The 144,179-nt window shown below is 42.5% G+C and overlaps 1 pseudogene across 1 annotated transcript; it reads left to right on the top strand.

Annotated features, from left to right (window-relative positions):
- Positions 1 to 7,890: 7,890 nt before the first annotated feature.
- On the top strand, positions 7,891 to 8,999 carry LOC138844255 (zinc finger protein Rlf pseudogene; annotated as a pseudogene). The gene has a single exon (XR_016217014.1). The product of XR_016217014.1 is annotated as a zinc finger protein Rlf pseudogene (transcript).
- Positions 9,000 to 144,179: the final 135,180 nt, after the last annotated feature.

Here is a 144,179-nt window from a genome sequence, read left to right on the forward strand (position 1 = left end):
GGAGCCATTGCTTTATTGCACTGGAGAGTAGTTATGGATGTTATGAGAGCCCAAAAGAAATAGTTACTTTATGAAACACACAATTATTTATTTTTTTGAAATAATGATCCTTGCTCCTCTGCTGTTAATTCCTCAGAGAAAGCATGGAAGTGAAAATGTTTCTATTTATTTGGTCTTCCCATCACCCTCTACTATCACTAGTCATCTCATTTCTGTGTAAGTGTGTATAGAAGTGTGTTAATACCTTTCTTTTCTTCTTAAAATTACATACCAGATCTATGTCTGGTCAAAACATAGAAAGCAGGACATCTGGATTTTATTATAGCTTTGTGGAGTCTAGTGCAAACTGAACATCAATATGTTACAGCTATTTTTGTCTTACCCATAAAAAATAAGGGAAATGTTTTCCAAATTATTGTATGTGTGACTCCCTCAAGGCAAGGATACAGAGTGGTTTTGTTGATCATGATATAACCTTGCTCATGGACGGTGCTCCAGATATACTTAATGTGCAGTCAGAAACTCATATTCTTTTGTCATAGATGACAGAACCCCTTAAGAGGTTTAAGTTCACAGGAACATTCTCTGCATTTAAGGATATATTGTACATGAGGGTTCATGAATTAAATAGATGGGAAAGTTCAATTTTCAGTTTTGCTGAAAGGAAATACTTTCCAACAAGATAATTCATATGACCTCTTTTTCTCCATTCCCAAACCCACTTCAGTTTCCTTCCAAGTGCAGAACAACAAAAATAAGTGAAATCCAACTCCCCACTGATGGTCAGCTGGCCATTGGTGGTTTTCTTGCTTGTGTTCTCCTCTGAGCCTGATGGAGTCAGCACACACAGGGATGGACTCTTGGAAACCTGTTGGCTGTTTTAGGCCTTCAGCTGCCCTGTGTCAGTACAAAGCCTTTGGTTTAATTTCTTTCTTGCTCTGAACCAAGCATGGGGGTCTGGGTCTGGTCTGATGGTTCAAATGCAGTATCACTCTTGGTACCATATCGGTCCTACCTGGAGAGTTCTGAAAGGCCCACAGGACACCTATGTACTCAGCAGTATTTTTTCTCTACTCCCTCCTCTTTTCCTTATTTGTGTATCATCTTCAATGCCACATCACATGTAAGTTACTTAGCAGCATTTGGTTGGATGTTCTTGAGGACTTCTATCTATTCCACGCCCTTGACACTTAAGTACTCTGAGCACTTTTTATGAGCAAGACACAGGAACTAAGCCCTGCCACATCTCTACTGGGAATCACACAGTCAAGTCCTCAACCAAATCTGCCTGCAACTGCTACCAGTGTCAGTGTCTCAGTGGTGATGTATGTGGCACTATGAGACTGTGCAATAGGACCTTTGACTCAAGGAGGAGGAGAAGGCAGATTTCTCCAGAGGCCCTGGCGCATTGGGGGAATGAGGGCCATTCACAGAGGAAGCCCAGAGAGGAGGGAAAGGGATGCACTGAGGCTGGCGTGGTGAGTGGGAACAGGCGTTGGTTGAGAGCAATGGAGAGTGACTGAAATATTTGAACTGGAGGGTGACCTGTCTAGTTTCACCTTTGAAAAGAAAGTGTCTTGTAGAAAATTTCAAACTTGGAAAAATACAGAAAACATCTGATGAAGCTCAGTCAACTAACTTTCTCCAATTCATGGACAATCATGTCTCACCTGTTTCCTAACACACATTCCCCTGCCTATTGTCACATTGATTTGAAATAGATCTCAGACATCCTATCAGTACATCACAGAGTGCAAGGGGCTTCAGAGGTTTATGGAAGAAAGGTAATTCAATGACAAGTTTACTTTGGTGTAAAAATTTTTAAATCCATGTGCACATTTCTTCATTATGTACATTTTAATGAACTTTTTGAAGACTCTATGTATTTCTAAATGCCAAAGTCTAGCTCCAAAATATAAGTAGGAGTATGTTTTAAAAAAAAAAGCCCAGAATTGTAAAATATAATCAAACATCCAACCAGTGTTTAAATTTTTTCCCACTTGTATTGTTTGTGTGTGTGTGTGTATCCGTATAGTGTCTTCAGATTGGGTTCCAAATAGGGTTTACACATTGCGATTATTGGTATCTTTCTTTTTATTTAGTAAATATAAATTTCCAAAGTACAGTTAATGGATTACAATGGCTTCCCCCCCATAATTTCCCTCCCACTCACACCCCTCCCATCTCCCGCTCCCTCTCCCATTCCATTCACATCAAGATTCATTTTCAATTATCTTTATATACAAAAGATCAATTTAGTATATATTAAGTAAAGATTTCATCAGTTTGCACCCACACAGAAACACAAAGTGAAAAATACTGTTTCAGGACTAGTTATAGCATTACTTCACATTGGACAACACACTAAGGACAGATCCCACATGAGAAGTAAGTACACAGTGACTCCTGTTGTTGACTTAACAATTTGACACTCTTGTTTATGGCATCAGTAATCTCCCTAGGCTTTAGTCATGAGTTGCCAAGGCTATGGAAGCCTTTTGAGTTCGCCAACTCTGATCTTATTCCGACAGGGTCATAGCCAAAGTGGAAGTTCTCTCCTCCCTTCAGAGAAAGGTACCTCCATCTTTGATGACCCGTTCTTTCCACTGGGATCTCACTCACAGAGATCTTTCATTTAGGTCTTCTTCTTTTTTTTTTTTTTTTCCCCCAGAGTGTCTTGGCTTTCCATGCCTGAAATACTCTCATGGGCTCTTCAGCCAGATCCGAATGCCTTAAGGACTGATTCTGAGGATTATTGGCATCTTTCTTAGATCTCTCTTAATTGATATATTCTTCTACTATCTGTGTGTTTATTCCTTGCAGCTTACTTTTAAAACACGTCACTGATGCTGTTTCATTCCCCGCTGTCTGAGTTTTGATTAGTGTATTTCCACCATGCTTTAACGTGTTCCTGTGCCTTTTCTGTGCTTGCTTCCATTGGGCAGTTAGATCCCAAAAGGCTCGTTCTACTGCAGGTTTCTTTAAGCAAATTGACTTCATAGATAGTGCTCTGACCACTAGGAAACATAATTTTCATCTCCCTCGCTTTCAGTGATATTAGCAGCCACTGATGGTCGGGATCTACTTTCCAATCTGCCAGAGTTTTCAATAGTGATGCTTGAACTCTGCCATTTCTTCTTCATTTATTTTGGAATAGAAATTTCCTCAACAGCTGCTTGCTCAGTTACTCTGAGGTCAGGGCACATAAAAGGGTCAGAGGATAAATTGTTTCCTCTTTCCCTTAACATTCTGAAAATACTGAACCAGTTCCCCAAATCCCTCAATTGAGGGATTTGACAATTTTCACTTGTAGTTTATTTTATTTTTAAAAAGACTTATTTATTTGAAAGCTAGAGTTACACAGAGAGAGGTGGAGATCCATATTTCCTCTGTTGGTTCATTCCCCCAAATGGTCACAATGGCCAGGTCAAAGCTAGGAGTCTGGAACTTCACCCGGGTCTTCCACATGAGTGGCAGGGATAAATGTAGTTGGTCATCTTCTGCTTTCTGAGGTTCATTATTAGGGAGTTAAATGGGAGGTAGAACAGCTGGGACTCAAATTAGCACTCATGTGAGTTGATAGTTTCGCAGGCAGTGGCTTACATGATGCTAGCCCCTGATTTCACTTGTAGAATGAGCATAACTTCATAGCTTTAAATTGTTTTTTTTTTTTTTTCATCAATTGGCTTTATTATGTCCACAGATCAAGAAGCAAAGTCTACACTGGTTCATAGGACTTTTGAGGATCACCATCTAGAATATAAACCATCTGGAATTCCACAGCAAGATGTTAGAAAGGAGGAACAAAGGGAGGTGAAATCCTGTGGTTTGCCTCTCCTCTATTGGCTTCCTGAGATATCCATTCATCAAAGGGCCCAAGAGTGGTCAGGCACGGGGACAAAGGAGGCAGGTTCAGACTTGGAGGATTGTATATCCATTTCTGTGATGTTTAAGTTACAATAAATTTAGGTGGTGCAAAAGAATCCCTGCTTATGTTCTGCTTCCCTGGGTAAACAGCCAGGGTGCACCTTGTCTGGGTCCCGTGCTCGGGAAATCTCCAGGCTGAACTCAAGGTGGTGGTCCTGGCAGCACTCCCATTAGAGACTCAGACTCTGTTTCTAAGAACTTACTTTCTTGTCATGTAGGACTGGAGCCCTAAGCTTCCAGGGGCTCCCCGTGTTCCCTGCCATGTAGAAATCTCCAAATCATTATCATTTTCTTCAAAGCCATTAGGGTGTCTCTGGCTTGCATATGCTCTGAAAGGGCTTGCCATATTGGGGTGAAACAACTCAGGACAGTCCCCCTGTTGATTAAGTTAATTATTCTGATTGAGACTTTTGATTAAAATGTTCTCACCATTCCACCAAATGTAACTTAACAAAGGGAGTATCATCAATAGGACAGATCCCTGCATAACCTGACTGACCCAGCTCCCCCAACTCCTCCTTGCAGTTCTCTGGATAATAAGAACACAACTCTAAGAGACAAGGGGAGAAGTGTCCAGAAGAACCCAGGCACTGTCCTCACTCCTCCCAGCAAAGAGTCCTTTGTAACATTTGAGCTCAGTGAGCTGTTACCTAGGGTATGGGAGGTATCTTCAAAAACTCCCTGGAAAATGTGAGTTATGAAAACTATGCATAAATTTCAAAAATTTTTGTATCTCCATCATCAACATACACAGCAGAGTGTTGGAGATTGTATACATGCCCTACTCTTAGAAATGCCCAGCCTCCTCCACCAGCAGCATCCACAGTGCAATGGTTGCCTCTGACAAGCCTACAAGGATGCCCAAAGCCCATGGTTCATACTATGGTTCACTCTTATTTATTTTTCTTTCCCAGTGTTACTGAAGTATAATTGACAAATAAAACTTGTGCCTACAAATCTTTGAGGTTGTACTCACAGTTTAATGCATGTTGGCTCCGTTGCTTAACATTGATAGTTTTCCACATAATAAAGAAGTAAAAACAAGTCCTCAAGTCAGCTGCTACAAAGAAACAGACTCATAAATAATTAAATGAGCTCTACCACTTTGATGGGTGGTTTTTACACAGATCGTAAGTCAGTCATTGAGCTTAAAAGACTTGTACTTAAATCTAAATTTACAGAAGCCATAAATTTGCTTTTCCAAGATAAATACTTGTTTTAATAGCACATGTTCACGGGTTTTCTTTGTTGAAGAGTTCATTCTAAAAATAAAAACATGTGAACAAACCTTTTCATTGTTTTAGGGAAATTGGAACAGATGCTATAGTGAGTAATTTTAATAAGAGCAATGGCATAATTAGTAGGAGCCCCAGTTGATAAAATATCTGTTTAATTTAAGCAATTGGTGTGCTACTTTTAAAATAATCAGATTAAAGTTAAGTACAGTAGTTGGAGTTATTTTTATGTGCATTTTAGCGCCCTATATAATACAATGATATAATATTCAAGCCTTTGCTATGAAGTCCTGGGGAGATTGCTTGAGTCTGGTAGCTCCACTACAGGATGTCACACCCACTCCTGACATTTTCCACACTCTGCTTTTATCCATTTGAAGCACAGGCAACATAAAAGAGACCATGGCGTAGTCCAGAAAAAGGGTAGCATGATTTGTGTAAATTGACCTAAAACAATTGGTTCAATTTTAAAAAAAAAAAATTGCTGGAAATCTTCAATTGTTAGAGGTAGAATTATCTATAAGTCATTACCAAAATTGTGCTCCAGGGTAACATTAAAATGAACATAATTTTGCACTGAATTATGAGTGGGTACACACACACGCACACAAAGGGGCCTACAAGTTATCCTATAATCTCAACCAAGTCCCAATTCTCTACACTAGGGCAACTCATTTTTAGCACACCTGAATGGACTGGATAGATCATTGTTGGGAGCTATTCTATGATGTTCAGGGTATTTGATGTCTTCCCTGGCTTTTTTTTTTTTTAACTTATTTGACAGAGTTAGACAGTGAGAGAGACAGAAAGGTCTACCTTCCGTTGATTCACCCCCCCACCCCCAAATGGCTGCTACAGCCAGCGCTGCGCTGATCTGAAAACAGAAGCCAGGTGCTTCCTTCTGGTCTCCCACGCAGGTGCAGGCACCCAATCACCTGGGCCTTCCTGGGCCACAGCAGAGAGCTGGACTGGAAGAGGAGCAGCCAGGACTAGAACCCAGCTCCCATATGGGATGCGGGTGCCAAGGGCGGAGGAGTAGCCAAGTGAGCCACGGTGTCGGCCCCTGTCTTCCCTGGCTTCTGACCATTAGATGTCAACCACAGCTGTTCCTGGAAGTTGTGGTAATCAAAAACTCCTCCAGATGTTGCCGAATGTCCCCTGGTAAGAAGATTGTCCTGATGGAGAACTGCTGATGTAGTTGAAGTTCCCAGTCATTTGATTATCATTTAGCACTGGAGGATCCTGTAGGCTTTAAAACTCACACCTGTAGCCATTAGACCACAAATACACATCTTCCCCTCCTCTTGATTTTCCCCACACATGTCTTAAAATGACTGGCACAGAGTGCTGGCTGGTTCTTTCTGGTACTCTTGCTATGTACTCTGTCTTGTCTTTCCATAACATAACCCTTACTTTCTTTGTAAATGTATTGTTTTCCAACCCAGACTCGAAGCTCTCTAAGAGTAGGACATAGTCTGGCTCCTGGCTATATCACCAGTATCTGTCCCCAGTGTACTAGCAATGATAGTAATAGCAACAGATATTAAATATTGGCTTTGTGATGGCCATGAATTTAACAGCTTTATGTATGCTCACTCACTGAATCCTAATAATGCTCCATGAGTTAAGAATTATTAATCAGACCCATTTTATAGAAATGGAAACAGGTACAGAGAAGGTAAGGTAGTTGTCCATGGTCACAGAGCTACTTGGTGGAAGAATATTGACTCCATAGAGTGTGATTGCAGAGCCTGTGTGTTTAACTTCTAAGTGGCAAAGTAGATCAATGAATACATAGCAGGAATAAGTGATTGTGCAGAATGGCTGGCGATGGCGGGGAGGCTGTATATGGAATTCAATAATTATCCTATAGAGTAAATCAACACTGGGAAGCAGATGGTGCTGAGCGGTGATCAGCCCAGAATTGAGCAGCTGTTCTGGGTTAGAGAAAGGGACGCAGCAACTGTGGGTGTTCAGCAGATGCCTGTTCTGAGCCCTCATGCTGGGATTCAGAGGCTGTATCTGCTGAGTCAACCCAAGGGCTGTCTAGTCATCGGATCATCATAATCTGGCTGTTGCAGCCATGCAAAATCGGAACTTCCAGAAGTGTCCAGATCCTAATCTCACTCGTAAGGGGAATTCTTCTGTTACTGTACCTAGAGAGTTTTTGAGTATTTTTAAAATTTTTCAGATTAAACACACGGGAACAGTCTGTACCAGGACATGGGTATAAATCTCTGTCCTGCAGGTGGCAATCTTCTAATTTGCTGAATGTAACGTATTCATGAGACTCTCCTTTGGTTTCTTCGTTCAGTGACTGATTTTGCTCCAGGGTTGCAGAGGGGCTCTTGGGACAAACACCCTTTTGAGAGCTTTTCAACAGTAATTTCTTTCTAGAGCGGTCCCTTCTGCTTGGTGGCATTTTAACATGCTCCATCACATGAGGAACAAATATTTCTTTCCTCTTGAATTTTTTAATACAAACTGGACAGGTATAAACTCCATCTTCCATATGCATCTTAGAATGATGAAGAATCCTGGCCTCTATACATTCCCGCTTACACAACAAACAGAAAAACTTATACTGAAGCCACCTCTGGTATCTTTCAGAAGAACCAATGGGCTTTTTGTCTCTTTTCTCCTTATGCTGATCTGTCAAATCTCTTCTTCTATATTGTTTATCTTCTTTACTTTCATCATAGTCACTGAGAAAGGACTCTAAAACATCTGTGTCATTAATTACTTTGCAAGTTTCCACCTGCCTTTACCAAGAATCAAAGACTCAGAAACTGGGCAGCATAGTTCAGGGCAAGAAAACACTGTAAAAAATGCAACCCATGTCCCAAAAGAGAATTTTAGGAAGCATTCACAGCCCAGGTCATTTGATTTGAAGACTTACAAGCCTATGGGATTTGAATCTTCATTTCTGAAATTTATTCAGGAAAGTGAAGAGAAAGAAGATGATTTTGATGATTGGGAGCCTTCAGAGCACTTAACATTAAGTAATTCTTCACAGCCCAGCAATGACTTAACAGGGAGTGTTATGGCAAATAATTTGGTGAATGACAATGACCCTGATGTTAACATACCTCATTCTTCCAGTGACTCTACAATTCATGAGAACCTGACTGCAATCCCACCTTTAATAGTAGCTGAAACCACAACAGTTCCTTCCTTGGAGAACCTGAGGGTCGTTTTGGACAAAGCATTAACAGACTGTGGAGAGCTTGCCTTAAAACAGCTTCATTATCTTCGGCCAGTGGTTGTCCTTGAAAGATCTAAGTTTTCCACACCAATTTTAGATTTATTTCCAGCAAAAAAAACAGATGAGCTTTGTGTAGGAAGTTCCTAAATAACAATTTTGTTTTAGAAACAGACTGGCTCTAACATTGCAACATGGGACATTTGCCAACTTGAACAAAGGCTGAGAACCAGCCCCACTGTTGTTTAGGGTAGAATAGGCTGTGTATTTACATGAATGTATAATATCTATGTCAGCAGTATTGGCTGAGTCCATTAGCTCTCCAGTTGGTTTATTGATTGGGTTTTTTGTTTGTTTGTTTATTAAAAAAAGAAATGGAACTGTACTCTTGTTTGGTGCTAATTAATACATCAAAATATACTGGGGCTTCCTTTTTCAAATTACATGTGCATGATTGTATATGGAACAAATACTAGGGTCCCAGGGTGGGAGGGCTAGGGAAAGGGATATGGAGTTCTTACTTGACTTGAATGTGCGCCTGAGGGTGCTTTGTGTAATATATTGTACACTACAGCATCTTATATTTTTTGAGTTGAGTTTCAATAAATTACAATTTTTCACCCAAAAAAAAAAAATTTTCAGATTAGTGTAGGGGAATCTGTACAGTATCTATAATATCTGAAGACAACCAAAATCTGGATGAATTCTGAGAGCACTAAGAACCAGCTGGTCTTCAGTTCTAGTCTCCCAAGAGCCTTCACTGTGGGACATGGCGTTGGCTCAGTATTGATAGTGGATCACATTTGCTGATGACCAAACATTAGTGAGCAGCCACACTGCCCAAGAAACCAGGCAATGGCACAATGGCCCCACTCACCATGATTTTTAAAGATCTGTCTATTTATCTATCCATCCATCCATCCAGCTATAAGGCAGCAAGAAAGAGAAAGAAGGAAGGAAGGAAAGAGAAGAGAGATCCTTCATTTATTGGTTAATTCTCTAAATGGCCACAACAGCCAGGTCAGGGTCAGGCTAAAACCAAGGTCCAGGAACTCCATCTGAGTCTCCCACATGGCTGACCCGAGTGCTTGGGCCCTCTTCCACTGCCTTCCCAGGTTCATCAGCAGCAAGTTGTATGGGAAGAAAAGTGGGACTCAAACCAGACTGTCACAAGTCACAGCTCAACCCACTGCACCAAAACACTGGCTCTCATTATTTTTGACTCTTATTTTTATAATTATTTTAAAATATACAAACAAGGCATTACAGCCTTGTTCTTTTTTTATCTTATCCCTGAGATAAAGTAGTTACTACTACTTGCCTTGCTTGAAATTCAAGGATTTAACAAATTAAGTAGATTAATAGTCAAGCCAAGAAATTAAAATGAGCTCATGATATTTATGCCAAATGTGAGCCCCTAATGATTTATAATATATTATAATTGAATTCAGCAATATTTGTATCATGGTGCTTCTCAAACTTCTCTGCTGAAGTCACTTGAGAGAATAAAGTTGGTTCCAGAGAAAGTAATTCTAGGGGCAGGAGAAAGCTGCTAAGGGATGACAGAAATGACTTTGAGCCCTCCGGTTCCATCTTCAGCCTAGGGAGCTCAGGCCATTCCAAAGCAATGAACATGTTGTGCACTTACAACAAATAAGATGTGGAAATATATTGATATTCATAATCCACCGAAATATACTGCTGTTTGGAGAATAGCTTGCACATTGATACAGTTTGAGGAGTAGAGATGCATGCTGAGAACAACACAAAGACTAAGAAAGTGTGGTCCTTCCACTAAAAGTACTTATATGTGATATTGATACATTCCATGATTGAATATTTGGTCCTGAGATCAAGGATTTAAATGCAGCATCTCATTCATTGAATGTTCATCATAACTCTGTGAGGTTTTTATGTTTAAGATTATTCTTCTTTGGATGAGCTGCTTCAAACTTAGAGCACCTGGACAGCTTGCCAAAAGCATCAAAGCCAAAAAGTGGTCGAACGAGGATTTGGACCCAGAAATGCTGGTAGTAGAGACCAGCGCTATGTGCAGGGTTCCTCACCCTCAGTCTGATGAAAATAGAATTCATTTAGATATGGAGAAAACAACACAAAAATCGATGTTAACTTTCCAAATCTCCTTTTAAATATCTATTAAGTCACAATGATCTTATTGTGAAATACATACATTTTAAGTATATTGTTTGAGCTTTGGCAAAGGCAAACACATGTAATTCATACCATGTCAAGATATAAACCAGTGTAGACACCTCAGAAAGTTTCCCCTTCTGATAGAACTCATCCCAGGCAACCCTATACACCTGGTGAGTCAACCAGTGTTCTCATTTCTGTCATAATAGATGCATTTTACCTGTTCAAAGACTTCCTATAAATAGATCCATACAATATGTACTCTATTGTCTCTGGTCGCTTTCCCTCGGCATACCATTTTTAAGATTTTTCAGTGGAGTTCTGTGTGTCAGTAGTTCACTCCTTTGTATTGCTGGATCCATTCTCTTCTGTTTCTTCACAAACAGGGGGAGCTTTTATCTGGCTGTGGGGTTTAGAGGGAAACTCAATGGCAAGGAGTCTATAGGTCTCCAATGCTTACTATGTTATGGCTATCTTCTGCTGGACTGACCTGGTGTGTTTCTGCAAACATTCCTGTTGGTCTCTTCTCCGCGAGCCTAGACACTTGGCTATAGCAGCTAATTAGAAGAAAGACGGATGTGCAGTCTAAAGATTTGTGATGGTTTGTACCCGAGAGAAGCTGATTGCTTGCACGGTTCCTTGACACTGATGTGCGTCCAGTAATCATGTTCCATATTTCATGTTAAGCAACTGAATCCATTAAGTCTTCATGTTGGAAAATGTATGTACCAGGCAAATGAAATGACAGAAAAGGCAAAGTGCCTGGAGTTGTGTTTAGGTCTGGTGTTGCCAGCCTATTGCTCGGTTGGCTGGGGCCTGGAAGGACTGTGCCCTGTCCTTGATGGCTTTACCTTCCCTCACGTCCTTGCCATCATTTTCAAGACTAAAGAGGAACCCTGGTGAACAAGATTTCAGGACATTGCCAAAGGCATCTCACTGAGATGAGATGGGAAGGTTTGGGCATTCGCAGTGTCTCAGAGATGGGGAGCTGCTGGAGAAGGAGAATCAACAATTAAGTTGCCTTCATTAAGCTACAGCTCCTGTAGTGGAGGAGTGGGCAGTGCTGCTGGACGAAGAAGTTCGTTCAAATTGGAGAATTTGTGAAAGCCACAGTGAGGGGTTTATATTTAATTTCGTAGGCACTGGGAAGCCATCCTGAGCCCAGAACTGCGAGCTGAACAGCCCTTGAGGACACATCATTTGGCAGAAGCAAGTGTTATTGTTAAAACCTGTGCCATGGCAGCACACAGCCCTGAGAAGGAAGGTGTGATTTCACTTCTTTCTAGAAGAATGGCTTTGGCTCCTTTTCCTGTTTGTGTGCACCTGTGTGTGTGTGTGTGTGTGTGTGTGTGTAACAAACCTAACGCTAGCTGCTTTGCAGGTCTTAACCTTTCTGTGTTCAGACCTTTAAGTTTATTCTATTCCATTCTTAAACCCAGGCACAAGCAAACCCAATTATGCTAGTAATAGCTTTGGATTAAATTATATTAACTATTAAGAGAACATCATTTATACATAGTCAGCATATTTAATTCTTGTTATGGGGAAATCACTGAATTGCTAACTTGATATTAAAAACCTGAGAGGAAACAAATCTGCATGAAATAATCAAATCACATTTGCTTTGAGACCCAGATAGGTTGCAGGTAGTGGAATTAGAGAAACAAGCTGTCAATGTCATTTCAAATCAGCAAATGGTAATCAAGGAAAAAAAGTTGTCTCAGTTGGAGACAACTTGTGTATTTAGTGTTGCAGTGTCATTAAAATGAGAAGGTTCACTTTTGTCTCCCCCAAAGATATCAGAGGAGAAGCAAACTAGATTCTTCCTGTTTGGGATAGTCGTGAATGAGGATTAGTGAAGACCTTTAGGAAGTTTAATTAGCGCATGCTGCTAGACTATTTTCCTTGTAGAAAGGCCAGGAGTTGGGGCTGGTGTTGTGGTGCAGTGGGTTAAAGCCCTGGTCTGCAGCGTTGGCATCTCCTATGGTCCACTTCTGATCCAGCTCTCTGCTAAGGCCTGGGAGAGCAGTAGAAGATGGAGTCCTTGGGCTGCCTGCACCCATGCGGGAGACCTGGAAGAAGCTCCCGGCTCCTGGCTTTGGATTGGCACAGCTCCAGCCATTGCAGCCATCTGGGGAGTGAACCAGCAGACGGAATGCCTTTCTCTGTCTCTCTCTGCCTCTCTGTAATTCTGCCTTTCAAATAAATAAAGAAATAATTTTTTTAAGGAAAAGGCCAGGAGTAGTGAAGAGTGCTGCCTTGGTGCCAAGTTAATTTTGGTATGAGTTCTGGCTGCGTGATCCTCGCCTGTTGCTTCCCAGCATTGTACCCGTGAACCAGGTGCAACAGTGGCACCATATGTGCTGCCTCCTGAGACTTTGGTGATACATAAAGGAGACAGAAATAGCAGTGTGGCTAGTCCATAGTAAACACTCTATAAATATCGATTATTGCCACCATCACAAGAATTTTTAGGGGTTAAACTTGATTGAATGCTGAAAAGTTTGGAAAGAGTTTTCCTCTACATAGGGTGGAGTCCAGCAGATAGTCTCACAGTAATGGGATGATATTTCGAGGCTCTGATTGGGCTATTGTTTAGGAATGCATAATTTCTTTTTCAGAGGATGAATTATTTAGAAACTGGCACAAGGAATTTATACTTGAAGGAGAATATACAAACATGGTTTATTCCTTTATAATGACAAATCTAAGTTCCAGGAGAGATCCGTCTAGGTTTATGCACATTGGACTTACTTATCTGTAACACTGGGGTAGTGGTGGTGTCTTTCCTTTGTGTAACTTTGAGCTAATGCATTGTTCAACCCAGATAGTATCAAGCAGAGTGAGAGCTCGATGAGAGAGCGTATACATTAGATGTAGCTGATTTGGACATTATTCCATATGTGAAGTCCAAATGAGAATTTAAATAGTGTTTATACAGAAGACTGTATATTCAGTTTGAAATCTGGTAAAATAAAAAGATTGAATGTTTCTTTTTTGCTATTTAGATAACTTATACCTATGATACTTCTACACATACACACATACACGCACAGAAAGAGAGAGAGAGAGAAGCTGTTATATTCTACTTATATACTTATCGTATTACACTCGTTGTTCTCTTAATATTTTAAAAAATATATAAAACTATGCTATAGCATAACTCATTTTTAATAGCTGTAGATAATTTTATAGAATAGACATACTTTGTTTTTTAGCAAGAATTTCAAACAAAACATTCATCCAAAAAATTGAAGTACAACAAAACTGAGGGAATTTTTACAGTAACCACTTCTATAACTACCAGCTTAAGTACAACACTAAGATTTTTATTATACTTTTTCATCTATATAACCTCCCCAAAAATTCATCTGTGTGTACTCATGATCATCCATATGCACTGCCCCCTCAATATTTTAGCCTGTTTATCATAATCAAAGTTCAGCATTTACTTAGATTTCTTTCTTCTTAAGTTGTGAAATGCATAAATCATAACTGCACATTTGCTAAGCCCTGATGAATGCATATACTTTTTTTACTCGACTGAATTATGGCCTCCAAAGGTACCCAGTCCTAATCCCTGCAATCCGTGAATGGTATCTCACATAGCCTAGACTTTGCAGATACTATTAAGAATTTTGAGATGGAGATTATCTGGGTGGGTGCTACATGCTGAGAGAAGGGAGGAGGGAAGGGGGGAGAGAGAGAGGGAGGCAGGGAAGGAGGGGGAGAGAGTGAATGAATGCATGAATTTAAAGTGCTCCATTTGGGCCGGCGCCGCGGCTCACTAGGCTAATCCTCCGCCTAGCGGCGCCGGCACACCGGGTTCTAGTCCCGGTCGGGGCGCCGGATTCTGTCCCGGTTGCCCCTCTTCCAGGCCAGCTCTCTGCTGTGGCCAGGGAGTACAGTGGAGGATGGCCCAGGTGCTTGGGCCCTGCACCCCATGGAAGACCAGGAAAAGCACCTGGCTCCTGGCTCCTGCCATCGGATCAGCGCGGATTGGAGGGTGAACCAACGGCAAAGGAAGACCTTTCTCTCTGTCTCTCTCTCTCACTGTCCACTCTGCCTGTCAAAAAAAAAATAAATAAATAAATAAAGTGCTCCATTTGTGGTGGGACTTAATGACGGAGCAACCAAGGAATAGAGGCAGTCACTCCAAGTAGGAAAAGGGAGCGATGCAGCTCTGGATTCTGGACAAGGCATGGAAATGGATTTTCTCCATGCCTAGATCCTCTAGAGGAAGCATTGTTCTGGGACATCAGTGGAATTGGTTTTGGATTTCTGTCCTCCACAACCATTAGAGAATAAATTCCTATTATTTTATGCCATCCAGTTTGTAGTAATTTGTTACAGCAGCCACAGGAAATCAATAAGCCTGTAGAAGCCAATACCCAGGATCATTGTTTCTCCATCCATCGAGAAAGCCCTCTCATGCCCCTTTGCAGTGTATTCCCAACCTCGAGGTAGATACTCTTTGATTTCTATTATCATTGATGGATTTTGCTTCTAAAATTTCATATACATGGGATCAGTGTTTATACTCTTTTGTGTAAGGCTGCTATTAATCTGAATATTGATTTTGACATGAACTAACATGTTAAAAGTAATTTATTCCTTGTTATTGCTGAATAATTGTCCATTATATGAATATACTAGCCTTCCATAGTCTAATACCTGTACTTTAGTAAAACCACTATGAACAAACATTCATTCAAGACCATATGGATGTGTGCTTTAATTTCTCTTGGATAAAAGTAAAATTTTCTGGGTAATAGGACAGTTGCATTTTCAGTTTTATTAGAAACTATATTAGAAATTTTCTTAGAGGCTTTGTGTTTACATTCCCACAAAGAATGGATGATACTTCCAATTGCTTCTCAATATTACCAAAATCTGATGTTGTCAGTCTTTTCTATTTGAGCCATTCTAATGGGGATGTATTAATAGCCCATCATGATTTTAATTTCCATCAGTGATGTTGAACAATTTTAACCTGCTTACTGGCCATCCATATAATTTCAGTTGCAAATGAATATTCAAGTTTTTGCTCATTTAAAAACATGTATTGTTTAGGTGTCAATACTGAGTTATAGACAGTTTAGATACGAGTTGGATACAGATTCTTGGTAAGCTATGTTTTGCAACTATTCTCCGAGGTTTTGGTCTGTGTAGTCATTTTCTAATGGCGTTTGATGATGAGCAGAAGACTTTCACTTTAAGTCTAATTTACCAAATGTTTAAATTTTATGGTGATTGCCTTCTATATCTCGAGAAAACTTTGCCTCCCTCGAAACACAGAGATATTTTCCTTTAAAGTCTACAGTTTGCCTTTGATGTAGTGGGCTGTGATTACTCTTCAGTGAATTTTTGGGGGTGTATGTGTGTGTATAGTGAGAAGTATGAGTTGAGCATATATTTACCATATAGATATCTAGTTATTACATTCATTGAAAAGACTTTTGCTTTATCATTGAATTCTTTTGGCACTTCAAAGAATCCAATGTGTATAATCATCATGTATAAATGGGTCAGTTTTTGGGCTCTTACTCTATTCCATTGATCTATACGTGGATTACCAGTACCACAATGTCTTACTTAATTTAGCTGTATAGTAAATCTTGTTATCAGATCATGTAAGTCGCCTAGTTTTCTTTATTTCAGAAACATGTGTGGATAGTATTTATCCTTTCTACTTACCATACACTAACAAATGATTGAAGAATTAGAAAGGAATTGTTTTTTATTTTCAGTTAAAAAAGCTTTTTAGGCTTTTTATTAGGATTGGATTAAATCTCTAGGTGAATGTAAAGAAAATTGACACCATACCAACATTGAAACTTTTTTTTTTGGACAGGCAGAGTTAGACAGAGAGAGAGAGAGAAAGGTCTTCCTTTTTCCATTGGTTCGCCCCCAGAGTGGCTGCTACGGCCAGTGTGTTGTGGCCAGTGCGCTGCGCTGATCCGAAGCCAGGAGCCAGGTGCTTCATCCTGGTCTCCCATGCAGGTGCAGGGCCCAAGGACCTGGGCCATCCTCCACTGCACTTCTGGGCCACAACAGAGAGCTGGACTGGAAGAGGAGCAACCAGGACAGAACCAGTGCCCCAACCGGGACTAGAACCTGGGGTGCCGGCACTGCAGGCGGAGGATTAGCCTATAACCATAGCATGGTTATGTGATTTGTTTATTTAGATCATCTCTAATTCCTCTTGGCCATGCTTGGCGATGCAACAGTCTTGTCTGTCTTTCTGTTGTAGCATCTTGAACACTGCCCTGTGGAAGTTTTGTGAGACTTGAGCTAGAGCTACGTATCAGCTATATGTTTCTGTAGATGCTCTCATTGAATTGATGAGGTTTCATCCAATTCCTACTTTGTTGCGAGTATTTAACCCTGAATGGCTATTGAATTTTGTAAAATGCCTTTCTTACAACTGCAGGTTTTTATTCTCTACAGTTTTATCAGCCCTATGCAGGGCCAATGTTGACCTAATCTCTAGTTAAATACTGTAAAAATGATTAACCCTGTGTAATTTGCTGGCTTTTGCCACTGTCTAGTGTTTCCAGACCTCCTTCCCTCTCTTCCACCCTGCCTCTTTTTTTTCCTAAAGGAAAATGAAATCAGTAGACACATTCTCTAATATCTTAAAAGAAGCTCTGATAAAACTTTTTCATAGGTTTACACCAGCTCCAGTTTATTACTATTTCACTTAATATCACAATGAATATTCTTGAAAATAATTTAATGTATGTTAAATCATATGCATGAATACGAATTATGTAGAATATTTATAAGTAAAAAATAATTTCATGACACCAAAACTCAGTGATCAATATCAAGAACCCAAAGTTGCTGGATAGAGAGGCCCCATACTTGCTTCTGCCACAGAGAAGAATCAGAGCAAGCATGGATGTTGTTTGTGGTGCAGAGGTTAAACCACCTCTTGGGATGTCCACACCCCATATCAGAATGCCAGCTCAAGTCCTGGCCACTGCACTTCTGATCCAGTTTCCTGCTAATGAACCTGGGAAGGCAGCAGATGATGGCTCAAGGACTTGAGTCCCTACTGCCACATTGGAGAGCCAGATGGAATTCCTGGCTTCTGTCTTTGGCCTGGCCCAGCCTTGGCTGTTGGGGTCATTTGGCCACCAGTGGATGGAAGACCTAAATAAATAGAGCAACAGATGAAAGACTATATTTCCAGGAGATTGAGGGACAGCTTCAGTAAAGAAGTGACAGGAACTCTAAACAGCAAAGAGACTTGGAAAGCCAGCAGAGAGAGAGGAGCAAAGCACAATGTAGGCACTATTCCTGCTTTCTGGCCAAGGAGACCCCATCTTGCCTGGAAAAGGTAAGCAGAAAGCTCTGTGACTTCTGCCATTGCAACAGACTGGCGGCCCTGACTACAGAATTCCACAGTTCTCCCTGGCCGTATATCCAGCCTACAAAGCTGACTGGGGTCCAAGTCATGCAGCTACTTCACTCCAGAAAAGGAACCCACGATCCCTCGCCCTGTGTCCAGAGACCCAGCCCTAGGCCTCTGTGGTTCAGCTTCTGCTTGGCTCCCTTCTATCTGAGGGGACAGCAAACAGCCCTGCCACCTCCAGAAGCCGCCGGAGCTGAGCCAAGGTGCCTCATAAAGCAGTGACCAGGTTCTTCCACATCTTGCAGCTGTGGGGTTGTGACACAAGCCCTAGTTCCACGGTTACCTGCTCTTTGTGATCTAGGGGAAGTCCCCTCTGCTTCTTGGGGCTCAGTGCCAACAGCAGGCAATAAATAAGCCCAGAAGCCCAAATCTGAGATCTTAGCACGGGCTGCTGGGTGGCCAGGGCACAAGTCCCAGTGTGACCCTTGCATACCCTGAGGATATTAATCCTTTTCAGGTAGCTTGCAAGTATTTCTTCCGTAGGATGACTTTTCACTTTGTTTGCTTTGCAGTGTAGAAGCTTCTGAGTTTGATATAATTCCATTTGTTCAGTATTGCTTTTGTTGCCTGGACTTTTGGGGTCTTTTCCCAAAAAATCAATGTTTACATCAGTGTCTTAAAGTGTTTCTCCTGTTTCCTTCTAGTGTTTTCATGGTTTTTGGGCCTTACATTTCTTAGATCCATCTTGAGTGGATGTTTGTTGTTGGTGAGAGTTACAGATCCAATTTTATTCTTTAACAAAAATATATTCAGTTTTCCCAGCACTATGTCCTGAAAAAACTCTTTTCTCTGGTATATGCTTGGTAGTTTTGTCAAAATCAGTTGGCTGATGACTGACAAAAGATTAATATCCAGAATATACCAAGAACTCAAACACTTAAGAAAAAAAATTCAGTTAATAAACAGGCCAAGAACTAGAATACACAGTCCTCAACAGAAGAAATACAAATGGCCAACAAGTACATGAAAGACTGCTCAGTATCATTAGCCATCAGGAAAATGCAAAAGAAAACTACAATTCTATTTCATCCTTGTTGGAATGGCTACTATCAAAGAGATAGCAAGTAATGAACAATGGTGAAGATGTGGAGTAAGGGGAACTCTATACATGTTGGCAGGTTTGTAAATTAGTACAGCCACTTTGGAAAACAGTATGGAAATTTCTTTAAAAGTTAGAAAAGGAACTGCCATATGATCTAGCAATCCCACAATGGGGTATGTATCTAAAAGACATGAATTCATTTTATCAAAGAGATCCACGTTTCACCATGTTTAGAGCAGCGCCAAGACATGGAATCAACCAAGGTGTCCATCATGAATTGAATGGGTTAAAAACTGGTACATGTACGCCACAGTGTACTGTTCCACCATAAAAAGATGAAATCCTGTCATTTGCAGCAAAATGGGTGGAGCTGGGGGACATGTTAAGTGAAATAAGCCGGACACAGGTAGGCAAATGCCACATGTTCTCCTTCATATTTGGAAGCTAAGAAAATTCAGCCCAAACACAGAATGATTACTAGAGGCCGGGGATAGAGGGAGTTTGGATACAAATAACAGTTAGGTTGAAGGAATGTTTCTAGTGTTACAGAATATAGTAGCGATACTATTGTCCATGATAACCTCCTATATGTTGTGAACAAATAGAAGAAGCCAAGCGTCCCCCGTCATTAAGTCAAAGAAGAGGATATGTAGATCACCCTGCTTTGATTAGTACCATTCTAGAAGGCATTGAAATGTCACACCATAAGTCATGAATAGGCATAATTATTGTTAATTAAAAAACTAAAAGTAAAATGTTAGTAATGTAAACAATGGTGACCAAACATTTAGCACCGTTATAATAGGGCACTTCAAAAAGTTCATCGGAAAATGGTATTAAAAGATGTTCATTTAGACGCAAAAATTTTTTTGAAATCCAGACCTTTTTTTTCAAAATATATACCTTCCATGAACTTTTTGAAGTATCTAGTATAAATATTTTGTTTTGGCCGCAAATGAGAGACTATGATGAATTTAGTAGGATTTGACTCCCCAAACCTATACATTTAAACCCCCAAATCTTAATGGTTATTGAGTTAATGGTTAATGGATTAGGGTGGGATTTGGTTTAACTGCATTATCTGGGGCTGGTGCTGCAGCTCACTAGGCTAATCCTCCGTCTGCAGCACCGGCACCCCAGGTTCTAGTCCTGGTTGGGGCGCTGGTTCTGTCCCAGTTGCTCCTCTTCTAGTCCAGCTCTCTACTGTGGCCCACGAGTGCAGTGGAGGATGGCCCAGGTGCTTGGGCCCTACACGCACATGGAAGACCAGGAGGAAGCACCTGGCTCCTGGCTTAGGATCGACACAGTGCACCAGCCATAGCGGCCATTTGGGGGGTGAACCAATGGAAAAGGGAAGACCTTTCTCTCTGTTTCTCTCTCTCTCACTGTCTAACCCTGCCTGTGAATGAATGAATGAATGAATGCATTATCTGGAACGTGGGCCAGTGGGAGACCTTCAGTCTTCAGGGGCTTGCCTGGGAGGTGGTTCTCCCGAGAGCAGTGGTTGGTTAGGCCCAGCGTGGCCGAGCTTCCCTTTCTGCCTCCAGGCTCGGGAGGCCTGTGCTGTCATCAGACGCAGCACTAGCAGGGCCCTCTGATGTGGGACTGTGAACGTCTGAGCTGTACGCTCATAGAAACCTTCCTTCATAAGAAGCTCCTCTCAGTCATAAACACTGCCGCGTAGACTCTCCCAGAATTAGCTTAAATTAGTGTTTATGTATTCCCCTCACTGTTTAGCTGCTGTGGCTTTTATAATAAAGCTGTATGCTGACTCTAGTAAGGTGAGTCTTTGCTGTGTCTCCCACAGTTGCTCTCTCAGGTGCAGTTTAGAATCAACTTCAAGTTCTAAGAAACGTGCCCAGGGAATTTCATGGGAATTCTATTGAATTTATATTGGTGAAGTTATAATTTTGGAAGAAGGCATAGATTTGCAATATGTGAGAATTTCTCCATCTTAAGCTTCCTCCAGTGAAATTTTATAGTTCCTCTGTTTAGCCTTGGACTCTTTAAAATTAAGTTTATTCTTGGGTAGTTTGTGTTTGTTACTGTAGAAATGGAATTTTCTCCATATTAAAGTGTGTATATAGGAAAGATACTGATTTTTAATATATTTAACCCTTAAATCAAATAGTATTAAGCAATAAAAATACACAATAGAATGAAATTAACCAGCATCTAAGTACATTATATTCAATATATCATTTAATCCTCACAAAATTGGAAAAATATAATTATTTCTACTTCCGTATTCTATTAAACAGAGTGAGGCTCAGATTATCATATGCACACAGTCACACTGTGTGGACTGTATTATTAAATAACTCATCTACAATTTCCTTTTGATTACATTTTCCTTTTATTTAGGTCACAAAGATCATTTCTAAAAAATCTTTTTTATATCCAATTGGTTTAGTATCTACTAATTGATGTCTTTTTTTGGCAAATTGGTAGTTTACCCTTGTACTTGTTAATCTCATCAATTATGTAGGATTTAATTTTTTTCACCATTGGGAAAAACATCATTATTTGGGATATAGGCAGGAGCCAATATCCTTCTGTCATTCTGATCTATTGACTGCAGGGTAAGTGGGGACCATTTTGAAACTCTGTTAGTTACAAATATCTCTTCTCCTAAGCCCATAATCCCTGCAGGAAGTGTTGGTTTTATTCAAAGTAAAAAATGTTTCTGTGCAGTAATGCATCAACAACTTGTTGAAGTTTATGGAGGAGAAAATGTTAAGTCAGTGATGTGTAGGTAATAGTGTGTAGAATTTTAAAGAAGCAAGGCAGAATTCTTGGCAAGTGCTCCTTCTGCAGAGAGATGCATTTCTACGGTGCTTTGTATGATGCCAAATGCGGTATTCCACAGAGTCCCTGAACCTACGTGGACGACCTGGAATGTTCTTGAATTTGGTTGAGAGTTAGAAAGTCCTTTTGGCTGTAGAGCATCTTCCCCACGTGGCCTGAGGACCGCCTGAATCTAAGTCTGAGTCTAAGCCAAGATTCTTAGGTCCCACCCAGACCTGGGACATCAGCTCTCTGGGAAGTGATTCCGAAGTTATTTCCCAGAAAACACTGGGAGCACTCACTGCTGCTTTTCTGCATGATGGTTATTTTAAAAAAATATTCATTTGAAAGAGTAACAGAGTTCTTTCATCCACAGGTTCACTCCCCAGATGGCTGCAATGGCTGGGCTGGGTCAAGCTGAATCCAGAAGCCAGGGATTCCATCTAGGTTTCCTCTATTGGTGGCAGGAACTCAAATTCTTGAGTTCGCATCTGCTGATTCCCCAGATGCCTTAGCAGGGAGTAGGATTAGAAGTAGAGTAGCTGGGGCTTGAACTGTGACTAGGACTTGGGATGCAAGTCATCCAAGTAGCACTTCAATGAACTGTGCCTCTGCATGAAGTTTAGTGAGTCAAACACCTTTTTTTTTTTTTCTGAAAAATCCCCCAGCTTTTAGCCAACTATATAAATATTTATTATGCATGGATTAAGGCACAAGATTCCAGGGCTAGAGTCATTCCTACCACTTGACAAACATGGCTTTAACGCATCTTACGGCAGCCGGGAAAGACCCCTATCTTTCTTTTGCTACTTCAAGGCAAATAAAAACTCTGCCAGTAGAGGATTCTGCAGGATAAATCCCCATCTGAGTCTCAGGGAATTGTTAAAAGCAAAAGAACTTTGTTCTGAAATGAATAATCACGGATAAGGAATAGCTTCTCTGGACTTACTCAGAGCAAGACTTGATAATTTGGGAGGAACAATTTGAGAACTAACTGTTAAGTAATTATTTCCCCAAGGTGGGAACACGAATCTTAGCAAATGCCCTCTGTAACCAGTTTCAACAGTGGTAGTATGTGTGATCACCCCTGCCGTTTGTTATCAGAGTCTCTGATCTGCTCTTATAAATATCCGCATTGTTAGTCATTGCTCATTTCTGTTCACACCCCTGACCACCATCCTGTTGCAGCTCCCAGCATCTGTCACCTAACAAGCTGGGAACTCATCTCCTCACTTCCTCTGTCCTCCACCACCTCGGGAGCCCCTGTTCAACTGTAGCCAGAGCGATCTTTACAAAGGGCAGCCTTTTGAAAACCCTCCTTGACTCCCCAGGGCTCTTCAGTCCATGCCCAGATCCTGAATCTGGTCTGTAAATCATCATCACTGGGTCTGGAGGTTCCCAGTCCTCCCTCCAGCTTTAATTCTCCCCGTGCCAACCCCCCACCTTTTCACTGCCTCCACAACCCAGTTAACATCCTGGAGATCTGGAAGTCACTTTCTCTGGGAAACTTGAGATCCAGGTCAGACTTGTTTGTTGTGTGCTATCGGAGTGAAAAAGTATCACTTTTCAGGGCCTTACATCTGCTTGTTTGTAGATATTTATCTATGTGATAATTCTCATTAAGAGCTATCTTTCATGTTAACCTGTAAATCAGCATCATTAAAAAAAATTGCATCCTTAGAACCTGCTCACATGAATAAATGCATCTTTTTCTCCCCCAAAAAAGTATTTTTTTCATGAAGATCATTTTCCCGGAAAAAAATCATGGGTGCCTCTGGAGCCTCAATTCATCTGATACTCTTAATTTCCACCATGTAAAATATTTTCTACCATGTGTTCTTGCCAAAAATTTCACTTCTTAGTGCTGACTTCATCACTCGTTTTCTTCCTTGCGTGATTACGAAAGTAATGGTGTCTCTAATTTCAAGGGCTTGGTACCTATCCTTTGTGATTTCAAATGTCAGAAAACTTAATTGACTCCTGATGTTTTCATGCTCACACTTGTTTTTCTCTCTCTTTTAAGCCAAAGCCTGTTACTTAGCAGAAGCACTCATTGCAAGCTAATATTGAATAAATATTTTACAGAGCCACTTGCAATCACTGGCACGTTTCCGACATGCGTTTAGGTTCCATGCGTGGCGGGAATACAGATCCAGAGAAGGGCTTCCTGCAAAGCAGATCTGTGCCCGTCAGCGACAACCCAAGGCATTTCATCCTCCACCTGCCTCTGGACATACAGACCGCAAAGGCAAAGAAAAGCTGTTGTACGGCCCTTGGCACATCTTTTAGCGAAGGCCACAAACAGCCTGGCCCCGGGGGATTCCTGTGGAGTAACGCACACTTGAAAACGGAGAATAGTTCTTAGCAGCAGCTGATTCTGCTGAGTCTGTCTGCAGAGCTCAGGCTGTGCTCAAAGCACAGGTCTCCTGAAGCCCCGGATGTGGGTGCAGATCCCCCACTTGCATTCATTGAATGTTTTCGTCTGTCCAAGCCTAGGATTTGGATGTTGTTGGTGAGGATTTTTCTTCCTTTCCTTTTTTCTTTTTCCACTGCCCTTCTCCCCTGCTCCCTCAAAGGAAAATTGCACCAAGTGGAATTAAACAGGCAAAGGAAGATTTTATTTGAGAGTGCTTCAATAGAGGTCAAAACTATTACAGTGGAAGGGGGGGGGAGGGGGGGGAGGAGAGATAGTCTCCCACCTTTTGTTTCAATTGAGTTCTGAGTGGTGCCAAGGAGGTGGTAGTCAGGGTAATTAGGACATTTGCATCTGCTAATGGATGCTTGTCTAAGTTAGGTTGCTGCCCTCCCACAGAGACTAGGAGACAGTTGCCCATCTCCCTGGAAGATCCCATTCAAAGGGATGGTTCCCAGGTCTTTGAGAAAGTTACTCCCAGGTTATGAATGGGCAAGAGGCTGGGAGAAGATTTACATCTCAAAGGGAAGAGAAAGAAGTTACAACTGCTGTTTTGGTTCTAAAGTAAATGCTCTAAAGAAGGGGAGGTGTGAGGCTTAAAGCCCTAGAAAGGTAGGACAATTTAGTCGACAGAAACGGTAGAAGCCCATGTTGGTTTCCCTCCCCCCAACTCTCCCTTTTTTCTTCCTTTTTCAATCATAATAGTGTTTGTTACATCAGAGGCGTACCTTGTTAAATGGTGATTTTTGAAAAGGTACAGTCACAGTTCCGACGCATATATAAAAAGAACACATTAAAGTGTTCCTGAATTAAATGAGGGAGCCAGGTAGATGTTATAACTGACTCAAAGGAGTTTATGGGGGTGGGGACTGGAATGAAGGTGCGGATGGAGGCAGCAAGCATCGCTCTCATGTTGGGGAATGGAGGGCATCTGGGCCTCAGCTGCACAGGACCTGTGGGTCTCTACAAGAGAATTACTTTGCTGTGCCATTAGTTATCTCCGATTAGCAGAGTGAAAAGTAAGTCCCGTGGAATCAGGGTTGGGTAGTCCAGACTGGTTTGCTCTAGGCAGTGTGCACTTGTGCACTGGAGCACAGATTTCCCCTTTAGAACTTCATTCTCTCAGTTCCTTCACAGCCTTCTTTCACACCCAGGTGCTGAGTATCCATCAGGAGTCAGGCATGCTTCAGGCATGCTGCACTCCTAGAAGACAGGACTTCTGCTGCTAGGGTGCTCAGCCGGGTTTAGATGTACCCATGAGTAACTCAACTCAAAGAAAGACTGAAAAGCCTACAGATTGCTCCACATCTCCCCGAAGTGCTTTCTTTTTATTATTATTATTTTTTTTGACAGGTAGAGTTATAGACAGAGACAGGTCTTCCTTCTGTTGGTTCACTCCCCTAATGGCCTTCAGGGCCAGTGCTGGGCCCATCCGAAGCCAGGAGCCAGGTTCTTCCTGCCGGTCTCCCATGCGGGTGCAGGAACCCGCATGTACCTGGGCCATCCTCCGCTGCCCTCCCGGGCCACAGCAGAGAGCTGGACTGGAAGAGGAGCAACTGGGATTAGTACCTGGTGCCCCAACCGGGACTAGAACCCTGGGTGCAGGCGCTGCAGGCAGAGGATTAGCCAAGTGAGTCACAGCACTGGCCCGAAGTGCTTTCTTAACCAGGAGGACCTCCTGAAGCAAGTAGCAGCTTGTTGACAGCTGGGGCCCCACATATAACCAAGTAGGACCTGTCAATAAGACAAAGCTGAGTTTGTGCTGACCCCAATAAGGAAGAACAGTATCTCCCAAACCTTGACATAGTCTCAGAAAGGAAAAAGTAAAGTTGGAATTATTTGAGAATTAGCAGTTAAAGGATTTATTTTTTTTAAAGGAGGGAGAAGTTGGCTAGTGTTGAATAGGGGTTAGCAGGACTAGTGGAAACGTCATGGTGAAACTCTGGGGTAAGCCCGCTGGAGACTTGATGGGTCTTTCAGGAAGTTCCTGTAGTGGGCAGTTAAGCCATTTGTCCAGAAACGGGATGAGTTTTCAGTTCTTGGTGTCCAGGCCAAATGTGAGAGGGAGCGCTCCTGCTGTTCAACCTTTATGGATCCTCAAGGACCATGCCTTCATGGAGAGCTACAGGAAGCCCATTCCCTGTGCAGGGCCTGGGACAGACAATGCCTGTGGCATATAAGGGAGGTGGTAAATAGGCCTTCCGTTGTCGCTACAGGGTGCCTGGTGGAATTCTAACGTTAGCTCTGTGTGGTCTGGGCATAGGTTTAGTGTTAAATGGCCCCTGGAGGCTCTTTCTAGGCCAAGGTTGCCAGATACTGTTGCATGTAACATACATAAACTAAAAGATTGTTCACCGGAAATTCAAGCTTAGCTTGGCATTCTGTGCTTTGATTTGCTAGATTTTGCAACCATACTCTAGCCCTACAGGCTGTCTGGGATGAGTATTCAGTACTGACAGTCCCTTGTCCCTTACCTTCTTGACCCCTGGGTCCTTTCAGTAGGATGCAGTGCCTCCACTCATCCACAGTCCAGGCTCAGAGTGTGACACTCCATCTCTCTCTTCCCTCGGTGCTTTCTCCGTCACCTCCTTTTCTCTCCATTTCTGACCCAGCCTCCTGTTGCTCTTCCCTTGTTCCTCTATCACCTACCCACCTCTTATACTTCTTTTTAAAGATTTTTTGAGAGTCAGAGTGGGAGATCCTTCACTTGCTCATGCCTCAAATAGTTACAACAAATGGACCAAAGCCAGGAGACAAGAAACCAGTTCAAGCCTCCCATGAGTATGCAGGGACCCAACTACTTGAGCAGTCACTTGTTGCTTTCCAGGTGTGCACTAGCAGGAAGTTGGAGTCAGGAGCTAACTTGGACGTTCTGATATGGGATGCAGGTTCATAACTGCCAGGCCAAATGCTTGTCCTCCCCAGCCATCCACACAACCTCACAAGTCTACTCGCTCGCGGTTCCTACCAAAGGAAGAGTGGTGGACAGGGCTCCATCTGCTGAGCTCGGTCCAATCAGGCCTCTCCCTGGCTTCCTGGAAACTTTCTGCTGATGCAGTTCCTGTGATTATTGTGCTGTGTCTGTGCCGGACGCTCACCAGCGAGAGTCCAGCATAGTAAAGACACGATCGCTGCTTACTCGGTTCTCATGGAACTTTATTCATCCAGATGCAAGGCGAAAGAAAAGAAGCCAAGCCCTCCCCCTGCACAATACTATCCCCATTATATACCCAAGGTTCCCCTAGCAGGACACTCCCAGCCAATGGCAAGTCTGTTCACATGCAGTCCATGCAGGCACAGTCCAATTAAGTTGAAGGGCACATAGTGCCTCAGGTCGACAGTTCATCTTGCTCCATCGGGGTTGTTTGTGTGTCTTCAGGACATCCTGTGGTTAGCACTTCCTTGACTTGTTTTGCTCAGCAGCCAGCACTTCCTTAACTTGTTTTGCACAAGTTGTTACAACAGGCCATGCAAACAGCAACGTGAGGAAGTTCCCACAGGTGGCCAGCCTGCGGTTCCCCACAGTCTGTGTCCTCTGGCTCAGCCCTTCATGTGCTATTCTGACTTGGAAACTATAGTTGGTAGAACAATGCCATTCCTCTGACATGTCCATGCTCTAAGAAGCCTCGGGTGTTACCCTAAATAGCACAGAATAACCATGCAGGTGCCGTGAACTTGAGCATCTGGAGGTGGAAAAATCTTCCTGGATTATCCAGGTGGACCTGTGGCAACTTTGAGAGTCCTGAGAAACAGGAGGCAGGAAGGGTTGGAATAGGAGGTGCTGTAACAAAGGAAGAGGGGAATGGGGTCCAATGCCTCTAAGATGGTGCGAGGGCTACAGGTTGAGGGGTTCAGTCAGTTTCTAGATGCTAAAAAGGGTGGAAGGACAGCGTTTACCCTGGCTGCAGCCATCAGAAGGAACCAGCCCTGTTGACACGTTGGCCTTTGTCCACTGAGACAGGCTTTGTGCTTCTGTGCGCCAGAGTTGAAAAAGCATAAACTCGCGCTGTTTCAATCCACAAAGGGTGTGATGATTTGTTACATCATCAACAAAGAACTGATACGGAGGGATCTGGAATGAGAAGCACAGACTTCAGGTAGGACAGAGTGTGGCATGACATTGGGTCAGGGTGACATGTAAGGTAGCTGCTAGGAGCGACCCTGAGCAGAATTCAAGGATGTGTGACCTGTGCAGTCCCACAGGAGCTGCATCCAGACATTAAACATTTGTTTTAACGCCCTGGGACAGATGTCTTGAAAGCTTTAATCATTTGAATGGGGACCCAACAGATTTTCATTTCCCACTGATCCTAACTGTGACCAGGTGTGGCAATCGTCATACTGTTAATGCACTATCAGTTTTCAGGTGGGGGGGCCCATCTGTGTTTTCTGGGAGGGAATGAGTAACAGAAAGTCAGGTGAATCTGAGCTGTGACTTGGAGAGGGAGCACAGGTTCATCAGGTGGATAAAGGAACCACATGGCAGAGGGCACAGCGTGAACCAAGAAGAGGGAGCCGAAAAGTCACCTATTACGTTTAGAAATGACTGGTCCTTTGCATAGCTCCTTTGTACCATGGGGAGTGCTGTGTCACAGGGTAGATTGAGCTGGAGGCCAAAACACTTTGAATACATTAAGGTAAGTGATTTGGAACCTGCTCCTCAGGCAATGGGGAACTTTGGATCTCTTGTGAGAACAGTGACAGGCCCAGCCACAAATGTTAGGCAGCCCCACAAACTTGGTTGAATTGGGATTTTGAAGGGTAATATTTTAGCTCAATCTTGGCAGAATAATACATATGCAAATTCTACTCAGTCCTGTCATTTTTGTGTAAAATGAACACAAATGGTCTTCATCATTATTCTCTGGGGAAAATGCTAATGGAGACCACCAAGAGAGGAACCCATAGATTTGTTGAGATTCATGTTCAGAGTTCAAAATAAAAGAATTTGCCTCATGAATCATAAAGGAAAATCCAAAAATAAATATAGAATTCAAATCTCAAGTTCAATCAGTATCATGCAGACATCACACTCATCCCTAAACTGTGTCTGTGACCAGGAGGAGAAAGAGCATGCAGGTGTGACAAGATATTTTATTGAGCCATTAACTTGTGTCACTCCTCCCTTTATTTTCTTCCCTCTGTTGATTTGTTTCAAGCAGGTAACCAGGTGTTAAAGGATAACTTTCAAAAAAGGGTAAAATCATGACTTCCATACAGATAAAACATGAACACCTGCTGAAGATTTTAGCTCATTAATGAGCAAACTTGTAAGGCTTTACAGTTGGCTCAAAGGAGAATTCAAATTACAAAACTTTTATGGATTAAGGATGCTGAAGAAAAAGTTACAAACAGTTGCAACCTGGATTTTTCTGCACTGAGGAGGAAAATGAATTTTCTTTGCTCTGGACAGGTGTTGCTTGTGAATGGACAGGCAGTAATTGCATTCCTCTCAGTTTTCCACCAGTTCACGTCTGTCTTCACGATGCTCTAAAATAGTCGAGGTGCACACCCCTGGTGGAAAAAGCAGTCTCTGGAGATACCCCGGCCTCTCGTTGAGAGGGCATCTGCTCATCTCTCTTCACGTGGCAGTCTTCAGCTTCTCCTTGCAGAGCCCCTTTGTGCTTCTTTGCCTCTGAAGAAGTTTTGTAGACTCAAAGCCAATAGCCATCTGTCGTGTTCTTCCCTTTTCCCATGCTTGAAAATACTAACCCCTGGAAGAGGTTATACTTGAATTCCAGAGTAGAGTAAAGAGGAATTCTCTGAGGCAGCTAGGAAAGAGGGACCCTTTGCCACTTAGTGACTGTTTAGTGAAAGAGTCCCGTGCAAGCTTTAAGATGCTGGGGCCCAGAAAATGGTACCCAAAAATACGCTGCTTGGACTTCCAGAGCTGCTGGCTGGCAGCAAATGCAGGGAGGGGAGTTCTCTTGTCTCCCTAAACACCAGATGTGCAAAGAGGAACACAACTGCCTCCAGTCTTCCTTCTGACATTTCTTTATCCAAGGAAAATTAAACTCATATCAAAGAGGAAGACACTGAAATCAAACACCACAAATCCAGCCCTGGGGAACTTTTGTTCCATGCTGTTGTCTGTTTTCTGGGCTTACTCTCTTGCTAACAATCATGTACCACCCCTCTAAACTCACCTGCTTCTCCCACTTCCCTCTCCACTATGGAGAGGGTATTTGTACCCCGGTAATCCAATCCCTCTTTGAGATTCATATTTTGTGCGCTTCCCAAGTCCATGTATACAATAAACTTGCCTGCTTTATCTTCTGTTAATCTGCCTATTGTCTGTCGGTTTCAGCAGACTTGACTCAATTTCCTGATAATATGGCTTGCCCAAGAATTGGCACAGGAATAGCCAATCCACTGTTCCCGGCAGGGCCAGCAGATGGAGTGGTAGCTACTACAGGTGTGGGCAGATAGGAACGTGGGCACCACAGCCATAACCTGCATGGCCTGCTGATCAGGATGGTTGTGAGATTTACCATCCAGACCAGGATGCATGTGAAGAAGGAAGGAGGCCCTGAGCCAGCATGAACAGGATTCCCTGGCAGACAGGGCCATAGGTCTTTAGCACGGTAAGCAATCCCAGGAAAGCTGCATGCTGGGTAGGCAGGAAGGTGATGGCTGAGTGGATTCGTTAGGGATAGTACTGGACACTCTTCAGTCCCCGAAAGAGAATTTTATTAGACTTCCCACAGATGCTGGTTTTAGAGAGCCATTAGCAAGCTCAATAGTCATAAATAAATGGTTTCAAATGATTGTTTGGGGTTGTGTAATGACAGAGTTGGAATATTTAAGAACCAGGAATTAAATTGATTGTGTTTGGCAATGATGTCATAAAAACGGAAAAGAAACTTTGCTTTTTCAAGTAGGCATGGAGAATTGAAAATAGTTGAAAACACTTTGAGTTCCCTTGGTTGAAGGGGTGCACAGTGGAGCAAGTGCTGTCACGGATGCGAGGCTGTGAAATAGCAGTGAAAACCAAGGCAATGGGGCCAACACCACACAGGCACAGCTCCCTCCAGCACAGCCACGAGGGCTGGTGACTTGGGGCTGGTCACTAGGAGATATTTCCTTCTGAGTCAGTTGGAGGCCAATCCGAATTCTTTGACCTTAGGATAAAAATAAAACTAAGGAACTTTCTTGCTGTTCACCTTTTAGCTGTCCAACCTCTCTCTCCCACCCTCTACACCCAGGGGAAATTCTGAAATCTAGGGCTGTTTACCATGGATCATGCCCAAGTAGATCTGTGTTACTAGCTATTGCACATTTCTGTACTTCACTTCCATTATATTATGGGAGCCCTTAAGAAGAAACGAATAGAATATTCCCTCTACAGATTTAGACTGTCATGAAACCCAACATTTGATTTAAAGGAAACAACAAAAGGTAGCAACTCCTGTCTTCCAGTATTGTAGACGGAGAATTGTGCTGCTCAGTGAAGATGTAGCAGTATGTCACTAAGAATAGGCGTGTAGGGCCAGACTCTTGCTAATATAGGTCCGAAGCATCCCTTAATTAGTGTGAATCAGTGGAAACCATGTCAGGATAAAGGTTTGTATGTTATAGTATACAAGGAAATGAATATAGCATACAAAGAAACAAATATCATGCAAAGAAACAAATTAATAATATTAAAACATAATTATCAGGCCAGCGCTGTCGTGTAGTGGGTAAAGCTGCTACCTGTGGCGCCAGCGTCCCATATAGGCGCCATTCTAGTCCTGGCTGCTCCACTTCCCATCCAGCTCTCTGCTATGGTCTGGGAAAGCAGTGGAAGATGGCCCAAGTCTAGGGCCCCTGCGCCCATGTAGGAGACCCAGAAGAAGCACCTAGCTCTTGGCTTTGGATCAGTTCAGCTCCAGCTGTTACGACCATTTGGGGAGTGAACCAGTGGATGGAAGACCTCTCTGCCTCTGCATCTCTGTAACTCTACCTTTCAATTAGTTGATTTTTAAAATAATTTATTTATCAAAATATTTAAACAGTCATGCTCATGGTACAGTGATACATGTATTTCTTTAGGAACACACCAAACAAGATTGAATGGTGGTTCTAATAACATAATTAAAAAGTAATATGAGAGTAAGATATATTTTGAAATGTCTACAAGAACCATATTATGATAGGAGTACATCGGTTATTTCCATTGGTGATAAAGTTGCAGGTGCTCCTATTCTCCGATTTGTTGCTCACATTCATTATGGAAAGAAATGTTACATTTAAATTAGACATTAGTGAAAATAAAGCTGTATTTTGCATCTGGGTTTGTAGACTCCCTGACTTCTATGAATCAGTGATTATGAATCCCTTCAATGGGGACGCTGTTCTCCATCTCCAGTCTCATTGGTTGCTGACCATCATCTGTGAAATGAGTTACTCCTCGTAGCAGTCAGCATCTGGGAGAGTTGATGTCCTGTTCTCAAATCCTTGTCAGTCTGAGTAAACCCTGGCCAGTCCTGTTTATTCTTGGTGGCGCTGCTCTCCTTGGGCCCAGCGTCCCTGTAATCTTTCTCACTCCTTCCCTCCTTGCTCCCAGACTTCTCTAGGGGATACAAAGCCTTTATTTACTTTCCTTTCACAGCACAGAGCTTTGGAATATATAACTTTAGCATCTCTGCTGATATTGAACTGTTTCCATTTCATCTTTAAATCAGGTTAGTGGTTGCAAAATCCACTGCTGTATTGACATTCGGTACGAGAGGCTTCAAGGCCGCTGGAGGCTGATGATGGAGTGATGCTGTGGGCACTGAGTCCAGAAACAAATGCAGCCGTGATGGGTTGCTGGTGACAGCAGCAACATCCTGGCTCCTTGGAAAATTTTATTCTTCAGAAAACTGCAGCTGGGTCTCTTGCAGAATTGGGTCTCCTCAGCATGATTTGAGCCCCATAATGCACACATGTTCCAAGGACCTGGGCTTCTACAACACGTAGAACAAAATGCATCCTGTGCACTCCACACTAGGAGTGAATAATTTATGTCTATACTGCTATCAGTTTACCTGGGATGCTCCTGAGAAATGCCCATTTCCCGAGCTTAATTATTAGTAAGTACATTCACTTTCCCAGTTCAGTGATAAATTACATGGCCACTGTAGTGGACACTAGAGGATGTCACCCAGATCCCCTTGCACCGCTGAGGTCCTCACTTCTCCTGCCGCTGGGGGTGATGGTGGCTGACGGCTCTTGGCTGTGGTCTTATCCAGAAATTGTTGATGGATGAAGAGAGCCATTTTATTGATGGATGAAGAGAACCATGTACGCATGCCCCCTCCCTGGGGACACTGACCAGTATGGGAGTGGGGGCAGTGTGGCCCGGCTTCATCCCCCAAAGCCAGGCCACCTCTCGGGGACAAGCCAGCTCAGGGCAGCAGCTCTTGGGTGCTCTGAGCACCTTGTTGGGATTCATTGCTGCTCAGCTTCTCCCTTTGCTCTCCTGCTTCCTGCCCTTCTCCCACAGGTCTGACTATTAAGAACTTCTGCAGCAAATCTCTATCTCACAGTCTCTTTCTCAGAAAGACAGTCGCCCTACTGGCTGCAGTTCTATGCCGTGTCATCCCTTTGACCTCATCCTACCCTGTCCAGTTTGCCTTTTCTCAAACGTGCTAAACTCCTGTCTCCCCTAGCCATTCCTCTTGATGTCCTTCTTTCACTCCACTGTTTCTGTGCCCACACTGTTGTGTGTCAAGCCCCTTCTTGTCCTCAGTTCCTAGTCCACCACTCATATCAGTGTGGCCCTCCCTTCTCTGCTTCTGTCCAAATAGTCACTTTCCTCCAAGTCCTTCTCAGTTGATCTCTTCTGTATTTACTCCACAGACCCATCACTAAGTTAAACTATCTTGTTCATTTATTTTTTTCACTTTGTTATTGGCTTTCTCCTCTGGAATATAAGTTCTTTCTGGGGTGAAATCTTATTTGTCTGTTTACTCCAATACCCAGATCAGTGTCTGGCATGTAGTAAGCACTGCATTATATTGGTTGAAGGAATGAATTAAAAAAGAAGAAATAAAAAAATGCAGTATGGACTTTACCTAGAAACTAAACATTTGGTTTCTCTAATTCCTCCTGTATTTTTTCCTCTCCAACTCCACTTTTCCAGAGCCTCATAGAAGCACTGTCCATAATTATGATTAAAATTAACACGAATAATCATCAGCACTTACTGAGTTATCCACTTTTGCTGGACGTTTCATTCACTGCTTTATAAATGTTAACCTCAACACAACTCATCGAGGTATCACCATTGTTGTCATTCCATTTTCATAGACGAGGAAGTTACAGTTGAGAGAAGTCTCAGATCTTGTGCAGAATCACACGACGTCACAGTGGCAGCTGAGTCAGGACGTGAACCAGCTTTTCTGACAGGGAGCTTGCTGTAGTGTTTCTAGTGCAACAAATGCGGGCACCACGCTTCGGACCAGGGAGCCCTGAAACCCACCGGTCTGGGGCCATGTGGTCTGCAACTTTTCTTAATTGGGACTCAACTTTTTCATTACTGACTGGGACCTAAAATGAGCCTTGCTGCTAGAATAGTTAAATTAAGTGATAATATGTTTAGAAAATCCCAAATGTTCGCTCCCTTCTAATCTGTGACACTGTAAAACCAAGGGGAAATTGCCTGACTTGGATTCATGCCACACCCCTTAGAAGCTAGAGACACTTGCAGTCCTGCTTGTCAAAGGTCTATGTCGCTGAATCTAGGTGACACGTATGTTCAACCATGTACATGGACATATTCTTACATGAATATGGAGTAGCAAAGTAGTTAGGATCATGTGTTCTGAGGTCACAGACCTAGGAGAGATTCTTTTTTTTTTTTTTTTTGACAGGCAGAATGGACAGAGAGAGAGAGAGACAGAGAGAAAGGTCTTCCTTTTTACCGTTGGTTCACCCTCCAATGGCCGCTGCGGCCGGCTCACCATGCTGATCCGATGGCAGGAGCCAGGTGCTTCCTCCTGGTCTCCCATGCGGGTGTAGGGCCCAAGCACTTGGGCCATCCTCCACGGCCCTCCCGGGCCACAGCAGAGAGCTGGCCTGGAAGAGGGGCAACCGGGACAGAATCCGGCGCCCAGACCTGGTCTAGAACCCTGTGTGCTGGCGCCGCAAGGCGGAGGATTAGCCTAGTGAGCCGCGGTACTGGCCTAACACCTAGGAGAGATTCTTATTGTGACTTCTTACCTTTCCACTTCCTGTTGCTCCATGCTCTCCTACTTAACCGAGGGTAGCAGTGTAAACCATATCTTTAGTTCCTCTAATCCTACATTTCCTTATTTGCAAAATGGATTGTGGTAACAATAAAGGAAATAGTGTCCTTCCAGTGCTTCGTGTAGGCTCCAACCTTTGGCAGTCCATCTAGTAAAAATGGTAATGATAGTCAGCAATAATATTACTAGTTGTGATTCTTGTTTCACTGTGTTGCTGACTGGGCTGTTTATCAGCACCAGTACAGACCATGGCATCTCTAGAGTGAGATGGACAGCGAGACCATAAAGACAGGCTTACCAGCCCTGTCCTCACCCTCAATTCTATCCACACTTTGTAGCCACGTCTTTGAGCAGCACCAGGTTTACTGAGTGGCTTAATACATGCATGTCGGGTGCTGAACCTGGCTCAGGGCTCGGCCATGTCAGACTCTCCAAGACCTTTAATAACGATAGATCTCACCCCTGGTGATTCTGATTTGAAATTCTTGGGGTGGATTCCAAGACACAATTTACAAAGAAAACAATCAAACCCTCACCGTGGATGATAAAACTCAGCTAGATTTGGAAACCACCTGTTCAGTGCAACCACGCTTATGGTGCCTGAATGCCTCACCACTCCCACTGCTGAGTGCACCCTTATTGTAGGTCTGCACACCCCACAGAGGCCAAACTTGCCCCCTTCAGACCAGCCTCGCTGCATGTCCTCAGCTTTCTGGCTGTATCAGGTTGTCATCCAGGTCATATACAATTTACTAGGACCCCCCTGAAGTAATGTATTTCAATAGTATATCAAAGCCTTCTGTACCTATAGTGTTAGATTTATAGAATAATAGTGAGGTGACTTTCGTGATCTTTGTAGCTTGCAGAAGCAGCCTAACTCCAAAAAGCAGAATCTATCACTCTCTTCCCTACACCCATCCCTTTGCTTATACTCATAGATGAGTGGGAGAAGCAGACCTTGCTCAGATTCTTATTGTAGTTGCCGTAGCATTCGGCAGGGTATCTCTTGATATGTGAATTTCCAGGACAGCATTCCTAGTGCTGGAATTTGGATGTGAGATTATGAATCATCTGGCTTTTCTCTAATCTGGAGGGAAAAGAGCTGAGTAAGATTCAGGGAGTACTGTTGGGCATATTTGTCTTCACTTTAAAAGGCTTTTATATCTTTCTTTTATCTAAAAAATGGGGGGGGGGCTCAGAGGGAATTCTTCTCTGTTGGAGCAATTCTTGCTGACATACTCAGAAAGGCCAGGCAAGAAACTTGCTAATGCAGTTGGCAAGGGTATTGCGTCTCCTTCCACTTAACATAATTAAATCTGATTATATATAATGACTCCTTTCTACAGGTGTATTTCCTTGAGAGGTTAAAAAAAATTGACTACTCAGAGTGGTGACTTCAAATATTTTGTGCTTTCTCCATATGTTGAAATAATTTGTTAAACCACCTTTACCCAAGGGTTTTTATCCAAATATATATTCCTTTTTTTTTTATCCTGAAAAGTATTTAACTTGTCACCAAACAATTACAATTAATATTAACCCAAATGAATGAGTTTCATATTAAAAAAACCCACATGCCTTCTGTTATTTTTGCCAGCCTCTGTTCTTAACACCTAACTGCTCTTGAATGTAACAAATAAGTTAAAGGAAGTGATTAGACTTACTGAAGAAATGGAGGCATTGAATTTCAGTTGAGGCAAGTATGCAAAAAGAGGAAAAGGGCACAGCAATAAAGATGGTCCTGTTTGCCCCATGCTATTCTGTCTTCCTCCTGTTCTCTCACCCAGGGAGATGGATGGAACATTCTAGAAAGTCTTTTTTAAAAAATATTTATTTAATTTACTTGAAAGTTACAGTTACACAGAAAGAGGAGAGGCAGAGAGAGAGAGGTCTTCCATCTGCTGGTTCAGTCCCCAGTTGGCCGCATGGCTGGAGCTGTGCTGATCCAAAGCCAGGAGCTTCTTCTGGGTCTCCCACGTGGGTGCAGGGGCCCAAGGACTTGGGCCATCTTCCACTGCTTTCCCAGTGGAAGTGGAGCAGCTGGGACTAGAACCGTTGCCCATATGGGATGCCCGCACTGCAGGCGGTGGCTTTACCCGCTAGGCCACAGCACCAGCCCCTCTATAAAGTCTTAATCTGCAGCTTCCCAACTCGGAAAAAGCCAAAACCTCTCTTGGGAGCAGCTACACAGCCATTCTCTGGTTCCCCCTCGCTCTGCTTTGTTTGTGCTGGTTGTCCTTCTGTTACTTCATTCTCCTCCAGCCACACTGGCCTCCTTACTCTTCCTGTAACACACCAGTGAGGTCCCTTTCTGAGGGCCACTGCTTTATTCTTCCCGGAATACTCTAACCACTTGGCTTTCCCCTTTTCTGTTTTCTGTCTTAGCTAATTTTCCCGTGTGCAGCTCGTGTTCTATCTGCACCAAAGAGAAAGGCAGCAGATTGGCTGTTGTTTATACCTGTCCTCATCTGAAGGCGTGCTTCTCTGTAATTTCTTTTTTTTTTTTTTTTTTGACAGGCAGAGTGGACAGTGAGAGAGACAGAAAGGTCTTCCTTTGCCGTTGGTTCACCCTCCAATGGCCACTGCGGCCAGCACGCTGCGGCCGGCGCACCGCGCTGATCCGAAGGCAGGAGCCAGGTGCTTCTCCTGGTCTCCCATGGGGTGCAGGGCCCAAGCACTTGGGCCATCCTCCACTGCCTTCCCGGGCCACAGCAGAGAGCTGGACTGGAAGAGGGGCAGCCGGGACAGAATCCGGCGCCCCGACCGGGACTAGAACCCGGTGTGCCGGCGCTGCAGGCGGAGGATTAGCCTAGTGAGCCGTGGCGCCGGCCCGCTTCCCTGTCATTTCAAGTCTTGTTCTGAAAAGCCAAGGAAATGGAAGTTACTTAGGTTTCTTTGTGCTACTTCCAGTTAATATCACCACAAAATTAATTTTTAATTTCATAATAGCCAGAAAATAGACAAAAAATATGGAATGAACACTAGTATTCAAAACAGAAGACTTGTAGAACGGTCTATCCCTAAATATGCATTCCAGGATATTAGGGGTGGAGGTGATGTTAATGATCTTTTTTGCTTCCACAGAAATACTTTTACTTGGTGATTTCTACAAGTTAAGTGTGCATTTTCCAAGGATCACCATATAAAGAAGTTAACTTAAGAGTAATGCAATCCAGTGCCCCCTTCCATCATCCACATCCAAACTGCCCCGTGCTTAAAAGTTGGATGAATGCATAGTCAATTCTTCTGTCTCTTCCTTTCAGGTTTATGGAATTCACAATTACTGATTTAATTGATTAATCAAAAATTTACTGAGTACCTACTGTTTTTGGTTTTGTGTTATATGCCAAGCATATAAAGAGAAATAGAATTCAAAAAGGAATTTCATTTATGAAAGTGGCCCAATCTGATTACTGGAGAGTTTTAATTTAGTCTAAACCAAGTGCCAGATGGGCACTGTCAGACCCTGGCTCTCTGTCAGAGCAAAACAAATGAATGAAATATTTAGGCTAAGTATAATCAGATATGAGCAACTTCCTACAATTCAAACTACTGCAGTGAGTAGTTCAAATATTTATTCTAAGCCTGGTGGATGTCGAAATTCCTGTCTAACTATCTTTGAGCTTGCTGGGTGGGGGGCGCCACTCAGCAGGCACCTGTGACCCTGAGCTCTGGCTGCCGTGCGAGGTGCCTCAGTGTGCCTTGGTGTCAACCCAGGTAGTAAACGCAGCCCTGCCTGCCCAGTGTCACCAAAAACTATTTGTAACGCAGTTTTATTTAAGAGTTGAGGGCCTTACGATGAGCAATTGAAGAGACACAAACAAGGTCATATTATTTGAGGAGTGGGCCTTCCCCTTCTGAAGTTGTGCTTTAGCCTGTCCTCACTGGGGAAGCCACACAGTCCCTCTGCCCCATGGCAGAGCCAGGCTCACACCTGTGGCCCCTCTCCCCTTCCTCACCCTCTCAGGTCCTCCTCTGGTGTCAGACGGCTGAACACGCGTCTTCCACAGGCAGCTATCCTGTGAGAGGCAGCTCTGGTGACATCTGTTGAATGAAGAAACTACCTTTTTCATTTCCTGTTTCAGTTTCTTGAACCAAAACTGTACTCCCTCAACTTTCTACTCAATGGTCTTTTCTTTTTCATTACTTCGAAATGTATGCAACAATTACCATCTTTCGTCTCTGTGGATAGTTCTTTTGGTGTTTGAAGGTAGACCCCTGTTCATAACCAGTGATGACTGCCCTCACCCCATGTGTCAGTTTTCCATCTGTGAGGACATGTGTGTGGCTGTTCTTTAGGTCTTATCCAGTCTAACATTTTATTCTTTAAATAAAATTATTTATTTATTTGAAAGAGTTACAGAGAGAAGGATAGGTAGAGAGAGAGAGAGGAGAGAGAGAGAGAGGCCTTCGATCCACTGGTTCACTCCTGCAACAGCCAGAGCTGCGCCGAACTGAAGCCAGGCTCCAGGAGCTTCCGGGTCTCCTATGTGGGTGCAGGGGCCCAAGGACTTGGGCCATCTTCTACTGCTTTCCCAGACCACAGCAGAGAGCTGGATTGGAAGTGGAGCAGCCAGGACTTGAACCGGTGTCCATATGGGATGCCGGCACTGCAGGCAGCGGCTTTACCCTCTATGCCACAGTGCCGGCCCCTAACATTTTATTCTTGTGTAGGTCTGACAGTATACAGTATGCCGGCTGGTGTAATTTTCTAAGAGCGTTTGTCATTTCTGTTAGAACCAACTTCTTGGGTATATAACAGACATTTTTAAAAAGTTTTATTTCCTTATTTGAAAGGCAAAGAGGTGTGTGTGTGTGTGTGTGTGTGTGTGAGAGAGAGAGAGAGAGAGAGAGAGAGAGAGAGAATAAATGAATGAGTTATCTTTCATCCACTGGTTCATTTCCCAAATACCCAGAACAGCCAGAGCTGGGCCAGGCTAATGCCCGGAGCCAGGAACTGCATCTGGGTCTCCGGCAGGGGGCAGCAGGGGCCCCAGTACTTGAGCCCTCCAGGTTGTGCATGAACAGGAAGCTGGATTGAAAGTAGAGCTCAGACTCAAACTCAGGTACTCTGATAGGGAGTGCAGGTGTCCCATGTGCTGCGCCATGATGGCTGCCCCTCCAGACGTTCTTGTTAGGAATTCAAATAAACAAACAAAAAGAACCAAAATTCCAGGGCAGGTCTCTAGCGTAGAAGTTAAGATGCTGCTTGGGATACCCCCATCCCTTACTGGAGTGACTGGTGAAGTCCTGGTTCAGTTTCAAACTAGTGGGTGCTGAGTGACAGAGGCTGATGCCTCAGTGGTGGGCCCACCACCCATGTGGGAGAGCCAGATGGCGTTCTAGGTTCCTAGCTTTGCTCTGGTCCACCGCTGGCTGTTGCAGGCATTTGGGGAGTGACCTGCGTTTGGAATATTTGTCTCTGTCTCTGTCTTTGCCTCTCTGTCTCCCTGCCTTTTGAATACAAAGAAAATAAACAAATGAAAAATTTTAAAAATTGAAATTTAGAAAATGTTGCCTACTTACAGACCTAACTTCAAAGGACATATGAAACAAATATATGTTAAGTGATATACAATGAACTGTAAACATAAGGGGGCTTCAGAAAGCTTGTGGGAAAATAGAATTCAAAAGGTTTGGTGCAAAAACATTTAGAAAGCTATGCATTTCTCATGAGGTTTTCAAAGATTTCCTAGACATATACATATATACATACACATGTATATATATAAATATATACACATACACGAATACACAAACACACTCATCCATATACATGCAATATATATACTGGGGGCTTCAAACAGTTAATTGGAATGGAATTAAAATTGGGCTTGCTTTGGTGCAAAACTTTGGAGTGCATGCATATAAGGGTGGATAGGTAGGTATCAGTGTGTCTAGGGCATGTCAGCGCTTCCTCCTCCATGTCCACATGGAGTCGTGCTGTGTAGGCTGTCAGCTGGCATGTGTGGGCCACTCCAGTATCTCACACGGTGTCTCATTTGAACATTTTCTAAAATGATGGGAGTCATATGGTAAAATTCCTGACCAAATGAATTCACCCTTCACAGAATTCAGGAAGAAGAAAAACAACATTTCCCTTGTTGTACATGATAATTCTATTCTTGGAAAATTTACCATAATTAAATTTTTCAAAGAATACGCTGTTCCTACAATGCTCAGTGGAGTCAGTCGGAGCTCGTGTGGCTGTGGACCAAAGCTGTGGACCTGGCTGTGGTCAAGGTGGTCCCATATTTCAGATGCTGCCACCAGTCTGAGCCATTCACTAAATGCTACTGCGACCCTTAATGGTTATGATGATAAAAACACTCCCACCGATTTCCAATGTGCTCCCTAGGGTTGACCTTATGTCTCTGATATGAGGGACAAGGTTGATTCTGGGCAGAAGCAATGTGATTAGTATTCCTGTGCCTCCTTCCAAAGATGTGGGTAGTACCCACGCTACGCGTCCGCCCTGAGTCCATGACACAGGTTGAGACAGATGTGCGCTCCGTGTACACACATTAAGCAGATCACCTGTGCTCTTTCTGATGCCCACTTGGACTTTGCAAGTGTCATTTTATCCACATGGAATTCAAGGAGAAAAAAAAAGGGAGAAAAGGCAAAAGCAATACTCTGTTGCTACAAATGTCTCAGTCCCTTATTGTAAGATGTGTGAAAGTACTACACATACAGAAAGGTCTGAGAAACAGCAAACAAGGTGAGGGAATTTACTTGTAACTGGCAAGGTATTATCTCCTTTAAAAGAACCTTAAAGTAGACTTACTCAGCTGTTTATTTCAGTGGCTTTGCTGTCACGGGAGGAGGATTTGAGGGCAAATGTTAACCTGAAATACACGCACAGCTGCATGCAAATGTCCAGGGCACAATTCTATTTCGGTTAAGTAGAAGACCTTAATCATTCTCCCCAAGTTTAGGCTCCTGGTAATAAACAAATTTCCTTCTTCATGGTAGAATTCTCCTTCCTCAGACTTTCTGTCTTTCAATTATTTTTTTAAGAACATTCTTGGCTATGTAATGCTCCTTTGCAGGCAGGTAGATTAATAAATATCTATGACCTCTTGCTGCGCCAGACCCTTTGTGGAATGGGGGAGGGAGGCTGAACTGAGTGTGCTAACGGCCCTTCCTGTTCCAGATTCTAGGTTTCTGCTCTAATTGTAGCCAAATGACCCTGTGTTTGATAGCAAGGATTTTCTAATCAACAGACACAGTGACTTCCCAGCTGTCCTGGAGGAAATTAGGAGGACCTGGAAACTCTAATTATTTCTCTGCCATGTCTGGTGCATCTTGGTTTGGAGTCGGGCCTGCCCAACACATGGCTGGGGCTGGACTCAGGCACGCTGCTCATCAGTTGTGTGACTGGCATCCTTGAGGGGGTCTAACATCTCCATACCTCAGTTTCTTCAGGCATAAAGAGGAGCTAATACCCTTCAGATTTTGTAGGCTTCTTGTGAGGAGTGAGTGAATCTGCACGTTATGCACTTAGCACGCCCCCAGAACACGGGAGGCGTGAGCATTTTGTGAGTTAATATTTGAATCCCTAACTCCAGCACATGGTGGGAAGTTTGTCAGTATCCACGGAGTTGAATCGGGTGGTTTCATCCCTGGACATTCCTCTGGACTGAGTTTTTCCTTTTGCCAGGGCTTGATGCAGATGGTTATATATTCAGCATCTCAGAGATTTGGGTTTGTAATCAATTTCTGAATCTCAGTGAACTAGGAGTGCCTGGCCTCCCACACGTACTTGGAAGGTTTTCTCAGGCTTTGATTTGTGACTCCGTAGCAGCTCTGCAGACACATTTTGGGAGATAGCCCATGTGACGGTTTTACAGTGCACTGATTTCACTTTGTCTATAACCTGGACAGAGGTGCACTTGGGGTTCCTGTTACAAATGTAGTAAATGAAATCTCGAATCTTCCATTCACATTAAAAACATGGATTTTTAACCCTGGGAGGATTTCACTTTCTCATTATAGTATAAAGACACTGTGTATTCTGAGCTTTGGTTTTTCCTAAATTGATATAGTCCTGTTACCTCCTCTAGGCAGTATGGGCTACCCTGTCTCCTCATTCTCACACGTCATCCTCCATGTGGGAACCTCAGTCGCAACAGCAGGGCCAAGACTGGGGCACTGAGAGGGAGGCTGTAGCCTCCAGCACACAACGTACAGAGTCCCAAGAAAACCCCCCGACATTCCTATCTTAATGTAGTATTACGAAAAATCAAAACTGACACCCTCAGTCCTATGCTGCACAAAATAAGAGTCTGTTAAAGAAACATGGGGGCAGTCAGAGGGCCATGCAGTCACATCTGAATCTGGGGCCAACAGGAAAACCCATAATCAGGCCCTGCTCTTTTACAACTTGTATTATTTTGTTCATCATGGAAGTGCTGGTGTTAATTTTGGTTTTAAGGATACTGCGTTCTAACACTATATATCTGGATTATGGGGTGCTTTGGCCTTCCCTTCCCTAGTCTTAAATTTTGTGTCTGAGGCAGGCCTGTGGCGCAGTGGTTAAGATGCTGCTGGGACACCCACATCCCATATAGGAGTGCCTGCAGTTGAGGCCTGGCTCTGCGTACTATCAGGTTTCCTGCTACTGTGAAGCCTGGAGGCAGCAGGCAGAGGCTCAGGTAGCTGGGTATCTGCCTGCTCCCCGACACCACCCCAGTGTGGGACACCTGGATTGAGTTCCAGGCTCCTGGCCTTGGGCTGGCCCAGCCACAGTTGTTGTGGGCATTTGAGATGAGGACCAGCAGATGGAAGACATTTTCCTCTATCTCTTTCAAAAAAAAAATTAAGCACACACATTCTTTCATGCCTGAGGCCAGCGCCTCCCTCCCCACATGCTAGTCCTGGCCGGAGAGAGGGGCGCATCCACTCCTGGGGCTTCGTACTCGGGAAGTTGGCAGGTGCTCCGCTTAGATGGGGCCACCCTGAGCCCTGGATTGTTGTTGAGCAAACAGCTGGGAGCAGGGGAGGGCGCGCAGGATCCTTGTTTGGTCCAAAATTGATCTCAGAGCCTCCAGGGAAACTGCCGTCTTCTCCTATCTCAGGTTTTGCTGGCTTTGAGGTCAAGGACACCAAGGCTGTACAGCCACAGGACAGTCTGCTTCTGGGGACCCTAAAGGAAGGTGACAAATAGAGACATGAAGATGAGGAAGCTGCTGATAGGGATGTATGGTTGGGAAATAAAATTATGAGTGTGAGGATTTATTGGGTGTTCAGAAGTCAATGCATTCTTTAGCCAGGAGTTGGCAAATTTTTTCAATAAAGGACCAGATCATAAATATTTTAGGCCTGCAGACAGTACAGTCTCTGTCACAGTGACTCAGCTCTGCTTTTGCAGTGAGCAAACACATACAGTAAATGAATGGGCATGGGTCAGTTCCAACGGGGCCTTACATAGGACATTGAAATGTACATTTCGTGTCCTTTGCATGTTTGCAAATTTTTGTTTTTTCCACCATTAAAGAAGCACACAAGGGAGCAGACCTTTAGCCTATTGGTTAAGACACCCACCTCCTACACCACTGACGTGGTTGGGTTCCTGGCTCTGCCTTCTGACTCCAGCTGTTCGCCAATGCAGACCTTGGGAGGCAGCGGTGATGGCTTAAGTGACTGGGCTCCTGCTTCCTGTATGTGAGACCTGGATTGCATTGCTGACTCTAGCTCCAGCCCCAACCCAGCCTTGTCATTGTAGAGATTTGGGGAATACATCAGCAGATGAGAACTCTGTCTCCGTGTCTTTCTCTCTGCCTCTCAAGTTAACAAAAGGAATGTTCTCAAAAGAATATGAAATATGCTCAGCTTCTAGACCACACAAAAACAGGAGGCAGCAGGAGCTGGCCTGTGGGCCACTGGAGCTGCTGTTCCCTGCTCCAGAGTAGAAACGCCACGTTGCCTTTGTTTCTGAAATCATTGTTGAATGTCTCTCAGCGAAGTGTTTCAAAGAGTCATCTAGAAAATAATTTAAAAATAAAATTTTCTAAGATGACAGTCACAGTTTCTACATGACTGTCTAGAAGGAGGAGGCCCAATGGCATCTCAAACTTAAATTAATAAGAAGTGAAGTTGCATCCTTGTGTCCCAAATACATCCAAGTCTCTCACGCGAGTGGCAAGGGCCTAAGCACTTGGGTCATCTTCCACTGTTTTCCAAGCACATTAGCAGGGAGCTGGATTGGAAGTGGAGCATTTAAATTACCTGCAGGGAGGTCTGTTTTCCCAGCTTGGCTGACAGTCCCATGAGGGCAGAGGCTCTGTCGGTCTTGTGTCCTTGGCTCCCAGGACAGGCGTGGCACAAAGTAGGATCTCAGTAAATGTTTGATGACTGCCTCAACACCTGACTCCATCCCAGGGGAAATGGGAGAGAATTTCTTTATTTCAGATTCATCAGCATATGCTACATATGTGTGTAAACATAAGCATATTTTGGAAGAGGTTTTTAAAGACAGGAATCCACTAGGACAAATAACATTTTTGCTGTCCTCAGAGGAAAGACACTCTCTATGATCAGTAGACAGTAATAAACTGTTCATGTGTTTGATATAAATTACTAACTACATAACATACAAGGAAAAATTGAAAAAAAGACTTAAAATGATTATATCTTAGTTTTCCATAAATATTAAAAAACTGTTTCTGTACTTCAAAATAAACCAGAAATCCCAAAATCCCACTGATATTCCAGTGGGCTGGTTTTTGATAGGAATCAGCCACTCTTTGCTAATATAAAGGAAATGTCCTGGGCCCAGTAATTCAATTTTAAGATCGATGCTGTTCAATTATTTAGTAATAAATCCTCTTAGAACAGCATTACACAAGCAGTATGCCATTTTTTAGTAGGGGTTGGGGGGAGATGAGAAGGCAATTTATTGATCAGATGAGACTAAGGGGAACTGATAAATTTTTGGAAATGCCAGAGTGTGCCCAACAACACTGAATACTGTTTAGAAACTGATCTGGTGTTTTATGTACACATTAACAGCTAAATTGCAAAGCACAGGCACCTTTTTGATGCAAAAGCCATTGCAGTGATTTTCGTTCTACTGGAGGTAAAGTTCTAAGGTCAGTAAATAAGGCAAAACTCACCTGCAGGGAAAACATCTTTGAAAATCTCTCAGGGAGGCAACATCTGTTGGGAACTGATACAGCACAGGTGAGTGATTTCAGCTCGGCCACTCTTCCTCCTGAATGGGAAGATAGCTCTGTCTTTCTAGGTGAATGTCAGATGAAGGAGTCTGTGTTTTCGACAATGTGCTTAGGAAAAACAAAATCCTGTGTGTCTAAGCCCCAGTGAGTCCAGTGTCTATACTATGAGAGGTTTTGGAGAAGGGGGATGGGCGGAGGAGGTTACTCACCCAGTGCTCTTTCTGGGATGATTTGCTCAATGATTGGAAGAAATCTTTGGTTTGTGGTTGGGGTGGGAACTGCTTGCATTGTTGAGAGAACAATTTGTTAATTGACCTGCGCTCACCCGAGTGACTGGATTGATGGACTATCCCTCTGTCCTCTGTAAAACAAACTGACTGCCACCACTGCAGGCTAAATACCCTTTGCTGGTAGGCTTCTCTCCAGTTCTGCACATTTGCATTAAGTTCTAGCTCACCAAGTGTTAGTTTTGTTGTGCTTAAATATGTTAATGCTTATTTTCCTTCCTATTATAATTATACAATTTAATTAAGTATTATGTAAACAATTTAAGAATGTGAAAAGAGAATTGTCTTTATGAAAATGAAATCCAATCCTTGGGGAAAAAAATGATCAAGACAATTAGCTAAAAGATGCTGTCAAGTTCGTTTGAGAGAGACAAATGGTAAGATGGTGAGAATATAAGAATGCAGGAGTCCAAACTCAAATTACTTTAAAAGTTGTGAAGTTCTTATGGTACCTTCATAGAATTGAGATTGGAAAGTCGAGTTATGCATTACATTTTCTCTAAGAAATAAAATGTGGACTGGCAATCAACAGATTTACACTCAAGGCTTGGATTCTATATAAAAAAAAGAGGGGAAATTTTGAAAGAAAGAAATAAACTGCTTAGGGCAGAGATTGTGAGTTGTCTACTGATATTTATTTATTTATTTATTTTTTCCTTGAACAACACAAACCCTGAGTCCTAGCTGGGCCAGACCATCCAACCCAAGACTGCTCTTCTAAGATACCCTTGCAGTTTGGTGTGGCCATGTGATTAATTCTGGCCTTTGGGAGATGCAAGCAGAAGCACTGAATTCCATTTCTGTCACATAGAAGGAGCTGGCAAGTCCTTGGCTTGGTGTTTTCCTCCCCATAGACTGGGACAGTAGGGGTGGGGTGGGCAACTCCCTGGGACCTCGAGATTGTGGGGACTGTGTGTTGACACTGAGCAGCGCCATCAGCCCTGACCACGCTGTCACCTCCACCCCTAAGGCTTCATCAGAGGCAAATCAGCTCCTGTTGTCAGCACGCACTGCATGTTTGTGCTGTGTCTGCTCCAGCAGCTTGGAATACACCCTCACCAAACACAGTTTCTTCTTCTTTTAAATACTTAACACACAAACACACACACACATTGTTATTATGCTTATATTTGCATTTACTGCAAACTTCATATTTGACTATATTTGTAAAATTATAAATGTAGGTATTTTGAGTTCTCTCATTACCTGACCTTTTCAATTAACCAAGAAAACTGCCAGTCTTGATAATACGGCTTCCACGATGTTACTCTGTCATTTTTCCTCTCTTTTAAAACTGAGCATGAAGGTTGAGATTGAAAAATCAAAATATCCCATCATCTCTTCCTTCATTCACCCCCTTAGGGAACGTGGCTTGGGTACCCACAAAGCACACTGCTTGCAAAGAGACAGACTTGCAGAATGCATGCAGTCCTAGACCTCATGGAGCACACCTGCATGTGGGGTGTCAGATGAACAACAGACAAAGAAGTATGTGTCATGATGGCACAGTGGGGACATAATTTATGGTTACTCTTACATTATAGAATGCTTTAATCCATCTGCAGTGAACAGATCAATTTTTAGTGATATGAAAAAGCATTGAAGAAAAACATGTAATAGAAACATACCGAGTAGTGAGATCCTATCAATATATGCTATATAAAAGGTATGTCTGTGTGCACATCTAGGACTGGAATTGTATAGAAAACATGTGAAATCATGCACCAGAATGTTAGCAGTATCTGTCTCTGGAGTTGTGCCTTAAATACCAGGTGTGTGCTAACGTGTGTGTTGTAAACATGAAGTGGAGTTATCAGCCTCAGCTCTGGTCTATTGCACGTTCCGTGTTGAGTCTATAAGCTACTTCTGTATTAGAAGAAACAAGCCAGAAGTAATCAGTGCTTCCATAGAGCTGGTAAGTGTAAAGACCATGGATAAAGGCTCTCACCCTCCTGCTCCTAGGCCTGCAAATCTTGTCTAACCTTTCCAGAAAGAAGTGTCAACCACTTAAAACGTTCACCATTTGGGTGCAATGATTTTCACATGTAGACATTTAGCTCAGAGAAGTGATCCACAATATGCAAAAGAAATTTAAATAGGAGAATGTTTATTTCAGGCTTACTTGTAAGAGTTAAAAATTGATGTCCCAGAACAAAGAAAAGTACAACATAACTCATGGCAATTCTGTGTGATGAAATATTACAAAACCATTAGAAATTTTATTTTTAAAACTGTAGTGATTCACAAATGCTCAAACTTGACAATTTGTACGAAGTAAGTAGAATAAGTAGAAAACAAACATTACCCTGATAATATCCAATATTGTAATAAAATTATGTATGTATATATCAAATATCATCTATCAAAACTTGCAAGAAAAACAAAATTTTAAAAGTAATATGGCTAGTGTGTAATTATGCTTGTTTTAAAAATAATTGTGTAAAGTGCCTGGGTGTCTACAATGCAGAGGAATTCCTTTTATGAACACACCCACATGCAAAGCAATACAAGTTACCTCGGCTCAAATAGCAAACAAAGGAACACCTGTGTGGCAGCCGTTGTCCATTGCTATCACCACTTCCACTGACTGTGATTCCAAGAATCTGTCACCCTGACCTTGACCACACATGCGTTGAACTATGTGAAATTACTGTCTTTGTAGACCAAAAAGATTTGAATATTGGCAATTTCATATGATTCAAGATACTATCTTTAACATATTCTTTAATCTGAACAAAATTACTCAATGTCTTCAGTTTCTCCCTCTCCTCCCCTGTCCTTTACTGTTTCTTTACTACAAAGAGATATTCTTTTTGGGAGATGTTATTCATGAAGGTAGCAGTGGCTTTTTTGTTTGTTTGTTTGTTTGTTTGTTTTTTGAGCATCTACAGTAACAATTAGAAAAATCCCAAGCTCCATGTAGTACTGTGCTCTTGTGAAATTCTTAATGATCTTTGAACAAAGGGTCCCATTTTCATTTACAGAAGTTTCCACAAATTCTGTTGCAAATCCTGGATGGGAATGTTGTTGAAACCAACGGCCTCTGATTTCAAGTATGCATATAAAGATGGTATTTTTGGAAACCTCAAGGGAGCAGTCAAATGAAATTGCCCTCATTTTCTAAGCCGTAAAGCTAGGCACACCAACCTGTGCATCACTGGGGACATCTCAGGGGATGCAGTAGGTGGCCAGGTGTAGGAGGTAATGGGAGACTTCACTGGTTCTTCTAACCAAGGGGGGGAAATGAAAGAGATAAAGTTACAGAACTCCCTAAGGATCAAATGGGCACACAGAGTTCTCATTATTGCATTCATAAGCTTTCCATATGCCCATCAAGAGGAAAAGCACCCTACTTGGTTGTTTTTGGAAGGAAACTGGCAAGCAATAAAACAACTCTGACTGTGAGTCTCCCCCAAATGCAGCACATATGATGCTTGTTAGGTTGGATTTCTGTCTTATTAAAACTGTGTTCTTAGCAGAAGGTGCTTAACTCCACCCCTGTTGTCTGCCAGGATGCTACCCTTATTTAGTGGCAAGAAGGGGGAAAGGCGGAGGTGGCACTGTCCTGTAGTGGTCAATTACACTCCCACAAACATCTGGGCAACTTGCATTAGCATCTGACTTAGCATAGCTTTGAGGGGATGCAGTATAGTCTCGCTCTCCAAAAAATAAAAAGATCAAGTGATATTCTGTGGTCCAGTATATCCCTAGTGTGGGATTTGTTTTTAAAAATTCAATCCTCTGGCACAGTATTACCACACCTAAGAATATATCCCAAGTGCATAATTATTGATATTCACAAACTTTTATGTACAAGAACATTCAATTCAAGATTGTATGAAATCATTTTATAAATGATGCCCAACAATAGAGGAGTGATTAAATAAATTAGGGCAATTTCATGCAATGGAAAATTGTTCAGCCATTTGAAATCTCCTTTTTAAGACATGCTAATATCACGTGATAGGGTTATATCGCTAAGCATTTGTCTTTATCTTACCAGTCATGTCCACGCTGAAGTAAAAAAAAAGCCAAGATTTCATGAGTCTGACAATGAGATAAAGATTTGAATCTCTGCTTGGAGGAGTAGATTTTCCTCTCCCAGAGGCTAGAGGGAGGGAACACGCAAGGTTGGTTGCAGATTCTGGAGTTGCTGGATGGCTGGAAGGAACAGAACAGTGCATTGTGAGAAGCAGGGTTGGAGTGAAAGATTTCCAGAATTACCAGGATCAGTTAGCACTTGAAGAGTCATCATTCAACAACTTAGGGAGCTGTCCAGCCCCTCAGGAGGAGTAACCCTGGAATGAGCCCAGGATGAGGGCATGGCAGTTAAGGGTGAAGGCAGGGCTCCCTGTTCTGGCCGAGGGAGAACGGTATAACGGGTGGGATGTTTCGGTATGACTACAGCAGCAGTAGGGACTTTCACAGGAACGACCTGGTTGTGCACTTTTTTATTTTCTAGGACATGAATCAGTTATTTAGTTAACTATTTCACAAACACCCATTCTTGGCCACCTTGCTGAGCACTGTATATACAGTGTGGAACACGGCAGGTTTATGCCCTCAGGTTGTATTGTGTTGTCATGAAGGAATTCTCAGGTCAGTGCAAACAAAATACAGTAGATGAAAATGATAGTATAGTATTGGGATACTATTTTTCAGGATATCCATATAATACTATCTGTGTGAATGACTTCAAGATGAATTTTGAGTTTTGCTGGTCCAGCACATAAGCCAGTCTTTAATAAATGCTTGGAAAGAGGAGTGATGGATAGGTTCTGATTTGATTTCTTTCAAAAATCAGTTTTTAAAGTTGGAGAAGGACCTTTAATTTCTCTCATAAAGTCTCCAAGTGAGCAATCTGCAGGCATAATATGTTGACAGCTGATCTGCTGAAGGCACTTTGGAGATGTGTGACCAATAATTACAATTTATATAGGGTACCAAAGTTATTTTTCACCACTTACTTTTAAACAAAGAATCAAAATCGTAAGTAACATGACTTGCATTATGATACCTCGGAAGAAAAAACTGGATCTATGACCAGAGTCTTAGGAGAGGTAATGAAGCTTACAACCAGTTGTTTCTCTGCCTCATCCATGTGGATCACTGGTAGATATGGTGCTTTAATGTGCCCGATTTTCTGTTTTTCAAATTGAGCATTGCTATAAGAGTTAGTACATTTTTTTTTTATTTTTGACAGGCAGAGTGGACAGTGAGAGAGAGAGACAGAGAGAAAGGTCTTCCTTTTTGCCGTTGGTTCACCCTCCAATGGCCGCCGCGGCCGGCACGCTGCAGCTGGCGCACCACGCTGATCTGATGGCAGGAGCCAGGTGCTTCTCCTGGTCTCCCATGGGGTGCAGGGCCCAAGCACTTGGGCCATCCTCCACTGTACTCCCGGGCCACAGCAGAAAGCTGGCCTGGAAGAAGGGCAACCGGGACAGAATCTGGCACCCTGACCAGGACTAGAACCCAGTGTGCCGGCGCCGCAAGGCGGAGGATTAGCTTAGTGAGCCGCGGCGCCGGCCAAGAGTTAGTACATTTAAGTAACATTTGCTTTGCGACTGGTATACTGTCATCTTGAAACTGTTGTTTTTCTTATAAGCAAATAGCAATGTAAGAGATTATCTCAAGAAGCATCTACTTCCATTTTTACTAACAAGGAACATAAATTAAAAAGTTTAGGGATATCAAGCAAAGCCAACCATTCTTACCCATCTGGCCCAAACTGCAGCGCTTCATATGGTTCTTATGTAAGATAATGAAGAAAAACCAGTTCTGTGGTCAATTTGAAGCAAGTTATGTACAGAAAATAGAACCCAACTTCAGGTGGTCACATTGTCTGACCAAGTCAATCAGTCTTGCCTTAGGTATCTTAAGTATCACCATCATCTAACATGCTTCCAATGCTTTCTCTCCTGATGATATATTTCTCATAACTTTATTATTTAAACCTCATGTTTCCCTGCAGGAATAGACCCTATCATGGTAAAAACGCACTGGTATTTTCTGGTAGGGAGTGAGCCTAGGATCACAGATGTTTCAATGACTTCTTTGGCCTTTTTCCTTGTGGTATCCTCCAGTTCACCCGATGTCTCCGCTAGTGAGAACTCTTCTGACTGCCATTCGAATTGACTTCACCAGAAAAGAAGAAATCAGGTTATTGAAGACACCCTGGACTAGAGCTGATTTTCTGTTTGTTTTGATTCGGAAACTCAAACAGTATCAGGCAGCAGCCTTCCATTTTCTTCTCCTCCCCTTCTATGCCGATTGCATAGGTCTCAGCAGTGGTGAGATGGGTGTCCAGCTTTGCTTAACCCACATGATTCCAGCTTTAAGTTGAGTGCAGATGGATATGTGCTTCTTTGAATATTGCTCAAGAAATCAACTGTTCTCTGAATCCCTGATTCAGTTTTTGCATCTAACAAACTCAACCTAAGGCAGCAAGGGGGAAAAAATAATATCTGGGAAAGTGGTTCCTCTTTTGTGTGATCTCAGGACAATGATTCCCACTTCTTGAATGCCTACACAAACTGGTGGACAGATTTCAGAAATAGTTTCTTTGTTTCTTCTAGAACAGAGGAAACCAGTAAGACCCTGATGATGTCGTTTTGTGGATACAGTCTCCAATCAAATTCACAGGCAGTTTGTGAGACATTTACAATGTCCAGCCACTCAAATCCCCAGCTGGACGTCCCTGCTCTCCAGTGTTCTACAAACAGTGAATTTTCAGGGTTGCTCTTGGTTTCTTTTGAATGGGTTGAGTGGGCCAGAGATACATTGCATTAGTGTTTTTTTTTTTTTTTTTTTTTTTTTTTTGACAGGCAGAGTGGACAGTGAGAGAGAGAGACAGAGAGAAAGGTCTTGCTTTGCCGTTGGTTCACCCTCCAGTGGTCGCTGTGGCCAGCGCACCACGCTGATCCAATGGCAGGAGCCAGGTGCTTCTCCTGGTCTCCCATGGGGTGCAGGGCCCAAGCACTTGGGCCATCCTCCACTGCATTCCCAGGCCACAGCAGAGAGCTGGCCTGGAAGAGGGGCAACCGGGAAGAATCCGGCGCCCTGACCGGGACTAGAACCCGGTGTGCCGGCGCCGCAAGGCGGAGGATTAGCTTAGTGAGCCGCGGCGCCGGCCTGCATTAGTTCTTAACGTTTAGTTACAGCTGTTTCACTTAAAGTGACTATATTTAAAAAAGAATTTTTTGATTAAAAGTGACTCCATGTATTTGGGGGGTGGCCTCTATGGAGTTTTCCAGTTTCCTGATCTCACATTCCAAAGACCAGGAGTGGGAAGGAATGGTCATAATTTAAGGCCATGCTATAAGCACTGCTGATCACAAAGAACACTGAATTACCGTCAGAAATCAATACATTATTTTCCATAGCTTGTCTGAGGAGACTCATTCCATCTTCATGGACAGTGTGAGCAGTCTCCTGATTTATGGTGGTTTGGTGGGGATTGTACAGTGTGGTATTTCCCACGGAATCTACCAAGGGGGGGCCCTGGTGATTCAGGCTCTTGCCCTCTGCAAATCACACAGAAATCTGAAAGAGGATGCCTCTGGGATTACAAGTGATCAGTCTTCCCCATGCAATTACTTGGCCAAAGATTCCTGGGGTAGTTCTTTTAGCCGTGCACTTGTTACTCTCAAGTTCGCAAATAGGGACACCCATGAGATAAGTTCATTCCATTAATAGAGAAAATACAAAAAATCTTAAATAGTCCTGATACACACACACACACACATACATTATATATAGTGTAGCTTTGTATATTAAAGGGAAATTTAACATGTATTAGCACACTGAAGATACTGCAAATGTATTGATAAGGGCCACAGAACATACCAACCCTAAATTATAATTTAAAGGAAAGTAGTATTTGAGGATTTGGGATTCAAGCAGAAGCAATTCAAAGAGAAAGGATATTACACATTGAATTTTTCCCTGAAGAGCCTTAGTTAATGGTACTGGGAACTTTAAATACATATTAAAGCAGATGTGGTCATAATTCGTTAATCTGGACTTGAAGATGATCTGAGCTGCACTAGACTAATATCTGTGCCTTCTCTGCAAGGAAGCCATGCTTCCTAAAGGAGCTTTGCTAGGGAGCGTCTCATCTGTTCATTACGGTACCTGGGACCATTGCTGTGGCAACTCAGTGCAATTGCTTTGTAATTTACATCCGCTCCCATTAGTCCACAATGGTGAGGTTCCACTCTGTGTCACTTCCTGCCACTTGAACACCGAGTTTGGGTGTAAAATATAACATCTTCTTCTCATAAAGTCTTTTTTTAAATGAAATTAGATATTTTCCTTTCCTAAAGAGACTTCTTTAGATTTTTAGACCATAAACAGTAATAGAATGTCATCATTTTGTAATAAAGCATTTACCTCTCTGGGTAAACCTCTCTGCTGTTATTATTTGTGTCCTGAAATAGAGTGGTTTTGTTAATTAAAATCATAAACTGTCTTAGCTCTAAGTATAAATTAAGCAGAGACAGCAACGTGCTGGCTGGCCATTTCTTACCAATGCTTTGGAGACATTGGTTCCCAAAGCCTTTTATTAGCCAAACTCATCCATGTCTAGGGTTAGTTGAATGTATAGCAAAGTGATTTTATTTAAGTTTATTTTTATTTGTATTTATTTGAAAGACAGCAATTTTCACCTGCTGATTCATTCCCCAAATGTCTGCACGGCCAGGGCTGAGCCAGGCTGGAGCCAGGAGTCAGGAACTCAATCTGGGTCTCCCTCATGGATGGCAGGGACTCAAGTACTTGAGCCAGCACCTGCTGCCCCCCCTCCCCCGGGGCTGCACATTGGCAGGAAGTTGGGTCAGAAGCACAAAGCGGGATTCCCTCCCAGGCATTACAATATGGGATGCTGGTGTCCCAAATGTCAACTTAACTCACTGCACCACAGGCCCACTGCTAGCAAGGTGATTTCTTTTTTTTTTTAACTTTTATTTAATGAATATTAATTTCCAAAGTACAGAATATTGATTACAATGTTTTCCCCCCCATAACGTCCCTCCAACCCGCAACCCTCCCCTTATCCACTCCCTCTGCCCTTCCATTCACATCAAGATTCATTTTCGATTCTCTTTATATACAGAAGATCAGTTTAGCATACATTAAGTGAAGATTTCAACAGTTTGCTCCCACACAGAAACATAAAGTGAAAAATACTGTTTGAGTACTAGTTATAGCATTAAATCTCAATGTACAGCACACTAAGGACAAAGATCCTACATGAGGAGTAAGTGCACAGTGACTCCTGTTGTTGACTTAACAAATTGACACTCTTGTTTATGGCATCAGTAATCACCCTAGGCTCTTGTCATGAGTTGCCAAGGCTATGGAGGCCTTTTGAGTTCGCTGACTCTGATATTTTTTAGACAGGGTCATGGTCAAAGTGGAAGTTCTCTCCTCCCTTCAGAGAAAGGTACCTCCTTCTTTGATGACCCATTCTTTCCACTGGGATCTCACTCGTGGAGATCTTTCATTTAGCAAGGTGATTTCTAAGCAATATTATAATAGAAATAAAAACATAGCAAGAATGATTTCCTACTTGAGACTGTTTTCTCATCTAAGGCAGAAAGAAATGGGAACACTCCATGTGTGTGTGTGTCCACCTAGATCACAATATCCCACTTTTGTGTCTTTTTAAAGGTTCATTTATTTAATTGAAAATCAGAGGTAGAGAGAAAAAGTGATCCATCAATCTTGCATTAGCTAGTGCACTCCCCAGGTGGCCAGAATGGCCAGGGCTGGGTCCAGCCAAGCCAAGAACTTCTTCCAGGTCTTGCACATGGGTGGCATTTTCTGTTTTTCCCAGGCCATCAACAGGGAGCTGGATTGGAAGTGGAGCAGCTGGGACATGAACTGATGCCCATATGGGATGCTGGCGTTGCAGGCGGCAGCTTTACTGCCATGCCAAAACGCCAGCCCCAATATCGCACTTTTAGGGCAAGTATTGGGGAAACTGGGGATTTTCTAATTACACCAGGGCCTCATCTGCCCTCCATACCTTCTGATGAATAATTGTGATATGTTAGGCAGGCTGACATCAGTGATTAGTGTAGGAAGACCTTCCATTTTGGGGTAATTAACCTCTGAGATTTCCTGTTCCAAGAACCAAAGAGCTGACAGGAGAGGTTGAAAGCACAACTGTGCTGTACATTCAGGAGGCTTTTATTATAAACAATCAAGGGTGGAAGGTGCACGGATTTTAATCAGGCTCCCGCAGGTTCTGAGAACATTGGAAACACTAGTACCTTCCCAAACTAGACGTTTCTATTAGATACTATACTCTAGGGCCACCATCTTGGAAGATACATTCACAATATTTAACAGGAATTATTTGATTTATTGAATTTATGTTACGATTGCCCTTCCGCTTAGAACTAGTGATTTGTAAGATGAAGTGACATTTGGTTATTTATTTGCCAAAAACTTGTCCTGCACCAGGCATTGTGGGTAGGCACTGGGGATATAATGTGATAGACAAAACCGTTATTGTCAAAGAACTTATGTAGAACGGGCAAGGAAGAAGAACATGTGAGTGTTTCATGTAAACACTGAGACTTAGAGGTACTCTGACAAAGAAAGGTGAGTTGTAGCAATGGTGTAGGAGCAGGAGCTGTGTTAGGAGGTTGGAAAGCATCTGTTTGTGTTTTAATATTCAAGGTTTTGAGGCCTTTTGTTAAAAGGCAGATATACAAAGTCACTTCAAATATTTTGTGGCAAAACTGGACTAAAAGTTAAGCTTATTTTGGTGCAAAAATTTGAAATCCATGAATAGTTTTTCATAATACATTTTTTGCATGGACTTTTTTGAAAACCCCTTGCATTTTTACAAGATGGTACTAGAGCTAATATTTTTTGAGAAAATTATATATTTCGTCTATTTGCAAGACAGAGATCTCCCATCCACTGGTTTACTACCTAAGTGCTCACAACGGCTGCGGCTGGGCCAGGCTGAATTCCGGCGCTGGCAACTCCATCTGAGTTTCCCCCGAGGATGGCAGGGATCCAGGTGTGTGAGTCTTCACCTTTGACCTCTCAGGTGCTCCTGATCGGGAAGCTGGGAGCAGGCGTGCTCAGCTGGGTTGCAAGTGTCCCAAACGGCATCTTCACCCCTGGGTCCAATGCCTGCCCCTAGAGCGAATCTGTAATCTCATCAGTGTTTTGCCTGTGCACAGACAAAGGTTAGACATTCCTGGCATTGTGACTTTGGAAGGCTTGTATGTCTGGAGCTTGATTTTGTCCAGTTTTGTCATTTCCCTTGAAAAAAGAATGTGTCTCAACAACAGCATGTTAGAAAGCAGAGAATGAACCTATTCCCTCGGTCTGCATGCCTGACTTTGTAGTCAGACCCTGTGGCATGGAGCACTTCTTGTGAGAGGTAGGGTACTGGAGGCACACACATTACTATTGGAGGCTTGCTCCTATCTCCTTAAATCAGCTGAATTCCTGTTGATTTCAAAGGGTGTTTTAGGAAGATAAGGTTGCATACCAACTGATAGGTCAGAGCTTGATGGAGTCCACATCAGCAGCCGTTCTCTTTAAATATGCACTTTTAGCTTGCAAGTCTTTCAAACAATACAGTAGTCAATAATTTACTAAATAATCTCTAATGTCTTAAAACTTTTATAGTACTTTGGGTTGGTAATATGATATTTTATATCCTGGAGGCTACTACAAGTAAAAAATATTTTTTAGATAACCAAATTCAGATAAAGATTTCTCCTAGAAAAAGGAAAATGAACAGGAAGCATGTTTGCAAAATAAAAATGTTTTAGTAAGATTTTATTGGAGCAAGAATGCACTGGATGCGTGACTTGAAATGCCTATCAGTAACCTAGTTTGTGATGAGACTCTTAAAGGGCTCATTGGGCCCCCACCATGCAAAAGAGGAAGGGGAGGAGAGGGAGCTCTGGTTACTGCTCCGAATGATGCCTTGTGGTTAGAATGTGCTTAACAAACTGTGTTACACTGACGCCCGCCTGAATTATGTGCCACATGGTACAGTTCTGAAAAATTTCATTTTTTGTCATCAAAAACTCCCAAATACTCTCCCTTAACTACAGACCAGATATGTCAGGGATTATTAAATGATTACTATTTGTTGTTGTTCGAACCTCACCAGTGGTTCTTAGTTTTATTTAAACCAATGTCAACTTTTATAACAAGTATTTTATAATATATGTTCTCAGAAAGTAAAGTTCATGAGTAATACACATTACATAATTAAAAATATAGGGGAAGGCATTTGGTCTAGTAGTTGAAATGCTTCTTGGGATGCCTGCATCCTATATTGGAGTACGTGGGTTTGAGGCCAGCTGTGCTCCTGATTCCAGTTTCCTGCTGATGCATACCCCCAGGAGGTAGCACGTGGTGGCTCTAGCGGTTGGTTCCATATGGGAGACCTGGAATGAGTTTCCTGCTCTGACTCTGGCCTGGCTTCACCTTGACTATTGTTGGTATTTGCAAAATAAGTCAGTGGATGGGAGATTTCTCTCCTCTCCCTTTCTGTCTCCCTCTGCCTCTCTCCATCTCCTTCTTCCTTCTCTTCCCCCTCCACCTCTTCTCAAATAAGTGAAATAAATAAAATTTCATAGTCCCAATGTAAAGGAGAAAAAAAACCACTGCAGTTTATGACCAAATAAATTGCATTTCAGTAAGTGAATGTTAATGCCTGGTGATGTTAGAAGATGTAATGTAATAATCAAATATTTGCATAGTAAAATATTCTATATACGGAAGCCACTATTTTTACATTACTATCTGTAGAGCTCCAACTACAGACTGATTATAGCTGTGTTGGTTGTTGTATTTGGAAAATACTTGGATTTTCTAGAATGAAGAATGGATGACTCGGTAATTTTCTAAGCCAAACAGAGTAAGAGCATCTGTCAATTTGCTCAGAGATTTGGCTCCTGGAATTTTGAGTTTTAACATTGTGAAAAAAATACTTTATGTTTGTATGTGAAGTGCAGTTATGTTTTAGGCTGAAAAGATTATGAACAAATTTGTCACCTGCATGGATGACCGTGAGGATATATCAAAGTCATTAAGAATGCAGGAGTATCCTTTTCTGTTAGAAATGTCCAGTATCCCTAGACCACACCTGGCAAGTTACAATTCTCAATCTCATCCTCCGGTCCCTCTGAAAACCTAAAGAAATGTCCCTTCATGTTCCAGAATGTTCCCCGTGCAGGCATACCATGTCTTTGAGACCCCCTGAATTGTAACACAAGTGCGAAGGTGATTATGACTCTGTCTCTCCCTTATTATTTTTGTCATTGTTTCCCAGGCTTCTGGAAATTTTTGAGACCATCAGGTCATAGGACACTCTCACCATTATACCGGGACAGTTGGTTGATGACATAGTATTCCTGCTCCTGAGTCATTTAAAATGGAAATGAATAGAAATGAAATAAACCCTGTATGTTAAACAGTAATTTGGGTTTACATAACTTCAAGAACTGGAAAGAAAAACGATTGTCACATGGAGGAGCAGTCAGTCACACACACAAAAAAACTGAACAAAAAGCAGGCCTGGGGTGGGCATTTGACACAATGGTTAAGACTCTGCTTGGGATGACTGCATCCCATGTGTGAGTGCCTGGGTTTGAGCGCCTGCCCTGTTCCCAACTCCAGCTTCCCACTAATGAGATGAGTATGCGGGGAGGCAGCAGGTGATGGCTCAGGTAGTCGAGCCCCTATCACCCACGTGGGAGATCCAGATCGAGTTCCTGGCTTGGGCTCTGGTCTCAACTGTTGGTAGAGTGAACCAGCAGATGGGAGCTCTCTCTCTTTCTGTCTGCCTGAGTTTCAAATACTTTTAAAACAAAAACAAATGAATAAAAAATGTAAAAGCAGAGCTTTTCCCTCCCATCTTTAAAATGAAGACAGCTTAACAGTCACATGACTATGTAAAAAAAGAAAAAGGAAAAAGCATCAAGCATTAGTTGGAGTCAACTAATGGGGTTTGCTGACAGTCGCCATACTTCAGATTTGAGCAAAGCTCAGAAAAAGTGGCTGGTAGATTAAATTATATCTTTGGGTGGTCTCAGTTATAGTGTTCAAGACTGAAATAATTGGACCATAGAACCATCCTCTAAATTCCAATTGATCAAGGTATTAGGACTTTTAAAGGGACCCCAAATTATTAACACAGTGACACTGTTAAGTTTAACCACTATGAATGAAGGCCAACAGAGTCCAACCTTGGGAAGGTGGTGACCAACGAGGCTCCTGCACTCAGGAGAAGCTGTGCATTCTCCATAGCTCTGCACTGAAGTGTTTCTACTGAACGTTAACCACACAATTCTGAAACTCAGAAAATCCCCACAATGCAATCCCAGGATGTAGGATTTGAATGACATCTGTTCAACCCCCTACAGGGAGGAGGGAAATGTGTCATCCATGCGGTAGGTCCTATGCCAGCAAACATGAATAATCTATTTCCTTTAATATTTTAGCAATTTAAGTGGATAGGTGATGGTAGTTCTCTGATTTTAGAGCTGATTCAGTGGACACTCAGAAAGTTGAGTGATTAATTAAGGTCATATTACCAATGCATAGTAAAAGCAAGATTTAAACTCCGGTTAATGAAACTTCAGAGGACTTTGTCTTTCCGTTGTAGTTACCTCCTCATTGTGAAAAGCACAGTCTCTCCTTTTTCCTTTATGCTTTGTTATTCCTTACATTACACTTCTGGGTGATGCCCGATTAATTACCAAGATGGAGGAGCATTTTTTATGTAGTAAAACACTTGTGTCAGCTGCGTTATCTAATTCCCCAGAGTAATCATAAAAAAAATGTCAGGAGAAAAAGGGCGTGACAGGAAAACATGACAAGCACCCCCTCCCACCCCTGAAGAATCTTGGTGCTTCTTGTTGTTGTGTGTTTTGGAACAAGAAGAATTGCTTAATAGTAATAATAAGGTGGATCTTCTCAGGTTAATCTGCTTTTTTTCAAAAGACGGCCAAGGTTCCTACATCTCCTTTGAGAACTGTCTGCCCTTGTTTCCTAAGGCTCTGGACCAGAGATTGCCTTCACCAACATCTGTACAAGATCCCCTCCAAGGTCTGTAGTTCAGGTGGTTTATGGTAAATTGATGCACGAGGTCCAGACGAGGTCTGTAGTTCAGGTGGTTTATGGTAAATTGATGCACGAGACCAGGGTCAGAGCTGAGGACAGATGGCTAGGGACAGGTCTGGGTTGCTTTAAATCACAACAGAGATCAGTCACCAGTTCAGGATCTGTTCCCCGATTATGGCAGGCATTGGTTTCCTAACCTTAAGTTTCTGGGGTTTTTACAAAATGGAATTTTTGGTGTTGTAATGAGATATGAGAATGATGCATGTGCTCCGTGGAAACCATCTTCTGTTACTCAAGCTGTGGAAGCATCAGCTGCGTGTCTTCCCTCTTCCTGGGGTGGAATCCTAACCCTGGGGACGACAGTAGTCCTAGGACCATGAAAGTCCATGTTTTCCCAGCTTCATCTGAAAATAAGGATGGGCATGGAGATACAGATGGAGAATTTGGGTGGGATTTCTGGGAGACTTTAGCTACAAAATCTACCTTTCTTCCCTGGCTCCCCATAATTTGCCCTTAATTTTTCTCTCTTTCTGGTAAAATGAACAATGTAGCTAATGATGTGGTAACTGAATTGTAGCATGAGGTGAATAAAATGATGGAAGTCACATAAAATGGAGAGGGAAGGTAGAAGGTGATGGTAATATTGGTGGCATTATCATTCCCCCGCAGGGGCAGTCCTGGTGGTGTACTGGGTAAATCCATTAACTGTGATGCCAGCATTCCATATGGGCACTAGTTCATGTCCCAACTGCACCACTTCCAATCCAGCTCCCTGCTAATTCCCCTTGGGAAAGCAGTAGAAGATGCCAAAAGTGCTTGGGCCCCTGCATCCACGTGGGAGACCCAGATGAAGTTCCTGGCTCCTGGCTTCATCCTGGCCCAATCCTGGACATTGCTGCCACTTAGGGAGGGGACAAGCAGTCTCTGTCTCTCCCTCTATCTCTGTGATTCTTTCAAATAAATAAATCTTTAAAAAAAAAAAGATTCCCCCATAGCCACTTTCATGCCCTACTTTTGTGTTTGAGACGGCTGATAACAATGTATTTTGTTTAGTCACTCTTGTTTCAGATCCCTGTATGAACATATGAATATAATCATTCATAAAATAATAAGCATATCCATAAGTAGTAAAACTAAATTTTAACTTTGGGCATATAGCCATATTAATACTTAAGTCTACATTTCCCCCCAGAAATGAGATAATCTAAAAGAATATCTTGTTGCATGATGTTTCACCTGTACTGATAATGCGCGGAGGACGTCCTTTTACACCAATCCATGAAGAGCAGCGCTATCTTTCTCCACTGCTGCTTGGAGTTCTCTGTACGGATGCGTCATCACTTATTTAGAAAGTACTTTATTGGTGATATGTAGGTTATTCTCATACTTTGACTACAAAGAACATGATCCATTGTTTGATACTCCTGGTTTTATTAGCCAGAGTGATAACCAGAGTCAGCATTAGGCTGAGGGGAGTGAGACACCTGAGGCACACAATTCAGAGGCTCTCAGGCAGTAACCCCGTCACTGCCAGGTCCTAGAGCGAGTGCCTCTGTGCGTCCTGTGCCCTCTCAGTCTCTCTGTCACTCGCTTCTTCCTGCTGAAGTAAGTAAGCTCTTGTTTTTCTGATTGCCAACTGTCTTGGCTTGAGTATGCAGGGCAGTAGCGACTAGCAAGTACCCATTTCTTGGGAAGAAGGATGTGGGTCCCTTTGGGTGGAAATCAAAGCTCATGATTAGGAGCTCTTAGTTAAGTCAGTAGGCCCACAACGGGCAAATGTCAAGGTGTAGACCATGTGTGATTCAGCCAACAACAGCGCAAAAATCAGAACACCCCTGTGCTTCCAGGGTAGCTCTAAGAAGAGGGCTTTGTCCAAGGTGGAAGACTCTGTATCAGATTCTCTGGGCTCTGAGTTGTCCTGTGTGCTCCTCAGGATGGCCTTGAGCATTTCCTTGAAAACCTGTTTAGACAGGCCATGTGGATGATGCACTTTGAGTATTTTTCCACTTTGCCTATCTGAAAATATCTTTCATTAACGTGATATGCTGAATCTATATAAAATTCTCGGCTCATAGTAATTTCCCTGTGTACTCCTAAAACAATGTGTCGCTGTCCCCTAGCTTTCAGTGTTACAGGTTAATGTGAGTCCTCCATTATAAAAAATTTTGAACATCCTTTTTAAAAACAGTCTTTGGTATTAACAATTCTAACAAATATTTCTGCCCAGGATTCTGTGAGCTCCTTTAATTTAAAATTCCAAGACATCCTTTGGTTCCAAAAGTCTTCTGTTTCTTTAATTATTGCATTTTCTCCATCTTCCTCATGTTCTCTAAAACTCCTTTCTATGATAGACCAATAAAGCAGGCAAGAATGAAGTTTGCTTTCATCTATCTGCGTTAGGAGCTGCTTATGGTAAAGCTCTCACTGTGGTTGGTGAACAGCAATCACCAACGAGGCAGCAGAAGGTTGCCCAAACCCCTCGGTGCATGCCCCAAAGGCAAGCCCAACATTGCCCCCTTGTGCCTGGGCTCCTGGCCCAAGCTTGTTTTTCGTTTGTTTTGTTTTGTTTTGTTTTTCCTCTGTAGAATCCTATTTGCTTAAATCTTGGAGAAGCTCTGCTCTGCACATCTTGAGCTCTGGCTGTCCAGCATTGCTTCTGTCTGTCTCTTTCCTTCAAGAACTTGCTCTCTCTATGTGATTAAGAGTGAAAATTCCATACGTGAACATTATCTGGATTGTTACAAAGTATTGATAGAGGGCCTTAATGAATACTTATTTTGACACCTATAAGCCATTGTAATCAATATTCTGTACTTTGGAAATTTATATTCATTAAATGAAAGTTAAAAAAAAACAATTATTTAAAAATACATGCTATTGGGCCGGTGCCGTGGCTCACTTGGTTAATCCTCCGCCTGCAGTGCCGTTATCCCATATGGGCACTGGGTTCTGGTGCTGGTTGCTCCTCTTCCAGGCCAGCTCTCTGCTGTGGCCCAGGAAGGCAGTGGAGGATGGCCCAAGTGCTTGGGCCCCTGCACCCACATGGGAGACCTGGAGGAAGCACCTGGCTCCTGGCTTCAGATCGGCGCAGCTCTGGCTGTAGAGGCCATTTGGGGAATGAACCAACGGAAGGAAGACCTTTCTCTCTGTCTCTCTCTCACTGTCTATAACTCTACCTGTCAAAAAAAATACATGCTATTTATTTGGAATTATCAGGGTGGTATAATTGTGTATTTAATTTCCTCCATGTTATGGTTTCTAAAGATCACAGGCATTATATTACATTATCGTAATTAAGACCATAGAGCATGGATCTGGGAGTCAGTCTTCCTGCTTGACAAAGCTGTGACCAAGTGCAAGTAGGTTACCCAGGACATCAAGGCTTCCGTTTCCTCAACTACATACTGCAGCCAGGTGGGTAGGTAACAATGGGGTTGATCTCATTGGCATGCCTTCCAATTTAAATGAAATAATTTCTGTAGATGTTTACCACAGTACCTTCATAGGAAGCATTCAATAAAAGTTGAACTTTCTTTGTTCATATACACAGAAAGAACTTAGGCTTCTTTATTTTTTTATTTTTATTTTTTTGACAGAGTGGATAGTGAGAGAGAGAGACAAAGAGAAAGGTCTTCCTTTTGCTGTTGGTTCACCCTCCAATGGCCGCCACGGCTGGCGCGCTGCGGCCAGCGCACCACGCTGATCCGAAGGCGGGAGCCAGGTGCTTCTCCTGGTCTCCCATGGGGTGCAGGGCCCAAGCACTTGGGCCATCCTCCACTGCACTCCCTGGCCACAGCAGAGAGCTGGCCTGGAAGAGAGGCAACCGGGACAGAATCCGGCACCCCGACCGAGACTAGAACCCGGTGTGCCGGCGCCGCAAGGTGGAGGATTAGCCTATTGAGCCTCGGCGTCGGCTAGGCTTCTTTATTTTTAAAACGTTGATCATTGTAGAGCCTACATCATGCTTTGCTATGGAAATTACACTAGAAAATCTGTAAGTGACCAACTAGAATTTAGCATGATCAATAAATGACCATTAGATAAAAGACATAGTGATGGGGGCTGGCGCCATGGCTTACTTGGTTAATCCTCCAGGGACTTGACCTGGCATGAAGACCCCTGCATCCCTTATCAGAGTGCCTGGGTTCTTTTACCATTACCACTGCCATGGCCCCTCTGCTCCTGACACCAGCTTCCTGCTAATGCACACCCTGAGATGCAAGATGAGATTTTCTGTTATATCTATACCAAAAATATTTTTATTTTTTGACTTTGTTTTTTATCTAAATATGTACCTATGGGACTTCTGTTTATGGAGACAACTGAGTGACGGCACAGAGAGGCTGGTGTGTTGAAGAGAAGCAGGACTGATGGGAAAGTGGAGGGCATGTCAGGCTGAGTAAGCAGCATAGGGGTAGCTAGTGTGAAGAGTGTTAGTGGACTCTGGGCCACTGGGTGATTTCTGGTTGTTTGGTGTCTGGCCCTGAGTGATGAAGGGCAGAGGAAATACAGGTCTGCTATGGAGAGTTAGACAAGGTGATGTTTGGTGCCCTAAACCTGGGATTGATTAGTCTGCCCACGGAAGGTATGTTTATAGGTAGATTGTTGTTATCTTGTACAATTATCTGATCCCAGGAGAGGTAGTCTCACCCCAGGTCTGTTGGGCCCTATACTGCCAGAACACCCAAGAATATGGAAAAAAAGAAGATGTAGCTAATGGACTCACCCTTGTAACCACAAGGTCCCAAATAGATAAATACAGAACCTAAGAAAACAACTGGGGCAGTTATTCTATTTGGAGGACAGTTGGACTTTCTTGGGCCCTATTTTTCTTTGAATACTTATATATTTTAAAACATCCATTACTTCTACTTGTAGACAGATACATAAGTGAAGATTTTCTGTCTGGACCTGGGTTTGATTCCTAGATCTGAATCACCAAGACCTGGGGTTGACCATCAAGCTAAGTAACTTTCATTTCTTTGTCTGTAGTGACCAATAACCTTTGCCTCTTAGTTTTGTTGTAATAACCATGTAAAGTTGTTATTATCAAGTGTTTTGTGGAGTGTATAGCACAGGATAGCTACTTAATGCATTTTACCTATTGATGACAATAATAATATCATATCTAGCTGGAATGAAGAGCACAAACTCCCAAGGGCCTGGAAGATGTTCTGAGTTTTCATCCAGATTCCCAGTATGTGTGTATTATCTACAGCAGTGAACACAGCCTTAGCACATCTGCTCGGTTGGGACAGCTCAGAAAAACAAAAGAAATTTATACAGCTTAGCCTCAAATTGGAGGTTTCATTTATTTTCTTGACAAATGAGGACTTGAGTAAATTCTCCATTTTGAAACTGGCTAAAAGCAAGATTCCCCCATGCTCTCATCGCAAGTCATGCCATTGTTCTTGGAATTCCTGTTACAGTTTGTGTAACCCCCTAACGACCCTCGGCACTTCTGTCACCGGCCAGCAATGTTAGAGGCTCCATGTTTCTTCGCTTCCTAGATTAAAAAAAAAAAGCTGCTGTAGTTTAGAAACTGTCTTACTTCTCTTAGAACATTGACCATTGCCTTCTGCACAGAGGAAGTGCCCATAGATCGTCGGTTGTGTCAGCAGGAGACACAGCAATGGATTTCAAATGCAGGTTCACTTCCAAACTATGCCAATTTACTTTAGAACTTTCAAGGCTGCTATTGTCCTACAGAGGCCATGGAGAATAATGAAAGAGATAAACTTTGGAGTCGATTACCTGAGCTCTGCCGTTGAACAGTGTAACTGTGGTCAATTACCCAGCTCTATGCCTCTGTTTTCTCACATGTAAAATACTGCTAACAATCGTGCCTGCGTGTGGGTTAAATGAGTTGTGTGCAACATGTTTAGAACAGTGCTTGGCAGGTGGTAAAGCTGCAAGCATCATGTGAAGGACATCAACAGAAGGAAATCAAAGACCTTGAAGCATAAATGCCAACTTTGAAAGTTACAGGGGGTGGAAGAGAGAGATTTAGTATGAGGCACAGGTGTGACACACATACATGACTGAAAAGTGATAAACATTTACTGAAAGTTTTATTTTAGAGGGAGAGATGGAAGAGGGAACGAGACAGCAAGAGAAAGAGTGAGAGAACACTCCTAACCACTGGTTCACTACCCAACTGCCTGTAATGGCCATGTCTTGGCTGGGGCTGGAGCCAGGAGCCAGGAACTTAGTCCAGGTATCCAGGTCTCCTAAGTGGGTAGCAGGAACCTCACTATCTGAACCATCACTGATGCCTCCCAGGATCTGCACTGACAGGCAGCTGATGTCAGGAGATGGAGCTGGGAATCAAACACAAGCCCTCTGACCTGGCATGCACTTAACTGTTAGACAAACACCCACTCCCATCATAAACCATTTTAAACCAATAAGTGGTAGAATGCCTTGAAAAGAATAAAGGGATGTAGATCCAAATATCTGTTCTTCAGATTCCTTATCTGAGAAATGAGGTGATTGATGAATGAGATCACCCCTTCACAATTAAGTGGTATTTTTGAGTTGAGTCATGTGTGAACTTTATACTCATCACCTTCTCACGGGGATGCTGTGGGAACTGTTAGGATTTTACGTTTACAGTCTTGAGGGTGGAACTTTGTGCTTTGTCCTCAGGGGTCCTCACATCAATTGGGAGCACTCTTCCACTGAGACCTGACTCCAGTCCAAAGACCTGCTCAAATTTTACCATGGCCTCTTCCCCACAGTCTTGCCATGAGGCATCTTATTCAAAGTAAACTTTGAGACAGTACATAAATGGTCGTTGAGGAAGAGGGTGGGACCGTAGACGCAATTCAGATGCTTCCGGAATATACATGTAGACCCAGCCTTCCCTGGAGCTTTCTCCTTTCCGAGACAATTAGCGTAATCTGATGATTCAGAAATCTGTTTTGAATTTATTCTTTAGAACTTCAGAAAAATAGGGCCAGCAGGTAAAATTGCAAAATGCTTCCTAATTTTGTGAATTGAGAGCAGCATAATGAAAACTATTTGGTACATATTTGAAAAGATTTGTAGAAAGCATCTAAGGTGTGTTGAGATAATTGTTTGATTGTGATGCTAATGCATGGGATTAAGCTTTGTGTAAGATGCTTGGTATTTCAAACCTCTGGAAAGAATTTTCACAGTCAACATTAATTTGTATATATTCAGGAATAGAATGTAGATAGGGGAAATGCAAGGATGTAGATTGCCAAAAAAGACACCCAATTGGGATGAATGCTCAATTTGAATGAGAAATACAATAAATAATCTTTATTGTCAGATACAAGCCCCGCCTGGCTTATTATTCATTTTGTTAAGCAAAAATATTACATGAGAGAATTATTTCATCTTTAATTATTTCATTTCATCCCAAGGATGGTTTCAAGGGATGCAATCTTTCAAAAATATGTGCTCCTGGCCGGCACCATGGCTTACTTGGTTAATCCTCCGCCTGCAGTGCCGGCATCCCATATGGGCGCCTGGTGGTTCCAGTCCCGGTTGCTCCTCTTCCAGTCCAGCTCTCTGCTGTGGCCCAGGAGTGCAGTGGAGGATGGCCCAAGTGCTTGGGCCCTGCACCCGCATGGGAGACCAGGAGGAAGCACCTGACTCTGCCTTCGGATCGGCGTAGCTCTGGCCATAGCACCCATTTTGGGGGGTGAACCAACGGAAGGAAGACCTTTGTCTCTGTCTCTCTCACTAACTCTATCTGTCAAATAAATTAAAAAAAAATTAAAAAAATGTGCTCCCTTGGGTAACATTAAAATCTTTGACTTTACAGGTGCTAAGAACAATAGTGCATGCACAATATATAAGCAGGCATCCCAAGCGCTCACCTCCAAGCCTTCTCCCACTCTCTCCATGGCCTGCATCTTTGAAGGACTCAACCTCTTGTGCTAGTCTTTTATTAAGATTTCTGCTTATTTTGACAGCTGAGATTAATAGGCTTTCTTTTCAAATTGGAGATGTTCACATGTAAAATAGATGTCAGAAATTTCCATCCACTGAAACTCCTGGCTTGGAAAACCCTATAAAGTTATTGAGAGAAAGGTTACAATCATTTAGATATGAGAAGGAAGGATTTTTATTTTTATGTATTTTTCTTTTTTTGATATAAATTCCTTTATCATAAAACTTATTCTTGATTTTTTAAAATCATATAAGGTGAACAAATTTTTTGACAGGCAGAGTGGACAGTGAGAGAGAGAGACAGAGAGAAAGGTCTTCCTTTGCCGTTGGTTCACCCTCCAATGGCCGCCACGGCCGGCGCGCTGCGGCCGGCGCACCACGCTGATCTGATGGCAGGAGCCAGGTGCTTCTCCTGGTCTCCCATGGGGTGCAGGGCCCAAGCACTTGGGCCATCCTCCACTGCACTCCCAGGCCACAGCAGAGAGCTGGCCTGGAAGAGGGGCAACCAGGACAGAATCCGGCGCTCTGACCGGGACTAGAACCTGGTGTGCCAGCGCTGCTAGGTGGAGGATTAGCCTATTGAGCCGCGGCACTGGCAAATTTCATGTATTTTTAAAAACATTTATTTTTTAGTTATTTGAAAGGTAGAGTTATGGGGGGGGCACATAGAGAGAGATGTCTTCCATCTGCTGGTTCACTCTCCAAATGGTTGCAACAACCAGGGCTGGATCAGGCTAAAGCCAGGAGCCAGCCAGGAGCTTCTTCCAGGCCTCCCACATGGGGGCTTCCTCCACAGCCTTCCCAGGCACGTTAGCAGGGAGTTGGGTTGGAAGTGGAGCCCATATGGGATGCTGGTGCTGCAGGTGGCAGCCCAACCCGCTTTGCAGAGTCGGCCCCATGTATTCACACACACAGATTCAGGAGCAGAGTGGTACTTCCCAGCCTACCCCCCTTCCTCCTTCCTTTCTTATTCTTTCTTTAATTTTTAAAATGATATACTTTCAGTTTACTTTTCTTTACCTACATATAATTTAAACGGATGGATAAAATTGTATGAGTGTGTGTAACTTAGTGTTCTGAAGTAAATATGCATTGTGAAATAGTTAAATATCTTCAACAACTGCATTACTTCGCAGTTACTATTTTTGTGATGAGAACCCAGCACTCACTCTCTTAGCATTTGCAGCACTATCTTTCTATTGACTGCAGTCACCATATTGTACAGTAGGTCCCTCCTGTCTAATTAAGATTGTGTACCCTCTGAGCAATATCTCTGCAGATCCTCCTGTTCAACAGACCCCGCACCTCCTAGCTACCACTCCGCTTTCTACCTCTATGAGATCCACGTTTTAGATTCCACTGATGAGTGACAGCATGTGGTATTTGACAAAACAGAGTTTTATCGGAACCATAAGTACTTCTTTATTTACAGGGGTAAGGGGCAAATACAAAATGAGAATGCCAGCAAATTTACAACGGCAGAAAGTACTTGGGAAAATACATACAAAAGGACTTAAGAGTGAACTGACATTAAGTGCTATTCAGTGTATTAAACCATTACTATCATTACCATTATGAGAAGCCTACATTTGCAATCTGGGATCAACAAGCGTTTCCTCCCTGCCCCAACATCTATGTAGCACACATACTCCTGATGAGAAGGCATAGAAAATTCTTAAGCAGTTACAGTGTTTTATATGATGTATTTACAAAACTTCACAGGTTTTTTGTTAGAATCAAGCTATTTAGACACACACACGTTTAACTTTCCTCTTTTGAATATCTTGGGTTTATCTAACAGATGTTTAATGAATGCATTTCCTATGTACTGAAGACACACAGACAGATATGTGTCAGCACATGCTCTTAAGCAATTAGGATTAAACAGATCCATTACATAAGCAACACAGACTCCGTTAAGGAAATTTGGACAACTGAAAAACCATGAGGGTGAATCATCCATCACCCTACTCCCTGATGACAGGGCCTGTTTCTCTCTCTCCACTTTGCATTTATGGGAAATCGGATCGTATTGTGCATACTGTTTTATGGTTTATCTTTTCCTTCACTTAAGATTGTTAACATTTCTGCAATGGCTCTTTTTCTACAGCATGATTTTGAAGAAACACATGCTAGCTCATCATCTGACTAGATGATATTTTATTTTGCCTCACAATATTGGACCTTTAGGATATTCACAGTTTCTTTGCAGTGGTAAATAATACTGCAACCATTACCCTTGTGAATACATATTTGAGCACATATCTAGTTACTTAGGTTGTCTTAGCAGTCTCATTTCTGGGTCAAAAGAAATGAACATTTGTGGGGTTTGCTACAGATCAGCAAATTGTCCCTGAGAAAGTCTGTAGTGGTACTCATCCCCATACACATGATGGCCCAAGGTTATTTGCTTTCTTTTTTTTTAAGATTTATTTATTTATTTTTACTTGAAAGAGTTACACAGAGAGAGAAAGGGGGCGGGGGAGGGGTCTTTCATCTGCTGGTTCACTCTCCAAATGGCTGCAATGGTTGGAGCTGTGCAGATCTGAAGCCAGGAGCCAGGAGCTTCTTCCGGGTCTCCCACATGGGTGTAGGGGCCCAAGGGCGTGGGCCATCTTCTACTGCTTTCCCAGGCCATAGCAGAGAGCTAGATTGGAAGTGGTGCAGCCGGGTCTTGAATTGGCGCCCGTATGGGATGCCGGCACTGCGGGCAGAGGCTTTACCCGCTATGCCACAGCGCCTGCTCCAAGGTTATTTATTTTCAAATGTTTGTGATGTGATAGCTGAAAGATGCTCTCCTCGTTGTATTTACATTCCTTGCTCTAAATACTAGTGAGGCTGTATTTCTTTTTTACTAATTTCTTTGCAAGTTATTCATTAGTTTCCCCTTTTTTAAAAAACTTGTTTTGCCTTTTTATTCCCTTAGGATATCAACGCCCCTCTTTCAATGGTCTATGCATGCCATTCGCTTCCATTTGACATAGCTGCTGTTACTCATCTCCCAAGTAGGACAAGCCCTGTGCTGATAGGGCAGGTGCAGTAGTGCTGATTTCTGCCATCGTGGGTGGGGGAACACATGTCAAAGTTCAGGAAAGGATGTACTTGGACATACAATGACCTGGCTGTTTAGCATACCTGACGCACTTGGTTATGAATGATCAGGTGCCCTGTAAGCAGCCAACAATGAATTTTGTCCCCACGACATTGAGCTGTACACTTTGTCAGCAGGCCAACAATTTTCTCTAGCACAGCCCCTAGAATTGATGAAGGCATTAGTCATTCCTGTGGTACAAAGGAGGCGAAATGATAGCATCTCACCGTGCACGTCATCTCTGCAGGCGGCGATGACGTTTTAAATGTTGCCTGGTGATGTTGGACTGATGGTTTCTTGTTCCGTAGCAGTGAGAGGAACTTTGCCAGAACCTTTAGGCGGCTCTGCCTTGTTCTTGGGTTGAAGCCCACAATTGCTCAAGAGGCCCAGAGTCACTTAGGAGGTCTCACCTCCTGCCACTCGCTGCCCAACTGCATCACACGTGTCCTAGTTCCTCAAAAGGATCCTATGCTTGTGGCTTCCCATTTGCCCGGCCTGCTTTCTTCCCACTTCTTCTGAGACCCACATATTTCAATCAGGACATTTGACTCTGGAGTGGGTCAGGCCCCTCTGTTGTATGCCCCTGTTATCTTGTCCTCCTGAGGGGCATTGATCACTGTCACAACTGAAAACTAATTTCACTGCTCTGTGCTCATCTCCTGTACCAGGATGGAAGTCCTGTGACAGAGTCGGGGTGGGAGACTCTGTCCAATCCATTGCCTTATCTTCACTTGGGACTGTGCCTGGAAAACCACTTGATGGATCTATCTAGAATGAAAGAGAGGAAATGATAGGCAAAGTAAGAGGATAAGAACAAGAAAGAAGGGCCCAGTGTTGTGACATAGTGGGTAAAACTGCCATATAGGTGCTGGTTTCTGTCCCAGGAGCTCCACTTCTGCTCCTGCTCCCTGCTCCTGGCCTGGGAAAAGCAGCAGCAGATGGTCCAAGTGCTTGGAACCCTGCTACCCATGGGGGAGACCTGGAAGGAGCTCCTGACTCCTGGTTTCAGCCTGGCCCAGCCCTGGCCATTGCAGCCACTTTTGGAGTGAACTAGGAGATGGAAGACCTCTCTCTCTGTCTCCCCCTTTCTCTCTAACTCTGACTTTCAAATAGATAAATAAATATTTTTTTTTTTAAAGAACAAGAAAGGAAGAGAAGGAGAAAGAAAGGAAGATGGATTCATTTGCCTCAGTTCTTCCATGTATAAATTAAGAGGGGACTGGGAAACTCTAGAAATAATTCTAGAGTTCTTTTCAGTCTAACATTCTTCAAAACTGGAAATCCTTGATGTCTATCCAAAGTCAGTGAAGTTGTGTGATGAGAAGGATTTAGCAGAAGAAAACAAGTAGAAGCACACACTCGTAACTGATGCTCTCACAAAGTCCTAATGTGATGCCGGCTTCAAGATGGGCAAAGCATACACTTGGAGTTGATGCAACACCCAAGGATAAAGCACCCAGACTAGTGGCTTTCCAAAGACCAGAGGACACCAGGTGGTGGTGGTGGGGGAAGTGGCAGTGACCTGAAGAGATAAGAGGGAAAAGGAGATGTATGTTTGCTTTTATGCTGCGAACACAGACTGGTAAAACATTAAGGAAAACAAATGTCTTCACCCCAAGGATTGTAGGGGAGGGTTCGGGGAAGCAAAGGCTTCTGCATCAGCAATGAAGAAATAGATAAGAGCTGCCCGGTAAACGCTGGAATGCAGGGTTTTAAACGAAAGTCTAGTTTGCTTGAAAATAATTCATCTTTCAAATGGAGGTTACTTTTCCACATAACTAATTTCACAGCCCTTTTTCATCTTCCTTCTTACCTTTGTAAAACGTGAATAAAGTACCTTTTGCTTTTTTTGAAGCAGAATTTTCCCCTGAGAGTAGATTTTGGAGTTAATGCTAGACTTTAGTCCAAATATGATGACTAAACTGACTTGGAAGAAAATCTGATCACAGTATCAGTAGGCAGCAAATACCCAAGAAGGTAGCGTGCAGCAGTGGAAGTTAATGCAAAATCATATATTTGGCTGATGCACAGGAAATATTAATAAAATAAGTTCTGTTGTTTTCAACTTCAGGATGCCTAGGGATTTTTTCTTGAATTCCCTAACTAAAATTAGTATTTGGAAGAAAAATACCATTTCTCAGTGAAATGTTGGAAATTTAAATTCTCTCTGCGAAGTTTCTATCCTGGTTTGAAGAAATGCAAAGGTGATAGTCTAGGAAAGGAGGTTAAGGTAAGATTAGTAGAGAAAAATCAAGCTGAGGGTATTTAAATACCGTATTAGAAGTGAGTAATGTATTCAGCCTTGTGAGGAGGCTTGAGAGATCTAAAGAAATAAGCAGAACTGTGGGTAGAAAGGAACTTAAAGTGGAGGAGGCGCTTTGGAGACTTGAATGATTAAAAGGTACAATTCATAGTCATAACAACATGAAGCAAATAGCTCATACTCAGTGTGCGGGCTCTTAGAGAAATTCATTCAATATTTCCCATTTCTTTAAGAGGATGTAGGAAAGTCATTTACTCTGTATTGAGCAGGAGACACCATGCTTCAAAATGAGGCTCTTACTACAAAAGGAGGGCTCTCTGTCAAAGTAATGGTTTATTTAGCTTTGTCTTCTCACCTGCATCCAAATTCTGGCTCCCTCCTGGCAAATCTTTGAGGTTTCTGCCCGGGGCTATTCGTGCTATAAGATATTAAGCAAAGTGTAGAAAGATGTGGCTTAAAGAAGATTTGGGATGAGGCTGATGACTTGGACAAAGGGATATGGAGAGGAAGGTAGAGCATGCAGAGTTCTCCGACGGGCTGCCTTTCACAGGTGGTGGAGGTGGGAGACCTCGGCTTCGACTCCTGTCCTGGCATTTGTTGGACAACACAAGACGAACTTCTGAAGCTCTGTTCTGTACCAGAGGAGAAGGTGCATCCATTGCAGTTTGAGTTTGCATGCAATGACCTTGAGAGAGCGTGACATAAAATAAAATTTAGGCAGTGGTGGTTTAAAACAAGAATAACAATAACACAGCGACTGCTCGTTTAGCAACTGTCACACTATCTGGGATTCTAAGAAACATGCTTTTTTTTTTAATTTTTAAGGATTTATTTACTTAAGAGGTGGAGTGATGGAGATACGGTGGAGATGGACTGGAGAGAGAGAGATCCATCTTCCATGTGTTGGTTGACTTTCTATCCACATACTCATCCCTAAATCGGCTGCAACAGCTGGGTCTGGGCTAGGCTGAAGCCAGGAGCCAGGACCTCCATCCTGGTCTTTCACATGGGTAGCAGGACCCTAGTAGTTGGGTCATCTTCTTCTGCCTTCCCGGACACATTATCAGGAAGCTGGCTAGGAAGTACAACAGAAGGTACTCAAGCCAGCACTCTGGTATGGGTTGCCAGCATCTCAAGTGATAGCTCCACCCTCTCTGCCACAGTGCTGGCCCCCACTTTTTTTTTTTTAAAGATTTATTTATTTGAAAGTCTGAGTTACATAGAGAGAAGGAGAAATAGAGAGAGGTCTTCCATCTGCTGGTTCAGTCTCCAATTGGCCGCAACAGCCAGAGCTGAGCTGATCCGGAGCCAGGAGCCAGGAGCCTCTTCCTGGTCCCCCATATGGGTGCAGGGGCCCAAGGACTTGGGCCATCCTCCACTGCTTTCCCAGGCCATAGTGGAGAGCTGGATTGGAAGTGGAACAGCTGGGACTCAAACCAGCACCCATATTGGATGCTGGCACTGCAGGCAACAACTTTATCCACTACACCAAAGTGTCGGCCCCGGCTCCCACCTTTTTAATTTAATTTTTGTTTTTCTGTTTAACCAGGAAGTGGACAACAGTAGGAAGAATCCCGTGTGGAAGTCAGAAAGCTGGGTTCAGCTGTAGGGTCCTAAGCAAGTTATTAAACCTTCTGGGCCTTAGTGAGACTATTTGTTTCTTATTGCTACTCTCAATTTTTTTTCCCACAAACTTAGGGTCACGAAGCAGCACAAATCTATTGTCTTATGGTTCTGTATAAGTCTGACATAGATCTCCCTAGGCTAAAACCAGGAGAGTGAGGCAGATATTTAGCGTGATGATTAGGATGCCTGTATCGTATATACGGGTTTTGGGATTCAACTCGATTGTAGCTTTCTGCTGGATGCATATCCTGGGAGACAGTGGTGATGGCTCAGGCAGTCAGAGCTCTGCCTCCAACACTGGGGGCCTGGACTGTTTGTGGTTCCTGGCTTCAGTCCTGCCTCCTCTCTGGCTGTTACATTTTGGGAGTGAACCAGGGGATGGAGCACTCTCACGCTCAGCTCTGTGTGTATGTGTGTGTCTGCGTCTCAAACTAATATATAACATTTAAAATGAGGAGGATCTTGAGATTGATCCCTGGCTTTTCTGATATCTACAGATTGTCCACATTCCATTGCTCAAGCTTCTCTCTCTTTCAAAGCGACCATAGCTGGATAAATCCTTTCCCCATCATGTTAATCTGACCATCAGTTTTGTCTTCTAATTTTACAGGCTTGTGATTACATTGGGCCCACTCTATAACCTGAGATTATCACTCCATATCAAGACCAGTTGATTAGCAACCTCAATTTCATTCCAACCCTATTTTCCCTTGATTGGGACTTGGACACTATTGGGGACCAGTATTCTACTGACTACAGTTCCCTTCCATTAGATGCAAACAAGAGCTAATACAATTGCAGTTGTTTTACATTAGAACATGTAAATGTTTACTCAGTGGTGAATGGTTTTGTAAGACAAAGATTTTTCTTCGTCTACTTATTGGAGTTCTGCATTTTTTGCATTTTTTTATGTAAACTATACCTTTAACACATGTTGATCATTTCCAGTTTCTTTCTTTTTTTAAAGATTTATTTTATTTATTTGAAAGACAGTTACAGAGAGAGGTAGAGACAGAGAGAGAGGTCTTCCATCTGCTGGTTCACTCCCTAGTTGGCCGCAATAGCCAGAGCTGAGCTGATCGGAAGCCAGAAGCCAGGAGCTTCTTCCAGGTCTCCCACATGGGTGCAGGGGCTCAAGTACTTGGGCCATCTTCCACTGCTATCCCAGGCCATAACAGAGAGCTGGATTGGAAGTGGAGCAGCCAGGACTAGAACCAGCCCTCATATGGGATGCCAGCACTTCAGGCCAGGGCTTTAACCCGCTGTGCCACAGCGCCAGCCCCCATTTCCTATTTCTTCTCAAGAAGAAAGGTTTTAAAAACAGCAGCAATGTACACAGATATTTTCATGATTTTCCTATTATTTTGTTACTTAAATCTAGTTCAAGTGCCCTTTAGAAAAAATGGTTTTTCCCCGTCTTTCCTGATATTCCAACTTGCTTTTTAGAGACAAAATGTTTTGTACTAGTATTAATCAATTTATGTAAGGTTGAACAAAATTAAATACTTTTGATAACAGGCACCGATGGCATCAGCAATTGCAGTTGGTATTGTTTTGCACAGTGCTTACCCATTGAAAGCACAGGTGTGCAGACAAATGGGAGATGCAGGGACAAATAGGCACAAGTACTCACCGTATGGTGCTGAAGAGGTAGAAATTGTCAAGTTGGTCAAGTGGAGATTGATTCAAGAAGCCTCCGCTCTAATGGGAACTACCATTTTTGCACACTTACTACACACACTAGGTACTGTGTGGTATGTTTATATGCATTCTATCTTTTCATTGTTTTAAGATTGATTGATTTATTTAGAGTCAGATTTAGAGAGAGGAGGGCAAGACAGAGAAATTGCTATCTTCCATCTGCTGGTTCACTCTCCAGAGGGCTGCAGCAGCCAGGGCTGGACCAGGATGTGGCCAGGAGGTTCACCTGGGTCCCCCACTAGGGTGGCAAGGGCCCAAGCACTTGAGCCACCTTCTGCTGCTTTCCCAGACCATTAGCAGGGACGTGATTGAAAGCAGAGCAGCCAGGGCATGAACCAGAGCCCTCATGGGATGTTGGCATTGCAGGCAGCTTTACACACGACCCCACACTGCCAGCCTCACATTCTGTCTTTTGATCATTGTTATGAACATTTGAGGAAAGAACTTGATGAGAGAAATAATTCCCCAGTAGTCAAGTGGCTAGTAGGAAGCAGACATAGAATTTCCATTCACATATCTGACTGCAGCAGTTAACCAAACAAGTCTTCTTGCCACTGCGTTATTCACTTGATCAAATACAAGGCCACATGAAGATGATTTGTGTGGACATGTCAGCTACGTCCACGGCTTGGTCATGGTTGAAGCTTAATCATACTTGGCTCTTCCAGATCTGTGATAGAAACTAATTATTAACCAGAAACAATTGATTTAGTATAGCAAGCACAGTGTTGATGAAATCTTGTGATGTACTTCACAGAATAACAGCCACTGTTTCTTGAATACTCACTGTGTGCCAGACTGTGGGTCAAGCCCTTAGCATTTATTTTCTCCTTCAGCCCAATGCCCAGAGCCATCCTATGAAGTAGGTGTTGCTAACTGTTTTCAGAGTTAGGTTAACTAAGCAAAGAGAGCTTAAATTGTTAGCTCCAGGTCACAGAGCTGGCATGTGGTAGAGCTCTTCAGGGATTTGAATCCAGCCTTATCAGATCATAAAATCTAGTTCTTGAAAATCTTTCTCTGGGGCCCATGTTATGGCACAGCAACTAATCTGTCCATATCAGAATCTGCTTCAAGTCCTGGCTGCTATGCTTCCAATCTAGCTCCATGCTAATGTGTCTGGGAAGGCAGAAGAGGGTGGTATAAGAATGTGGACCCCTGGCACCCACGTGGGACTCTTAGATGGAGTTCCAGGCCCCTGGCTTTGGCCTGGACCAACCCCAGCCATTGCGACCATTTGACGTAGTAGATGGACGATCTCGCTGTTGTCTCACTTTCTCATGCGTGTCACACTCTCCATTTCAAATAAATAAGTAAATCATTTGTTTAAAAAAAATGAGTCTGGTGTGTGCGGCACAGTGGGTTAAGCTATGGATGGCAATGCTGGCGTCCCACATGGGGACCAATTGGGGTCACAGCTGCTCCATTTCTGATCTAGCTTCCTGATGATATGCCTAGGAAGGCAGCCGAAGATGACCCAAGACTTGGGCTCCTGCCATGTATGCGGGAGATCTGGGGAAGCTTCTGGCTTCAGTCTGGCCCAGCCTTGGCCATTGTGGCCATTTGGAGAGTGAAAACCAGCAGATGGAAACTGTCTCTCTCCGCCCCCACCCCTTGCCTGTTCCCCCCACCTCTGTAACTCTGCCTTTTAAACAAATAAATAAATCTTTTTGAAAAATGAAAAATGAATCTTACTCTGAGGAGCGAAGTAAGGTGGACTAATATTGTTCGGAAAAAAATTGACAAAATTTCACCAAATTTAAAATGTGAGATCAGTTCCCATCAGTAACGTCTCACACGCTACCTATTGTTTTCATTTTATTCCTATCTCCTTCAAAAGCCTGTTCAGCCTGTAGACGTAGAAATTACGTGGGAGCTGTCTGTATGATTCATCAATGCCTGTTTAGAGTAAATTCTAAATAATAGGTTGCATGAATGTTTTGTAGGTCTGCCATTTATGTTAAAATTCCAGAATAATTAATTATTTGAGACCCATATTGAGATGAAAATATGTTTTTGGAGGTAGAATAATTCTTTGTTGGTTACCTATAGTTTTCCCATTTTTGAAGGAAAGGAAAATGAAAAAGAGATTTTCTGGGGAACTCTATACAGCATTTGTGTAGAAAGCTCATATTGTTATAGAGAATTGGTATGGATAGTATTTTGAGAGAGAAGTTATGACTTTATAGGGTAAGGCACTGCCACAGAAACTCTTTTGATTACTTGGGTGAAAAGCCTTCCTTTTTTTTAAAAAAAAAAAAAAAAAGGTTTATTTATTTTTTGAGTGACAGAGTTAGAGGAGGGACAGAGATCTTCCATCCATTGGTTCACTCCTGCAACACTAAGGGCTGGGCAAGGCCAAAGCCAAAGCCAGGAGTTTCATTCAGGTCTCCAATATGGGTGGCAGGGGCCCAAGCACTTGGGCCATCATCTGCTGCTTTCCCAGGCTATTAGTGGTATCTGGATTGGAAGTGGAGCAGCTGGGACTTGAACCTGTGCCATATGGGATGCTGGCCCTGCAGAAGGTGGCTTAACCCACTGTGCCACAGCCCTGGCCCTGTGAAAGACCTTCTTTAAAAACAAGCTAGCCAGTCCTTTTTTTTTTTATTCCCAGAGGCTGGGTCTCTAACAGGAGCAGGGAATGTTCTGCCCCCAGGCTGTATGAGGCACACAAAATCACTCAGCCAGGTCCTACCATGGCAACTGCCTGCAGGACTGGAAATTCAATAAATCTATAGCAGGCTAATTTTTAAGTTGATGGTTTTGCCCATGAATGGTGTTATAAATATGCAAATTGCCTTTGGCAGATGAAAGGTTCCCCACACGCAGTCTGGTACTTACTCAAGGCTGTCAATGGCTTCAACCTTGGATCCCTCTTTCATGGACCCCTGAGCCATCACCAGCAAGGACCCCTCGAAACACAAAAACAGCAAGCAGGCTGGTTCAAGGTCCTCTTCCTTCCAGGGAGTTTGGAGTTGATCTGGTTTAGTCACTTAAACTCAGGATTTAATTTTGTTTGATCGAAGACTTCTGAGGCAGCTTCCCTTTTCTCTTTATGGTAATACTGCTGTGGGTCTTGCTGCTCTGAAGATACGGACAAAAAAGACAGACAAAGGAAGTGAGGAGGAGGAGCGCTTACCCTTCCAGGCTTTCATGATCCTCTTGTGAGAGCACCAAGCTCTGGCTACGTGGGTCCTCTTTGGTCTGTGTTCAAGGACGCCTTGGATCTTCCTGTCTCATTCGCTTTGTACTCATCTCCTTCCTCACAGTAGGGAATGAGCTCCAGAAAGCAGGACCACTGTCTTTAGCACATTTGCCCCTGTTCCCAGAAAATCACCTGGGTTTTGTAATCACTCACATACTTGTTTGGAGGAAGGAAAAAAAAAATGAGTGCACACATTTGTGAATTGAGATTTCCTGGAGAGGAGCATAATTGACAGGAAAATTAGGACCAGGAATGGACATACTTTAATACAAATGAAATGACTTATGTGGGAGAAGAGGATTTTCTACACTTTGATTCCATCTTGATTTTTTCTGTTTCAAAGATGTATTTATTTGAAAAGAGAGGGAGGGAGGGAGGGACAGGAAGAAGGAGGGAGGGAGGAGATAGAGATGGGGGGATAGAGAGAGAGAGGAGGAGGAGAGAAAGAAAGAGAGGGAGAGAGAAACAGAGGGAGAGAGAAAGAGAGATCTTGTTGGTTTACCCCCAAATAGCTACAATTTGTGAGGTTGGGATGGGCCAAAGCCAGAAGCTTGGAACTCCATCTGGGTCTCCCATGTGGATGGCAGGGGCCTAAGTAATTGAGCCATCTTCCACTGCTTTCCCAGGTACAATCCCAGCTGGGTAGCAAGCAGAGCAGATGGTATTTGAACCTGCGTTCACAGGGGATGCTGTAGTCACAGGCGGCAGCTTAACTTGATGCACTACAATGCTGACCCCTGCCATGATTGTCAAGTTCAGTGTCAAGTCGTGTCAGCTTGATACAGTAGATGTCTCCTTTCCCCATTTAGATCTGTGTTCAATGGTATCACCCATTCCCAGTATAGTATGGTTGAAAAAAAAATCACTAGACTTGGAGTTGAAGGGGCAAAGTTCATATCTTCTAATGGTAATTTTCTAGCTATGAGATTTGGAGCAAATCACTTAAGCTTCTCTGTGTAATGAGGTTTGTAATGCTTTTGCCTCCTATTGTGAAATCAGAGCTAAGTCTCCTTTTTGAGAGGAGAAGTGTGAAATAGATCTTTATTTCTATCTTCCCATATCTCCATCTCCATTTCTCTTTTGGTTCAGCCTTGATGAAAGAAATCGTAAGTTAAGCAGGGGATTTTGTGAAGGCAGAAAGTGATCCCAAGGACCTAAGGTTTTTTTTTTTTTTTTTTTTATTCAGGTGCTATGATGTGTAGCGTGTCTCTTTATAAACCGGATAGAGAAGGATACAGAATATTTAAACGTTGGGAATGAAATAGGTGGAAAAGATTCCAGGTAAAATGAAATTTGATTATGCTCAGTTCATTTTCATGAGTTAAATCATCTCCCCATGTTTTCTCATGCTCAGGATAAAGAAGATAAACCTTTTCAGAGCCAACAAACTCTTGGGCTGCATAGACTTGCTTAATCTTAATTTAGGATCCAACTTTTATCTCTAGGACTTGTGTTAGCTCCAGGATTACAAAATGTGTTTTAGAGTCTATGTATCGTAAAACTCTATTGCAGGAAAAATGTTCATGAAATTCATCTTATCCCTTGTATTTATGGTAAATATTAACTTCCTCCTCCGTCATCTTTTTTCCTTTGTAATTTGTAGTGAGGAAGAAAGCAGTTCAGTTTTTATTCAAGACATGACTCTAATGTGTCACAGTAATCCAATTATTGCCAGGGTCCATTAATCTGGGTTACCATGCAGGCTTGTAAAAATCAAATAAAATGATGGCCCCCCAAATGCTTTCAAAACTGTGAAATGCAAACAAACAGGTAGGATATTGGGTAATGCTGTCCATGGCCTAAGCTTGGAGAAAAGGTGGTGGAAAAAGAAGTGCTAATATTTACCAGCCTTGACCTTTGGAAGAAACCAGGGGACTTTACATGAATTATTTCACTGAGTGTTACAGCAATCCTCAGGGATCAAGGCCTCTGGAAGCCCTTGTATTGGAAAGGTTATGACTTAACTTCCAAATTCCGTCTTGTAAAGTTCAAAATAATCAACAAATTCTATCAGCATGAAGGGATGTTCAACAAACTTGTCTCGCCCCATGATTATTATTCAGACATTTTCACATTGAAAAATATCTATTTCATAGGAAAAAAATGCTCTGTCTTTGTGGGTGCCATAACCATGTACTTAATATTGCTCCTGGGGACTCTAGTATTGGATTTATGCATCTTTCAGATGATGTAAATTAAATAGTAAAACCCACTCAAACTTGTTTCTGACTAATCACCTTTCTGTCTAACCACCTTAACTCAAAATTTTTTTAAAGAGCTTGGACATGGTCTAAGGTTGATTTTTTTTTTTTTTTTCAATTCCAAGTTTGGCCAAGTGAACAATTAACAAGGGAAACAAATGGAACCACACAGCAAATTAAGACACGCCTCAGGCAACCAGCACACTGTTAACTCCCATCTGCCTAGCTCAGGTCTCCGAGGTGCAGTGCAGTGGCAGAGCGCGGGTGTGCTATTTATTTTATGTATTTTGTTTTGTTTTGTTTTCCTCCCTGAGGATCCGCGTCCTTCCTTATGAAGGCCTGACATAAGATTAGGACCCACTTCCCGAGTGCAACCACAACGTGCGTGCACAGCTCACGGCTGAGTCCCCAGTGCACAGATCTAATTTGGGGCGCATGCTCCCTAATGTATTTTTTTTTGCTTTCCTAACGCCAGTCCTCAAGTGGGTGCCTGCACACAGCACGCATCTGCAGACCCTGCTTGGCATTGATGATGGGGGCTGAGAGAATATTCTTGGAAGACGTAGGAAAAAGAAGCCTGTTTGTTTCTGTAGGGTCATAAAGAACCTTGCAAGGTGCCTCTTTCTGGAACACAGGTGCAGTTTGTCCTTGTAGGCTTCCTTTTGAGTTTATTCGGCACCTGCTCTGGCAAAGCAGTCAGCATTTCTCTCAAGTCGGAGCCTGAAGCGCTGCAGATGAGCTGTTTCCTTCTGTTTCAGATGAGGTTGTTGGACTTGATCCCTTGGAGGTCTCCTCTGCCGTTGACACCTGTGAGATTCGCGTTCTGGGGAAATCTCCCAGATTTTCTGCTGCGTGTGTAGGCAAGGTACTCACCTCTGACGACCTGGGCAAATGCCTGGAACCATCAGAACTGTCTTTTCAGATGTAGGTTTCAAGCCTCTGTAGGATCCAGGACTTCATCGGCCTAGAAGCCAATGCTGCACCAGTTCTCATAGCTGCTCATGGTCTCTTTCGCCTCCGGCCACTCGTCTGACTCTTCTTCCTGGTTCATCATGCTCCCTGCTTCTTGCATAAGCTTGCATATTGGGTTGGCCTTGAGGTGCAATGGACCAAGCTGCCCAGGTGGGAGATAGGAACAGATTCTGTCTCCTGGCTTTGTCCTGGCCCAGCCTCCACTGTTAGAACTGAGGAATGAACCGGAGGATGGAAGATCTTTCTCTTTCTTGCCCCCAGCTCCCCTTACTCTGCTTTTGAAATAAATACATTTGAAAAAATGCTAACACATGGTGGATGAGACTCTTGCCTTTGCTGCTCTGTGGGTGGTGCACTCCTCGCCAGGTCTTGTCCTGTCCAAGTCTTTCTCCACGGTGCGGGCCTTACCTCCAGTGTCACTGTCACAGAATCTTCTCCAGTTCCTGATGCCTGATGATACGTTCTTGCCCACCAATCATCTTAAATGGTCTTCACAGTTATTAAATAAAGCTGAAATGGTGTCCTTTATTTGTTCTCTGTTTTCATTCTAAGAGTATATGGCAGTAGATAAGACCTTGGCTCATTTGTTATCGTATCACTCATAGCTAGGAGAGGGTAAAGTTGTCCAACAAATATAGGTGAAATGAATGAATACACAACAACACATCAGCTCATACGTAATACGTACACACCACTTAATTTTGTGCTAGATACTGTCCTAGGTGTTTTGTTTTTAATGTATCGATTGAGCTCTTAAGTCAGCCTTATGAGATGGATACAATTATGATACCCACTAACAACCTGGGAAATTGAGGAATGAAAAGGCTGGATTACTTGCCTAGAGTTTTAGTTTTAATTTATTTATTTTCTTTATCTGAGAGGGGAAGGAGAGAAAGAAGGAGATAGAGAAACATAAACCTATCGATTGATCAGTCGGTTGGTCTTCTATCCGTTGATGTACTCCCCAAATACAGGAATAGCCAGTTCTGGGCTAAACTGAATCCATGAGCCAGTCAAGATCTCCCATGTGGGTGGCAGGGACCCAAGTACTTGAGCCGTAACTTGCTTCCTCTCAGGGTGTGTCAGCAGGAAACCTGAGCAGATGTGGATCTGGGACTAACCCCCACAACTCTGGTGTGGTGACTTATCCCCTGAACCAAGCACTAGCTCTGGCCAAATGCCTCAAGGGCATGGCTGAATGAACTCGTCTCTGGCCGTGGTGTTGTCAGGGTGGAGCTTGAGTAACCATCTGCAAATATCACTGACAAATGTGTTCCGGAAACTTGGAGTTTGCTTTGTTGTGATTGTCCCTACTAAAGTGACAAAGCCCGTAGTTCCTATGGCAGGTAATTAACAAAGCCTATTTAGAAGTCAGCATATGCAATTCTCTACACGTCTTCCGCCCCTGGAGAAGCAGAGCAAGGGTTATAGCAGAACCCAGTCCGACACTGCTTAGCAAGCACCTGAGACTGCTGGGCCTGAAAGGGTTCTTTTCATTTTTACAAATCACACCCTTAAGCCCTGTACAATTAGGAAAATACCCCCAACCTGTTAAGATTAATAAAGTAAGTATTTTACAAGCTGATTTTCTTTCTTGAGTATTAGAATGAGTGATTTCCAGCAACACGAACCCTTCTGCCTTTATTGAAATATTAAAACCTATAAATAATTTATATGGAGCCGGAAACTCACAGAAGATATGAAATCTTCAGAACATTACATATATAAATTATACACTCTATTTGATTCAAGAAGTTTGATGTGTTAGGAAATATCCCTCTCATCCGTCCATGTTCAGCACACCCTTCATGGAATTTGGGGTGGGGAAAGATGTCAAAGTGAATAACAGAGAAAGAAGCTAGGATTCCAGACCACCAGCTTTAGCAAAGGACAAAATCAACTATTGTCCTCAAATGGGCCAGATAAATATATCAGGAAAACACATGCATTTTTATGGAGGCCATAATACAAGTGTTACTGCTATAATAAAACATTCAAGCAAGACTCCACCTTGCTGCTTTCCCTTTCCCAATCCCATGCATTTCCTTTCTAAAGTTTTAATGTTTGAAGTTCCTAGTTTGGTGCTTGGTTCCCCTCTAGATTTTTTTTTGACAGGCAGAATTAAAGAGACAGAGTCAGAGACAGAGAGAAAGGTCTTCCTTTTCCGTTGGTTCACCTCCCAAATGGCCGCCATGGCCGGTGTGCTGCGCTGATCCGAAGCCAGGATCCAGGTGCTTCCTCCTGGTCTCCCATGCGGGTGCAGGACCCAACCACTTGGGCCATCCTCCACTGCACTTCCAGGCCACAGCAGAGAGGTGGACTGGAAGAGGAGCAACCAGGACAGCATCCGGTGCCCCAACCGGGACTAGAACCCGGGGTGCCAGTGCCGCAGGCGGAGGATTAGCCTAGTGAGCCGTGGCGCTGGCCTCCCTTCTAGATTTAAGCTCGCAGAGGACAGGGTTGCCATCTGGTGTGTCCAGCAAGCACAGCTGTGTTAACTTGGGCTTGTTACCGAGTATCGCTGTGCCTCAGAATTCTCATCTGTACATTAGAGATCGTGAAAGTACGAGCAATTAGCCTATGGAGAAGTACTTCAAAATGTTCACAGGAAAATGGAAATAAAAGAGGTTTATTTCAGTCAAAAATTTGAAATCCACACATAGTTTTTCATAATACGCATTTCCATGAACTTTATTTTTTTAAAAGATTTATTTTATTTATTTGAAAGACAGAGTTACAGAGAGAGGTATAGAGACAGAGAGAGAGAGAGATCTTCCATTCGCTGGTTCATTCCCCAGATGGCCGCAACGGCCAGAGCTACGCCAATCCCAAGTCAGGAGCCAAGAGTTTCCTCCGGGTCTCCCCACGCTGGTGCAGGGGCCCAAGGACTTGGGCCATCTTCTGCTTTCCCAGGCCACAGCAGAGAGCTGGATTGGAAGAGCTGGGGCTAGAACTGGCACCTACATAGGATGCTGGCACTTCAGGCCAGGGCTTTAACTCACTGTGCCACAGTGCCGGCCCCTCCATGAACTTTTAAAAATTTGTTTCATTTCTTAAAATTTTTGTCTACTATGTATTTTTATGGAGTATGGTTGCAATATTTTAACACATATATGCAGAGCAAACTGATCCACCCAGGCAACCAGACTTTCCTTTTCCTTTCCATGACTTTCTTGAAAACCCCTGTGGACACATCAACCCACACAGTATGCTGAACATGGCCCAGACCCTCAGCCTGAAACTCAATGTTTTAACTATCGTTTTCACTAGAATTTAAGTTCTATGAGAGAAAAGGCTTTCTAAGTTTTGTTTGTTGATGATGCTTCCCTAACGCCTATAGCAGTGTTGGGGACATAATGGGCACCTGGTTAATAATTCTTGAATAAATTAGTTACTAGATTAGTATTTCAGATCCTTTGTAATCAGAGTTTGCTGTTGGCTTGCAGTATGGCGGAGGATGCATATGCACACACACTCCCAACCCCTTTCTTTTCATGCCTCTTAGTGTAAACGTTTGATTAAGTGCCTTGGCCAGCTATTGCGAGGACAACCAAGCAGCACCAGGCGTGCTCATAGCAACTGACATCTGGGGAGGTTGTCCATGTGCTGTCAGCTCTCAAACGCCTTTGAATTCTTCCTCTGGCCAGGTCCCCAGATGTTTATACTCTGGATCAAAGCCACACCTTGCTTTCATTTTGCAAGGGGGCAGTGTAACTTATTGTAGCAAGGATTGCAGTTGGGAAGTAAATGGCCCCTCACCTTAAATGCCAATTTATTGTTCCCTCTCTGTCACACTTGATTAAAATACGGAGTTTGCCTCCAAGGCTGAAATTAGCTTTTCATTTTGACTGACTGCCATCCAGGTCTGAAAAATAGCAGCTCGTTTGTTTCAATATTTACCACATCCACTCAGAAGAGGTTTACATTATTGCCAATTAGGACTTAATTGTTATCCATAACTCAAACATTTGCTGGCTGTTCCAAAGGAAAAGCCATCCTTCTGCTCACCCCGTCCTGACTGCTGCAGCCCTTAGACCCTTGCAGCAGGAGTGGGGGGTTCTCTCCTGTAACATGAGGCTGGCTGAGGATCACATTGTTTGCATCTGGTTGCTTCAGGGGTGGCTGTGGGTGAGCTCTAACTGCTCTGTTAGATGGGAGTTGCTGACACCTGTGTGCTGGGCACCTGTGCTTCTGCTGCCCAGTCTGCATTCACCAGATGTCTGATTTGACGCTGGAGACTTTCTTAGTGGCTTGGGTTATTGCATGACCTCCTAGCTGGCTTCCACTGTATGTTCTCAGCCTAACAGTTCTCAAGGCAGAGTGTTCCTTTTAGGGTATGTCTGATTGTGTGACTCTGTTTCTAAGCCTGCAATGCCTGCTCATCAACCTCAAGGTAGAGGCCGGTGTCTCTGCAGAGAGTGACAAGCCCTGCAAACATCCATCCCATCCCCACTTGCCGATCCCATCTGACATCCTACTAGACCCTCATACTCCGCTCCCTTTGCTCTGGTGTCCCTGCTGCATCTCCATCATGCAGGTGCTTGCCCGCTTCAGCGTCTCTGTACTGCTCCCTTCCTCTGTCTGGAACAGTTTCATTCCAGGAAGCCCGTTGGCCCAAACGTGGCTCCATACAACTGCACTTTAACCTAGCTCGATGTATAACCAGGCCATAACCTAACTTGTGACAAGGACCTGTGTCTCAGCTCAGCCCAAATGCTAAGCTGTTCAAACCCCTGTCCACATATGATAGACACAGACTGTCACCCAACAGGGCAGTCTCTGTGCCTCAACTCCTTTTCTGGCTATAAATACAGCCTGTTCTTGAGGTGTGGTGGCGCATTCTCAACCATTTGAGATTCTGTTTGCTGCCAGGTGTTAGAATTAAAAAAAAAGAAAAAGCCAATTAAGATCTGTGACTAGATTTGGTGTAATTTTCTCTTTCAACATTCTAGAATCATCCTGTATAAGAATGCAATTTCCCAACATCCGGTGACTTTACTCTGCTTTCTCATTTGCCTCATCTGTCCCCACTTGATTTACTATAATTTGCTTATTTTCTGTCACCCCCAAAAGATGGCAGCTCCAGGAGATGAGGGATGAATTACATTTTTTTAAGATATTTTATTTTCAACTTTAAATTTTACTTACATATTTGAGAGGCAGAGCCCTGCAATGACTGGGGCTCAAACTGGGAGCTGGGAGCCCAGTCCAGTTCCCCGATGTGGGTGACAGGACGGCAGCTGCTTGGACCATCAATGGGCTGCCTGGAAGGTCTGCTTTAGTGGGCGGCTGGAGCCAGAGGCTGAATCCAGACTCTCAGCCATCATCTGCGCTGCTAGGCTCAATGCCTGCTTCCTTCGATTCATTTTTGTAGCCCAGTGTTGTCACTCTCTCTTGCTTTCTGTTCATCTCATGTTGGACTTGTTCAGGCACCAGTACCCATTTGCTGCCCCACCCTGGCTTCCCAGAGCCCATCAGCAACTCCTTCCTCCGTGTGATGCTTCAGGTGGCAAAACACTGTGTCCTCTGCGGGTGTTTTCCCACCTGGTGCATTCCTCTCTGTGCTTGTAGCCCTGGGCTCATCCACTCTCAGACATCGTAGTACTTCGACATCAAGCTTTTCTTTGTTGTTGCTGTATTCAAATGTGTATCTCCGTGGTGGAACTTTAGGTGGCACGTCAAAGTTCAGAGTTTGCGCAGATGCTTAGGTAATACAAATTTCTTAGGGAAAACTGACTCTTATCTTTTCCTAAAAGTTGGACAGTCAGGTCAATCTCTTCCTGGCCCTACTGCCTAGAGCTGAGACTCGTCTTCCCTTTGACAAGGCACAGGTTCTCAGAGACCCAGCGGGGTCTCTTCCTTCATTTATGTGTTCTGTGGCCACTGTGAGTCCTCAGCACTCTATTGGAGGTGTCTCAGACTTGGTTTGCAGATGAGTCGGAAGCCCTTGTGCTGTACCTCAGGAACTGTGCCCCAATTCAGCGTCCCCCTCCAATATGCACAGGTGGCTCATCCCAGCATGAGCCTGGTGAGTCTAAAGTTCTTTCCTGTTCGTATAATCTTGGAACTTCCTGCGCTGAAGCGTGTTTAGGAAGTACCATTGCCAAGTCCAACCTCAGGGTTGTAGGTCTCTGACACTGTCAGGTGATTCAAGCGTGCAGCTGGGTTTGAGGGTTGCAGTGGTAGCATTCTTTGCTGACTTCTGCAGGGGACAGTAATCAGCTATGGTGGGCTGGGGTGGACTCAGCCAAAGGATGAAGCCTAAGATGACTCTGAGACCTTGAGATGACCTTGAGAGTGTCCCATTCAGCAGGATCCTGGACCCTCTCCATCTGGGGGAGGTAGCAGCTCCCATTGGCTGAAGCTTCCCTGGGGCTCTTTTTGTTCTTAGCAGAAAGATAAAAGGGTACGAGGCATGAAGGGTAGAGAAGGAAATGGAACAGGACCAGAGGATGCTCTCCCTTCCCTACTGGGGGCCTCAGGAGATGTAACTTCGAGGCATCATCATCTCTGCATTTGATTTTTAAAGCCTTTATTCTGAGCAAGTCTGCTCTGTAACTAGGGAGTCGAGCTCAAAATGTTTACTTGCTATTACTCACCCAACGTTACCAGTAACTGAGCGCTGTGATGGCTTCTTAGTCTCCGAGTTAAAATTTATAGTGCCCTCCTAAGATGATCCATGACTGTCAGATCTGTTTCAGGAAGTGTCATTAATGACAAGTCCCCACGTCCTCAGGACTCGGAGAGAGAGCTCACCGATCTTCAGGGACCTGGGAGCTGGCGGGCACCCTCAAGTCCTGCCAGCTGGGCTTCCATCTAAAGCAGACAGTTTATTGCAGGCGAATTTCAGAAAACTCTCCTTCTGAGACTGTGGTCCTTGCTGTGAAGTGCTTCAACCCGCTCTAGGGCTGTGGAAGAGGAAACTTTCAAATATCTTTATGTTAACAGATTTTTGTAGTGGGCCACAATTCACAGGAAAACCTGCTTAGGGCCCAAGCCTCGAGAGCGATCAATGGGACGAGGAGAAGAAAAGCTGCCTGCATTTGATTAGCTGCGGGTCTGTGACGGATGGCGCCAGCACCTGTGAGTGTGGCATGGCTGCTTCGTTTCAGACGGTTTCATGTCAGAGCATCATTCTTCGCTGCAAAACTTTGTCAAGATTGTTTTACCGAGAGCACTTGCTGAAAAACCTTTCCAGAGGAAAAGGCCGATCACGTCCCGAGAGCAGTACAGCAGCCACTTAGAGACACAGCACTTTGATTATATTCTTTGAGAGAGAGAGAATTGGATTTTAACTACTATTCCAAATCCCTCACCTGAGGGGTAGAATTATAAGAGAACTCTGCATCACCCTGGTTATTACTACATATTGTGGACCAGGGCAAAATTAAATATTAGGTTATTCATCAAAGATGGCTCGTTATTTTCATTAGGGCATGCAATATGTGGCTTATTAGCACAAATCAGAATGTAGTGGGTCTGTTTATTGGCTTTGGCCCGAGGGCTTCTCCTAATGGTTTTGGCAACAGATGAGTATCCCTAAATTTGCTCCTCCTTTGGGCTCCTTCCAGGAAGTGAGTCAGCTTTGGAAGGAAGCTTTCTCAGGGAATCTCCTTCTGTCCTTGGGTCATTGTTACGGAAGAGCTTGCTGGCCGGTGGGGTAAGCCTCAGAATAATCTTCTAAGTTATTTGTGTGTCTGCAATAATGAAATAAAACTGCATTTTATTTTTTTATTTTTGACAGGCAGAGTGGACAGTGAGAGAGAGACAAAGAGAAAGGTCTTCCTTTTGCCGTTGGTTCACCCTCCAATGGCCGCTGCGGCCAGTGCGCTGCGGCCAGCGCATCACGCTGATCCAAAGGCGGGAGCCAGGTGCTTCTCCTGGTCTCCCATGGGGTGCAGGGCCCAAGCACTTGGGCCATCCTCCACTGCACTCCCGGGCCACAGCAGAGAGCTGGCCTGGAAGAGGGGCAACCAGGACAGAATCCGGCGCCCCGACCGGGACTAGAACCCGGGGTGCCGGCGCCGCAAGGCGGAGGATTAGCCCAGTGAGCCGCGGCACCGGCCTAAAACTGCATTTTAATCTAAATCAATGCTCTTAGCTCCCCCGTGAAGAGTGCTGCTGAACAGAGGAACCACAGTGCTAGTGGACATGTGACAAGCATCTCCCTTCCCTCTCGCCGTCTCCTACCTTCCATTCTCTCCTCTCTGCCTCCTTTCTCTCTGTCTCTTCCTCTCCCCTCTTTTCTTTCTTTCTCTCTCCTTCCTTCCTTCATTTCTGTCCTTGTTTTGTTTACCCAGTGAATTCTTTGGAAATGACACTCGGCTCCCTGCCCAAGAGGTAGCTACCCATGGCCCAGCATCTGGTTACAACATGACTCTGCCACCGTGTCACAGTCAAATTGTTCAAACATGAGCGTTTTACTCTTTTTTAAAAAATACTTTAATATTCCATTTTGCTACTTCCATTGACTTTTTTTAAAAAAGATTTATTTATTTGAAAGTCAGAGGCAGAGAGAGAGAGGTCTTCCATCCACTGATTCACTCCCCAAATGGCTACAACAGCTGGAGCTAGGTTGATCTGAAGGCAGGAGCCAGGAGCTTTTTCCAAGTCGCCCAAGCACTTGGGTCATCTTCCACTTCTCTCCCAGGCCATAGCAGAGTGCTGGATCAGAAGTGGAGCAATCAGCCGATGCCACGGCTCACTAGGCTAATCCTCTGCCTTGCAGCGCTGGCACAACGGGTTCTAGTCCCAGTCGGGGCGCCACATTCTGTCCTGTTGCCCCCCTTCCAGGCCAACTCTCTGCTGTGGCCTGGGAGTGCAGTGGAGGATGGCCCAAGTGCTTGGGCCCTGCACCCCATGGGAGACCAGGAGAAGCACCTGGCTCCTGTCATTGGATCAGCGCAGTGCGCTGGCTGCAGCACGCCGGCCGCAGCGGCCATTGGAGGGTGAACCAACGGCAAAGGAAGACCTTTCTCTCTCTCTCTCACTGTCCACTCTGCCTGTCAAAAAAAAAAAAAAAAAAAAAAAGTGGAGCAACCAGGACTCAAACGAACACTCATATGGGATGCTGGCGCTGCAGATGGCGGCTTTACTTGCTACACCACAGCACCGGCCCTGAGCACTTTACTCTTTTTGGGCATATGAATCATTTATGATGGATTTTGCATTTGGGGACAAAAAGAAGAAACTGTTTACTGTAATAAAAATGAAAAAACTGTCCAAATAATAACAGTGTTGCATATATTAATCCAATGAATACTATTGAGTGCATCCAGGTATTAGGCATGCCCAATGAAGATCTCTGCTTCATAGAGCCCAAGGGTGTGCCAGTGGAACAACTTGGGTGAAACAAGCAAAAACGAGACCTGATTTGTAGCATTTGCCAATTTCCGTGGTGTCAGTATTCCTGCCATGACCGATTTCAAGCTTGAAGTATATCAACTGGCTCTCAGAATTCCTGCGTATTTGACCATCAGCCCTCCTGAGCCTAATAAGGGAGCATCATTTGAACACTGCATGGAGCCCACACTCTATGGTGAGAAGATAGAAGTCACAGAGGTACAGGGATAGATGAACAGGACATTTTCAGATTTTAATAAATGCCCAGGAGTAAATGAGGAATGGGATAGGTTCACAGTAAGTGAGAGTTGAAAGGTCTGGGAGCCAAATATCCTACTCAGAAGATACACAGCCAGGAGATATTAGCTAGGGAAGTCTTCTCTTAGGAACACCTGTTTCAACTGAGCTTTGTTGATGGAGTGAGAAGCTTTTATGCAAAGTGCATGCCAGGCAGAGGGCACAGCAAACACAGAGGAGAGGTGGCAGGAAAGAACTCAGTGTGTTTGGGAAGTAAGTCAGCCTGTTTATGTTTGAGGTGGGAGGGGTCTCAGGAGCTGTTCCACCTTGTTCAGGGAGGGGATGATAGAGGGGAACAGGGAAGACGAGGGGAGGAAAGAGGCAGAGACCCATAAAAGATCCAGATGACTAATGGAGGGAGATTCTCAGTGTTTGGGTTCTTCATTTTGGGTATCTCTGAGGCTCAATTGATTTTCAGTTTGAGGTCTGTAAGTATCAAATACCTTTAATGACAAATTTCTGCTTTGGTTTATAATTTAGTGACTTGTTACCAAAAAAAAATTGTAACACAACTTAAAGTTTTGGATACATACACACACACACACAGATACCCACACACATATACTTCATTTTCCCCCAAGATTAAAAAATTCATAATAATCCTGTTGGCAGTGATGCATTTACAATATAAACTCTGCAGATGTATTTGTAGTGCCTAGAAGGGATGTTTTACATATCTGTGCTTGCCACAGTGCTTAGCACGGTTCACCTCACACCAAGGACTCGGAAAATAGTTGATAGAAGAATAAATAAGGGACTCAATTATGCTTACGGCAGTGGCTATCAAGTCTGAGTATGCATCAGAAATGGCCTTGTGAAAAATGCAGGTGAAAAGACCTTGTGCCCTGGGATTCTGCACCTCTGACAAGCAGCTCAGCCATCCTCAGGCAAGGAAACTGAGAACCAGGCTTCGGTGAGTGTGGCCTTAGCTGAACTGGCTGGGGAAGTGCAGAGCCAAGATCGAGACCTGCTCATCATGTCATTATTCAGGTGGCAAATTGGCCTGGCAGAAATAAAGCCAAGGGCTCCCGTTTGGCAGCTGAATTCATGGACTTTGGAACACTGTTGTCCCTTCGGTGGGCAACATTTACAAAACGCACAAATTAAGAGTGTGATGATCTCAGCTGCCCCCTCGAGGACTGACTTCTTGGTCATCTTAGGAAATTCATTGATCTGCCCTGTGCTACAATTTCTGCACTGACCATGTAGCGTCTTCACATAGGCCCCTTGTTTTCCATGGGTGATGGTTGACAGGATATTGTAGAAAAAGCAGCATCTCTTTATAAAAAAAATGATTATTTTGGAGGAAGGCATTTGGTGTAGCCATAATGGTGCTGCTTGAGACATCGTGTTCTAAGTTGGAATGCGTGGATTCAGTATCCAGATCCACCACGTAATCCGCTTCCTTCCAATGCACACGTTGTGAGGCACCAGATGATGTCTCAAGTGGCTGGGTCCTTGCTGTTCTGAGTTCCTGCTACCTGGCTTCAGCCTAGCACAGCCCCACCTGTGTGGGCAATTGCAGAGTAAATCAGTGGATAGGAGATTCTCTCTCTCTCTCTCTCTCTCTCTCTCTCTGAGTATATCAGTGAATGGAAGATTCTCTTTCTCTCTCTCTCTCAAATAAAATGAATAAATAAAATTTAAAATGATCATATGGTCTTAGCACGAAGTTCCCATTCCCTCTCAACCTCTGCGTCCTTACCTTTAGAATTCGAGAATGCGAGTGTTGGTCTATCGCCCTGTTGTCCAAGGGTAGAGCGTGAATCCCGGATAATTTTTGATAATAAGGGGACACAGTAAGTGTGTTAAAGAATGAAGGTGCATTTTTCCATTTTTTTAAAAAAAACTTTTTGGAAAATCTAAGGTGAAAGTCTCACTTTGTATTATTATGGCTTTATATCTTTAGTGTTGATAATTATCCCGTTTTTAGAAAATATAGGTTTGGAGTCAAGTTTTGGGTTGTACATACCTATATATTTAAATATCTAAGAACTTACATCTAAGAATTTTCCAATGGAGAGCCACAGATGCTACCCTGCACCCCCATGTTGGGACAAATCCAAATGCCTGGGAAATTCATTTGCATCTTCAAAAGAAAGTATATGTATATGACTAGGTGATGGAAAATAATTCACAAGTAAATTCCACAGAACATCTTTGGCAGAATAAAGGACTCATGAAGACAAAGGCTGCTTCATATTCAGTTGATTCAACTCTTAGTCCATTGGCAAGAACGGTGAGGCCATTGTATTTCTTGACCTCAGAATATGAAAAATTTAGATTAATAAGGGGAGAACTGTGTCTATTTTGGACACAAGGTAGATTCTCTTTTTTTTAAAGTTTTAAATTATTTTTAATAGAGAATTAATATACACATTTGCTGGTTTAAGCTACAAATGCTTGTGACTGTTGGCACTGGGCTGGGCCTGAAGCCAGGAGCTAGGAACACAATCCAAGGTTTTCTTGTAGGTGGCGTGTACCCAGTTATGTAAGCCTTCCATCTACACTGCTTCCTAAGATTTGCATTAGTAGGACCCAGAGCTGGGACTCAAACCCAAGGACATGGATATGGACATCTTAACTGTGAGGCGAAGTGCCCACTCCTCGTGACTGTTGCTAAGTATATCTGAGTGTAGTCCTCTAAGGACAGTTTCTACAGATGTGAAAATAAGCTCTAAGGGGAAAATCGTCTCCATCTCCACTCATAAAATCTTTACATTTTTTCCATCTTCAACTTAAGCTGAAGTAATACTCAAATTGGTTTTTACTTTTCCTGAGTAGCTCAACCAACAGGTAAGGTTGCCAGCTTTAGCAAAAAAAAAAAAAAAAAAAAAAGACACCAGTTACATTTGAATTTTAAATAAAAAGGGAACAATTAAAAAACAAGTATGCACATTTGTCTGTGCAATAATTGCCCCAAGACTAGGACATGATTATCCTAAAAAATGTTCACTGTTTATCTGAAATTCAAATTTAACTGAGAAACTTGTATTTTACCTGGTGACCCTGAGCAAGTTTTAGGCAGCAAGAATAAAATTAGATATGACTAAAAGATAAAGTAGATTATATTCTGGTTTGGTGTTGGGGATGCAACATGGAATAAAAATTTCCTTGGCAAGAGAGCTGTACTGACAATGCCATTTCCTAAAATTAGTTCATAAGTGTAGTAAAATTTACACTGCTTTATACCGGGATAAAAAAATTATAATACATTTTTCATAAAGATAATTTTAATTCACTTTGAAATATCTCAATGATTGTAATCATCATTTTTTGGCTACTATAATTAAGTACCTGGAGCAGCCTAACTTATAAAGATAACAGTTACTATTAACTCATGGTTTTGGAGGTTGACAGTGCAAACAACTCTGCACAGGCTCTGGTGGGCGCCCTCTTGGCTGCATCCCATCACATGGCAGCAGTGTATCGCATCTGTGTGTCTGGTTTCTGTCACTCTCATGTCTGTGTGTCTGGTTTCTGTCACTCTCATGTCTGTGTGTCTGGTTTCTGTCACTACTTTTTTTTTTTTTATTAATGCAGCTCACTGCACAATTAATATAAAGAACACTGCTTTTAATCCACTGGTTCCCACAGGTATGAAGATACAGAAGCAGATTCTCAGTCTGGGTAGTGAAAAACGCGTCGGAGACTGGGTGCAAAATATGGTTCAGCTTCTCTTATAAAACCAATAATAATGATAACAAAAAGATCTGAATCATGGGAGACCTTTTACTGTTCTCTGCTTTCCCTAGTGGCTGACTTTTCAGTTTGTGAAGTATCTTTTCTGTCTGGGCTGTCACTCTTTTGCTCCTCTTCCAGTCCAGCTCTCTGCTGTGGCCCGGGAGTGCAGTGGAGGATGACCCAAGTGCTTGGGCCCTGCACCCCATGGGAGACCAGGAGGAAGCACCTGGCTCCTGCCTTCGGATCAGCGCAGCACGCCGGCCGTGGCGGCCATTTGGGGGGGTGATCCAACGGAAGGAAGACCTTTCTCTCTCTCTCTCTCTCTCACTGCCTAATTCTGCCTGCCAAAAAAAAAAAAAAAAAAAAAAAAAAAGGACAGGAACGAGTAAAATTCATGGGAAAAAAGCAGACAATCAGTTAGCTGTGCTCCTTTCTATTTCTAATCCTTGGATTCCTCTCGCTAATCGACTATTCTTTATGTGTTTCATTGGCTCTTGACTCACACAAGGCTGCACTCTCCTTTGCAGTGGAATGAGGTAGCCAAGTGCTGTGTCTCACCCCATGAAGTGGTCTTTTTCAGGTGTTATTTTTATTGATTTATTTCAACAAAGAAGAATATATTTTCAGAGGGTTCTTTCTCTGGACCAGTTATCTATCACTGTTTCACTAATTGCCTGAAGTCAATGCACATTTGTTACTTCACAGTTCCTCTGGGTCAGGTAGGCTTGGCCAGGTTTTCTGACTCAGGATTTCTCACAAAACTTCAATCAAGGAGTCAGCCAGGGATGGGGTTTTATCTGAAGACTCCACCGGGAAGATATTCACTTCCAAGCTCACTCCGTGGTGGTGGCAAGATTCAGTTCTTCGCAGGTGGTTGGGCTGAAGTCGTTGTGCTGTTTCCAGCTGTTGGCTGGAGGCCACCTTCAGTTCTGCTGCCGTGTGTGCCTTTCCAACATGGTAGCTTGCTTCAATGGAGCCAGCAGTCCAGGCGTCTGTTCACAAGAAGAAAGTCACTCTTTTGTACACTGATCAAGTTATTTCCCTTCACTTTTGCTATATTCCATTTTAGAAGAAATTCATAAGGTTTATGAACATTCAAGGGAAGGCAGTTACGCAAGAGTGTGACCAGGATTTGGGACTGTGTGGCTGTCTTTGAAGTCTCCCTATCGTGTTATCGTCTATCCCCACCCAATTACTCTTTGTTGTAACATCAACCAATACCCTCTACATCAGGAACACATACAAGATTGTCAGAATAGAGCCAGTCTCATTCGCAATACATTCATCATTTCTACTAACAATGGTGCTGTGACATATTCATGACATCGATAAGAAAGGATCTTAAAGTTGTGAAATTAAACAGACAGGCTCTCAGCAATAGTTGGTGAACTAAATTAATGGTGCACTAGTTCTAGACTGTTGTTCATCCCTTTCACTCTTTTATTTCTACCATCACACAGTTATCAGGGACTTGCTATATAGTTGTAGGTTCTTTGGTACAACCCAATGTTTTTATCTACCCAGTGTTTTATCTACCCAATGTTTTTCTTTGAAAAAATAAATGCACAACACAGAACACCACCTTGCTGTTCTCTACTTAGTGACAGGCAAAGCAGGGGGCTATCCAAGAAGTGAAAGTGAAGCAAATCCCACACTGATTTGCTATAAATTATTAGGACAGTGTGTCAACTCTTGGGATCATAGACCTTTCAACATGACTGTCTTAATTGTATGTGTGTTACTTGTGTTAGAGGAAAGAAGTTTAGAATTTTAATGCAAGTTGTTAAACATGGTGCTCCAAAGAGAACACTGTCACTCAGGGATAATTAATTAAGCTTTTACATGAATGAACATTTAGTAAAGCAAGTTAAACACCGCTATGGGATGTAATTGGTGAATTCTGGACTCTGATAATTGCACAATTATAATGCAAGTCTTCCTGTCAGAAGAGCATTCTTTCTTTTTTGCTCTGTGCTTCAAACTTTCTTCTAGGGATTAATTTGGGAATGAGGATATTGCAGGTGTTGAGAATAGAGAAACTGTTGGTAAATAGCCAGATACTTGATTTACTTGATTTGTAAAAAATTATTTCTTTCATGGAAAAATATAGGCAGTTGATTTTGCCTGTGCTTGGAATTCACTTAGTTTAGCCACACAATAAACATTTATAAAGATATTAATATTTGATTACAAAGTTATATTATTGTGTCATTTCTTTTCAAATATATATCAACTATAACCTCTTAGGGAATTATCTTGAGGACAAAAAGAGAAGCAGAATCTCAGCATTTGTCCACGTCTGAAAGTAGATGTCAGTCATACTTAGTTTCTGAGGTAAAGTTTAAAAGAAAAACTATAGTGCTTGGAGCTTGAGAACAATTAATGTGCTTTTGTAATGAAAGAAAGTGCATCAATTCTGTTAAGTATTCATTTCAGTCATTGAACTCAAGACAGTCGTACCAGTTGCTTGAGCTGAAAGCGATTTTAACTAAATTGACTAATAACATCTATTAACTTTTGCATTGTAGCTTTAATGAAGTTTGAAAAAAAACTTAAAATGCTTTATATTGGCTGCTTATTAATTTATACAGTATATATTTTGCACAGTGGTTTCATAAGCTGCTGATGTAAAAATATACACCACAATGAATCAGAATTCTTGAGAAAGTAGACCTTGTTAACTGGAATATCTACTTAGACGAAGAATGACCAGCAAAGACTTTTTTGTTTCAATTTCTGTTGTGGAAAAGATGAGTCCAGTTCATTGTTTTATTCAAAAATCCATGCTAAGAATCTATATTCCAAACAGTGGCCCAGGCACTTAAGAATCAAAATCATCCAGAGTCCCTGTCCTCAGGAAGGTGAACCCTGGGGAGGAAGCCGGAAGTAAAGGAAAATCCGTGCGCTGAAGTGGGCGCTTAGCCTAGTGTGAAGGCCCTGGTTAAGAGCTTGTGTCTCACATCTGATTCCTGACTCTGGCATCAACTTCCTGTGAGGGGAGACTCTGAGAGGCAGTGGTGACGTCACCTTCCTGTGAGGGGAGACTCTGAGGGGCAGTGGTGACGTCACCTTCCTGTGAGGGGAGACTCTGAGGGGCAGCGGTGACGTCAACTTCCTGTGAGGGGAGACTCTGAGGGGCAGCGGTGACGTCAACTTCCTGTGAGGGGAGACTCTGAGGGGCAGCGGTGACGTCACCTTCCTGTGAGGGGAGACTCTGAGGGGCAGCGGTGACGTCACCTTCCTGTGAGGGGAGACTCTGAGGGGCAGCGGTGACGTCACCTTCCTGTGAGGGGAGACTCTGAGGGGCAGCGGTGACGTCAACTTCCTGTGAGGGGAGACTCTGAGGGGCAGCGGTGACGTCAACTTCCTGTGAGGGGAGACTCTGAGGGGCAGCGGTGACGTCAACTTCCTGTGAGGGGAGACTCTGAGAGGCAGCGGTGACGTCAACTTCCTGTGAGGGGAGACTCTGAGAGGCAGCGGTGACGTCAACTTCCTGTGAGGGGAGACTCTGAGGGGCAGTGGTGACGTCACCTTCCTGTGAGGGGAGACTCTGAAAGGCAGTGGTGACAATCTTAAGTGACTGGGTTCCTAGCACGCATGTGGCAGATCTGGGTGGAAGCTCGCTCTCTGCCTCTCAAAAATTAGTCGATGATATTTTAGAAAGTGATAGGTATTAGAGTGAAAAGATGAATTCAGATTTGTTTAAGGGAAATCAGGTGGACAAAAGCTGGCTGATGCATAGCATGGGATTGCCAGGGGAGACTCCTCACAAAGCGGTCATCTGAGCCAAGTTCTTATGTAGGGGAAGGAGCAAGCTTTGCAGATGGATATCAAGGGGAAGAACAAGACCAAGACGCTGAACCAAGGGTTCAATGTGGATGGTTTTACTTTATCATTGTGCATATAATAAACAAAATAAAGCTAATTTAATGACCAAGGGTTCCAGAGAACTGGAAGGTAACTTAAGAAGAATTTTCAGTATATGCATTTTATAAATTATTTATTAGAGAGGTAGAGAGGAGAGTGTGAGTGAGCTATTCACCTATTTATTCATTCCTCAAATGCTGTTAACAGACCAGGCTGGACTGGTCCAAAACCAGGAGCTGGGAACTCAATCCAGGTCTCCCATGTGGGTAATAGGAACTCAGTTTCTTGAGCCATAGCTGATGCCTCCCGAGTCTACATCAGCAGTCAGCTGGAAGAGAGCTCCAGGACCAGGAATTGACCAGGCACTTTGATGTGGGACGTGAGCAACTTAACCACAAGGCTAAACACTCACCCTCAGGATCTGCATTTGACAGAGCAAAAAGTTGACCTTGGTTTACTCTAACTCCCATGCAATCCCTGGTGGCCCATTTTTAAAATAGTTTAATTTTTTATGTTGTAAATATATATTATATAACTTTCCCTGAATATAAAATTTAGTAATAATTTTTTGTTAGTAGATTCTGGATTCTGTTATTTTTAAAGTTGATATTTTATAATTCTTGTAAATTCTTACATAATTCTTATAAATTTAATAATTCTTATAAGTTGATATTTTACTGCATCATAATGTTTAGAACATGCTTTTTAAGACTTACTGTCCAAAAAGTTATACCACAGGATTACTAGTGAGACCAAGAATATAAAAATTCATTGCAAACATTTACCTATTTTGCCTGTCCATTCTGTAGACTACCAATAAAAACAATTGGTTAATCCAAGAAAATTCAGTTTTTAGGTAATAATTATATTTTAATCATGTAAGTGTAATGATGACTGCCTCCTGTGTACTTGGTTTATACTAGGGATTTTAAAGAATGCAGAGAAGGGTTTAATACAACCCTACTGTCAAGGTGGTAGATTAGCATTTGTGATACAAAAACTGAGTAGAATGGCATTGCCGAAACGTGAGGTGTGAATAAATTACGTCAATGTTTGTAGGAAGGCATTGATTGAAAATATATATTGTCAGGGAAGTTTTTGGAAAATAGAGAAATTGAGTTGGATGTTATGGCGGTGGTGGGCCTGTGAGTATTTTGGGGCGGGAAGCGCCGTAGTCTCCACCCTCAGTCGTCATATTGATCTCCTTTCGTGCCAGTCCTTGGGCCAGGGACTGGAGTGGCCAGCCTCCAAGATCTCGACTTCCTGATATCTTCACCCTCCCGCAGTGTCCCAGGGCTGGGGTGTCTGACCAGGAGTATCCACTGGACATGACAGTATGTTATCAGAGAGATTGTGGCTTCTCTTTCCTCGCCTCTCTGACCGCTTGCACAAGCCAGAAGCCAGTGAGTGCTCCATCTTGGACGTGGATCCTCCAGCCTGAGTCAAGCCCAGGCCAACAACTGGACTGCAGTCTCATGGGCCACCCAAGCCAGAGCCGTCAGAATAGGGTGCTCCTGGATACATGACCCCAGGAATCACATGGCTTATGTGTTTTTTGTTTTGTTTTAAATCAGTAAGGTTTGAGATAATTTTTTACACAGCAGTTGATAACTAATAGTGAACCAAGTATAGTTTCTGACTTAAACAGATGCATCTGGCAGTAACATAGAGCAGTTCAGAAATGTTACGTTCTCCTATTTCTGAACATCTGAAAGTGCAAGAAAAATTTAAGTAATAACCAGAGAGACTTCTAGCTGCTGAGGTTGCTAGTGAAGCAAATGCAATGGCTATCCACCTAAAACATGACGACAGTCAACATGTAGGGGAAGTTGTCTGAAAACAATGCAGATAAAGGCATGAGATTGAAGACCATTCCAAAGGTCCTCATATACATTTCCCAGATTAACGACACCAATAAAACAGCACCTCCATAATAAGTATCTTTTATTTCTAACTATGTCCTAAGCTCTTTGAAATGTTGCACACTATCTTATTTCATCTTCAAATAACTATGGAGTGAGTTCTATTACTGTCATTATTTATAGGAGTGAGGCAAAACAAGATTTAGTGCAACGTTTTTCTAACTGAAAGGTTATTACAAATCATCAAGGCGTCTTGTTGAAACTGAATTCAGTAGTTCCAAATTCTGCATTTGTAATAAGCTCCCAAAGAATGCTGATACTGCTGACCCCAGAACCAAATGTTTGAGAAGTAGTTGATCAATTTGCCAAGATTTCAGAATGGTTGGTGATCATTTCTTGAGGATCAACCTTGTTTCAGTATTTTACACACACTTCAAAATTTCCCTGAAAAGATAAATGTTGCTATTTCCATTTTGCAAATTCAAAAAAAAAAGCCTCAGTCACAGAGAATGAGTATTTTAAAATAAATTTTAAATAACATTCCCAAGGGTACACAGATATTGAAGAAGTAGCTGAGCTAGAATTTGAATTCAAGTCTGTAGATTTTCAAATCTCACAACTGTTCTATGTCACATACAGCAAAAGCAACTGACTATCTTGATAGATGTTGGTTGAAAAAAAATCGTACATGATGCAAATGCAACAGTGATAGTAATAAGTGGTGATGCCAGTCTTAGGCTTCTAGGTGGTGATAAAACCTCAAAGATTTACTTTGATGAATTTTTTTGGAGATTCTTTTTCCCTGCTCTCATTTCTAGTCATTATGGCATTTACAGTGGGGTAAGGGACAGGCATCAAGAATTTTCTCAAAATCACAACCGAAAAAAAAAAAAAAAGAAAGAAAAAATCCCACAAACCACAACAGATTATTTGCAAGAGGAATGGCAGCTGGGGAGAAGGGAACATACGCTTTTATTCAGGAAAAGTTTCACAGGATGTAAAAGGCAGCCATCTGCTTTTCCTTTTTGTTCTTGTTTAAGAACAGCTTGTGTTTGCAACTCACAATTTAAAACATGGTAATAACCTATAGGACTTTGTGAAGCATGAATCGTACTGCTTTTTTTTCCCTCATTTTTCCCTACTTATTTTTTTTTCTGCTGTGTGTTTACCCAGAAAGCAGAACGCAAGGAGATATTTGCATATTGCAACTTGGATAATAAAATTCTTCTGATCACGGCCTGAGTCTGCCTTTTTTTGTGATTTCTGGGCATTCCAGGATCCTATGATGAGATCCAGCCAATATGAATCAAATGCAATGCTCAGCTTAGCTATAAGAAACACCCTAGGCCAAGACTGGCTCGGAGCACCTCCTGTTCATCCTACGCCGAGAGACATTCTGGCGACCCTGCTTTATCTGCCACAGCACCTGGTAGGGACTTGGAAATTGTTCTGGGGAAAAAAGTACAGTTTTATATGTTTACTCTTCTCATTAGCATTCATCTCTGGCTTTGATGTCTGTTTTCTTTCCCTGCTGAAGTTTTCTTAATGATTCAGACTTTGCCACCCCTTAAGTGCGAAACAGTGCCTGAGTTATCTTTTGTAAAAAGAAAAAGAGGTGACAGAGCCTCTGCTGGAAAAAGCCTGAAAGATCTTCCTGAGCCAGGAACCAGATAACGCTGTGAAGTAGTAAAGAGTAGCCGTATTGGGTAAGAACCTGAACCATCCACTTACTAGTTCTGTGGCTTCAAGGAGGCTCCAAACCTCTGGGCCTCAGTCTTCCTGTCTGTAATGTGGGGATAATGATACCCAACAGGGCTGTGATGGAAGTTCAGTGAGCTCATCAGACAGTGCTCAGGACAGTGTCTTGAACACTAAAAGCACTTATGGGAAAAAGCAAGACATGGGGCAGAAGATTCCCAAATTTTATAACTTATGTTTTTGATTAAGAGATACACATATAATGTGATAAATTTAAATTTTTAAAAAAGTGCATATCACTATGTTTGCCCTACTGACAACTGGGGGAGATACTTTTTATCATTATCTCTGGGGCTGCCCTGTGTGGGATGGTTTGTGTATTATGTAGGATGTTTTGCAACAACCATGGCCACTCCCTCCTGGGTGACAGTAGCATATCCCTTCCCTGGAAGGAAAACTGGAAAGGTCTCCAGACACTGCTCACTGTCTCCTTGCAGTCCAATTGCCTCTGTTGCTGCCAGTTTTGCCCATCTTTAAATTCTGTACATTCTCGAATCTCTGGGATCCTGCGTTCTGATGAAGAGAAACCAAGGCATTGATGGGAATCTCTGGACATCCCAGTGGGGAAGGATCTCCTTTCCTGTTTGTATATGAACTTCGAGGAGCAAATTAAAACTTCACTCTTGTGTATGCCCAGCAATGCAGATGTGCTAAGTTTATTGGAAAGGAATCATTACAAACTCATTAAGCACCCATTTTTCTTTCTCTTTGTATCAATTCCTTTAAATTACGATGTTACCTTCTTAGTAGATGGTGACCAATGGAGAAGTTCAAACTAGCGAATTGTCTTTAGAACTGGAATATTCTGGGTAAAATGCAAGGGTTAAAATTATTTTGGGGGTGGTTTAAAATATTTTTTTTAATTGAATTTTGGAAGTGGCTACGAAGCTCTTAGGTTGTGGATTTCAGTGCAGTCCTCATTAGCTTTTTACTACTATTTATTTGAGAGGCAGATGGAGAGGGGAAGGAGGAAGAGAAAGGGAGGGAGGGAGGGGGAGGGGGAGAGAGGGTATTCTTATCTACCAGTTCACTCTCAAAATGCCACCACAGAACCACAGGGCTGGACCAAGCTGAAGCTGGGAGCCAGGAACTAAATCTGGGTTCCCAGCTTGAACAGCGGAGACCAAATTATTTGAGTCATCACTTGCTGCCTTCCCATGAGCAGGAAATTGGGGTTGGAGCAGAGTTGGGACTTGAACCCAGGTACTACTTTGATAGGGGATGGAGGCATCTCAAATGGCCTCTTAACTGCAAGGCCATTAAATCCATCCCTTCATTAGTTTTTCCAAAGATTATTTTAAAATTAATGTTTAAGCTTCTGTTGCTCAATTTTTAAACATTTATTTATCTCTTTCTCAGCATCTAATTGGCTTTCCTGTTGAACTCAACAGGGATAGGTGTAGATGCGAAACTTTTTAATATTCAAGTGATAGCTGGCATAACGTGAACAAGGGACACAAATGTGTTCAAGCTAGAATGATATTGTCACACCTTACTTTAGTCTCACATTTTGGAGAAACATGGCAATGATAGATGAAATATTTAGTGAGAAATACCATGAATGACATACTAAGGCTTGAAAATAGGATACATAATCTTTCGTGCTGGGCTCCTAGTCTGGACACAGACAGCTGGTAGGACAGTGTCTGCAGGTCATCAGGCAAGAACACTGCTTGGGAGGCTGAAATTGGATCCGTGCCAGCTGCTTAGAGGCAGGGGCTAAGATGGGAAGAAACTAAAAGAAATTGTAGATTTATCCCAGGGCTTAATATAAGACGACAGTCTCAGTCTTGAAAGCAAGAGTTGAATGAAATTATCCCTCTCCAAAGACCTGGAATCTCAAATTGCAATTAAAAGACTAATGTTTCATTAGGAACTCAAAGGATTGGTGGAGTTACAAATGAAAGTAATGTATATGTGTGTTTAATCACAGAAAATGAACAAAAGTAAAATAACTCATTGCACTCAAAGATTTTATATGAAATTGCAATATGTTTAGATGTGTTGGAATGGTTTGTAGGGATGGGTGATTGGCACAGCAGTTAAGACACTACTTGGGACAGTCGCCTCCCATTATTAGAGTCCCTGGGTTCAAATCCTGGCTCTATTCTCCATCATCCTGCTGCTGTGCACTGTGGGAGGTGGTGGGTGATGGCTCAGGTACTTCAGTCCCTGCCATCCAAGTGGGAGACTCAGATAATGTTCTGGGCTTCTGGCTTTGTCCTGGCTCAGCCCTAGCTATTGTGGCCATGTGAAGAGTGAACCATTGGATGGAAAATCTCCCTGTCTCCTTGTCTGTCTCTGTCTCTCTGCCTTTCAAATAAATGAATTTTTTTAAAAAAAAGAATGGTTTATAAGCCAAACACAAAAAGTTGTCGACCATCAACGAAGCTGTAAAATAAACAAGAACAATTAGACCTATCTAAGCCCAGCTAGTGTAAGCTGACAACTATCCCGTGGGTGTGTGACATGTGCCATGCACTGCTCTGGATTTGCCTTGCCCCAAGGAACTTATTTTCTTATGGTTTCTTCAAAGACATGAATATAGAGATTGTATAGAGAGGTACCTTTCTCTGAAGGGAGGAGAGAACTTCCACTTTGACTATGGCCTTGTCTACATAAGATTGGAGTTGGTGAACTCAAAGGGCTTCCATAGCCTTGGCAACTCATGACAAGAGCCTAAGGTGATTACTGACGCCATAAACAAGAGTGTCAATTGTTAACAACAGGAGTCACTGTGCACTTACTCCCCATGTAGGATCTCTGTCCTTAATGTGTTGTACTATGTGAATTAATGGTATAACTAGTACTCAAACAGTACTTTACACTTTGTGTTTCTGTGTGGGTGCAAACTGTTCAAATCTTTACTTAATATAAACTAAGCTAATCTTCTGTATATAAAGATAATTGAAAATGAAAAAAATAACAAAATTATAAAATACCAGGAAGGTGTGATGAAAATTGAGCAGTACCAACATAGGTATGTTAAAGGATAATGACAATAATAGAAGGTTAAATCATACTTCTTATAGATAAAAGGAGCACATGATAAAGATTTGATATTGCTCATATTAATGAGTTACAACTGGTTTGAAGAAGAGAAGACAAACATATACAGAGCAAAGGGATATTCAGATGAATCTGCAAACAGATGAAATGAATGTACACATTGATGACACAAAAGTGTCTTCCCATGCAGGTTTAGGGGCAGGTGAATTGACACCTCCTGGGGGTCAGAGTTTTCATGTCTATGGGTAAGGATTCTTAAGCATTTCTATAATTGTTTACAGCTTACAGAGCCATAAATCAGCTCACAGCAATGGTAGGCCTGCTGGAAAGACATGTTCAAAGCCTAAAGATGGCCAGCCCTGGATGTGGGCCAAATCCGTCTTCTACCAGGTTTTGTCCATTGGTTGAGTTTCTGTGGAACACAGCCATGCCCTTCCGTTTGCATGAAGCCTGTCACTGAGTTCACATCGCAGAACTGAGTAGTTGCCACAGAACCTAAAATGCTTACCAACTGGTCTTTTGCAGAAAAACTGCACTGCTTCCTGTTCTAGACAACACAGATTTCACTGAGGCATGAACAATGAAGTACCAAAAGGGAAGTTTGGAAAGAATGATAAAGAAGCAATTCTTAAAATAATTGGTATTTTTTTCCAGGATTGAAGCAAAATATGGGTTCCTAAATCAATATTTTACTCTGAGAACAAGAAGATTCATAAAGTTAGATGGAGCCAGAGAAAACCTCATAACATTAAAGAGGCAGGGAGAAAAGTGAAAGAGTGGTAAAGGAAACACATGCTAAGTGACAGAGAATGAATTCTAAATTAGAAGTACAATGGCCAGTGTTTCACATGTGTTCTCAGATTGACCTCGTGATTATTCTAGGAGGAGGTGCTAATTTTTCTACCCATCTTAACCAGTGGAGAATTTGATATTAAAGTCATGGCTAGTACGTGGTGGAGCTGTCTAAGGTTGGAACCCAGATCTAGAACCACTGAGGTTAGTCTGCTCCGTTCTGCTGCCTTTTTATTATAAAAGAGCATGTTCATTTTAGAGGTAACACATGATTCTCTTCCAATTGTCTGGCGAGTGAAGGAGCTGATGAGCAGATTGGGACCTGGATGCTGTGGCAATCAAGGAGAACACACACAGACTGGCAGGGCGCCTGCCCTAGAGTCCAGGACTGGAATGCACAAGGCAGGGTGGATGGGGTAGAGACAGCAGACTTTGCCAAGGCTTCCCTATAATTCTAACAGCAACAAAAAGATACTGAATCTTGAAATTGAGAGGGTAGGTGACTTGATCTGATTTACATTTTGAAAAGAGATAATGACCTACAGTGTGAAGAATGGACTAGATTCGGGCCAGAAAAAAAGTAGTGAGATCAGTTAGAAAGCTGCTGCTGTAAACAAGATGATTATTTTTATAGAAACCTTTTATTTATTGAGTGTAAATTTCATTATGTACATCTTTAGGAATACAGTGATTCCTCCACCATGCCGGTCCCCCCACTCCCTTCCCACTTGCCCCCTTTCCACTTCCCTCTCCCCTTCCCAGTCCCATCCTCCATTAAGATTCATTTTCAATTAACTTTGTACACAGAATTCCAATTCTATAAAGATTTCAACTATTTGCACACACATGTACACACACAAATAAAAAAAAAACTTAGAGCAAATTTTACAGTTAAATCTCATAGTACAACTCATTTAGGACAGAGGTGTGCATGGGGAGTAAGTGCACAGTGACTCCTGCTATTAATTTAACAATTAATACTCTTATGTATGACGTCAGTAATCACTCAAGGAGCTTTCCAGGAGCTGCCAAGGCTACGGAAGTGTTTTGAGTCCACAGTCTCTGTCAGTAGTTAGGCATGGCCATAGACAAAGTGGAAGCTCTCATCTCCCTTCAGAGAAAAGCACATCCTTCATTGATGATCCCTGCTTTCCACCAGGGTCTCACTCATGGAGGTCCATCATGTAGGATTTTTTTTTTTTTTTTTTTTTTTTTGCCACAAGGCAAGATTCTTCTATGTCACAAGAGTACTGCTAACCAAATAATGGTAAGAACTTGCAGTCTTTAAAGAGGAAGTGGAGGAGTTTAGGATATGGCTACAATTATTTCCACAGAGACTTATGCCTTTTCTTTGCTTGTTCTTTCATTTGTGTGCCTTGGTGTTTGGCCTTATTAGCGGAGGGGATAAATGTGCATTGTTTTGGGTGGTTAAATTCCCAAGGCATTTGAAAGTGATGCTATGATTGGTTCTCTTGTTGTTTTTCATGCACAGATACTTTGTGTTTCTTATCTCTAGTACAGCATTTTCTCAGTGAGTTAGTGTTGACATCACCTCCACCCTCCTGGCTAACCCTCTAGAAAACAAAGACCTTGTGTGATTTACCTTTGTGTATTTCCAGCCTAAAAGTGCTGACCAAAAATAATCACCCAAAGCAAGTTGTTGAATAAATGAATGAGGTTCAATTATGTGGAACAGATAATTTTCTTCTGCCAATTTTAGCAGCTCTCTTCACTTACCCATTTCTAAACCCTTGGTAATTCTCAGGCGCCTTAGGAATTAAAACTGTTCTGTTAATAACCGTATCATTCATTTAAACCAATAATATTTCTTGCATAGAATACAGAGATCATTATGCATGTTTTGAGCAATGCATGCAAGTGCACTTGAATTCTGCTATTGATATTACCGCAATACCTTAATTATAAGTTACCAATGCCTCTAAACCCAGTGTCTCATACTAAAGACTCTTAAACGAGTCATTTGTTTATATTTTCCTTCATGGGTTGCATTCGTGTGAGGTGGTCAAAATCTGCTTGAGCCTCAGTTTGTTTATAAAACAGAGGTAACATTTTTCTACTTTTTTTTTTTAAAAAGATTTATTTATTTATTTGAAAGAGTTAAACAGAGAGAGGGAGGGAGGGAGGGAGGGAGAAAGGGAGGGAATCTTCCATCCGATGGTTCACTCCCCAATTGGCTGCAATGGCTGGAGCTGTGCAGATCTGAAGCCAGGAGCCAGGAGCCTCTTCCGGGTCTCCCATGTGGGTGCAGGGCCCAAGGACTTGGGCCATCTTCTACTGCTTTCCCAGGCCATAGCAGAGAGCTGGATGGGAAGTGGAGCAGCCTGGGCTAGAACTGGCACCCATATGGGATGCTGGCACTTCAGGCCAGGCGTTAACCCGCTTGGTTTTATAAGGATTCACGAGATAACAGGAGATGTGTTCACTGTGGAGTAGGTACAAAGTCCGACAGCACCCTCTGTTATTTCTGTGCTTCTGCCTTCCTGTTGCTGTTTTGCCTCTGTGTCCCCTTCAGACCAAGTGTTACCTAACTTGTCGGACTTCCTGATTGATTTCCTTACTTAGATTACTAAACCTTTTCCATTATTTACCCAGTTCTGTCCTTTCTACAATAAGTAATGAATGTTTTGATTTAAAAAAAATGCCCCCCCCCCAAAAAAAAAAGAGTTCCCTTAGGGAGAGCGATTCAATTTTCTGGAGGTTTTTGGACCCAGCCCTCGTTACCTCTTGACTGCATTGCAGGAGGATCTGTAGATGACGTGGAATCCTCTCCCTCTGCATCCTGTTAGATGAGATGGACTGTTGTCTGTGGACACTAGGCAGTCCCTGCTTGGTGACGAGCCGGAGACAACACAGCCTTCTATTCCAGGCAGTGCTGTGTAGGGTTGGCATTTCTGAATTTAGGATCGGCAGGTGTGTTCTTTCTTCCCTCATTGTCCCCCCTCCCACCCCAGACTTTCTTTCATCATTCATGTCTCATGGACCTCCACTCCCCAGTGTATTTTAATAGGCTATTATTTGAGTCCCAGATGAGAGATTTTCTTACATTCTCATCCCCAGGAACAGTTTTGTGCACCATTGCTGCTTTCCCTTGTCAGATGAAATCCCCTTTTAAGGTAAACATTTTAAAAAGAGGCTCCTTCCACCTGGGCGGTGATAGAGAATGGAATTGGCTACATTAGCAGCCTGTGGCTTTGTTCATGGATCTCAAACATTTTGTCTGGTACATTGTCTAGCTTTGTTCTCAGGGTGCTGTATTAAGAAATCAGAAGAGCCCTTGGCCCTCTAAGTTAGAATTTGAGATTCCTCTTGTCTTGAATTCTTTTGAATTTCTTTCTGCTAACATTACCTCATAGTCTTGGGCAAGACACAGGAACACTTTGTACCTCTTGGTAAACAGAAACGGTCAATCAAGAAGAATCTTTGCCGAATTCACCGACTGAAATTAAAGGCCTCCCAAACTTTAATGTGTACACAAATCACTTAGAGATCCTGTGAAAACTGTGTCCTATTCAAGACTTTTCTCCATAATGTCACCCAGGTGAGGCTGACAGGTAGCCATATTTGGGAATAATTTGTTTCCTGTGGCTTTCTTAACAAGTCACCACAAATTGGTTAGCTTATTGCAACAGAAATGCATTGTCTTAAATTATAGAGGCCAGAGATTTGAAATTAAGGTACCAGCACGGATGTACCTGCCCCACACACTCTGAAGGAGATTCTGTTGTTTGTCTTTTCCTACTTCTGTAGGCTTTATTCCGCTTGAGGTTGGATCACTCCAATCTCAGGCTGTCTTCAAGTGTCCTTTTCCTCCTCTGTCTCTCTTCTGCGTGTCTCTTAAGGACACACTGGTCATTGAATTTGGGGCCAATCCAGATATTTCAGGATAGTCTCATCTCCAGTTTCTTAATCCAATCACATCGCCAGAGTCCCTTTTTCCAATTCAGGTCCCATTGATAGACTCTGGAGGTTAAGAGTTTGATGAACAATTTGGGTTTGGGAGGGCCAGCCATTTAGCTAACTGCAGGAACTGTTGTGGCCAAATGAACTTGACAGTGTGTCATTCAAGCCACAGATCCTATAATTCTTAGTCAAAATTTCTAGTTTTAATGGCACTGTTGGTACGGAATGAGGATGGATTTACAGGCTTAGCTTTCAGTGCTCTGTGAATGTCTAATGGGGAGACTGAAAAGGATTAGACTGTGGTAATGGAAGTGTGAAATTTAAGGAACAAAGTAGGATAGCAGAAACAAGACAAAAAGCCAAAGATAGAAGCTGAGAGGACCTTAAAGAAACTGGGCATGTGGCTTCCACCGTGAGTTGATCTTAATCTCTAATGACATTTCTTTTCCTTTATGGGACATGTAGATCACAGGGGGATATTGTCGAAGTGAGGAGTCCCATTCAGTAGTCTGGGGTGGAGTCTGAGGTTCTTCACATTTGATAGGCTCCTTGGTGATGTCAGACTGCTTAGCCACAGACACTAAGGACACCTGGAGCAGCAAGGGATCAGGTTCCACACACCTGCAAAACTCATTGACTGGATTAGGTATGCATCACTAGGGGGCAGAGTCCTAGGATTTGTGAGGGCCTGGGAAGGGTGTGTATCTCTCTTTAGCCTCACTCCAAAATTCATGCCTGATATTACCTATATTCTGACTTTTCAAATGAATCTGTATTTTTTTAGTGTAAGGTTTTCTCCAAAGTTGGCAATTAACTTACAAAATTGTATAATAATGGGTGGAGTCAAACAAATCGTAAAGATATGCGAGCATGTATTTGTTCTGCATGTGTGTGTGTGTGTGTGTGTGTGTGGAAGACTGCCATTTTAAATCTCAAATGAGGAGGTGATTTGTGGCTCATTTATATTTTGAACAGATCTGTTTCTCTTTCTGTAGTGATAACTATGAAAAATATTGACAGTGATAAACCGAAGAAAAAAGGTATACTGACCATTGATGTTAAGTGTTAAGCTATCTTGTATTCCATTTTACACAGCACTCAAATGGGTAGCTGTTCCGAACACACCATGTCAAGAAGGAAATGAGACATTCCAAGGGCCATTAACTACTCCAGCAGAGATCTGGGGAGATGGCTGCAGTGTTATTTAGTGTCGATGTTTATACAGTTCTGGTGCAGGAGGGCAAATTTACTATGCTCAATGGTCCTCAAACTCACACTGGCTTACATGAGTGCCAGTTAATGACCCATTGACAGTAGACTAGGCATGCCATTACCTTATAAAACAAATAGTGACAGGAGAGAAGATGGCTTAAGAGTAGTTAATATTTAATATATTATAGGATAGGACCTGTTAAAGAATTTTTAGTTGAATTCTGATTAACCATGATTTTATCAGTATATTTGTTTGCTAGTTAAGTTTGTTGTGGTAATTAACATTCCATCATATCTCTGTGCTCCAATATGCTGTGAGTTTAGATTAATGACCTCTGTTAAATTCTTTGAATAATGTTAGATAATCTATAAGTGACTAATGGTACGGCTTAGGTATTCTGAGAACATTGCTATCCTGTTCTTTCTATGATCTTGATCTCTGAAATTATAAAAGCTACAAACACTGAGTAAATGCAGTCCCTGAGTGTTCTATAATGAGCAGTAGGTGAAGGTGCAGGAAATACAGCAGATATGTTTGCAATTCTCCATGCTAACATTATAGCGCCATTCCTTAAAATGTCACTGTAATGGGGCAAAGAACCAGAAGAGCCAGCAACACAATATAGCCAGAGAGTTTATAGTAACACTTCATTCTATAAAGCTTAGAGCCACGCCATTCAAAATGTTCTTGGAAAACCTCGCAAAACTATTCCGCTCATAATGAAGAGCATGCTTGCTCTTGGAGAGCTCCAAAGTGACTGTTAAACTTCAGGAACTCTAGCTGAGTTCAACTTTACTGACCTTTACAAGGAGTCAATTTAGAATTAGGGGTTAAAATACATTAAAAATACTGATTTTTCGCTCTTCCATTTGGCTAAGAATTATTTTTTAAGCAAATGAAAGCTGAAGAAAAATCATCATAAATTGAGTATGTAAACTATTAAGGTTAACATTAAAAAATACAAGTAGGAAAATGTGGGTACAACTCCTCCCTGGTTCTGTTCACTAAAGCAGTCTATTTTGAGTTGCTGGTATTAAAGGCCTGCTAACTCTACTTGATTGATTGATAGTGGTCTCCTGGAACTTACCTCTGACGACTTGAGAGGGATTCTGAGTCTGACTGAGGGTTCCCTTGGAAAGAGTATCATGATTGATTGGCAATGTCTGCCTTGGGTATGGAAAGGGAATGGAGGTAACATGTGCAATATATGTGTTTGAAACTGGTATGTTAAGGCCTTGAAAGCCACAGTTCTTACATTAATGCATCTATAAGATTAACCCTAAATTTTTGTGTTTTATGATACATTTCATCACTCACCTCATGGTCAAATTCAAGTCAGTAGACTCTTCTGGGTGGCTCTCCTGGAGGGGTGAATCCAAGGCTGAGACCATGCTTCCCAGCACTTGGAATTCCTAATTTCTGCAGAGAAGAGGAGTGTGCCCAGTAGGGCAGAGGCATGTAAGAGTGGACCTGTGATGAGGGACATCACTTGGTCTAACATCTCATTGGCTAGAATCTAATTGCATGAGTCCAATCCCTTAGTTTTTCTGTGTGTACAGGGAGAAAAATGTGATTGGAGAGTACTGAGCTGACCCCTGGCGCAGAGCTATTAGTTCTTTCATTAACTCGTCATATTCCATTACTAGAGACACTTAGTTGGATTTGAATAAGAGAATTGCTTTCCTTCTGGGCTCTTGGAAGTCATTTATTTTCTGTCATTCTGATAATCTGTTCTGTGCTAATTCTTGAAGATGTCCCAGGATATTCCATGTCCTCTGTTGACTTAGCACTGTTAGGACTGCAGCTGCGCTTCCTTAGAGCTGTATTCTGACGGAAGAACATTTTTGTTTTTTGTCTGCAATTGCTTCACATGCATTTGTAAATATATGTGTTTAGGGGGCCAGGGCTCCTCTTTCTCTTTCTGTACCTCTGACCTTTTGGGGGGGAATTGTGAAAGTGGCATGAGCTTTAACCCTTTGCTTTCCTTTTCCACCTGCTTTTGAATGGAAGGGAACATTTTCCAGAAAATGGAATATCATCCAACACTGGAGAGACATCATTGCTTCCGTGAGGGTTCGTCTGACACAATTCTCTTCTTTACAGTCCCTTGCTCCTGATCCGATTGCCTGGACTGTTTATATATAATCCTCTGTGATTTTAAAAAGCAGTCTGCAATAATACCAGAGGATGGGTTTGTCTGATCCTGCTCTTCCCTGAGTTTAATAATTGAATACATTTAGCAGGTCCACTGTCTAGTGTAGAGATTCACAGACGCAGGGCTAATGCCATTTTGGAGTGACTAATTATTTGGAATTTTGTGGGGGTGATGATGACATTTTAGAATATTTTGCAGGTCCGGCGCTGTGGTTCACTTGGTTAATCCTCCACCTGCGACGCTGGCATCCCATATGGGCGCTGGGTTCTAGTCCCAGTGGCTCCTCTTCCAGTCCAGCTCTCTGCTGTGGCCCAGGAAGGCAGTGGAGGATGGCCCAAGTACTTGGGCCCCTGCACCTGCATGGGAGACCAGGAGGAAGCACCTGGCTCCTGGCTTCGAATCGGCACAGCACTGGCCGTGGCGGCCATTTGGGGAGTGAACCAACGGAAGGAAGACCTTTCTCTCTGTCTCTCTCTCTCACTGTCTGTAACTCTACCTGTCAAAAGAAAAAAAAGAATGTTTTGCAGCATCCCTGGAGTCTGCCTACTAGATGCCAGTATCTTTCCTGAGTTGTGACAATATAAATAGTTCCAGGTATTCCCACCGGTACCTTGAGGGACAAAATCACCCAGGTTGAGAACTGCTGATCTAGTGTAAAGCTACCAATCCTGCTGAGGTTATTTCACTAATACGTGGATCGTGGTTTTAGTATATCACCACTCCCACTTCAAGTGAAGGGGAGCCATGCAAAGCAGAGAACATTCTAGTATGGGTCAGTTTCTTGATGAAGGCAAAGTATCTCTGCTTGTCAAAGGAAGCCCGATAGTCATACACTCAGCAGATTGGGACCAGTGAAGCTCTTGTTCCAACTCCACAAAGCCTAATTAAACACGCAAATTCCTAGTTGCCAGTGATCCCTTCCAACTCTGTTTTTCTGACAGCCAAAAAAGAACTCAAGCAAAGCCATATCCTGTCCACAGGACTGAGTTTTGAGAGACCTGATGTGATTTGACCTGTTTAATTGAAGCCTCTTTCCTGAAGAGTGAGCCTCACACCCCTCAGTATACAAGACGATCTTAGGTTGTATACATGTGATCCTTGAATTTCATTAATTACATGTTTGCATTAGTAATGTTTGGGGAAGGGGGTGCACAGCACTCTAATCTTATATGTCCTCTAGGTAAAAAGTGATCTGTTGTAATGAAAAGGAAACAGGACAGAATATATACATACGTATTAGTTTCCTATTGCTGCTGTATTGCCACAAATTTATTAGCTTCACACAACACAAATTTATTATCCTGCAATTTCAGAGATCAGAAGTCCACAGTGGGTCTTCTGGGCTAAAATTAACCAGTAGCCGAGCTGTGTTCCGTCTGGAGGTTGTGGGGAAATTGATGTCCAAGCCTTCTCCTGGTTCTAGAGGCTGTCAGCATTCCCGGCCTCATAACCCCTTCCCCCACCTTGCAAGCACACTGCTGTCACCTGTTTCCATCGTTGTACCTGCTTCGTCTGACACTCACCCACCTGATAGGACCCTTGTGATGACGTTGGGCACACCCTGATAATGCAGGCAATTTTCCAGTGTCAGGACTCTTACAAAGTAAGGGGAAAATGTCGTCACATGCTTTAGGTTCTGGAGATCAGGATGTAGGCATCGTGGTCGTGGTGGGTGGGGAAGGGCCAAAGATGGTATATAGCTGAGTGATGACACTTGGGAAACCTCCGTTCTCTATTACTGTGCAGCAAATTGCCCCCAGGGCCTTAGTGGCTAAAACATAATGGACTCATTATGCCATGGTTCTGTAATTCGGGAATCTGGTAGCAGCTTAGGTTAGCTCACAGTCTTCCAAGGCTGCCCTCCTGGTGTCATCTGGATTCAGAGTCACCTTGGGCTTCCACTGGAGCCAGCTCTGCATCCGGTTCAGTTTGGATGTGGGCAGCTTTCGATGCCTGGTGGACCTTGAGCTGAGGTTTGGCTCCTTGTCAGCTGCTGGCTGGAGGCTTCCTTTAGCTCCAGCCACCTGGGCTTTGCTATGGGGCGGTCACAACAGTCTCACCACGGTGATGGAGTGACTGGGAGCAAGAGCCTATACGCAGGCCGGCGCCGTGGCTCACTAGGCTAATCCTCCGCCTTGCGCCGCCGGCACACAGGGTTCTAGTCCCAGTCGGGGCGCCGGATTCTGTCCCGGTTGCCCCTCTTCCAGGCCAGCTCTCTGCTGTGGCCAGGGAGTGCAGTGGAGGATGGCCCAAGTCCTTGGGCCCTGCACCCCATGGGAGACCAGGAGAAGCACCTGGCTCCTGGCTTCGGATCAGAGCGGTGCGCCGGCCGCGGCAGCCATTGGAGGGTGAACCAACAGTAAAAAGGAAGACCTTTCTCTCTCTCTCTCTCTCTCTCTCTCTCACTGTCCACTCTGCCTGTCCAAAAAAAGCCTATAAGCAAGATGGAAGTCACAGTGCTCTGTAACCTGATCCCGGAAGTGACAACCACCAGCACTCACCTCTTTTTCTTAGAAGTGAGTCCTCAGGGCCAGCCAGCATTTGGGGAAGATTATATAGGACCTTTTGGTTTCCCTCTGTGTTACCCAAAATGTGTTTTTTGGGCTCCCACTAGATCTTTAAATCTTTATCTTTTTAAAAATTATGTAAATGCTATCCATTATTTAAGAAGCCTTCTGTATCATAAAATTCATAAATATGTGCATCTAAATTAAATAAAACTCAAATGTGACCTCTTGCTCTTCAGGGCAGTGGGAAGTTTAATCCCTGAAATATTTCAGAATAGGGACAGAGCTTTCAACCTTCAATTAATTAATCCTTTTTTAAGGTACATGCAACTTCCTCTTGTAATTTGCCCTTTCTCAAAACATTTTGGGTGTCATTCTGATAGCAAAAGGTTTTGAAAAACGTTACATGTTTTACAAGTGATTAATATGTGATATGGCTTGTTTGGAGTCCAGTGCGGTCAAAGGAACCCGACTCTTTTATGAGACCAGATGGTCAAATGGTTTGGAGGATCCTCGCGGCAATGCGTGAGGCTCAGTTAATTTCTGTTTCTGTGTATTATGGTGCACTGGAGATAACCCTTATGAATTTAATCTGGTGACCTTTTGCAGCTGTCAGGTCTCAATAATTTTTACCTGTTTTGATATTTTCCAAAATTGCAGAGGATATTACTATATAAAACCTAGTGAATATGCATAAATCTGTAATCTCGAGCAGGATTTGTGGAAGGGGAAGGGTACGGAATGCAGGACAAGTCCTCTGGTTTTTAGAGGGACTGTAGTCTTGGGAGATAAAGTAGAGTTTGAGAAATCAACAGGGCTCTGTCCCTTTGCTTTGATTCATATGTAAGTGCAATAACCAAGTATCCTGAAAATTCAAAAAGGGTCAAAAGGAGCACATAAAATTATTTTCTGTTTATCAAAGGGAACATGAATTGAAGAAATAATTGAGAATTTCTGTTCTTTCTAGTTATCCTTGATTCCAGTCTTGGGAATGTATTGAGCCCTTCAATTGTGTGGGAATAGCAAGCAAAATGGCAGAATCATCCTAAAACCCTCTTCATACTTTGCTAGTCTCCCCCAGCCCCTTGGGAAGTATTTCATATTGCAAAACATATTGAATCTCTTTGAAATAAAAATAAGTGTAGAAATTAGTATGGGGAAGACAAAAATAACATTGCATTTTTATTGCACTCTAAATATTTTAAATTTTTTAATATTCCTGGAGAATGGCTCCATAGATCATTTTATAAAGATAACTTTACTGACACATTTCAAACCAAGATGGGAGAGTGTCTTACTTTCAAAGTGATCATTTGTATCTAGACTACTGTGTTAAACAGCCCTAATAAAAAATTATATTACTGCTTTATGCTAAAAAATGTTGTTTTCACCTGAGTAGGACATTAACAAAATAGTGAGACTGAAAAAATCCTGCCCTTGGGTGGGATTATCAGTTTCCTTGAAATAGAGTCTTGTTTCCATGCTTAACAGGCTATATATTACACATAGATCAGGGGGAGAAATTTCCCTGGTTAAATAATCTTGAGTTTACTCAATATTCAGGCCAAAGGCAAAACAAAATGATCCTTTCTCTCCTCTCTCAATGTGATTCATTTTTAGAAAACAGAAGTTAAGATGTGAAGTTACTGGGATCTGTATTCTGCACAGAAATTGAGATACTCAGATCTCCAACATTCGGATTGTCTTGCAGGAATTCCATACACAGGCATATCCCCCGGCGGGGATCATCTGCAAAATTGTGGGGTAGATGCTGTTTCAGTCTGCAAAGACAGTGGTTGAATATGTTCATTCAGGGACATCCAACTGACAGTCGTGGGAGGAACTGCACCAGGGCATCCTGGAGCCCCAGCTCCCTTGGACTTCTGTTCCTCCCACCTTATCCTTTTCCTCCTCCTCCTCCTCGTCTCTTCTTCCCTCTTTGCCCTTGGAAATATTAGTCCTTCACTAACCAACATAACAACTGGTTTGCAAGCACAGTTCTCGGAAATTACTGTTCTGTTTTTTGGGGGTGGGAGATGCAAATTCAGCTTCAGATGTAAACTGTTACGTGATCCTAAACTGCGAGGATGAGAGCCCAAGCTTTCCTACCCTAAAAACCTTAGCCCTGTAGTAATGCAGAGGCATCCAGTATTTAGGGCCTCCCTGACACTGAGCAGGATAAAGACTGTGTGGCTCCTCTCTGAGCCACTGGACATTATTTCTGATACTGTTTCTCTTTCCATCCTATAATCTCAGTTTATGGATCTACAATCTATTGTCCTCTAATTTCTACATGAGTTTAGAAATAAATATGACTATGGACTATGAAACAATCCATCTTATTTCAAGCTATTGATTTTGTCATACATTTAAAATCTTAAAAATTAATTTAACAATGTCACATTTCATTCTTAGCTTTGACATTTTGTTTACAGTAGGCTTATATCTCTCCTATCTTCTCTTTCTGCCTCACATTCACCTTTAAAATACATGTTATCACCTATATTTTGATTAGTACATTTTTACCTAAATTTATTCATGTAAAAAGTGGAGTTAGCATTTGCTAGTTCATTATGAATAAGTTAAATCATATTTTAAAATTCATTAAAATCCAACACTGATTTTAAATGCTCTGATTTTTGCCATTTATGTTTGTTATTATTTGTTACATTGTTCTTTTCATATCAAAGTTTAAGCCCTTGAATGAAAAGACTGAAGTATTTATATTTGTCACTTCAGTGTTTAGGCACTTCGTTAGATAATTAAAAGTAGTATCTCAAATGAATATAATTTTCTTACAAAAGGATCATTGTTAACAGTTCTAAATCTAAAAAGATAGTATTCTCAGCCTTTTAGGTGCAAGAAATATTTTCATGTTTACTACTAAAAGTACTTTATTTAAACTATTGATTAGTGTGTCTTGTTCTAAATCCGTGAATTAGAACCTGTAATTGTTTCCATGTAATGACGACCGAGTAAGTGACTACTGGTAAGTGGCAGTGACAGGATTAACCTGGAACTTACCTCCTGTGCTCTATTTCTCTATAGAAAACCATCAGTGTTTGTTTCCAGTGCGTGGTAATGGGCTTTGACCTAAGGGTTCTCAACTCAAGGGAAAATTCACCAGGGGCCTATTTGTAAAGATTCAATTATGCCCGTGGGTGCCCTGGCTCAATAGGCTAATCCTCCCCCTGCGGCGCCGGCACCCTGGGGTTCTAGTCCAGGTTGGGGAGCCAGATTCTGTCCCGGTTGCTCCTCTTCCAGGCCAGCTCTCTGCTGTGGCCCAGGAGTGCGGTGGAGGATGGCCCAAGTGCTTGGGCCCTGCACCTGCACGGGAGACCAGGAGGAAGCTCCTGGCTCCTGGCTTCGGATCAGCGCGGTGCGCCAGCCTTAGTGGCCATTTTGGGGGTGAACCAACGGAAAAGGAAGCCCTTTCTGTCTCTCTCTCACTGTCCACTCTGCCTGTCAAAATAAATAAATAAATAAATAATAATAAAAGATTAAATTATTTAATGTTGTGTTCCTTCAAAAGGAGTTTGGATTTTTCTGCTTTATAAGGGCAAGAAAGTACACACACACACACACACACAGAGCAACTATTTGTATATGTTTGTGTGTCTTAGCAATATTGTGTGCTCTTAGCAGTAATACACACATGCTGGCTCCACCTATCTTGTCCATTAGCACAAAGAGCTGAAGAGACACAGGAGTTGTTTGCCTTATAAAAAGAAATGTGTAATATGCAGTCACAGAATGGATTGAGACTGTACCGATTCTTTCATTGTGATGCCCTTTCTCTATCTTCTTTCCCTTGTGCCTATGGAATGATGAGGCACTCCATCCTATGGGATTCTTCTTCAATAGCCTTTTAACGATGAGCTTTGCAAGTTAAATAGCAACATAGTATGATGCCAGAAGAGATGCCCAAGGCTGAAGGACTTAACTAAGATAAGCAACATGCATTCCTTCAATCATATGGCCACTTGAGCATTTAACACCTGCTGCATATTTGGTTGAGTTGTAACGTTTAGGATATAGCATTGAGTAAAATCAGATTCTAGCCTCATGTTCACATTTTAAAGGAGAGACATTCAAAATAAGCACAGAGCATAGTAACTGACTTATGCTAAGAGATCCTTGTGTTGATTGCTCTTAGCAGTGAGAGATCTACAACTATAATTAGCTCTGTGACTGGGAGCGTGATTGGAGAATTCCTATAATTGTATCTAATAGATAGAGAAATGCAACTCTTGATCACCAAGAACCATATGATAAGACATGAAAATTTCATGGAAAATGGAATTAAATCTAATTGTTACAAAAAATTGAAATGCAAACAAGAGGTCTTCAAAAAGTTTATGGAAAATGTCTGTTATGAAAAATTGACGGATTTTTAACATTTTTACGATGCACTAATTTATAGTACCAAATGTCCATGAGCTTCTTTTTTGTATAGATTTATTTTATTTACTTGAAAGGGTTACACAGAGAAGGAGAGGCAGAGAGAGAGAGAGACAGAGAGACAGAGAGGTCTTCCATCCGCTGGTTCACTCCCCAGATGGCCTCAAAGGCTGGAGCTACAACAATCTGAAGCCAGGAGTTTCCTCCAGGTCTCCCAAACTGGTACAGGGGTCCAAAGACTTGGGACATCTTCTGCTTTCCCAGGCCATAGAAGAGATCTGGATCAGAAGTGGAGCAGCTGGGTCTCAAACTGGCGCCCATATGGGATGCCCACACTGCGGGTGGTGGCTTTACCTGCTATGCCACAGTGCTGGCTGCATCCTGAGCTTTTTAAAGCTAATTTTACTTAGGAATTGCTTTTGCAGTTTGAATATGGTAACTAAAAAATAACACCAAGACCTCTTCCAATTATTCGCAGTATGTTTCCTAGGACCCGTCACTCAGCCTGGGAACATCATATACTCATTGCTTTTAGAATTCTCCATACTTTGTATAGTAATAGACCAGACATGGGGTAGCATATGTGGAAGTGTTCTACTGAGATGGCTAAGGATTAATTTAAATTATGACTTCTTAGATCGATAGTGTTTTCATGGGATGCTAGATGAGTGTTGAATTTTAGTGACTAAAGAGCATAAAAATACAAAGATAATACCAGCCACCTAAGTGTGCCACTTTCCTATACCACAGTGCCAAAAAGTAGCAAACAAAAATGAAAGGCCCTTCATTAAGACCCCTATCATTACTGAGATGATTGCAAGACATATCAAAATGTTTTCCTTTTCAATATATCTCCAAAATGATGGGTGCATTTTTCTTGTAAAATACAACATTAAAAATCATAAAATGGTTTAAGTGGCAGTGTGGAATAGAAAAATAGCCTGGATCCTTAGGCACAAATGATTTTCAATTCTATACGGAGATGTCTTTCACCTCCCGACACTCAGGAAATGAATGATTCCAAATGGCTCATAGAATTGTGCTACAGGGCTGCTGGAAGCCCCTTGGAACTTGTAACCAACCCCAACATTTTTATCAGCTCCATAACAGTACACAAGTTAATAATAAAAGGGCAATTCAGGGGCCAATCCAAATCCAAATGACAGTGGCCTTAAGAACAAACAGCCTAATCAAAGTGACATTGATGCAGCTTTGAAACAATAAATATTAGCTCTGTCACTGCTTAGCTGCGTCAAAGTGCCATCCGCTTTGTCACCTTAGAAAACCTCCCCAGGAAGGAGAGCTGCAGTGGTAACTTCAAGTTGCCTTGAACGTCAGCTTGGTCTCCACTTGCAGTTTCATAGATGGGCTGGATCTTGACTGTCCTAAATTAAAGGCAGATTTCCCATTTCTCCACTATATCACTATGATTCTCCTTATTGATAAATTGAGAAGGTAAGCTAGACCCTGAAAAACACATGAATACAGTATGTTGTTCACTGCTACATCCTAATTATTCTAATCTTAACCTTCAAGTTTGAGGGGAAAACTTTTTGTTTTTCCCCTTTTCCTAATGTCAAAAGGCTCAGTTGGAAACACATGAGCAATGTTGGAGTTGTTGAGCTGACTAGTTTATTTATAAGAATAAGCATATAAGATTAAAGATGAAAGGATTTATAAGAATATACAAATGGAGATTTCAGAAAATTTATAGAAAATACATATTATGAAGAATATTGTGTGTGGGTTTCAAAGGTTTTTTTGTACCAAAAATATTTATCTTTTAGTTCCATTTTCCATAAACTTTCTGAAAGACCCTCATTTATATGTCTTTTTTTTATGGCAAGGTGATGAATAAGCACTGTTGCCATGCATCGATAGGACTTCTAGGGGCTTAGATTGTGGGTGTCTGTAAGAACTTCCTAAGTTTATTTTTAACCATGGTAAAGAAAGTAAGTAATCCAAGTGTTCTGGCAGATATGTAAGTAGCTGCTTATAGAATCCAGCAAAATAAAATTAATTTCTAAAAGCATATAAACAACCACAATTTGGATGGTTTTCTTTGAGATTTATTTGACAGTGCTACAAAGAGGGAGAGGCAGAGAAATCTTTCATCCACTGGTTCATTCCCTAAATGGCCACAGTGGCTAGCGGTGGGCCAGGCTGTAGCCAGGAGTTTCCTCCAGGTCTCCCATGTGGGTAGTAGGGGCCCAACCACTTGGACTGTGTGCTGCTGCTTTCCCAGGTGCATTAGCAGGGAGCTTGATTGGAAGTGGAGCAGCTGGGACTTGAACTGGCACCTATATGGGGTGCTGACATCACAGATGGTAGCTCACGCACACGTGGGCTGCTGACGTCACAGATGGTAGCTGGACATATATGGGCTGCTGACGTCACAGATGGTACCTGGCACATATATGGGCTGCTGACGTCACAGATGGTAGCTGGCACCTATATGGGTTGCTGATGTCACAGAGGGTAGCTGTGCCACCACACCAGTCCCTCCAGCCATCCTTTAGGGCACACCTTTGGGAAGAGGAGGGAGTCCCATGTTTCAAACCAACAATAGCGTAAGTATGTAAAAAGCTTTCCAGGGAGAGGATGTGCTGCTAGTTCTTAAGAGCTTTAAAACATTGTGTGTTTATTTTGTAAAATAAGTAAATTAAATGACAACATTTGGGACAGGAACTTGTGGCAACAAGAAGGTGATGATAATGCAAATGTGGACATTTTCAAAAGGCCCGAGATCCTCAATCAGATGAGAAAATGTTCTTCAGAGATTGTAAATGTTATTCACCATCACTGGCACATTTCATGGCACAAAAGCTTCTTTGGAACAATTTTAAAACAAGTTTAATCTGCTTGAGCTATAGCCTCCCCACTGCTGCCTTCCTGCCCTCCGCCAGGCTACCCATTGTAAAACTAAAAATTTGAGAGTAACATTCAACATGTAGTTCCACAATAATACCAGCACAAACCATTTGTGGTTATCTCGTAGAAAGAAAAAAAGCAAAACCCTCAAATGATGCAGAAATACAAAATGTAACATGAGGGGCTGGCGCTGTGGTGCAGCAGATTAATGCCCTGGCCTGAAGCACCGGCATCCCATATGGGCTGGTTCTAATGAGCAGGCTGCTCCTCTTCCGATCCAGCTCTCTGCTGTGGCCTGGGATAGCAATAGAAGATGGTCCAAGTCCTTGGGCCCCTGCACCCATGTGGGAGACCCGGAAGAAGCTCCTGGCTTCGGATTGGCGCAGCTCTGGCCGTTGCAGCCATCTGGGGAGTGGACCAGCAGATGGAAGACCTACCTCTCTTTCTGTCTCTACCTCTCTGTGTAACTCTGTCTTTCAAATAAATAAAATAAATCTTAAAAAAAAATGTAACATGAGCCTATCGTAGCCCTGTATCCCAGAGATAACCAGTAGCAATCATTCCTAAAACTGTGTCGGCTGAGAGCTACAGATACTGCACTGTGCTGAGATAACACAAAGCCGTGTTCCTGGACAGAGTTCTGGAGAAACAGGTGAGATAACACAAGAGGTACTATTCACCAACTTTTAGACTTTGGGAAATAGTTTTCTTGAATTTGAAAAACACATCAACCATTGATAACGGACAGCATTAATTATAAATAACATGTGCCTTTTACAGCAAAGTAGTTTGAAAACTTCAGAGTCAACATTGCGTCCTATAACCAGGTGGCCAGAGGGCTAAGAATTGCTCTTGTACCTGTGTGTCCTTTGACAAGAATAATAAAAGTATATTGACATATCTGTGAAAAATCAAACGTAGTTAGTGTATGATGATGAAATTAAAATCATTTACTCAAGTTTATCTGATTCAATTTCAATTAGGAGACTCCAAGCCACAGAGACTATTCAAAACTTCCAAAATGAGTTTATTTTCTAAGACATTTGTGTGTGAAGAGTCAGAAAAATACTGTACTATTATTACTTTTGTTGTCTCAAAAATCAATCTGCTGAAATCATCTAACCCTCAAGTGTACCTTGGGATATACACAAAGTACATCTCTTTCAATGTTAAAGTGCCAGCTATTGAAAAGTTTACCCAATCTGTTTAGAGAGACTGTGACTGCCAAACGAAATTTCTCAGAGTGTTACAAGTTATGATATAATTATCCCAGTGTTTATTTGGCTGGAAATTTTAGACTATCATTCATGTTATTTTACTCATGACCAAATGTGATCAACTACAGTTTTCAGGATCGAGAGACAAAGAAATCAACAAATGAATTTTTTTTTTTTGAGTAGGAGCTACAATTCAGAGTTAAGTTATGGGGCTGGCACTGTGGCTCAGTAGGTTAATCCTCCCCCTGCAGCACCAGCATCCCGTACGAGCACTGGTTCTAGTCCTGGCTGCTCCTCATCCAATCCAGCTCTCTGCAATGCCCTAGGAAAGCAGTAGAAGATGATCCAAGTTCTTGGGTCCCTGCACCCATGTGGAAGACCCAGAAGCAGCTCCTGGCTCCTGGCTTTGGGTTGGTCTGGCTGTGGCCATTGCAGCCTTTTAGGGAGTGAACCAGCAGATGGAAGACCTCCGTCTTTCCCTCTCACCATCTGTAACTTTACCTCTCAAATAAATTAAATTAAATTAAATTAAATCAAATTAAATTATGATTTCTCTATGTGTACTCAATTGTTTAGGGTGTATTATACAAAACTAACATGTAGCAAGTATATATATGTGCATATCCATATTCATATAAATATCCTTTTTTATTAGGCTAGAAACGTATATGAATGTCTTATGGTAGTAAATATCCAACATTCAAAAATTAGCTTTTTACTCTGTATGGATGGCCATAAAATTGTTAATTTATATTATCACAATTGGATTTTAAGGAAGGTTCTTGTGGATAGCTGATATAGCTTATAATGTGTGTAACATAGGGCAAAAGAAAAGATGTATAAAAGGTGTATTTTCCACTTTTTTTTCCTTAGTGGAGGGAAATAAGTTTGGTGGATATTTTTTCCTTCTTCTTCCTAACCTAAAGGATAATAAGCACTGGTCCAGATCAACTGAGGGGGATGGGGAAGGGGATGTGGATGGAAAGAGAGGTGATTTCCAAGCTCATAGAAAACACTGCTGGTGTAATCTGATGGACTGCCCAGAGAACCAAGCCTCCTGGGCAATGAAGAGACAGATGGCAGCTCCCTCTGGGGCAGAGAGACAAGGCTCATTACAGAAGGAGACATATTTCAGAGAAGTGAGGGAAAGGGCTGGCGGCTCCAACAGGAGCAGCCGGCTGGACTCAGGTGCCAGTTTGACTCCTGATAGCCCTTGCAGGTTTGATGGAGTGATTGAGCTTAATGCTCTTTTGGAGAACTTTCTCTCGTAGAGTTTTCTCTTGACATTAGACAACAAATAAGATTCCTGATACAAGCAGTCCACCTGGAAGCATTTATTGAGCAAACTCCAAGGAATTTAGCAGGGTGATAGGCAGGATGGTCGGTATCAAGAATTCTCAAAATCCATAATGAGGATTCTGATTACTGCATTTTCTGAGTGTGACTGTTGATTGATTTTAAGCCTTACTGTTTTTTGCTCCCTTGTGTAAGTGCACACTGTGTAGGCACCAGCAAGACCATGCAAACTTCAGACTTCCTGGGAATGCTGTTCTCAGTTCTGAACTTTGCTAAAATTGAAACCCAGGTCATTTGTTTTTCCAGGCTCTCTCAGACCATTTGCAACCTACTTATGACAGCAGCTCTGCTGTCCTAGAGATGTGACTAATGCAAGTTGTCAGCCCTACCCTTACCCTCTTGGTGTGTGTGTGTAGTGTCCCCTCACCATCCTGGACCTCTGGACCAAACTTTGGGTAGAGGTCAGCCCTGATTTTGAAGAGTAAGATGAGGTGGGTCTGTCGTTCACAAAGGCAGAAGGCTGGGGTATGCTGAAAGGGGAAGGATTGTGATGACCTCAACTAAAGGTAAAGGCACACATAAGAAGCAGAAGGAATGGCGGTGAGGAGCAAAGGGTGCAGATACCAAGGAGAGCAGTATGGCTCAACGCTCCTGCCAAAGAGAAGCCTAATGGTTCATTATTTGGATTTTTATGCCTTTGTAGAATGTAAGACATCCTTTTGGGTAATACACCCTTTAGGTGTATTCTGTAAGCAAAAGGTAAATTTGTTTGCTAATTTGGAATAAGTTCTTAATGAAAGCTATGTAGTAGATGGATCTTTGAGTTAGTGCTTTGGCAGTCGATGCATTTATTGATACCTGAATTATCACATGAAAGGTCTGATTTTGAAGTTACAAAATACATTTGCTTCAATTTGAGAAGTCTTACAGCATACAAGGTGTGGAAATTACTGGGGATAATACTGGATGTGTGTATCTCTTGATCTGAAGGAAGATGAACAAGTGTGGAATTTGAGTTTTTACTGGTTGTAGGGTGAGGAATTCTGAAGCCAGCTAAGCTAATATAGTCCTAGATTATTCTGAGCAGTCAATACAAGTCAGAACAAACACAGAACTCTTGTATGTGTTCTTTCCAAGAAGGCATGTGGGAATTCAAGAGGGAGAGTAATGTATGACTCTAGAAAATAGAAGGTCACAATAAAAAGCTAGAAATTGCATAATGATGTGATTCACCTTGAAGGAAAGTCAACAGACAAAACTAAGGGCAGTTCATATCCCCACAGCTTCATCTCCATAAAAGCAAACCACATCCTTTGTTAATATACCCAAACCACTAAATTACATACTTGAAAATAGTGACTAGTGGCTTTTATGAGATATGAATTATATTTCAGTAAAAAATAAAGACTCCAGTGAGGATTCTCCTCTCCTCCTCAGATTGTAAGCAAATAGACGGGTGAAATGTAAGTGTGAATATCCACAGACGTACATGGAAGAACAATGTTGAGTACTTTGGGTGATGGTTAAAAGCCAGGAATGAGCCACTGTGTAGCAATAATCAATAGAGAACGTGAGGCAGAGAGGAGCCAGTGAATTATGAACTACAGCGATTTACGATGCTTTTTATGAAGATTATGTCGTTGTGTTAATCTTCATTATGTTCCCAAGTTAGAAAACGGTGGTAGACGTTACTGCGGATCTCTCATTGCTGCATTGCTGGTTTGCTACTGTCCCAGGAGGAGGCAGGCCTATCTTGCTGATCACTTTGTATTTCTGGAAATATTTTACCAATCGACTGTTTGTTGGGAGTTTACTTTTGCTATTTTGTGTTTAATGGCTCCTCGTCAGGTCAGATTCTCCTCCATAGGTGGCTGGGGGACATGAGCTGAGGTAGGAAAGAAGGTCCCAGTGCTGATCTCTGTGATGCACAAATTCAGAGACAGGAAAAGAGGCTGGGCCCCAAGTCTGGGCCTCTGTTACCTAAAGTGACAAACTGAGAAGGGAATTGAACAGTGTGACTCAGATGCTTACTTTTCATTTAAAAATTTTATTTTTATGTTACTTGAAATGCAAGTGACGGAGAGGGAGATTAATCTTCCATATCTTTCATTGTGTTTTTGTGCTCGTATGTTTGTATCCTTAGCATTATCTTCGGTTTACAATCTCTTTTCATGGATATCTTAAGCCATTTGTCCACTTAAGGATGATTTAAATAGAACTCGAAGATGATTCCCACGAACTCATCCAACTGAGCATTACTGATTTGCAGTGGATTTCCTTAAGTCTGTTCTCTAGCACCTGCCCCGTGGATAGGACCTGCAGTTTCTCAGGAGTCAATTTTTGTGAATTGCAGAGGCACAGCAACAACGATTTATGGACTTGGTGAGTGTATCAGTGGCTGTCAGTGTTGCTGAAGCTTACTAGAGCCAATTTCTGCCTTATTTCTTGGAAGTTATTACTCTAACATTGGGATCCTTGTTACCCCACACTCCATAGTTCATTCAAGCATCTGAATTAGGAGACTACAGATTCAGTAATAGTCACAGGCTAGCCTGAGATGCAGCTTAGCTAGACCTCAGTGACAAAAACCTGGTGATTCTCTGCAAAGAGGGATAGTTTGAGTTCTTCCTTCCCAATTTGTATCCCTTTAATGTCTTTTTCTTGCCTAATAGCTCTGGCTAGAACCTCCAGAACTATATTGAATAGCAGTGGTGAGAGTGGGCATCCCTGTCTGGTTCCAGATCTCAGTGGAAATGCTTCCAACTTTTCCCCATTCAATAGGATGTTAGCTGTGGGTTTTTCATAGATTGCTTTGATTGTATTGAGGAATGTTCCTTCCAAACCCAGTTTGCTTAGAGTTTTCATCATGAACGGGTGTTGTATTTTATCAAATGCTTTCTCGGCATCTATTGAGATAATCATATGGTTTTTCTTCTGCAGTCTGTTAATGTGGTGTATCACATTGATTGTCTTGTGCACATTAAACCATCCCTGCATACCAGGGATAAATCCCACTTGGTCTGGGTGGATGATCTTTCTGATGTGTTGTTGCATTCTATTGGCGAGAATTTTATTGAGGATTTTTGCATCTATGTTCATCAGGGATATTGGTCTGTAATTCTCTTTCAGTGCTGCATCTTTCTCTGGCTTAGGAATTAAGGTGATGCTGGCTTCATAGAAAGAATTTGGGAGGACTCCCTCTTCTTCGATTGTTCTGAATAGTTTGAGAAGAACTCAAACTATCCCTCTTTGCAGATGACATGATTCTGTATTTAGGGGACCCAAAGAACTCTACTAAGAGACTATTGGAACTCATAGAAGAGTTTGGCAAAGTAGCAGGGTATAAAATCAATGCACAAAAATCAACAGCCTTTGTATACACAGACAATGCCATGGCTGAGGAAGAACTTCTAAGATCAATCCCATTCACAATAGCTACAAAAACAATCAAATACCTTGGAATAAACTTAACCAAGGACGTTCAAGATCTCTACGATGAAAATTACAAAACCTTAAAGAAAGAAATAGAAGAGGATACCAAGAAATGGAAAAATCTTCCATGCTCACGGATTGGAAGAATCAATATCATCAAAATGTCCATTCTCCCAAAAGCAATTTACAGATTCAATGCAATACCAATCAAGATACCGAAGACCTTCTTCTCAGATCTGGAAAAAATGGTGCTGAAATTTATATGGAGGCACAAGAGACCTCGAATAGCTAAAGCAATCTTGTACAACAAAAACAAAGCCGGAGGCATCACAATACCAGATTTCAGGACATACTACAGGGCAGTTGTAATTAAAACAGCATGGTACTGGTACAGAAACAGATGGATAGACCAATGGAACAGAATTGAAACACCAGAAATCAACCCAAACATCTACAGCCAACTTATATTTGATCAAGGATCTAAAACTAATTCCTGGAGCAAGGACAGTATATTCAATAAATGGTGCTGGGAAAATTGGATTTCCACTTGCAGAATCATGAAGCAAGACCCCTACCTTACACCTTACACAAAAATCCACTCAACATGGATTAAAGACCTAAATCTACGACCTGACACCATCAAGTTACTAGAGAACATTGGAGAAACCCTTCAAGATATTGGCACAGGCAAAGAATTTCTGGAAAAGACCCGGGAGGCACAGGCAGTCAAAGCCAAAATCAACTATTGGGATTGCATCAAATTGAGAAGTTTCTGTACTGCAAAAGAAACAGTCAGGAGAGTGAAGAGACAACCGACAGAATGGGAAAAAATATTTGCAAACTATGCAACAGATAAAGGGTTAATAACCAGAATCTACAAAGAGATCAAGAAACTCCTAACATCAAAACAAACAACCCACTTAATGATGGTCCAAGAACCTCAATAGACATTTTTCAAAAGAGGAAATCCAAATGGCCAACAGGCACATGAAAAAATGTTCAAGGTCATTAGCAATCAGGGAAATGCAAATCAAAACCACAATGAGGTTTCACCTCACCCCGGTTAGAATGGCTCACATGCAGAAATCTACCAACAACAGATGCTGGCGAGGATGTGGGGAAAAAGGGACACTAACCCACTGTTGGTGGGAATGCAAGCTGGTCAAGCCACTATGGAAGTCAGTCTGGAGATTCCTCAGAAACCTGAAGATAACCCTACCGTTCGACCCAGCCATCCCACTCCTTGGAATTTACCCAAAGGAATTTAAATTGGCAAACAAAAAAGAGGTCTGCACCCTAATGTTTATTGCAGCTCAATTCACAATAGCTAAGACCTGGAACCAACCTAAATGCCCATCAACGATAGACTGGATAAAGAAATTATGGGATATGTACTCTTTAGAATACTATACCACAGTAAGAAACAACGAAATCCAGTCATTTGCAACAAAATGGAGGAATCTGGAACACATCATGCTGAGTAAAATAAGCCAGTCCCAAAGGGACAAATACCATATGTTCTCCCTGATCGGTGACGACTGACTGAACACCAAGAGGGAAACCTGTTGGAGTGAGGTGGACCCTATGGGAAATGGTGGCTTGATCAGCATAGCCCTGACTGTTAATGAACAACTTAATACATTATCCCTCTTAGTAGTTTTTTTATCTGTTCTACTTAATATGACTGGTTTAGATCTGTAATTGATGCACAGTTATTCTTAAGTGTTGAAAATTAACTGAAATGTGATCCCTGTTGAACATGGTGGTGGGAATGGGAGAGGGAAGAGATGTATAATTTGGGACATGCTCAGGCTGACTTGCCCCAAGTGGTGGAGTTGGAAGCATACCAGGGGATTCCAATTCAATCCCATCGAGGTGGCATGTACCAATGCCATCTCACTGTTCCAGGTGATCAGTTTCAGTTCACAGTTGGTCATGGTGAAGGGACTGGGAGTCAAAGGGAGCACATAGACAAGTCTAGTACCTGCTAACGCTAACTGATGGAGTAAATAAAGGGGAGAGTGATCCAACATGGGAAGTGAGATACTCAGCAGACTCATAGAATGGCAGATGTCCTAAATAGCACTCTGGCCTCAGAATCAGCCCTAAAGGCATTCGGAGCTGGCTGAAAAGCTCATGAGAGTATTTCAGGCATGGAAAGCCAAGACACTCTGGCAAAAGATCTCTGCGAGTGAGATCCCAGTGGAAAGAACAGGTCATCAAAGAAGGAGGTACCTTTCTCTGAAGGGAGGAGAGAACCTCCACTTTGACTATGACCTTGTCTAAACAAGATAAGAGTCGGAGAACTCAGAGGGCTTCCATAGCCTTGGAAACTCATGACTGGAGCATAGGGAGATTACTGATGCCATAGACAGGAGTGTCAATTGGTAAAGTCAACAACAGGAGTCACTGTGCACTTACTCCTCATGTAGGATCTCTATCCTTAATGTGCTGTACATTGAGATTTAATGCTATAACGAGTACTCAAACAATATATTTCACTTTGTGTTTCTATGGGGGTGCAAACTGTTGAAATCCTTACTTAATGCATACTAAACTGATCCTCTGTTAAAAAAAAAAAAAAGAAATTATCAATTCCCAACTTGACTCTCACTGGGATTAAACATGACAATAGGTCTGATCTGATTTCATCATCATTTAAAAAAAATCATCTATTATTTTTCACTTTATGTTTCTGTGTGGGAGCAAACTGTTGAAATCCATACTTAATGTATACTAAGCTGATCTTCTGTATATTAAGATAATCGAAAATGAATCTTGATGTGAATGGAAGGGGAGAGGGAGTGGGAAAGGGGAGGGTTGTGGGTGGGAGGGACGGTATGGGGGGGAAGCCATTGTAATCCATAAGTCGTACTTTGAAAAATTATATGCATTAAATAAAAGTTTAAAAAAAAAAAAACAAAAAAAAAAAACCTGGTGATTCTCAAGCTCAATCTGCTTTTGTGTGATTCTAAATACATTAAAATTTGGTGTCAAAATTTTAAAAAATTATAAAAGGTCTATCAACTTCAGCCTTAGGTGTCAAATTAGCTGTTTATTAGAATTTTAATAGCCTTCATTCTTTCTGAAGGTGTCAAATTGTATTTATAGAAGATGCAGAATTTGTAAATATTTAAACATTTCAGGCCTCATTAAAGAAAATATAGACATAAAAGTTTGATATTTGCAATTGTAAAATTTCAATGTACAATAAGAAAATAAGTGTGATGGGGCTGGTGCTGTGGCATAGTGGGTAAAGCCATTGCCTGCAGTGCTGGCATCCCATATGGACGCAAGTTTGAATCCCGGCTGCCCCACTTCTGATTGAGCTCTCTGCTATGGCCTGGGAAAGCAGTAGGAGATGGCCCAAGTCCTTGGGCCTCTGCATCCATGTGGTAGACTTGGAGTAAGCTCCGGGCTCTTGACTTCAGATCAGCCCAGCTCCAACCATTGCAGCCATTTGGGGTGTGAAGCAGCAGATGGAAGACCTTTCTCTTTCTCTCTGCCTGTCTCTGCCTCTCTGTAACACTGACTTTCAAATAAATAAATGAGTCCTTTTTTTTATTTTTTTATAAATGAGTCTTAAAAGAAAAAAAAAATAAACATGAGAGGGGCCAGTGCTGTAGCACAGAAAGTTAAGGTGCAGCCTGCAGTACCTGCATCTCATATGGGTGCCAGTTTATGTGCTGGCTGCTCCACTTCTGACCCAGCTCCTGCTAATGCATCTGGGAAAACAGCAGAAGACGGCCCTATTTCCTGGGTCTCTGACCCATGTCAGAGACCTAGGAGAAACTCCTGGCTTCAGCCTGACATTGCGGTCATTTGGGGATTTAACCAGTAGATTTAAGATCTCTCTGTGTGTCTCCTCTCTCTCTATAACTCCACCTTTCAAATAAATAAATAAATCTTAGGAAACATGGGGACATTTTGAACCGTATATTAAGTGCTCTACTTCATCTAAAGCAAAAGAAACTTTGTAATCTAAAGTCTAACAATTTAGAGCAACCCGAAAAATGTCCGTTTCTCAAGGATCTGGATTGCTTTCCCAGTTTGTGATTGCATCATTATTTTGAAAGGAATATACTTCACAAGATGCAAATAGTCGTGATTACCACCGAAGAAAGTGTCGGAAGACGTTCATGCTAATTCTCAGCAGTTTCACGTGTATCCTGGGGAAGTGGGGCTGAGGGAGATGCCGGTGGTCAGGGAATAGCCCTCCTCCTGCCCCGAGCCTGCTCGCTCAGTCCATCTCCCTCACAGTACTCAGGTAGGGGAGGTGGTTAATCATTTGAGTAAGATTCATATTTAGGTGTAAGTGATATCAAACACTGGACCTGTCATTGCTAGTGGCAAGACGTTCCACACCCATGAAACAGATCCTGCCTCTGCTTCAGGATTATTGCTTCGAGTTCCTACAGAGGAGAGCAAATGTTTCTAGAAAGGGCTCGATACTAATGAGTGTATTAGACTTAATGGATTATAGAGCTTCTGTCGCCATTACTCAAAATAGCACAAATGCAGCCATGGACAATATGGTATATCCCAATAAAATCTTATTTGCAAAAACAGAAGGTGAATTTGGCCACAGGGCCACAGTTTGTGGCCTGCTCTGTGACAGTACATCAGCAATACACCTAGCACTGCGTGTGGCCAGCTCCCAAGAAAGGTGCAGGCACAAGTCCAGTCCAGCAGCTCACACGGCAAACCCCGAGTTCTTGTCTTTCCCTCTAATGTTTTTATTTTATCATTTTCTTACGTACATCCCTTTTCTCATGACTAAAGAAAAAAAGCTTGGTACGTGGAAATAGACCTGGATCAACCCTGGCTCTGTCATTTATTTAACACTGGACACATACTATGTTGAGGCACAAGACATGGATATTTGGTCACCTACGTGGTCTGTGCCTCAATTTTCTCATGTGAAGATAAGACTGGTGACAGCAGGATTTTCTGTATTACTAAATAGGTGAACAGTATTTGCCACAGCATAGGCTAAAATAGGAGCTAAGTACAAATATTATACTTTATTTGCTATTTTCAAGATTAAATTGAAAAACAAAGCATGCACACAACATTTCATATAGCTAACAAACACTGCTTAAAAATATCACTTTTCTTCCCAGGAAGGCGTGGTCCAAGAAATTTGACTGGCATCCTTTTGATTTTTCTATTTTCCCTAACAGATTAAATAAATAAATAGCCTTTTTAGGTATAGTCATAGATTTAGTTACTCGGTTTGGAGGCAAGAAATGGTATCAGCTGAAACAGATTTGGGGAAAAAAAACCAAGTCGTCATCAGCAGGGTCACCTTTTCAAACGCAAAGCTGAAAATCTGTAATCTGCCTACAAAAGATCTCTGTAGCGCGTGAGTGTGGACAGCAGGGGATTTTTCCTCTGCCTCTGGAGAAGCATAGATCAGCTGTAGGTATCAGTTCAGCCGTGGAGCATAATTTAATCATACTTGTAAATGACATTCCAGCGAAAGGTCAGCAGATCCATCAAGCCCTCATCAACGTAGGAAAATTAGACCAGCTTTATTGAGGCTGGAAAGTGATACGGTGCCGGCTCTGCCTGGGTGGGAAGCTGGGGGCTCAAGCAAATGTACCAGAGCACAGCCACTGAGCTGCAGGAGCAGGATTGACCGCTGTAGGTTCCCACACCAGGAGGGGTTTTCGCTCTGTCCCCTCCCTCTTTTTAGGAACTGTGTAAACATCTTACTGAGTTGATAACATAAGCAGAACTGTTTCAAGAAACTGGAGATTTGGATCCTAGACGTGGGAAATAAAAATTAGAGCGCGAATGATCCACATCTGCTGCTTAGTCAGGCGAGAGGCGTTTGCCGTGACGATGCGTTCACTCAGCGGGGGAAGACTGCTTGTAAGAGCGGAAAAGAAGGTCTGCATTGGATAAATGGCGTTGGTGCAGCAGGTGGGTGGGGGCTTAGTTCTGGCCTCCACCACTTACAGCAGTATACCCCTTGACATGGTAATTTTTTCTAAACTTCATACAGTGTCTTCCAATTCATACAGTTGTTGAGAGAGTTAGATGAGACCATGTAGTAAAGAATAAAGCCGTAAAGAACAAGTATGAGTAAGTGAGTTATCTTTAATATTGTTTTGTTATTCAGATAACAAAGTTCTAGAAGCTGACTTCTTCTAGCTGGACTCTAGAGCTTCTCTCTCAAGGGCCCCTGCGGTTGGGTCCCGCAGAGGCTGTTACACATGTGCGTCCAGGTAGAGCTCCCTGGGGACCATCCTAGAATTCTACCTCATGCAGATGACAAGTGGGGATTCCACCAAGTGACGGCAGCTTTGTTTAGAGGGACTTTGACTGTCAAGAAGTCACAGTGTCCACACATAGTTTCCTTCTCACTCTAAGGATTTGGTGTCTCCCTCTGCCACAACTAGATAAGGAGGAATAATGCGCTCACGGTGCATCTCGGGGAGATGAGGGTGCAAGCAACACAACAGGGCCCAAATACTTCAGCAAAAGGTCGGTTTTTCCTGATTGTGTATGCACCTTTCATTGCAATCCTGTTTCTAGCACGACTAAAAAGAGTGCCATTCAGGCTCATTTGGAAACAATATAATTGGCCTAATTTAGTAGGCAAGGCTCCGGTTGTGTGGTGTGATTCATTGTGCCGCAGAGTTGGAAAGCCTGTTCCTCTGCTCGCTTTTTCTGTTTGAAAGGAATCTCTGCACGTTGTATTCTCTGGACTGTCTGGGCTGTGGCTTCAGTTCAACCTCAGCCTGAATTATCACCGAGCCTCCAGCCTGACATGTTGATCTATCCAGACTCCTCGCACTGGATGCCTAATAGGAGACCTGATGGAAACAGAGAATAAGTCATGTCAGCTCTCCATGCCCAGGAACTGGAGTCTTACCCAGTGTTTATCCAGAGGGTGTCAGATTTATCCTTCAGATGCTGGGGGACATGCGTGAGTGATACCAGCACAGTGGAAGACTCTCACTGCATTGGCTGCAGAGCCTCAGCGAAGTATTTAGGATCCATGATGCAAATGTTGGATTTTGTCAATACCTCCTGTGAAGAATTTCAGCAGTTTCAGGCATTTATGGGTAATTTCTCCAGGAATTTCCCAGGTTTTGGAATATTAATTTGAGGGTAATACTTGTTGCTGACAGCAGCATGCAAAATATGACACACACATGCACATGCATACCCTATGAACATGCACTATTTTGATTATGTAATAATTAAAACTGTTAGAGTACACACTGGTACATCTGTGGCCTTCCCCTCAGGGCATTTATATTGTGAGTATACATGTATTTGTTAGTCTTTGATTATTTTCCCTCTGCCCTGCCAGGCTGCATGAGGGTAGGGACTAGTTTCAAAATTTCACAATTGAAACTACTGTGGGGCCGACGCTGCGGGTTGATGCAGTGGGTTGACGCCCTTGCCTGAAGCACTGGCATCCCACAGGGGTGCTGGTTCAAAACCCAGCAGCTCCATTTCCAATATAGCTCTCTGCTATGGTCTGGGAAAGCAGTAGAAGATGGCCCAAGTCCTTGGGCTCCTGCACCCACGTGGGAGACCTGGAAGAAGTTCCTTGCTCCTGGCTTCAGATCGGCACAGTTCTGGCCGTTGTGGCCAATCGGGGAGTGAACCATCGGATGGAAGACCTCGCGCTCTCTGCCTCTCCTCGCCTCCACATGTAACTGTGATTTTCAAATAAAAATAAATAAATCTTTAAAAATATTGAACCTATTGTTTGCTATGGCCCAAGACAGTGATTATGATAGAATAACAGCTTAGTATTTATTTGTTGAGTGGATCAATGTTTGAGTGATTAAATAGATTAATTTGTGTGAGTCTTCAGATAGATTATATATTAAAAATGTCTGCATCATGGCATTTCTTGATTCCCCAGTATTATAAGAAACCTTAACTTTAGCTTTTCTGGCTTTAAGATTAGTGGAAAGTTATTGTAGAGATTGGGAGTTCCTAAGAATCAGAAATAAAAGCTCACCCATTATACTATTACCTAGAAATAATTACTGTCAAGATTTGATGTATGTGCTTCCATTATTTTTATTTATTACTGCACAGAATTGAATGTGCATAGTATTTATTCACTAGCTCTTTCACTTGATATGTAGTGAACATTTTCATATGCCATGAAATATTATCCTTAATTCAATGTTTAATGATTATCTGGCTTTCAGTGGATGAGTAATGATTTGTTTCACTGATGCCCTAGGTTTTCCATGTGAGATTTCTTTCTAAAATTGTGCAGTCCTTGAGATATTGTGCCACATGGTCAGAATAATATGCAGCATGTGGCCTCCAATGCTTGTGCTTCAGGCTTACCTTCTCACCAACATCAAGTCTTAATATTTTAAGACGTTTTAAAATTTATTAGAAGAAAACAACGTATTTGTGAATTTGGTGCTAAGTAGAGTCGGTGACCTGAGAGGAAGCATTTGAGAAGGAAACACTTCTTAGACTTTCTTGAAAACTGAATGGGTGAGACATGCTAATTATTGTGAGTATGTGGAATAAGGTGAAGGCTTTGAAGCCACAGCTGCTGTTTTATAACAATGAGAAGATATCCTGAGATTTTTAAGTAGGCTCACCTGAGGATGAAGAACTAGTTAGAAGAAGAGCAGAGGAATAAAGAGAAATGTGATTCCTAGCTTGATTTGTGTTGCTGGATCAAGCCTTACCTGAAGAAATATGTCTTGCACTTTTCTGTTACGTAAACTGACATAGTATCTTTCTAGTTTAAACAGATTTTAGTTGGACTTGGAATTGAATATTCCTCATGGGCATAGCTCTATTGTTGGACTATATAGCATTTCAAGTTTTGCTAAATTATCCATGTAAATTTTTATTAATGGGTTCATCAAACTCTAAATTGATGTTTTTATATTTTCTTATTCTGAAAACTGCATAATTCAATGTAGTATTTTTTTAAAAAGTTTATTTATTGGAAAGGTGGAATGATAGAGGGAGAAAGAGATCTTCCATATCGTTGGTTCACTCTCCAAATGCCTGCAATGGCCAGGGCTGGGACAGGCTGAAGCTAGAAGCCAGGAACTCCATCCAGGTCTCCCACGTGGGTGGCAGGAAACCGAGTACTTGGGCTATCTTCTGCTGCTTTTCCAGGCACATTAGTGGAGAGCTGGTTCAGGTGCAGAGCCACTGGGACTCCAACTGGCACTCTGAAAGGGGATGCCGGCATCTCAGGTGGCTGTTTAACCCACTGTGCCACAATGCTGGCCGAGTATAGTGTATTTTGAAAATAAAACACTGGGCTCTTGATTCAAGGGTTATGATACAATATAATTAATCTAGAAGCTGAAATACTTGGAAAAAACAAATATTTAGCAAGATTATGAGAAAAAAGAGTAACTGAAGAATATCACAGCTTTTGTCACAGGCCTGAGGGTCTTCTACCTATTAAAAATCTCTAGGTGGTATATGGCAAGACCTCTGCAGAGCAGTCTTAAGGGTTGGGAAAAAGCTGAGAGCTGTGTTTTTTTCTGTTGTTGTTGTGTTTTTGTTTTTTTTTTTTTTTTTTTTTTTTTTTTTTTTTGCCAGGATAAACACAGATGCTTAAATAAAATACGAGGAACAGACACAGGGGATGGTAAGATGGTTCCTGTTTCACACAATGAGTCAAGGGTATGGAGAACATAGAACACAGGGAAGGAGATTAAACACCTTCTGTCAGCGGTACCCTGGACTTTCTCATGAGTGTTCCATTTGGGAAGTAAAGATAATATAAATACGGAAAGCAGGAGCAGGCGTTTTGCCTGGAGGTGAAGACATCGCTCTGGACATCTGCATCTCAAGTGGGAGACCAGTTGGGTTTCAGGTCCTCGCTTCAGCCTAGCCCTGACCCATCTGGGGAGTAAACCAGTGGCTAGGAGTTTGATCTTTTTCTCTGTGTCTTCTGCTAAGTAAATTATAAAAATAAGCAGGAATCAGTGAAAGAGTATGAGATTCTGTTTATGGTTGAATGCCAATTGCTTTTATTTAAAGACATATTGTTCTGTCTTTTTTAAGTGGAATAAACTTGGAGGGGTAGATGAGAATCAGAAATAAAGCAGAGCAGAGCCAAACAAACACGAGCTCCCTGCTAGCTTAGTCTTACCACTCTCCAGGATCAACGTGCTGTCCTGTTTGGTTAGCAGGCCAGGTCTGGCCACATGCACTGTCTTGATAGAATAGGACTCTGACTTTTAACAATATTCATAATCATAGTAGCTAATTTTTTCTGAAAGCTTACGCCACAGTAAGTATAATGGATTAAAATGGGACTCGCTAAAAATCAATCGCTGGAGTCCTAACCCGCAGAGCTCTAGACTGTGGCCTCATTTAGACACAGGATCCAGGCAGAGGTAATGCAGTTACAATGAGGTCATTAGGATGGTCCTGATCCGATCTGAATGGTGCCATTAAGAGGATAAATTTAAACACAAACGTACACATAAGAGAGAGCATCACGCACAGTAAAGGGAGAGGAGGAAGGTTCTCCTGCAAACCAGGATGCCAGTAATGGCCGACAAACCACAGGAAGCCAGGTGACCACTGGAACAAGTTCTTCAGAGCCCCCAGCAGAAATCAACCCTGCTGACACTTTGTTCTTGAACTTCCAGCTTCCAGAGCTGTGAGACAATAAATGAAGTGCAGTTTAAACACTCATGAAACCAACAAACACACCGAGCATGCTGGTAAACTTATACATCTGGTAATCATTAGATACTAAAAGAAGCCCTAAATGAGCTAGTACTTATCTTGTTTCCATTTTGCAAAGGAGAAAGAAAAAGAAAGACATTAAGTATCTTGAGGTGTGCAACAGCTCATGAGCAGGAAGTTGGGGAACCTCCTGCAGGAGGGTGGGATGCCAAGAGCAGGGAGTTCCATCTCTTTCAGTTTTATCTGTTCTGTGTCTGCCACCCATACCCAAGGGTCTGATACATCCTTAGTAAGTACATGTTGGATAGTTACAGTTCTATGATTATCATAACATTTAATGATACCACAGATAAAAAACACTTTATTGGAATGTTCCATGTCTCTACATAGACATAATGTTTATTTTTAGTTAGTATACAAAATTCCATCAATTTCATGTCACTGTCATTTATTTCATCATTCTATCATTGGATACGTGTTCCATTTTAATGTTTTACTTTCATAAATAACACTGCAATGGATGTTGTCATTCCAAGATATTTTGTCATTTTTTTTTTTTATTTTTTGGATGGAAATGTTTTGAATTCTTGACATTAAATCATCAACGTTTTGAACAGTTCTACAATTATTTTAAAATGCATTGTCAAACAAGACAATGCATGTTCTCTCATACATGAAAGCGCAATTGAAGAAGAAAAAGTCAATCTGAAGGTAGAATGATGACTACTAGAGCCTCATAAGGGTGGAGGGTGGGGTGACAGAGGGTTGATAACAGGTACCAGCATATAGTCAGATAGAAGGAATAAAATCTACAGCACAAAGGGGAACACTATAGTTAACAACAATCTGTAATATACTTTATGAATGCCTGGATGGGAGGAGCTTGAAGACTCTGAGCATGGAGAGGTAATAGGAAAACGGAGACATTACTTTCCCTGATTTGATT

Source organism: Oryctolagus cuniculus, chromosome 11 (assembly GCF_051225735.1).
Source record: "Oryctolagus cuniculus isolate XC-2025 breed Fujian yellow rabbit chromosome 11, ASM5122573v1, whole genome shotgun sequence".
In the NCBI taxonomy this organism is placed as follows: Eukaryota; Metazoa; Chordata; class Mammalia; order Lagomorpha; family Leporidae; genus Oryctolagus; species Oryctolagus cuniculus.